Raw genomic sequence first — 142269 nt, forward strand, 5'->3', positions numbered from 1 at the left:
ATTGTTACATACGATTAGAAAGCAGAAGGCATTCGGTGGACGCACCGAATTAGTCAAGGTCATAAACATGCGGTGTAAAGTGCGCTGTAAAATGTTTGGCACCGAAAGGATATTGCATGTTAGGGACGAGCTTGTTTCTTTATGTTTAGAATGTTATTATGATTATTTTTTAAAATATTTTTTATTTAAAAATATATTAAATAATATTTTTTATTTTTAAAAAATTATTTTTAAAATCAATATATCAAAATGATCTAAAAACACTAAAAAATATTAATTTTAAAAAAAATATAAATAAAAAAATAATAATTTTTTATAAGTATTTTTAAAATACAAAAAATAAATATATCTCATCATCATGACACGCTTGAGTGGATTGGATGGCGTTAGGGTCTTCTCTTTAGAGATTACAAGAGGCGACCTTTCTTGTAGCACAGAAGAATCACAAAATTATATATGATTTGGTGATTCATACCTTAATCTGCATGTTTGTACTTCTGATATTTATAGCTCGACCATTGATTAATTGTGAAGATAAGGGGTTCCGTGCTTTCATCAAATTTCCAAGAATCAAGTTTCTCTCTCTCTCTCTCTCTCTCTCTTCTCTCTCCTCTCTCTCTCACACACACACACACACACCCAAACTAAAAAACCTATGAATCATCATGAATTTCACTGTTTTATATATATATATATATATATATTGCCCATTTCCTTTCTTTTTTATTTAGTATTATTTCTTATAATTTCATCCATGAATTTTTTTTTACAATTATCCGGATTGATCATGAATCGATCAAGTCAACTAGATTATATCAAAACAACTCCTATATAGTTTTATTTTAGATTGTTAGGCAATGAGAATTTTTTCCTTTCAATTTTTTCTTTTTTTTTTTAATTTCATCTTTACATTTTTGTGCCGGTTGACTATGTTACCTCTGTATCAAGCTAAATTGACCGAGTTACGTCAGAGCAACTCCCACGTAAGTCCTAGGCTAGTGAATAAGTTGGGTCATAAGTTTTTATATGTCAATTTTATCTTTAGACTATTTTTACCGATCAGACGAAATGCTTTTGGACTGAGCAAGTCAATTAAATTACATTGAGATAATTTTATATAATTTAATTTTAAATCTATACTAAATAAAAAATCAAATATTTTTTTTAAGCTACTCAACCATATAAATAAATAACACTCAGCATAACATGGGATTCAAGCTTGTTTGGTAATATGTTTGTGGTTGCTTTTTAAATAATTTTTCGTGCAAAATACATGAGAATAATTTTTTTTATTTTTTAAAAATTATTTTTGACATCAGTATATCAAAATAATTTGAAAATACTAAAAGCATATTAATTTAAAGTTAATAAAAAATAATTTTTTTTTTTAAAAATATATTTAAAACACAAAAACAAATAAATATATATATATATATATATATAATATATATATATATACACATATATATATATATATATAGTGATCGAGCTTGAGCATGATATCAAAGTAAAAGTGAAGGTGCTATTCAATCACAGCACCCCCACGTGAACTGGAAAGCTTTTGATAAATTTCAACTAATCACTTGTCATTTCCTTAGGGGCTAAGGTTTTTCTCATTGTAAAAGGAATAATAGCCTAAAATGTCGTTAGCATTTGTATTTCTAGCGTTGTTTACCCTTCTTTACAAGCTCCTGCTTCCAGCTAAAAAGGATTTTATACTCAAGAACTTCCCTCCACCCACTCCTCCTCTCATCAATGGCTCCAAGAGCACATGCTATTTTCCCAGCTCCCAATCACGCAGAGTTAAAATATTGAAGAAGGCTACCACATTCCTGCCTCAAATCACAAGTCAACTTCGATTGTTTGATCCTCGATGGATGATCTTCAAGAAAGTCCCCACTCTCTACGGCCATGATTGTTTGCTTAGTCCCTGCTCTGTTTCTCCGTGCTTGCTTCAAGGCATTAAAAAGCATAATTTCACTCTATAAAACGAGGATTCATCATGGGTCTAGCTTGATAGGGTGACCAGCTGTTTGAATCTCTCGATGAACCTGTCCAAACTGTCAGATGACTTGTAACTAACTCCATGGATCCAAGCTTTTAAATTAGGGCAACAAGTTGGTCAAGGGTCAACTCCCATCACTTTTTTTCAACTCTTGCTCTGGCGAGGGACCAACATTCATTTATTTTCTCTTTTAAGTAATGTATGCTGACACGAGGAGGGCACTGTATAGATTCCCACCAGTTGAGAGCATGGATGGGTCCCAGCCTTCTTGTCATGATGTTCGAATTTTTCTTAATTTTCTGATAGATCCACGACGTCCCGGACAAATCTGATTGCTCGGACAGTGGAAAAGGATGGAAAAGCTTTGGCAATGCCTTGTTAATTTAGTCGGTAGAATTATTTGATGTTATCCCAACTTTCTGAAATGATTTGGCACGACATCTCTGCAGCTTCATCCAATTGTATTGCCCAATTTCAATTAATTTTCGTCTCAATTCAAAAATAATTCAACATGTTAGATAAGGTTATAAAATACAATTTTAAATAGTCTATAATATTTTTCTGTTTTAAGCTTGAATTTATTCTTATTATTTTTTATTATTAATTAAAAGATAAAACAAAGGTGATGGGATTCAAACCTCTAAACATAGATTCTAATATAATATCAAATAATTATCTCAATTCAAAAATTTAAGTTATTATATAAAATTTTAAATATAATTTATATTATTTTTTAATAAATAACACAGATAATTTTTTTTTTTAAAAAATTATACATCTAACTCACTAAAATATAATTTTCAAGTTTTATTAGGGGTGTATAACATTATTTAGAGTTGTTTGGGATTCTAATAGATATTTTTTTCATAGTATTTTTTGCTTAAATTTTATTTTTATGTTAATATACTAAATCAATCTAAAAAAAATAAAAAAATTTAATTTGAAGAAAAAAAATATCATCTTTTTACATAATCACTTTTCAACTGAAAAAAAAAAAAAAAAAACGGTGCCTTTAATCTTTTCTTTCAGATTCAGCATCTGGGTAAAGATTAAAGAATAGTCTCATACAGGAAATAGAGTGTACTAAAATATTAATCTTAAAAGACTACACCTCACATGGCCATTTTAAAGTGAGTCTTGTGGTCTAAAATAAGACCCAACATGAAAAAACAGCGAATTATTGAGGTAGCTTGTGCTCTCCGCTCGCTGGGAGCCACTCTAAGCTTTATAGATAATTAGTGTTGAGCTGACATGCGCATTCTTGGGTTCCTTAAATTCATGATTTCGGAGGCTATTCTATTATATTCACAAGTCACCGGACTTGTAATAACTTTGCAAGAGAAATTAGAAAAAACTTGTGCAAGTTGAGAGATGGGAATCTGCATATCCTCTGCATCTTCTGAGATACACCAGGCAGATGATGGCCTTGAAAATGTCATGCATGTCCAAGAAGATATTGGTTCTCATGGAGCTGAGAAGCGTGGTTCTCTTTACTCCAAAGAAGGAAGCAAGGGAGTAAACCAAGATGCTGCTGTTGTTCACCAGGTTGGTTCATGCTACTTATTCTTCACTAGATTTCACCCTTTGTTGTTTGAAGTCTTGTTGCTGATTGGAACTTGTTCTTCTTACGAAGGGCTATGGAATGGAACATGGAGCTTTCTGTGGAGTTTTTGATGGGCATGGAAAGAATGGTCACATAGTGAGCAGGACTGTGAGAAACAGGTTGCCATCACTCTTGCTAAATCAGAAGAACGCTCTGGAAAAGATAAAGACCGTTAGAGATCACAGCAATGAGAAAGCAGATGGTGTTTTAGCACCGTTACCAAGTGAAAGTTTTCATAAATGGAAAGAGGCATGTATTTGTGCCTTCAAGGTGATGGACAAGGAGATCAAGCTTCAAGAAGGTCTAGACTGCTCTTGCAGTGGAACCACTGCAGTAGTTGTCGTGAGACAGGTGAGAAAGCAAGCTATTTTGAGCATACAAATCCAAATCCTCTTGAATCAATCTTTTCCTTTTCATATGTAAAGGAAAGGATGTTTATTTATCTGTTTCTCATTGTTTTGTTGGTTATTTGGAAAATGAAAACAGGGTGAAGATCTTATTATAGCTAACCTTGGAGACTCGAGGGCTGTGATGGGCAGAACCAATGATCAGAAAGGAATCCTGCCTGTTCAATTAACTACAGATTTGAAGCCTGGAGTACCAAGTATGACATCCTTCCTTCTCAATTAAAAGGCAGAGTTGCAACAGCTCTTAATGGTAATATGGAAATTTATCCCCGCACTCATTTTTTAAAACCGGGTCATCTTATAATTCAGGTGAAGCAAGAAGAATAAGGCAATGTAATGGCAGAGTACTTGCACTAAAGGAAGAGCCACACGTCCATCGAGTCTGGCTACCTCATGAAGATTCTCCGGGCTTAGCCATGTCTCGAGCTTTTGGAGACTTTCTGCTCAAAAACCATGGAATAATTGCATTACCAGACATCTCTTATCACCGAGTAACTCCCAAGGATCAGTTCGTTGTCCTTGCATCAGACGGGGTAAGCAGCTGCCTCGACACATCGATGAGTAGAATCCAATTTTTATTGCAAAGGTGAAGTAATTAGTTGCTGGTTTGTGTTACTTAGGTGTGGGATGTGCTTAGCAACAAGGAAGTGGTCTCCATCGTTTCGGCAGCAGATAGTGAACAAGCAGCAGCAAAGGCTGTGGTGGAGGCTGCTACAGCTGCGTGGAAAAGGAAGTTTACTTCTTCGAAAGTAGATGATTGCACGGTGGTTTGCCTCTTCCTACAAACGAGAAAATAGCAGTCTGATTTCATCTTTTAGCCTGTCTTGTAATAGTTGAGCACAGCCTCTTTTCTTTTTGGTGCAGCTTATGTTCATAATGTTGTGATACTGTCAGCTATTTTCAGATTTCTCATGAGACACGTACAAGTCCCCAATGATAGAGAGTCCCATTTAGTGTACAGGTGAGCACGGGAATTGTTGAAAATGCCTAGAGATTTTATAATAATCAACAAAACAACAGTTTAACACTATTGAGAACCGAAAGTGTTAAAAGTATCAAACGATTGCAGGCTCGAAATAAGCCCCGAAGAAATCGAAAATCACATGCCTTTATTTATCAATCTCATCCCGGTGCTTTTTTTTGTGGACCAGAATGTCTCCGTCCATACAGTCATACGAGGTCTTGCGTAAAAATGGGTTCAACGCCCGTACGTTCTGCTTTTCTGGGTCACAAGAGTGTTAATGTAAATCAGCAGTACCTACTTCATCCGAGGAATCCTCATTTATATTTTAGAGTTTAGAGGGCACCTTTAATATGAACAATGAAAGAAAAAGGCAATGCATCCATCGCAGTAAGATTAAACTTTTTTTTTTTTTTTTAAATGTAGGAAGAAGTGAGGACAATCTATGTTCAAGAAGTACACAGTTGCACGTTAAAAATGGACTGCCTGCTGAAACTCTCCTTTCAAAAACTGGAAAAGGATCCTGTCAAGTCTTAAGGGTATTTCTGTAATCCCCACATAGCCGAGTGCAAAACTGCCGCCAAGCCCAACATTCATGTGCTTCAGAAATCATGCTTCATCATTTTTCAAATCATCTCCAAGCAAGTCGTCATATGAAACGGGTACTCTTATCCTCTCATGCACAGATTTGCGCTTCTCATCAGCACTGGACTGTTCATGCTGATATTGAGGTGCTAGCTCTTTTTGAGAAGTATCTGGTACGCTGACTGGTGTCTCATCAATGAATCCAGAGGCAGTTATTTGAGAGGAACACTCATTGTTTTGCTCCGGTGCTCGCCGAATAGTTTGTTGCCTAAATTGCTTCTGCAAAGGGGGGTCCAGATAATACAGATTGTTAGTATTCAAAACAAAGACATAATGCAACACAAGTAGAGGTATAGTGAGATACAAAGATGGCAACAGATACAGTGATTAATGATTTAACTTATACATGGTTGTGTTAAAACAAAGACATAACACGACACAAGTAGAGGTATGGTGTAATACAAAGATCAGCAACATGCATCGAAGCAACCACAGATACAGTGATGAAAGATTAAACTTATACATGGTTGTGTTTTCACCGACAAACAGGCATAAACCCAAAAGTTGCCTCCTTGTTGGGACGAAACAATAGTTCATTAATCAAATGCATTTACGGGAATACAATGGTTACCCACCTCAAATTCCTTTGCTTTTTTCATAATCTCTTTGTAGGCCATTGGTTCTCTTGTTTTCATGATATTCCATAATATCCCACCACCTGTTCGAAAGCGTCTGCCATCAACCGTCATCTGCCCTCCACAGGACTGAATTGCATACACCTGAAACTTCCATTTTAGAATGCATGTCCAGGAAGAAAAATCTAAATGGAACACACAGAAACATAGCAAACACTTGCAAAAAGGAATGGGAAGAGAGAGGAAAAGGCAGTAGTTAATATAAAACCATGCTTTCAAGAGGCAAAATATAAAAGATGGCACAATGCATTAAGAATGCAAAGCAAGAAATTAGCAGCAAAGAAAATTAACCATGAAAATAAGAAAATTATTCAAGGAATTAATATTAGCCAACAACCAAAAAGCTGGACAGCAGCATAGAAAATACCTTAAACAACCATCATTTACTAATGAGAGCAACGACGCCATCAGTTATAGCCACAAAGTTGTAAAAAACTACTCAAAGAACAACGATTTAAGAACTTACTATGCATGTCTATATGATACACTTCACATAAAAAGCACATGGAACTCAGTTTAAAGAGCAAGAAAAAGGCACTGTCAAGAGTGGGGGAAACATCGTTCTAATTTTTCACATAACATTGGGGAGGTTTAAATATTGTTGACAATCTCAAAACGCAGACCAAGTCAATAAAAAAAAAAAAAAAATTATATCAACCTACATAAAGAGAAAATGATCATGAAGTGGTTCAGCCAAGTTATATCTCATCTCAGAGCACACAATTTGAAACAGCAAATGGCTTTGACAACGAAAATCTGCAAGGGTAGGGAAACAATATTCAATGTCAGATTTTACGGAAGGCTTTAAATAGAATGGATGAGCATTGATGGCTCAGGGCCAATCCAGAATCATGTAAACTCAAATTCTCACCTTTCCTGTCAAGCAGCAAGTACAACTTGCTTGCCCATTACCAAAATGAATGGTGGTTTGTTTCAAGATAATAACCCTATTTGAAAAAAATAAAATAAAATGGAAGCAGATCCAAGCAGTAGGTTGCATCATCATCAGAAAGCACAATTGTGATGTCTAGACTCATCATGAGAAATAGCCAGTCCACATACAGAGAGACTTCCTAATCAAAGACTGCGGGTCAGGTAAAAAAAAATTGATTCACCAAGCACAAGGAGGGCAGCTCAACGGTAAAATATGAAATACAACATCAGTCATCATGATACATAAACTTCAAAGACATTTGGCTATTGGGTATCTCAAAACATAACAGAAACACAGAGCAGCACACAAGGGAATGGCATCTACTCCACGATTCTGAGAAGAAAGCATCATCAGGAAAGCACAGATTGCACAGCTTAATTTCATTCGCACAGGACATCATTCTTACTGATCAAACAATAAACAAATAATCTTTTTAGGTGACTAAAGGAGCATCACCTCTTTCACGAGATCACTTAATGCAGAAACCCCCAAACAACCTACAGCAGTATATACCATGTAGGATTTCTTCTCTTTCAAACGTCTACATGTATCTAACACAAACCTACAAAAGAAAACAACATTAGACCCAAAATCACATAATATAAATCAAATTAGTAACACATTATAATTAATTCACCATTATTTTTTAAGACAACAGAACCAAACTAAAATTCCTTCATCTAACATCAGACCAAAACAGGTTATAAAATCAATGTGATGAAAGAATTTACTTGTTCACGTCAGTAAAACTAGACCCAGGACCACCTCCTCCCCTCTTCTTGTTCTTCCTCTTTTTTTTATTACCGCCGCGCCGCCGCCTCTGGTTATTACTTTGAGACTCTGCATTTCCAACATTCTCAGTAGCACCATCGTGACTGCCATTGTTCAATCCTAAATCAGTATGTGAATTGTCGTCCGCCACAAACTCTCCTTCTTCCACATCAACCATATCAACATCTTCTAAGTTGTCATCGTCATCGTCATCATCAAGAATTGCTTCCAATATATTCTCTCCTTCCTCCATCTAAGAAATTTTTTTAAAAAATCAGAATTTCTAAGAGTTTGGCATTAAATTAAATACTTAAACCCTAAACAAAAACTAGAATAATTATCAGATAAATAAATGGAGATTAGAGAGGCAAGGAGATATTAAAAAAAGAAAAAAAAGCCAACCTTTCGTATCATTTAAGCAGGTAACGGAGATGTCGTATCGCGGTTTGAGCTTAGGAATGCTGCTGCGTTTTGTGGGGTTCCAGGGTTTTTAGAGTGAAGAACTGTCACGTTACAAGTCGGCTTGTCTGGCTGGAAGGGGATTTATAAGCAATGGCTATTTCAGACTTTTCGAGATTTTGTGGGTTGGGTTTTATTTGGCCCAGAAATAGACCGGCCCGTTATACAACATTATATGGGCTGAGAACTTCTGTAATGGGCCTTCCGTCGTTACCTTGCCTAGATGCTTAGAGCCTGGATCAGTGAGTGGCAAAGGCAAAAATTTCCACATGCTTTCCTCAGTAACTAAAACGACGACATTTCGGGAGAAAAAAAAAAGACACGGGCTCTATGATGTGGCTTTGCTTACACGGGAGGCGAAAGCTCGTACAACCGCCCGACATGGCAAACTTGTGATCAAATGAAAATCATGGCAGGCTGGCAGCTACTTTTTAGTGGTCGTGAAAGACAGAGAGATCAATCAAGTAGGCTCTCTTAGGCTGATTTTTTATTGGGTTTTATCTTTTGACGAGGAGGCACGCCGGTAAATTGTGGGTGTGTGAAAAAGCTGTTCGCTGCACACTGGATGAATACAAATTTTAGGGCTGCTTATTGTCCGAATCCTTGACGGGCATCTCCTTCAAGTGTCCGTATTTCAGGTTGCTTCCTTCCCACTGGGCTAGAGGAGTTTTTTTCCCAAGTTGTTTGGCACGAAGGTTGAAATTAAATGTATGTACAAACTTATCACCGTACTGTGTTTTGAGGGATGGGGACAGAAGAAAAGAAAAACATGATGTTGGTCCAAGAGCATTTTAAAAAAAAAAAAAATTCTTTCCTTCAGATATATATTTTTTTATTTTCAAATTATTTTAAGTACTAATATAAACAATAAAATTTAAAAAATAATATTTTAATGTAATTCTGAATAAAAATACTTTTAAAAAAATTATTAAATTGAACAAGCTATAAGTTTCAGACTGGTTAAGCTCGTTAACATGCTTTTTTATGTGTTAAAAAAGTTGGTTCAGGAACTTAAACAAACTGTGCCTTAAATCTCCTTAGTTTTTTCAAGAGATATTGTTTTAGTTTGGAACTCACGCAATCGTAGTTGATTTTATAATGGAAAATCATTTATTAAAAAAAAGAAGGTGACGTCTAAGATTTATAAATTGTCCAGCTTCAATTGCTAATCAATTTGAAATATTAATTTTTTATACTGGTATCATAAAAAAAATAAAAAAAAACAAGGAAATGATATCCCATCCTCGATGAATCGGAATCTTGAAATCCATTCAATTGTCTCTCCTCTTAAAAGTTGAGATTCTTGGGGACTCAAGAAGCAACTGGATTCATTCATTTTCAACAGACGCTGGTCCACCGCCCACAACTTGGATCCCGACTACAATGATTTACGAGACATCAGCCGTGACGAAAGAAGCAAGAAAAAGTTCGGGACACTCCCTCTCCTTGTTTTACGTAAATAAACAAATGATATCTTCGAACACGCAACTTTGAAAATCACAATTATATCATCTACTCCGAGAGATGACACGACAACTGCTACCTGGCACCGAAAGCAATATCAAACTCGGAGCATAAAAAAGAAAAAAATAGTAAGTTCCTGCTGAGATGAGGAAAATGATGCCGAAAAGAACTGAATTAAAATAATCACACTGCTTCTCTGTGGCACTTCCTTCAAGTAATCCACACTTCCACCGAAGGATTTGGCCAGGAGAGAAGAGGAGGCTCGAGAGATATGCAGAAGCATTAGCTTCGGGCATGAACCCTAAACAGAAGGCCTAAAATAACGTTAATCAGCTTCCTCGACACAAAGCATCGCTGTCCGAGAGGATGAGCATTAAAAAGCCAGGGAAGCAGACGACAGGAGCAGCGAGGATGGAAAAGGAGATTGGATAGTGTGAGGAAGGCGTTCCTTCTTGCATCAAAATCACTTGCATCTGTAATATTCAGTTTTGTCTGCTTGCTAGTTAATGATACTAATAGATTCCATGCCAGCCTCCATCACTGCCAAGGAGCAGACAGTTGGGGTCCCCAAGCGCGCAGACCATGTCGTCAATCAACTAATTCGGTTGAGAGATATTTCCATCTACAGTTGCTTGAAAGGTAGCTAGAAATTAGCCCTTTAAGCTCTCTAATTGGTTCATTGATTAACACCCTTCCTGACTCTCTGTGCCACCTATTTTTTATTAAAATATTATCATTTTATTTTAAAAAATAAAAATTATTGGTGCCCCGTCACTAAAAACTCAGCTTGATAAAGTAAATTTTACTGTGTTAATATTCTATCTAATCCAGCTAAAACCCAACACGAAGAGTTGAGTCAATTGGCCAATCATTAACAAACATAGCAACGATTTTGCTTAATTTTCCCAGAGGGCCTGTTTAAGTCAAGAATCACTTGCGTAATGATTCAAAATTCTATTTAATTTTTTTTAAGAATAAGTAAAGTATATTTTTCAATTATATTTTATAAAATAAAAATTACTTCACTTAATAAAAGATTGAAAATTGTATAAAAACTTACTTGACAACAACCATACATTAAAAAAATAAAAATGATATATTTCTTTAATATTTTTAAAATATATATATAGTTTTTTTTCAGGCCATTTAATATAAGCGGGCTGAGGTTTGTTTTCCAGTAAAGCTTTCTACGGGGATAAGAAGGATTTATGGACTCTGATGACGAAACAGCCTCGAGGAGAATCAGAACTAGATCCATTTGGACAGCACCATATTATCAGAATATATATATATAAATAAAAAATTAGCAATCTCATCTTATTCATTTATATTGTTGATCTACATAAATTAAACTGAAAAAGGGAAAAACAATATAAATTAGCAATCATCCAGAAATTCAACAGACAAGACCTAACAACCAGTCAAAATACAAATCTCCTTTTCCTTCTCGGACACGGCCACGACAAGCACCGCCGGCATCGTGATTTTTCTTCCCATTGCTCTCTTAGGTGTTGCTGTCGGAAACGTTCTGCGGATGCCATCGGAGGTTTCTAGGTTTTTCCGTCCTGGGGAAGCCAGTGATGATTATAGAGATGATGATTCTACTGGGATTGGATGCGCCGTCCTGGTTGCTGGATCCAATGGAAACAGGAATTACAGGCACCAGGTGATAATTGATCTATAATTTTATTTTTTATTTCACATCATCTACAAATTTTTAGTATCTGTTTGTTTTTTTGTTTTTATTGGTAAAATTAAACAAATGAATCGGAAAGGAATATCTAGTCTCCAGTAGGACCAGTACATTTATGCTTCTGATTTTGATTAATAACTACCATTTACTTGTTTTAATAAAAAAAAAATACTTTACTTATTTGATAATTAAGGCACTCGAATCTTCTATAAAAGAACGCCCACAACATTTTTAGCAGCATGCGAATAGAAATGTGCTGTAATTATGATCATTTTGGGGGGGAAATTATTACACAGTTACCTTTTTTAAAATGTAATTCTAAATAAAAGTGCATAACACGCACGCACTAGAAAAAAGAAAAGAAAAGGTGCAACAGCATTTCCTATTTCATGGCAGAATAATCTTAAATAGCAAGCAAGGGTATCTTGTTTCAAGTAGTTTTCTCCTTTCATGCACAGCGGTCAATCCTGGATGACGTTCTGTGAAATCTAGGATTCCGTGTTTTTAAGTTAAATTAGACAAGATATTTATATAATAAAACTTGATTAATCCTACTAGATTGGATTTATTTGGCCTAATTTAGTGGAATCAACACTAAGAAAAGTGATTTAGTTTTAAGAATAATAGAAAAATTAATTCAATGATTCAAGCCCTTATTTGAGTTGGTCCAACAACTATGATTTTTGTTGTATTTGTTTAATATTTCTCCTTGAAAAATGTAATATGTTCAAAAAATTATTAAATTTTATTAAGTTTGAAAAGAAATAAACTTTAATTTTTTTAGATTAAAATTCAATTATATTAGCATTGAATTGAAGTGGTTAAGTATTAGCAAGTCAAAATAATTTTAAAATAAAGTGATTTTAAAAAAGAATTAATTTTAATTTGTTTTTAATTAATATTTTTTTGGTATTTTAAAATTATTTTGATGTATTGATATTAAAAATATTTTTTTAAAAAATAAAAATATATTATTTTAATATATATATATATATAAATAAAATATATTTTAAAAAATAACTATAACCACACTCAGATAACCATTACTCAGTCTTGCCTTGCGCAATGACACTACGTTGTCCTAAACATGTCACCGGATTCTGGTGCTCCCAGGGAGGGTATGAATCAAGGAAATACTTTCAGTAGCTAAGTTACTAGATTGAGTCATGCCGTGGGTTTTTCAATAAATGATATATTTAGATATTAAAGTATTTAAAGTATTGGTTAGATATTCAAGAAGTTATTTTTTATTTCTTAATTTCATGGATTCAAAACTCAATATTAGAATTAAAAATAAATTACTGAGTTTTTCGTATGAAATATCTTTAATATTATTATAAAAAAAATTAATCTTGATTAACATAAAAATCAATCCGAAAATATCATTTGGCTAAATAGAAACCAACGAAATCAAATTATTAGATAGTAGTTATTCATCCATGAATATGTTTTAGCCTAATAAAACCTCATTTGATAATGCACGATCCAATTATGTTTTTATTTTTTTTATATTTTTTAGTTTTTAAATATATCTAAATACATGCATCAAACAATTAGAAACAAACTATTATAAACTAGCACCTCCTCTCCACAGCCATAAAATTCCCAACAACACAAACAATATGAAAGTGTTTTTAATACTGTGATAATTTTTACTATTAATGTTAAAAGCAGTGATTAATTTTTTTTTATAAGTTATAGTTTTTAATTAAAATCTTCTTAAAATGATTCATGTAAATATATAACGTGTGTTAATTAATCAAATATGATCATACTCTTGAAGGCAAAACGCACCCAACCTCTTCCCTCCACTTCTATTTTGGAGCAAAGTTACAACATTAACTTTTTTATTGATGTAAAGGCTAAAGCGAGAGGCGCATCGCACCTTCCAATGAGAGGACTTTGCTTTACCGACATTGGCCCCACAAGTTTTCCACTCACCCAAGCAACTAACTCCTTTCTAAATACCATCACCTACCATTCATATCTTACTTTCATCACCTACCATTCATCACAGGACCTTCCATCACAAGCATGGATTTTGCCAGCCGCGGTCTGTTTCTGTGTTTGAAAATACATTTGGATATATTTTAATAATATATTTAGGTTAAAAAATATTAAATGAGTTTTCTAGCCGTGGTTTTAATGATTTCAAATTTTTTTACGTGCTGGATTCAAAAACATATAAAAAAGTATTCTTATATATTTTAAAACAACATGTTACATCACGATATTAAATATATAATAAATATAAAAGTGATAGAAAAATATTTAATTAAAATAACAAATACATGAAATAATTTTATTTTTAAAATAGTTAGTTTTTGTCACTAGTTATATTATATCTCTTGTCTCCAATAATTTCATATCTGGTATCTCAAAACAGTGACAAAATCAAACTAATTGTCAGTCTCTGCAGCCTCTGATCAAAACCTCACAAAAAGATTAGCTACACGCTATAATTCCCTAAGCAGGATACATCTGTAATTCTGTCGACCGCCCTGTCCTCTACTATACCCCTATAATGAGATTCCTCGTTTATAGGAACAAATTAAATCCTGGCCGTTAGATTCACAAGGACCACCCCAATATGAAGAATCTAATCCACTTGAATTACCAATTTACCCACTATCTAATAATATAAATTCATGACCTCGCCCATGATGCTTCGACACCAACCTTTCAAGCCCCTCCCTTTTTTATCTAACCGGAAAACCGATTATGACGCGACTCATTGCCGGCGTTGTTTTTCTTCTCATTGCTTTCTGTGGTATTGCCGTCGGTGTCCGAGACATCGTTGGTGACGTTCTCCGGTTGCCATCGGAGGCTTCTAGGTTTTTTCGTCCCGGTAAATTTAATGACGATAACAGTGATGATGATTCTTCCGGAACTAGATGGGCCATCTTGCTTGCCGGATCTAACGGTTACTGGAATTACCGGCATCAGGTCTTAATCACTATAATTTTTTACTGAACAGCTACTTGTAATTAAGCGGTTTGATCAATTAGATTTTTTTTCCTATTATTTTTACAGGCAGATGTTTGTCATGCATATCAACTGCTGAGAAAAGGTGGATTGAAGGAAGAAAATATAATAGTTTTCATGTACGATGACATCGCTGATAGCCCAGAGAACCCAAGGCCTGGAGTCATCATCAACAATCCCCAAGGAGAGGATGTTTATGAAGGAGTTCCGAAGGTAAGGGTTTTTTTTTTCCATTTAGATGTAAATTTTGTGGTTTCAGCACTCATGGGTTGATTTTGATTTTGTTGTGTCAGGACTATACTGGTCAAGATGTCACCGTTGGAAACTTTTTTGCGGCTATCCTTGGAAACAAGACAGCTCTTACCGGGGGCAGTGGAAAAGTTGTTGATAGTGGGCCTAATGACCATATTTTCATTTATTATACTGATCATGGAGGTCCCGGGGTGCTAGGTTAGTTTCATTTTCTATATACTGGTGATCACGGTCTATTTCTTATGTGTCTGAGAATGCTGTTGTAAAGTGATTTTAAAAAATTTTGAAAATATTTATTTTTAAATTGGTATTAAAAATAATTTTTTAAAAATAAAATAATTTTATTTTAATATATATTGAAATAAAAAGGATTTTGATTGCCACATTTCTAAACACTTTCTTATTTTGATCGGGAATTTTTAGGATTTTCTTAATTGGTTTTTATCTAATTATTGCGTGCTTATGCACGTGACAGGCTCCGATACAATAACAAAATTTTCTCTGCCTTATTTTATGTTCAAGAAACTGAAGCTCTTAGTTCCAGTCCCAGATTCTAAAATGAAAGTATAACTTGTGATCGATGAAATACTATTGTGGAAACTGTTCCAAAAATGTTATTGTCACTGTATTTTATCATCGCAAGTTTGTATTTATTGAAATACATGTCGTTTATATGAATTCTTAAGGTCTTATATTAAATAAACTGCTTGACGTTCATGTGTGGATGGATTTTTATCAGGGATGCCTACCAATCCTTACCTTTATGCCGATGATTTGATTGATGTCTTAAAAAAGAAGCATGCATCTGGAACCTATAAAAGCTTGGTAATTACGAGATGAACTTCAACTTGCAGCACTATGAGTTAGTTTAGTTAACTTCAAAAAGTAAAAAATAAAATTGATGGGCTATATCTTTTAAACTGTAGGTGTTTTATCTTGAAGCCTGTGAATCCGGAAGCATCTTTGAGGGTCTTCTTCCTCAAGGTTTAAATATCTATGCAACCACAGCATCAAATGCAGAAGAGAGCAGTTGGGGAACCTACTGTCCTGGAGAGTATCCTAGCCCTCCCCCAGAATACGAAACTTGTTTGGGCGACTTGTACAGTGTTGCTTGGATGGAGGATAGGTATGAACGGTGTTAATTTTGAATTTTATTTCTGTTTAGATGTGATGAAGTATTGAATTGTCACAAGCATCATCCAGTTTTTCCCACTCATCTAGTATAAAAGAATAGTTATACCTAGTAAACAAGGGAATCTATCAGGCTTGGAAGGATTTACTTCCTGTCAAGGCAGAAATGTGGCGTAGGCTCCTGGATAGATTCTCTTCACCTAGTAATAATTGTTCATATTTTCTGCTGGGCTGAAAAAATGTTTTCGAAAGTTCATGGAAACATTCAAATGTTGTTTCATTGTCCCAAGACAGATATTCTGTATGCAAAAAATTAATAATCTGATCTTGTGAACAGTGACATACACAATTTACGGACAGAAACTCTGCACCAGCAATATGAACTGGTAAATGTTTGCAGGCCATTCTTTTTATTTTGTACTTTTGAATATATACTAAGAAAGGAACAAACATGGCATCATATCTGCCTGCATAATCATATGATTTCGTTATGGTGCTTGTGCAGGTAAAAAGGAGGACTTCCGATGAAAATTCTGCCTACGGTTCCCATGTCATGCAATATGGTGATGTTGGACTTAGCAAGGAAGACCTCTTCCAGTATATGGGTACAAACCCTGCAAATGATAACTTCACTTTCTTGGAGGATAACTCCTTGAGGCCACATTCTAAAGCTGTTAATCAGCGTGATGCTGATCTCGTCCACTTCTGGGCCAAGGTTTGTCTTATCCCCTTTGTTCCATTTCGAATTAAAAGACTGCCTTTTGGGCATAATGTTTTAGCACAACTAGCTTTTTATCTTTTTTTAATGTTTTCATGTGTTTGGAAGTCATGCTCTCTATGGATTGGGCTGCTGTAATAAGAATGAGAGCTATGATAATTTTGTTAAAAGATTAGGAGGGTTAGCCCAACAAGTAAAGGAAGTTGTATGGTAGTAGTATGTTGTGCATAAGTTGTGACAGTGAGCAGCTGTGTGTCATAACTGCTTTTTATATATATGAATAACTGGATGCCACAGTGAGATGTATAAAACTGCTTTAGTTCCATCTCACTCTATTTGTCGTCTGTTCTTTATGCAGTACCGCAAGGCCCCAGAAGGCTCTTCTAGGAAGGTTGAAGCTCAAAAGCAGTTTGTTGAAGCAATGTCACATAGAATGCATATTGACCACAGCATAAAACTTATTGGGAAGCTCCTCTTTGGAATTGAAAAGGCCTCGGAGGTATTGAACTCCGTACGTCCTGCTGGGCAACCTCTTGTGGATGACTGGGTCTGCCTTAAGACACTGGTAAAATTTTACAGTTCTCAGCCTCTGCTTTATCACCTCCTAACCTGTTTGTTCTCAAAGCTCTGCTGTTGACATATTGAAAGACTCATCTTCATTTTTAAGAATATTTTCTCTCTTGTTCTTCAATGCAGGTGAGGACCTTTGAAACACACTGTGGATCCATATCGCAGTATGGGATGAAACACATGCGATCTCTTGCAAACCTTTGCAATGCTGGAATTGTAAAGGAACAGATGGCCGAGGCATCAGCACAAGCTTGTGTAAGCATTCCTTCTGGTTCATGGAGCTCTCTTCACAAGGGGTTCAGCGCCTAATTGAAGCAGAATGTCCTATTTAAATCAAAGAAAATACTAGGATTGTGTTCTATTTTCCAAATGTGATCCACCTGTATACAAGTTGTTTCAGGGATGTATTTTAATGTTCACGCTCATGATTGCTTCTTTGTAAATATAAATTAGACGCACTTCTCTGCCAGAATATGATTTGTAATGAAGGCACCTATTCCTAATGTAAGATTTCCTGTAAAATCAGGCCTTTTCTTCTTAAGCAGTGTTTACACGAAGATGCATTGTAAAGCTTTCTGCTAAAGCAAAAGCAAGTTAAAGGGGGGGAGCAGGTTCTCCCGCTTGGGTATGCTAGATTCGAGCTTTTCCAATCAATACCATTATCATTGAGTTGCCACTCGCCATAAATATTTTGTTGCGTTGCCATTAAGTCTCCTAACGCTTTTGGCAACTTTCGGCACGTTTCAGATGACAGAGTAAATTACAAAGTACTAGTTCATGGTAGCAAGAGATCCATATCGCCATGCTATTGGACTCCCTTGTCAACAGAATCTAAACTTTACCTGGCAAGGTAGCCTCAGCCACTCGCTTACAGGCTATTTTTTAAAAAATATTTATATTTTAAAAGTATATTAAAATATATAGTTTTATTTTTTAAAATTACAATATAACATTTAAACTGCATTTTCAAACAATATTTCAATCATAAGTGTTTGGAAATGCGTTTAAATGCTATATTGTAATTTAACAAGTACATAAGAATAAATAAATAAATAAAGGTTTTTTAAGATCACAGGTTATTAATAAATTTAGGAAGTTGTATTTCCTTGACAGCAGAGGTTAGAATTCTTAGTTATAGATTTTTAAAATGTCAAAAATAATCTTCTATTAAGATTTTAAAAAACCCAAGAGATTTATTAGCTATCATTTTGTTTAAAAGGAAAAAGAAAGTGTATTATTATTTTTTCTACTTGACTAAAGAATCAACAGATAAGAGGAAAATTAAATAAATCTGATAGACAAATGTGGCTTGTCATAATTATATAGACATGTGAGATTAAAATAGAAAATTGTGTTCAATAAAACAAAATCAATTATCACATTTCCTGAATCATGCAATAGATGGGATCACTCCTTTTCTTGGCCCGATTCCCTACTAATTATGATCCAAATAAAATTAATACTAGGCTTTAATTTTTTATTTTACAAGTTGGTAAATGACTTGTTAGTGCACTCAACTTAAGAGCATGGATAATTTTTATAGAAGTAAATATTGGTGTGTGGTATATAAGTGTCAAATTTTAATTAAACAATACTATAAGTAACAAAAATATTTAGATGAGGATTTGTGGTTACATATATATTATTTTTTTGAGAGATAGATTGGTTCCATGCATGGCATTCAACTTTGCAGAGATATGGCTACTTACTTTTCGACAACTGCAAGATAGATTTTTCAGACAATTGTACCACATTGCATTTTAAGAACCAAAATAATAATAATAATAATAATTTGATGATATAACAAAATCTTATAGGGCACAGCATTCACACATGATAGAGGCATTGCCTGTATATCGGCAAGCATGCATCCCAATATCAAAGCTACAAGCATACAATCACTAGCAGTCAAATAACCCAATCCTTACCAACGGAAATAACAAGTCGTAACAAACACTTAGGGAGGATATTCTTCATTGAATCAACAAAATACTACTACTCTTCAAGCATTGAGCAATCTCAAGGAGCAGACTTCTTTCCACTTTCTAGCACCCTGGCTCCAGTATCGATTTTATCCGGCTAAGGTTCTCCATGGCTTAACCTGAAACGAGTCTTCAAGATGAATATGGCAAAAAGGAACTCCGTGGACAATCAAGCAAACTTTGACTGACAGAGTAGTGCAATAGAAACTCTAGCAGGTGTTTTCTAAGCAAATGAAGGTAGCAATAAAAATTAAAATACATCAGCAGTGGGATCAATCCCGGCAACATTTACTGTTTCCTGCGATGAAGTTTAAATCTCCACATCACAAATTTTCCATGCTTATTTGAAAGGGACGATCGCTGATAGCTATTGAGTTTTTTTGGTTACAGAGAACCACTGCCTTTCAGGTCTTGCAAATCTAAACCTAAATCTCACAAGTTGCAAGAACATATTAACACTATGAGCGGTGGCATGTTTTGCGTAAAATACATTTTTATTCTTCTTTCCATATCCAACATGCATAGCATAACATAAATTTTTTCAAGGTTTTCAGAACATTTAAGCAAAAATTCAGTTCAGTTTGTACACACAACCAAAGCTTTAACTCTGTAAGAGAAACTGACCAGTCATGTGCTGCCAAAAGATGACTAGTTTTTAATCTCTATATCTGGCTCGATCGTCATCACGCCTGTCATTTTCATACCGTTTCCTCTCACTAAAACGAGAATCGTCATATCTAGACCTCTTGGAGTGATCTATCTGCTTGTCCCTCTCATGACCTCTACTTCCTTGCTCTTCCTTGTCCCCTCTTCCGTGCCTTCTACTTCCACTTCCATATCGCTGATCTACCTCATTCTTTCCATGCCTTCTGTAGTCATCGTCCTCTTCTTCATCTCTCTGGTATCTTCTCCCTCTATGATCCTCCTCGTCCCTGGCATGTCTTTTCTCCCCTCCACGCTCTTTGTATTCTTGATCATTCCTACTTCCATGTCGTGGTTCATCTTCTTTACGTGTATCCCCAACATGTTCATCATCACGCCCTCTGGATCTAACCAATTTAGAAGAATCACCCCTCTGATCATCCTTACTTTGATATGCTCTACGATCAATGCCATGCCCTTCCTCTTTTCCAACTGTTCGATTTCTTGACTTTGATTCATGCTCCTCATCCTTAGTTGAATCATCAAGTTTCCTTTTGTTCCCCCCCGTTGCTTGAATATCAAGGTTGGTTTTGTCCATAGCTTCTCTACGAGATTGGTACAGTTCTCTAGGTCTATCACCACGGCCAAGATCAGCAGATCTAGAACCCTTCTCTTCTAGAAAGGATTCACGACCACTTCGACCACCTTTGTTATAACCACCATCCCCCCCTGCACTTCTGTTTTTATCAGCAGGAGTCTTTTTCACAGGTTTTCCATGTCTGTAATCACTACCACTGCTGCCAGAGTCACTGCTTCTCCTGCTATCCTCACTGACATCATCCAGAGAATCTAGCTTCTTGTCAATTATCCGCATGTGATCTCCACGTCCACTTTTTTCTAGGAGATTTTTCTTCATGGTTTTCCCATGCCCATCATCACTAGCACTGCTGTCAGAATCAGTGCTCTTGCTATCATCACTATCATCTTTCAGAGAACCTCGCATCTCCTCAACAATTGTCTTCCCTTTCCTTCCATAAACTGCATCAGAATCTTCTTCATCGCTATCATGCCTCCTCCTACTTCTAATTTTCTCTAATTTCTCATCACCACTAGCATCAGAATCACTATCATTCCTTTTGTGACTCCTACTTGTCAATTCCCTTCTATGCTTTCCTAATTTGTTGAGATTGGGTTCACTATCACCTTCACTGATTCTGCGACCATTCCCATGTCTACTGCCGTCACCATTCCAACGATCATTAAAACCAGAATTATCATCAGAGTCATGCCTCACACGAGATTTCTTGTGTTTCTCAACTTCCTGATGCAGATTAACCAGGCCAACATCATCCGCATCATCAGAAGCAGAATCATCACTATCACCAGATCTTCTGCTTTTCTTGAGTTTCTCAGAAATTCTGCTCTTCTTCTTGCCATGGTCGGAATCGGTCTCATCATCAGTAGCAGAATCATCACTTCCACTGTCATGTCTTCTGCTTTTCTTGTGCTTCGTCGATGTTCTCTTCTTCTTGCCATGGTCAGAATCACTTTCAGTTTCATGATCCCTTCCTCGTCTACCTTTACTATGCTTCTTGCGACTTCCTTTAGCATGCTTCCCACTGCTATCTGTATCAGAAGAATCAACCTGATGCCTTCTCTTCCTGCTTTCTTCCTTCCGGTGGTGCCTTGACTCTTCAAACTCATCTTCTTTCTTCTTATTTTTCAAGGCTTTAACACCCTTTTTATTTTCATCCTTCTCAACCTCAAGATCTTCAGCCACATGTTTCTTGCGGATGAACTCTCTATCCAAAAAGGCATGTTCACGTTTCTCACTCCACTTGCTTCCTTCACCTGGGTCATTCTTCCGACTATTTCTTAGTTCATCATCAGTCCCATCAATGCCTTGTTCATCTGGTTCAGACATTCGAATACCAAGAGCAGCCCTTAATGTTTCCATTTGTTTTTCCTTCCTAGCAGCAATTTGATGGGACTGCGTATCTGAAACCCTGATTAACACATTAAAGTCATTATCACATCACTAGGACACAAAGTAGATGTGCGCGTGCGTGTGTGGATTTGTCAAAACACCCAAAGAGTGGGCAGGCAAGCATTGTGTCCAATTTGTTAGGTTATGACAGCAATATTCCTCTATGTTTCTTTATGTAAATGATTTAAACATGGATAATTTTGTAACTTCAAAATTGTTTCCTTCAACATCTATCATCTATAGTCAATTTCAATTATTTATGTATCTATGAGTTCAGTAAAATTTAGCCAAATGTTAGAGGCCCAACAACATTTTTTGGCTTGTTGCAGCTGAATTCAAATGCTTTTTCGTCAATTTTAATTGATAAGAGCCAAAAGCTCAAAAACCAATTTCTATATCCTTCATGTACATGCTGCTAAATTAAAAGCCAAGTTAAAAAATCTAAACTAAGAATCTATATTTTCAGTGTTAAGCCCCATTCTAAGGATATTATGTAGATATTATGTATTCACATAGTTGCAGAGTTGGGTGCAAGATAGATTTGCAGCAAACCAAACTTCATGTGAGCCTTGGTTATAAACAACAAAACAAATATGGGCTATTCTTAATCAAACCAAATAGAAACCCAAATAAATCCAGTTCATCCACACTCACGGGGTTGAATTTGATACGGATATGAACGATAAATGAACAAGACTAAAGAAAGGTGAGATGGGACTGTAGGGGATTCTATAGCGCAAGTTATGAAGTTATCCTCACTTCATTATTTAAATAAAAGAGATATGGGGATATTTTTGTCCCAAAAAAACTGGACACAACACTAAACTGCCCAAAGAATGGGCAAGTCAGCAAATCCAACGAATATGAATGTGTGAGGGCGTGTGTGCATTCCATCAGAATTTGAAAAATTTTAACTACCAAGAACGGCCTTAAGCTGTCAATAAAATCAGTTCCAATAACCATAAACAGGCTATAGATGGGTTTAATGTGCTTATTCTCTTCATAAATTTGTTTTTGCCATTAACAGCATATGATACCGGCACACTTCCAATTAATTCCTCACAGCAAGATACAAATACCTTAAATTTTATAACATCAATAACATATAAAAAGCATATACAACACCAAAACAGTACCATAAACAGCATAATTTACTCAAACAGGTCCAAACTACGTATTAGCATCTAACCATACACAACACTTGTACAAGTAGAACAACTAGACCTCACAAATTCCCAGTTAAAACAAGACAGTGCCAAATGCAACATTAAAACTTAAACATAACTCAAACCTCTGACCATCAAGAAAAACACAATTCCTTAGTTTGTCTCCAAAACAATCCAAGCACCTAGACCCTAAAATGAACTTGCTTTTATACATGTTTATCAAGTCACCAGCACATCCACCCCACATAAAACCATCAAACTTACACACAGAGTCAATCTTATAATATAAATTATGCATAAAACACATTGACAAAAGAATGAATGGCATCATAAGCATAAAAAATATTGGAAATCGAAAATAAAACAAAACTAAGAAGTCCATAGATTCATTACTTTGTGTCAGAGGCATTAAGTCCCCCACTCTCTTCGGATGCAGCTTCCAAAGTCTTCCTAGCTTCCTGAAGCTTCTCTTCAATCTCAGCATCAGTATACCCTTGTTCAATCAGCTTGTCTTCAAGCACAACAAGCTTGAGCTGAATTTGCCGCTTGCGATCATGCTCAAGAATTTCCTTATTAGGTTTCTTGGTAATCCCGCCAGTCCCCTGATCTCCCTCGAAACCCTTAGTATCATGTGCTACCTTGCCGGTTTTCGGCCTCACGAAAAACTTGTTAGTTTGGATATAACCGTTTGTACCCGACCCCCTCGGGGTCTGTAACCCAATTCCGTTATACATCTGTCCAAATTCAGTAATTATATTAAAAATTAGTATCATTCGTGCAAAATCAGAAACCTAATTAACCAAACACGAAAAAAACTGACGAATCTAATCAAATTTGCAGTAAATTGAACAAAACTAAACCAAACCCTAAGTAGAGAGAGAGAGAGATTTGGTTGTTTCATTGCACAAAGAAAAAAGAAATTTAAAATTAGGGATTTAAAAGGAAGTCTTGCCTGGAGCAGTAATGAGATGGTCGCAGATGGGGTCTCTCCGTTTTCTGTGTTCCGGAGAAGATTGAGACAAGCGGGATATAGGTAGAGAAGAATTTGACGAAATACAATAAGGAACTGAAAAAATTTTCAGCACTTATAAGATGTAATCTTAAAGCTCGTGCACTGAACCAGTGCACCTCTGGTCTCTTCGGCTATTTGATCTCAGCCAGATGATGTTAGAGAGAGAGTCGAAGCAGAAGGAAGAGGGGTCTCTTATTAATTTAAGGGGATACGTCTGCCCTTGTTACAACGTGGTAATGGGCCTTTTTCTCAAGAAAAAAAAGTGGTAATGGGCCCAGTAGTATGGATAATTGACCTAGTCCAATAGCTACAAACCCAGTTTTTTTCCTATAACGATTGCGTGGAGTAAAATGGTAAAAAAGTCAAAGTAGGCTTAGGCTTACATCGTTAGAGAAGATGGTTATAATTATATTTTTAAAAATATTTTTTATTTTAAAATATATTAAAATAATATATTTTTTTATTTTTTAAATATTATTTTTGATATTACTATATTAAAATAATTTTAAAAATACTAAAAAAAATTTAATTTTAATTAAAAAAATTAATTTTTTTAAAAAAAATATTTTTAAAACATAAAAACAAACAAATTTATAATAACAGTAACTTGCCCGTAACCCGTGCATGGAGCATCCACATCCCTGCTAGCCCAGTCTAATCCTTAGATATAGGTAGTATTTGGGAACGCGTTGAAACCGTATTTTGGTTGTTAAAATTTAATGGGTGCTGATATTAAAAATGATTCAATTATTATTAAACTGTGAAACACATTCATAATAGTTACTAGGAGCAACGTTGTAAATTTTGTTCAATTCCGTTTAAAATGACTAGTATATATTATCTCGGTTTAAAAAATAGAATAACTCAGAATAAATTTTATCTCTTCTAGAATCACGACTTGACTTGTTCCAGAAATTCCATTCAATTCTCCCTATCGTATGAGTGCATGGAGACCGTGGAGTTTCAGATACAATAACCCACGCTCCACGAGTAGTAGCTGCGTGTGAATCCACTCACCAGCAGTGATGGTGCGGGCACATGCGCTAACAGTGATCCAATAACCTGTATGCCCACTTTTAAAATAATAATTTGTTTTGTATCGTATAGTAGTTAAGATAGCTTGGAAAAAAAAAAGATTATTGGCTCCATCCTCTGCTTTTGAGCCTGTTTCAAGGTCGTTGTTTCTATTTTAATGGGTGTTTTGTTTTTTTTAATTATAACAAAATATTTTAGTTTTGGAATTTTTTTTGTGGTATTTTGAGGTTGTATTGTTTATATATATATATATATATATATATATATATATATTATACAATACAAATATAATGTCAAACAAATATAATTTTAAATTTTAAAATATTTTTAATTAGTCAATATTAAATATATTTTTGATTTAAAATAATTCAACTTGAATAAAATATTAAAATATTATGAAATTAATACATATATTTTAAATATAAAGTTAAGTCAATATTATAAAGGTTAATGGATCTAAAATATCTTATTTTGCTTAAATTCCTACAAAGTATAAACTTATAAAAAAAAAAAAACAACATGAATATAAACCATATATAATAGTAATAAATATAATATTAAAAAATTAATATCATTATTAATAAAAATAGTAATAATAATTTTTAATATTGTTATTAAAAAAAATAATGAAAAAAGAGCTTTATGGTTTAATTAATTAAATTAAATCATGTTCAATTTAATTTAATAGCTTTTCAAGACCGAAATAGAACATGGAATGAAATCAAAATATTCCAAATGAAATTTAGCTCAAAAAATCTTTAGAATGAACTGAGATTTAAAATGAAACGAAAATTTTTTTTTTTATTTTGTTTTTTAAATTGATATAAAATATTTTTATATTTCGGAAATAAAACGAAATGAAATTAACACTGTTCTGGTTTGAATGGTTGTCTTTCGCTGTCCTCTATTCATTTTCTTCACTGAAGTGTGCATACGGGTTCGGTGGAATCTCTCTAATTCCCTTGCAGAACATGAAAATAAGAACTGCATATGCAATTTCCGGCATGTGCCCTGCTCTCACCGCTCACTTCATTAATTACTGGATTCTTAATTTTTAATTGATTTAAAAATTAATAAAAAAATACTCAATTATTTTAGAAATAATTTTTTTTCTACTGAGCTTGGCTAAAATGATTTTTTTTAGCTAAAAAATAAGTATCATGAATACGAATATGAATGCTGTTATGCATGCCTTCCAAGTGTTTTTAATTCGTTTCGTAATTGTTCCTGCATAGAAAAAATAAAAATAATTATTTAAAATAAAAATAATTTTCTTGCATAGAAAGATTTTAATTTTTTTTTTTCATTTTAAAAAGAGGCAGAAAAGGATGAAGATAAAAATATAACCAATTTATTATCCCACAACTAGCCCTCTAGAGAGAAGAGAGAGAGAGATGACAATTGGCATGTCTTCCCAATAATAATGAAAATTTAAGGATTGAATGATAAAAAAATATGATACGAATATTAATTTGAATTTTCAATTTTATTAAAAATCATAATGAGTTACTTTCTTATGATTATTACAAATCTTTTTTTAATAGAATTTTAATAAGTGAAAAGATTATCAATTTAAGCTTGTTATAAAAAACTAATGCTAATTATAAACTAATATAAAAAATAATAATATTTATTTATTCAACCATTTTAAATTTAATAATAATATACATCAATGATAAAATATATTTTTTATATCTTGTACTGTAATATTCCTCGTCAACAGAACATGATATGTGAATTTTTATTTTATATTGTATAACACTGTCAAGTATAACTCCGATTTCTGTTTTATTTCGTATCAATCCTTCTACTCAAGTATCAACTTACTTTATTTCTTCAATCCCGAAATAATAACCCGATATTATCGACAGAGCTCATTTTCTTCACTAAATTTAACCATGGTTAGCTGACATGTGTTAAATAAAATAACTCCGTAATCATCTTATATTATAATAATTTGACAAAAAAAAAAAACACATAACGCGCTTCAAGATTCCGTTGGACTAGTGAGAGAACCGTGAGCCCAAACGCAACACAGAAAGGGTTGTAACGTGGTAAGGAATGGACGGCCTTTGACGGTTAATATGGACCGTCGATTATGAATCAAGGACTATTTATACTCGGAATTGAAGGGTTGGATATAACGGAGAGCTGGTAAGGGTATAGAAGGCTGGGTTCGAAGGGGAGAGAAAGAGAGCATTCGTTTCGTTGTATTGAAGAAGACGAAGCTCTCTGTAGTATTGGTCGGCTCTTCTTCACAGTTTTCAGTGCCAAATTTCTTGCACTTTCTCTCTCTTTCTAGCTAAGCAAACATGGGATTTTGAATGGGATTGAAGAGAACTGGATAAATGTCGAGGATCTGTAACTTTTACGGAGACAGAAGAGTTTTAGGTGTGTAATTAAGAAAACGTAATCTGATTTTGTACAAGTGTTACGTGGTTGAACCTGAAAACTTAGTTAATAACTTGTTGGATTCTCTCTTCTACAGGTACATTTGCAGTGATTTGCAGGTGCTTTTCACAGGGAGTGAGTTCCACGCTGGATTCTGATTTACGAAACTAATTTTGAGTTTTGAAGACTGGGCTTCGTTTCATTGAGATTTATAGGGAGAAGGTATCAGAATATTACACCTTCGGAGTTCAAAACATAACTGGATTTCATTGGATGTTTTTCTGGCTAATTCCCTCAAGTAATCACGACTTTGTCTCGTTCTTTTTTGTTTTGCAGATACATTGTGAAAGATTTAAGCCGTTTCAGAGAGAATTTGGAGGACATCGTCACACGGTGTACTGTTAGAGGATACAATTTTAAATCAGATTTCTGGATACACAAAGATCGGAATCTTTTGAAATGTCTACATTCAGTTGAAAATCCGATAGAAGATTTGAATACTGCACAGACAGAGAACTAGAAAAAGCAAAGTGTTGTGAATCGGTGAATAATCATAAGAGACAATTCCTCAAAATCTGAATGATATTGAAAGGTACGAGAATCCAAGTCTTGATTATGCAGTTCAACTCTAGATTGCCAGTTTCGTAGCTGCAATTTACTAGGCCTCCCTGTTTTTTTCCGTTCAGCATCAATTGATTTCTCTGTTTTTGCTTGTGTAGTCTACAGTGTCCCAAGAACAACCAGTAGTTTCTCCGGTAATCAGCAGATTTCTTCAAGAAGTTTGAAGTTTTTAGGTAATGTGTCTTTCTCTTCACAGGCTCTCGATTGCTCTCCCTCCCTTCATGGTTTTCGTATCGAGGCCAACCTTTTTCTCTCCGAAGAATTCTTACTTCAACCTCACTTTCTGGTCGGTTTTTTATTTTTCAATTGTTCTTGATGCTTTCTTCCTTTCTTCTCTCTGATTTTGCGTGCAATCAAGAGAACTAGCTTTGCTTTCAATTTTTGTTCTCGCCATCATTTTCTCAGACAACGATCTCCGTTTGTGTTACCAAGAAAACTTCGGCTGAAACAAACTGCTACTCAATAACACCCACCTTCGCTTTTTGTCTTTTCTACTTTGAAGAGTTTCGACACTCGTAGGGGAGCTAATTGAATTTTCTTCATCTGAACTTTTGAGAAATTTCTTGTGTGCTCTGTTTCTCCACGCGGATAAAGTTTTTAAAACTTCACAGATGCATTTATAGATTGACTCCATCTCTTACATTTCCACTCATATCCACCTTAAGAGATGCCAATCTCACGGCCACTGTTCAACTGTGAACAATCTAAGCCGTAGTATTCACATCCTACGCCAATCTTTATCCCTTTTTTTTGCTTCAATTTCTTCTTTTCCTTTATTTTCTCGCAAGCCAGGGCCGGCTTCTTTTATTTGAGTTTTGTGCAAGCTGCAGGAAGCCACGTTAATAGCTTGATCTCCCTCTGTTTTTTTTTTTTTTTTTGGTGGGATGGGACAGGTGTACAAAAGTAAATGGAAAAGGATTCATTGAGGAGCAGCAATAATGGTAACACGAGCAACACCACCCATTGCAGTGCCCAGAGAACCAGCTTTGATCCCAATGGACAAACGACGTCGTCTGATTTTGTATTGCAGTGGGGGAACCGGAAGCGGCTCAGGTGTATGAAAGTCCAAGTCAAGGACGTCTCGACCGCTCTGGTTCATAAGACAACTGTTCGGGTGGACCGTCGGGTTGTTAGAGCTGATAACATAGACACCTCTGATCATCAGCCAAGAAGTACAAACAACAGCAGCAACAACAACGATAATCCCACCAATCACAGTAACGGATATTTTAATCTCCGCCAACGTCCGCCTACTCCTCCACCGCCGCCACCTCAGCGGAGTTTAAGGTACAGATCCATTCCTTTTACCATACAGCACGTGAATTTTAAATGAACTTTTTACTTGATGTGATGGCGGAAATTTTGAGCTTATGTGGTGTGGGGGTGTCGATTCTCTTGAGGTTGTCGGGATGTGGTGGTGGAATATGGATAGGGTTGTGGGCTGGGCCCACTATTCTTACTGGGTCGTGTTTGTCGTTTATTTTATCCAAGCGGCAAATTTACAGTTTTCGTTCCTGAATCATATCTTAGCATTTTTCACCTTCCCTTCAAGGCTCTACATGGTTTAGAAACTTTTTAGTTAGCATGGATCATAGAGTGACAGTCTTAGGAGATTTTATGCTTTTCAATAATTGATTAAGGAGGAGGGTTTTGGGTCCCACCGCTTGTGTGCACCCGATTTTGTCCATTCCCTCTCAAAAATATCCTTCAACTATTGTCTCAATTTTACACTTAAAACCAAAATTTTATATTAATTTTACTATCATACTTTTAAAAATTCTCAATTAATAACTTCAATCTATTTTAAAGATTCCTTATCTATATCTTCATCCAAATTATTTTTTAATATAAAAGATATTTCATTTCTCAGGGAACTTATTTTTTTATTAATTGATAAATCAATATAATTTAAGGATAAAATTGATAAAATAAATAATCTGGGTGTGAAATCGATACCACCTTAATAGTTTCACGGTATATTTGGGATCTTTCTATATTTTTATATTGAGAGCCTCAGGATTTAACTTCAACGAAAATCAGCCCATAAATTAGAGCACTACAGAATAATTTCAATAAATGTTTTTTTCTCCCTTGTCATGAATGATTGATGGTGTGGTTTTCACTGGAAGACTACTTTTCCTTGGGAAATTCGGGGCTTTCGTAGTTTTTGGAGGCATTATGGTGTGGACTGGAGTGGTTGAATGGAGTAGAGTATTCACAGACGTACATGCGCTGGCTGAGTGGTTCCAGCTGCGGCATTTTCTTAAAAGCACCATTGTCGTGGTCGGGTCTCTTGGCCTCAAGAGAACTCGACACCTTACCTTATTCTCTACATTGCTTTTGATGATCGATCATGTCCCTTCAGTTCTGTGACTTGCGAGCAGAAATAATCAGATGCGTTAACTGTAGGGATAAGGGTATGAGTCTGACATGCATTCTTTAGGTGGGGTGGACATGGCTGTTCTAGAAATGGATAGGAAGGCCACGCGTCGGGGATGCCCTTGACTTTGAACCTCCACCTGGCCTGACTGGTTCTGTGATGGCAAATACATGGGCCTCATAAAATATTTCATCTTCAACATGCAACTTGCTTACTTTAATGTAACAGGTGCTTAGAGGTTGGATCAAATTCTTGAAAAGATCAAACAATTTTGCTTGCTTGATTGAAATATTATATGAGGCTTATATTTGTCCACTTTCCGATTGGTCAGGTGGGCGCATGTGTATGGCTCGGGAGTAGAGCTCATGGTAAGTGCATGAAAGCGCCTTCTCTCTAGCCTTTCTTCCGAGTCAAAATTGGGTTCTCGAGTAAAATAGGCTGCTGCTCTTTGCTATTTTAATGATCTAGGACGGAGTCCTTAAGAGGGAAACTCCAAGAACTTGGTTGATGGTTTTTAAACAGAAAGGTAAGAATGTATGAATTGGTCATCACTTATTCTCTGATTTGGGTGATACAACTTCGTAGCATCGCCCCCCATCTAGGGTTGATCCTTCTGACTGCCAAAAAACCTTAGTGATAGCTATGGTGATTGTTGAAGAACTAGTTGCAATTTCTCTTAACAGAATTCGGGTGCATGAAAACATTAGAAATATGGCATGAATTTGTATGCTTTTAGCAAGGAATTCTTTGGTCCAAATGACTGTCGGAATTAACATATTATATAGTACAAAGACTGAATTAGGTTCGGCTTTTCCTATGGTAGTTTGGTCTGTGGCAGGCCTATCAAACTTGATCATAACCTCTCAAATTCTAATCCACAACGGCATGGGGCGAGTCGATAACATTGAAAAGACAAGCCCCACCCGAGTTCCCATAATTGAAAGGAAAAAAAACACCATCCACCGTTCGATTACACATAGGATTAGGAATCTGGTCCACTTTATCTTACAATTGAATACGTAATCTTAACCCCTAAAAAGGATCAAAAACAAAATCCAACGGCCACAAAAAACCAGCTAAAAAGACCAGCTGCTCACGTTGGTTGGAAACACGAATAGAAATAGAATCTCCATTCTTCTCTCTCTCTCAAACATCAACAAAGGCATATAAGAAAAATAAACAACACCTCCCACTAGCACACCCCTCCATTAAAGGCCTATATGGTCCACGAAAGAAGCAAAAAATCCCACAAACCCCATTTTCTACGCAAAACCCGTCGAGATTCTAGCCAGTCACACCCACCGATCTATGATCAATCGGAACTCCCCAAAGGGTATTCTTGTAATTTCATAATTACCCACTTCAAATCTTTTTTTTTTTTACTACTTTACATAAAAACACTTCAGATGTTTTACTTTTATTGTATTTCCTAGTCAGTCGTGTCGCATATGGTCTAATTTTGTTTGTTTGATGTTGTTTGTTCAATACTTGTGTTAATTTCAATAGGAACTCAGAGAATTCAAGTGTCATGAGAGGAGGCCAGAGTAACGGTGGTGGTTTGAGAAGGATTGCTTCACCGGACAAGGGTACGCACGATGAGAGAAGCAACAATAACCACCACCACCACCACAGCAGCAACAACCATGAGAACCATAACCACAATAACAAATCAGCGGCTTCTTCGGATAGCAAGAAAGGAGGAAGGTCATCTTCTGGGGGAAGTGGAGAACCACCGCCACCGCCACCGCCACCGCCACCAGTTTGGCCACCAAAGTTTGTTATTGCTTTAACTAATAAAGAGAAAGAGGAAGATTTCTTTGCCTTTAAAGGGTCTAAGTTGCCTCAAAGGCCCAAAAAGAGAGCCAAGTTCATTCAACGCAACCTCAATGTAAGACCCTTCTGCTTCCTTGTTTTTCTATTTCAAGTATTTATTCTAGCAGTCTATGTTTGATTATTTTCTTAATTGTTATTTTACAATCTTTTTTGAAGATTAGAAAAGGAAAACCCATAACTACTAGATGATCAGTGTATTGTCTCATTATCTATTTCACTTTCACTGTAGAACTTTCAAAAAGGATAGAATTGTAAAACACAAAAAAAGATTATATGCAGAGTAAGGTACAAGCATTTATATAACAAGGTACAAGTGTGATGGGTGGCGGTGGAAAAAAATAGAACACAAATTTTAAGGATACCGTCGGGAATTGCAAGTTTAGAGAGTTTACGGATTGTGGAGTAGAGTCTTTTTAAAATAGTTTTTTTTAATATATTAGTTTTTTTTAATTTTAACATTAAATCATTAAAAAATACGATTTTAATATTTTTTTAAATAAAAAATCTTTTTAAAAAACTCGAAAAAAAAACAGAATTAAAAGTTGTGTCAAAAGACCTTGTTTGGGGCAACACAACTGCACTATTGTTTTTTTTAATCTCTTACTTTAAATAAATTTTTTTAATATTTTTGTTTTATTTTTATATTCATTTAATATACTGAAATAAAAAATAAAATTTTAAAAATAAAAAATATTTTAATATATTTTTAAATAAAAAAATACTTTTAAAAACAATTATATCTCTTTAACAAACACAGCAAGATATGTTGATCTGCTTTTTGGTGTTTTTCCTTGCCTGTAAAAGCTAGGAAAGCGTGTAAAGTAACAGATGCACTTATTGTACGTGGCAATCAAGCCGTGGATGTCTACCTATTAACCAATAATAACCTCAGTTTGTTAGCACTTACCTTTTTCTTCTTCTCTGTGTGTTTCTTATTTACGTAAACTACTAGAAATTAGGGTTACGCACTGGTAATTACGAATGTTAAGTTTATGGTTAGATTTTAAGAATCATTTTCACAGGCCATTATTTTAGCAATTAATAGGTAGGTTCCCATACCTTTTTAATCCCGAATATGCCGGGCACTAGAAAGCCATTTGATCAGCTCACAATCTGAGTGGGGTTTGGCTGGCTGAATCATCTGGCACGTGCTAGGTGATCGAATTTTCAACTGAAGATAGATTTATTGATTATTTTTTCTTTTTGCTATTTACATGACGATGACGGGGAGAATATTAAATTGATTTGAGTATAATAATAATAATAATACGACTGATCACCCATTATTGCAATCAGCACGATTGTAACTGTGGACCGCCCACACTTTTAGACAGTTATGTTTTACCATAATTGTTCTTGTGATACTATAATTTATGCTTCGGTTATAAGCAACAACCCATGAAACTTTCCTTTGAAAAAAAAAAAAAAAAAAAAACCTAGGGAACTCCATGGGGGCATACAGCTAACAAGGGTGCGCATCTGGTGTTGAAGTTTGTTAAGGCCCCATTTTTTTTAATATATTATAGTTTTGAAATGATAATATTAAAAATTAAAAAAATATATTTTCAAGTACAAATTGCTTTTAAAAAAACATAACACTATGCTTATCAAGAAAATTTAGGCTTTGTGACAGAATTGTAGTAAAGCATTAGATTAAATTAGAGTAAATGTGTCGGGTGAGGATTTTAATGTACAACGCTATGCTTATCTCTGGAGTAGCCGACAAAAGTGACATGAACCTAACGGCTCCTTGTCAATGACTCAACTTTTGTTTGGCTCATATTTTAATCTATTTTCCATTGTTGATTATCTATGTTTTTCAGAGTTGTTTTGTGCGATATTTTGGGAATATTCTTTACTTTATAGGCAAATAGTCATTCCTTCATAGCTAAAACCTTTTTTTTTTTTTGTTTAAGTGGTGGCTATTGGTTAAATCGAGGGGGAGGGAATAGTCCAATTAGTGATGGTAACGGTTGTTTTTTAAATAACTTTTCGTACTGAAATACATGCCAGTGATATTTTTTTTTATTTTTTAAAAATTATTTTTGATATCAGCATATTAAAACGATTCATAACGTACAAATCATATTAAATTTTAATAAAATAAAAAATTTTAATTTTTTTGGAACGTGGTTTCAACCACGATCCCAAACGGTTCCTAGAAATAGTGCTGTTTTTTATTTATTTTTTTCTATGAACTGTATTGGGTTGTGTTTGAAATTTCAATTTTCTAGAGGGACCTCTGATTCTGGTTGTGCTACGCAGCTTGTGAGTCCTGGAGCATGGCTATGTGATTTGACACTAGAACGGTATGAAGTGAGAGAGAAGAAGATCACCAAGAAGGTAATCTGAACGATGATGAACCATAAGTATTTATTTTCACGTCAGCATGATTGTTGCTGTAATGCCGGGTCTATTATGAGCTTGACGAGTAGCATCTTTGTGTTTTCCATGTAGAGACCGAGAGGGTTGAAGGCCATGGGAAACATGGATTCTGACTCTGACTAGGAAAAAAACTCTGGACAAATCACAAATGTGCCTGGGAGGAAGATGGATGTTGATGACAAAACATCGTTGGAATTTGTTGGGTTTTTTTTTCTCGGAGGAGGTAAGAAAAATGCTGGCTCCCCCGTGCTGTATAAATCATGACCTTTCACCTCCTGCAAGAAAGCAAAGGATAAAATTTCAGTCGTATATGTTTTTTTCTTAAAAACAATTCCTTTCTATTCCCTGATCCTCTAACCTTCGATTTTTTTCAATTGACTTGGCTTATATCGTGAATCTGGTGGGTTATTTTAGGTCAATTGATGCATTTTTTTTTAAAATTAAAAAAAAAAAACTAGGTTTTTACACGAATTCAGGTGGAGTCCGAATCGGTCATCGAGTTGATCTATGCCATGGATCTTAAGCAAATGCGTGATGCTGGTCAACGTGGATTTTGCAGTGCATCAAGAAACATGTGTATCTAACCTTCGATTTTTTTCAATTGACTTGGCTTATATCGTGAATCTGGTGGGTTATTTTAGGTCAATTGATGCATTTTTTTTTAAATTAAAAAAAAAAAAACTAGGTTTTTACACGAATTCAGGTGGGGTCCGAATCGGTCATCGAGTTGATCTATGCCATGGATCTTAAGCAAATGCGTGATGCTGGTCAACATGGATTTTGCAGTCCTAGGGATATGTGTATCTTGTGAAAGCATCACGACTGTTTGTTCTTCCAGGATAATTGAAGATTAAATTTAAAATATAATAAATCAGGCATCCAGAATTAATCATCGATTAAAATGAGGATAAAATACACTGGTAAGAGGATGTAAGGGATAGTGTTAACGATTAAAAGTTTTTTATTTTAGAAATATATTATTATAATATTTTTATATTTTTAAAATTTTATTTTTAATATTCGAACGATTTAAAAAAATGAAAAATCAAATAATTTTAAAACAAATAAAATTTTTTTAAAAAATCTTTCCTCTACTCATTGCCCTCTTTTCGATCAAATTGTCATATTTTCTTTGGGGAAATACTTAAATTCTAAAACCTTTTTTTTAAGGAAAAAAAAGAGAGAGACAAGATCAGAACTTGATATTTTAATAAAACGTCTCAGAGTTAGCATGGATTGATTATCTAAAATAAGTACTCCATTTCCGTAAGTACATGTATAGTGGATGGAAAATGGTGTGAAATTGGGAGTGTATGCCAAGCAAGGATACGATACGATTAGAAACAACGCAATGAAATGCTTGCACCTAGTCACATACTCACGTGTGGATTTTATTTGATATCATTTTCCTTCCCTTAAAAATAGATGGGGCTGAGCAATATTTTTTAATACGTATATTTTGCCCTATGTTTTTTATGATTAGAATGATACTAAATTAATTTTGGATTATGCAAATTATATTTTTTATTGTTTTATTATTTATATTTCCAAAACTAAGGGGTTTTGATTTTCCTTAAACCTCAATGAGTGTTTGTTTTGTGTAATGGTGTTACAACCTATTTTTTAAATTATTTAAAGTCATTAAGTAATTGATAACTTTTTTAGATGTTTTTAAATGAAAATAATAAATATATATATAGTTTAGAAATATTTTTTAATTGAAAAGTTTCTTTTACAATAATAGCACAGGCATGGGTAATTGTAACTTTTTTTTATGATTCTAGGTAAAGACAGTTAATGGGGCAGCAAATATAAACTTTGGGTTATCCATTTTGATTTATTTTAGTTTACTTGGGTGATTTTGATGATATTTGATGTCAATAGGTGGTTGAGAAAGGTTTTTCTGGTGTTTATTAGATGTTTTTAGGTGAAAAATTAATTGAAAGAAGGATTTTAAACCCAAAATCCCTACACCATGATTTTTTGAACACCATAGAGGTGGGTAGATTATAAATCAGATAGTAGCAGATGACACGTTATCTTCTCTAATAGACAACATATGACCTTTTTTTTTTAAATGCTCACCTTGACTAGTAAGACATGTTTTGGAGCCATGCATGACTACCAAGAACAAATCGTGAGGCCCGTGGACCAAAGCGGACAATATTTTGTTAGTGGGATGGAGTGTTTCAATTTGATATTAGAGCCCAGCTCAGTGGTTGTTCGATGGTGCCGACGAGGTTATCAGGTTCCTTAAAAAGAGTGGATTGTAATATCCTACATTGACGGGAAAGAACTTGGGCAAGAGTCTAATATGAGTATATTCACCTTGACTAGTAAGACGCGTTCTGAAGCCACGCGTGGCTGCTAAGAACAAATTCATGAGGCCCGTGGGTCAAAATGAAAGTGGGGTGGGGTATTTCACCTATGCTTTTTCAAGGCTCTAATATGTTGGGTCATTCAATCCCACGCACCTAGTTTGGTCTTTTTAGAAAACAAAACAATCAACATTGTGTTTTTTTTTGTTGTATTCTTTTTTAATTTTATTATTTAATATTGGATTGATTTTGAATTAATATTCATTTCTTTATATCATGTGGTTAAATTAAAAAAAAATATTTATTGAAACCATTATAGTCCACAACCTAGGTCACGGGTTTGACAAATTAACCATGATTGATCGAAATCGATTCAAAACATCATTTTTTTAATGTATATAAAAAAGATATAAGCTTTAATTTTTATTTTTTTTTACAAGTCAAATTGTTTCTTATTGGTCATTCGAGATGATTTACAACCCATTGATATGATCTTTGATTCTTTTGTTATTTTTTATTCTTTGAATTTTTTAATTTTGTACTTGCCGAATCAACTAGGTCATATCGAAATAACTCCAATGTGATTTAATTTAAAACTTGAACTTAACAAGGAATTGAGTCAAGAGTTTCTAGACTTGACTCGTTGGGTTAGACTTAATAACAATGTCATAGAATTTCCCGCAACTTTGATTTTTTTTTATATATATATTTTTAAAAAATTAGCTTAACCGACAACATTACATAAAAGTGAAACTAGTATTACTTTAAAGAGTAATTACTATCTCCATAAGAAAAAGAGAAACACAAAATGAACATTTTTTATATATAAAAAAGGTTAGTTGTAAGTTTTAAAAAATATTCTTATTAATTTTAATAAAATCAAATAAGATTTTTTCTTCTTTTATTGTATCTCAGTCAAATGAATCTACAAAAGTAATAAAAATTACTTTTGAAGTAATGTAAAATTCTCTCCTACTCCGATATAGTGCCTTCAGTGAATAGGGAGCCAAAAAGCTTTAATAAAGTCATGTTGTCATAGAAAGCAACGTAGATCTTAATATATATTGAGAAAACACTAAACCCCGTTGGTCTTTTATTGAAGTGCAAGACACATTGCATTGTATATTGCTAGAAGTACAATGATATTCTTACCTTTCATTACAACAAACAAATGGCCTTTTAATGAAGGTAATATAGTATTTTTCAGGGTGTTCATTTGATATTATGAAATTAATTGGAGGTACAATGATCAACTAAGTACTTTTTACTCAATTAAATTACATAAATATCCTTAAGAAGTTAATAAAAAAACAAAGAAAAAGAGGGCCTTTTCCATCATTTCCTTTTATTTTTAAACACAACTACTTCATTGCCCTTCATGTAAAAAAAAAACTAAAAAATAGGTCAAGGGGTATTTTGATATTTCCATCATGTTTTTTATGTTATAATCTATTTTAATTGGGGCAAGTCTGTTTTTTAGGAGAGAAAAATAGTAATAAAAAAGAAAAAATAGCTTGTGCATGCTATGCATGAGCCAACAAAGTGAAAACCGCTTGCAACCTTCGAGTAGTGCATGCGGCGTCTTCTAACAACCAAAAAGATCAAATTGTTATTTTGTCCAAAGCATCATGTGGCAGTGAAGCTGATGATGCAATGCATGTAGTCCAATTCACTGTGGTTTGATGCATGTAGGGTTTTTTTTCCTCTTTCTCTTTCCTCTCTCTTCTTCTTAAAATCCGTGCAAACAACTAAATTTCAAAGTTGTCTTTTCATTTATTTTTTTTCTTTCAATTGTGATTGTTCTTCTTTTAATTAGTTTTTATTTGTTTTGAATTGTTTTCTAGAATTTCTTTCTTTCAGTTTTATCTTTTTTTATATTGTTTTATTTAGTTTTATTATCACATATGATACTCATTCTCTTTATTGTTTTTTTTTCTTGATTTGTTTATTTTTTTTAATTTTATCTCTCAACAGTTTTTTTACTTTATTTTCTTATCAAATCTTGGTCCCAATTATTTTAATTTCTCTTCTTCTATCCTTTTTTTAGTTTTTTTCTTCAATTTTGTCCCTCCACATCTGACTTCACTTAGTTTTTTTTGTTCAATTCTAGTTCTCATTCTTTTTATTTCTCTCTTTTACCTCTTTTTTATTTTGTTTTTTTTTTAATTTTCCCCTCGACATTTTATCTCATTTATTTTCTTATCCAATTTTAATCCTTATTCTTTTAAAAAAAAATTATCATTTTCTTATTTCAGGGGATGATTATTGGTTACGGATTAGTCAAGTTAACTCAAGTTGTTAATTGTTTTATATTTGTTTTTCAATTTATTTTTCAGTTTTATGTTTTATCTCTTGACATTAGACTGCAGAATCTCAAAGAGTTAGCCAAGTTAATCTAAAATGAGTCATGTTTTTTTTATTTAAATTTAATCTTTTTTCTTGATTATTTTCTTAAAAAATAAAATTTTTAGTCCTAATCTCATGTTGTGATTTGGAGGTGGGTTAACTCAAATTTGTTTCTTTAACATTTTTGTTTTTTAATTTTATCATTTAAAATTAGATATTAAACTTTAAGTTTGATGATTTTTTTTTTATTTTTAATTCTATAAAATATCTTGATCTCATATCTCACATACTAGTCAAACAAATTAACGTCTATTAACTCAAGTTATCATTACCTTTACATCATGTTCTACCTTTAAAAAAATATCGTCTTAGACCCGTGGTAGAACAGTGAGGACAAAAAAAATCTAGTACTTGCGACAAGGGGAAAGCAGCAGCCTTGAGGAAGACGAGCATAAATACCAAAAAGAAACGGTTTCAATAGATTCTGTAAAATGGGACTCTCTTCTCCACAGTAATCTTTCTTTTCGACTGTCTCATTTATTTCTAATTAAATAGTACAGGTATGAATGCGATCAGTTCAATCCTGCATTGGAAGATTAACTTCCCTCATAACTTTTGCAGCATCCTCGGGGAAAACAGGATTTATGTAGCAACCAGTTCCAATTTCAAACCCCCCAACCCCACTTAACTGAGGGACTATCTGTAAGAACCAGTGAGTATAACATGATTCTGATTCTTTAACCTGAACGGGAGAAGTCTGGATCATGAAGTTAAATGGTGGGTTGTTCAACTGTAGAGAAATCTTCCTAAGCATGAGCTTCAGCAATCCGCCGAGATCAACCATCTGCAGAATTGCATATAAATCAGGATAAAATGATAATCACAGAGAAGGACCCTGCTATGAGCAATGAAAATTACAGCAAAAAAACTATTATCTATGGCTCAAAAGCATCAGATAGTTTACAGGTTACATAAAGTACATGAATAAAATGTCCATATCTTATACTTCAGAGAGAAAAACAAGTTGAAAGAATTTTACATGCAGAATCATAGTCTATTGCTTTATCATAAACTCTAGCAAGTTAAGTTATCCTTAAATAAACATCCACATTAAATATGCATCTATCTCATTAATCTACTTTTAGGCATTCCATCTGATGAGATCTTAGTTTTTCCCAAATAAATATAAAGCGCTTTATTAGCTTTATAATTGTCTATGTACTAACAATAGTTCTTTTTATTTCTGAAGACAAAAGAAAAAAGAAAAATTCTTTCTTTTCTTTGGAAAAATATAACAATAAATATCAAAACGAAAAGGATCCAAAGACACCTTTCAAACATATCCTGTACATATTTTAAGGTTTGAGGTCTAAACTGGCACAGGGCAATAGTTGCTCCAAGCTCCTGCCACAAACATTTAGAATCAAAATTCTGGGTTCAACAAAATCAAGAAATACCACCCTTGTTTCTCATTGTGGTTTAAATTTGAACTAACAAAATATTCTAAAGTATCACACATGTATATAATGATTTTTTGATGAATGTCTTCACCCGTTTTCCACTTTAGAAGTTGTAACTACCAGTAATTGTAGCATAGAACTCATCAAAAATGATAATTATATCTCTATGATCCTCAAAATTTGAAAATTTGTGCATAATAAAAGATACGATTTGTAGAAAGTAGAACCAATAACTGACAATTTACCTTCTCAAAATCAAGTTCATGGAAATGAGAAGAGTGAACCCTGGGAATAATCCATATCTCAAAAGGGAATGTGGCAGCAAAAGGAGCAATGGATATAAAATGGGATGATTCATCAATCAAGAGTTCTTTTGCTCGAACTTCACAGAGACTGCATTTTCCAGTCTTTTCAAAGTACTCCTTCATGCCCTCAAGTCGAGCAGAAACTGATGAAGGAATAACGGGAAGAGCCAGTATCTGGCTATGAGAATGACTCATCGATGCTCCAGCAGATACGCCGTGGTTCTTGAACACCTTAAGGTGGAAAGCAAAGACTGTTGTTATAGACAAACACGAAAAAGACAAACCATAGCTCAACTTGTTTTGCTACAAATTTAAGATTCAAGAAAAAAACCATCACCAAAAGCACTGAAAAATCCACTCATACTTTGAACATGACCAAAAACAGACACAAATTCACTAAAAAGAAGAGGAAGGAAATAAACCTGCACGTATTTAATGGATTGAACACTCAAAATCTGCTGAATCCTCTTCTTATAAGCCAAAAAAACTTCACCAATCTCTCTCGGCTCCATATCACTTAGCTGGACCGAATGAACTGGATTCTCTATCACCACATCGTGAAACCCAAAACCTCCAATGACCCGACCTGGAAACTCCATGCCCTGCTTTTCCTCACATGGGCACTCAAGATTTCTGCTCAGGGCAGGGTAGAGATTCTCAATGACCCGGAGTTTCCAATTCGGGTCATTCAGGTCGGGTGGTACTCGGAAGATCTCGGGCGCACACTCATGCTCGTTGCCGATGCAGAAAGGGCATGAGGAATTGTTGTTGGGGTTTTGAGGGTTTTTTGATTTAAAATCAGTGGGTCTTTTTGCACGGGCAGGTGAGAAAATGACCCATCGGTTTGTCACTGGATCGTGCCTAAGTTCGGTGCTCCGACCACCGTTTTGATGTTGTGATGCCATTTCTTTCTAGATCACTTCTATATTCTACTTGTGTTGAGGTTCTTTTTCCCCACCGACTCGGTTTGCTCGGCTTGAGTGTTATCTTAAATAGGTTTGTTTTAATAAAACGATACTGTTTTAATTGTTTTATATATATATATATTAAAACAAAATCTAAAACATCGTAGAAATTGACTAGTTAAATTTTCGGAGGAGGCCTTCTGTATGACGTACGCGGTTTTGCTGTGTTTGGGCCTTGGCCACTGAAGGTACCCGAGAAAAGACAACCTTATCCTTCACCCATCTAATTCACCGGCAAAGTTAAGATTCAATAACCATGGGATGAAGTTTGTCAAACAAGTTTTCAGCATTTTAAGAAGATTCTACGATTCATCTAAATCTAAAATATTAGTGTTTGTTTTTTTTTAATTTTAATGTCTATTTTTATAGTATTTTTTAAATTATTTTTAACTAAAAAATACTACTATATTGATATTTTTTATATAATTTTAATTTTCTAATATAAAAAATAAAACAAGATATTTTAATATATTTTTAATTAAAAAATAATTTATAACACAATATCAAATACATAACAAACACATAAGAAAAAAAAAACTCTCCTTTTTAGCCTTTTATCATTTTTTCTATAAAAAACTTGTGCCTAAAACACATTACATACACATCTAATCTAATAAAAAAAATCATTGGAAAACATTAAATTACTGAATATTTACATGATCAATAATTTTAAAGTTTATTAAATTAATAAAAATATATATAAACTGGCAAAACAACCGCATTAAAACAAAATCAGCGAAGTTTCCAGATCATGACTGTTGAGGAAAGAGAATCTATTGTCCCTTGGTTACAGCTGTCCAGTTTAATGACACGGCGAATGTGAGAGCGTAATCTAACAATTCCCTATTGCAACCAAATACCATTCATTAAGCTGACAATAATATTCTTCTTCTAATAACATATTAATTCTTCCCATTTCACATGGTCTAAGAATACGTGGACTCTGCTGATTGGTTCGTTTAGCATGAAGCAAGTGGAAGAGGGAACATAGTTTTAGTGGGAGCGGGTTCAGGTGCCATGCCACATCAGATTTTGCGTCCTGCTGGAATAATAATAAATCCATAATTAATTTAGCATAAACTACGGGGAAGAGAGCAGCTGACTCATGGACTCCTGAATTCAACGATGGATTCTTTTGTGTTCTAGACAGGTGACGGCAAATATTAAATCAAGCACTAGGATATTTTTGTCCCAGTCATTACAAACCGTTTTTAAATTGCTTCTGTTACGTTTTCAAAATATATTTTATTTGAAATTATATCAAATTAATTTTTTATTTTTATTTTTTAAAATTTTAATACTGTAATATTATAAATATATATATATATATAATATTTTAATATATTTTCTTCTAAAAACTCCCATTAATCCACAACAATAAACACACGAATTATTCCTAAATTCTTCGTAAATCATACTTTTTAAATGGTTTTTGTTACAGTGGTTGATACTATTTTTTAATGTTTTTTTTAATATATTAAAATAATATATATTTTTTATTTATTAAAATTTATTTTAACATAAATACACTTAAAGAATACAAATATATATAAAAATTTAATTAAAAATAAAATAAAAATAAAATTTGATTAAAGTAATCCAAATGGTGCCTTAATTAACCCAAGCTTTAACATCGGGGAAGCTTTTTATCGCAATTATTAAACTGATATGGCAGGTTGACTTGGTGACTGGACCTGTTTGGATTTGTTAAAAAACCGATGGTGCAATAACTTGGTAAAACTCGATCGATCCTGGCAAACCCAGACGAGACATGATTTTTTTTTTTTTTGAATACCATGACATTTATCACCCGTTGAAATCTCCTCATTTTCACCTCTTCCTCTATACAATGGAACACAAGCATCCACAGACTTCACTAAGCAATTTAGGAGTCCAATAATAAACCCACGTTCCACAAAAGGTTGACACTCGTTTGTTCTTTTTATCATATTTGTCAACCTCCTTAACTGCAGTGCTGATAAACCTTGCACGGGTCCCTTTGGTAAGAGGTTTGCAGCTAGTATGAATAACGTTAGCTTTGTAACTCCTCCATCTTTGAATATCCTTCAAGCTTGCTATTTTGGGATTGCTGGTGTTTTTTAAAGGAATTTTCCTCGTAAGCCTCCTAATGAGTTTAATTACACTGCTGAGAATCTCCCAGCCAACCTTCTGACACCAAGTTTTGGTACTTAGGTGATGGTTTTAGAGTACAATGCGAGTGTTAAGATCATTCTTCAAGGGACAAATGTATTAGCCGCTGATAACCATCCCATCCATTTACATGGCTATAGCTTTTATGTGGTTGGATGGGGTCAGAGAATTTTGACCCCATTAAGGATCCTTCAAGATATGATTTCGTTGATCCACACGAGGAGACTACGGTTGGAGTTCCGTATAATGGATGGGCAGCGATCAGATTCAGAGCAAATAACTTTGGACGGGTGATAAATAATTACTATTTATTTTCCAAGTTGACTCAGATTGAGGCATAAAACTTGAGACCCCGTTTTTTAGCCAGATCAACCCGGACCAGGTCTAATAAGTATACTTTTTATGGGTGTGCTTATTAGCAATAATCACATCCACGTTACAATGGCCAGCACAAACTAATTGTTATTAAATAAACAAGAGGGTTATCTATCATTAATTAAAGAGCATTTAGGACTTGTGACTTGCAAGTTTTCTCTGGTAAATAGGAGATCTAAATTTCTAGTCATCTCAAACCCAAGAGCTCGAACAGAGGACACGGCTCTATGAGCTATCCGGGGACCAATCACCAAGCCACAACTTGCGGTGGTTTGTGACTTACAAGTTAAGCATTTCTATAAACACATTAAAGTAACATGACAACGTGGAAGGCATAATCGGGATTCCTGTCCCTGGAAAGGAAAGGCATTATAGGACTGTTTCAAGTGGAGCCAGCATTGGTCAATAGACCACTAAGCTTAGTGGTTAAGGATTCATTTTAATCTGCATTACCCATTAATCACAGAGGAATTAAAATTACACGTTATAACCCAAATTACATATTATTTAAAAATAGAATATTTCCATTTCCTTACTCTCGTGACTGTTTGGCTTCCAGATTGTTCCTTGTCTCTTTTTATGCCCAATTTAAAAAAAAAATTAATATAAAATGACAGAAGTTACAATCGCAGAAAAAATAAAGCAATAAATCCATAAATAAATGAAAACATAAATTAAAAAGACCATAAAGACTAAAATAAACCAATGAATTTATTCATAATAATAGTGAAATCCACAATAACCAACTGTTCACCACCAGCCATATGATAGAAACCTCAAACACTAAATCTCTAGAATACTCATATATACCACTCTCACTAAGCAGCCCTATATTCTCCACCCGTAAAAACCCTCGTCACTAAATAAATCTCAAACCCACACCTAGTCTCCAAGCTCCATGTAGCTCCTTCAGATCTTGAGTCCGTATCCAAGGAAGAGAGCCACGATGGCTGCGACAAAGACCGAGCCCAAGGAAGGATAGATCCCGGCAGCAGCGGCGGTTGGTGCAGGAGCTGGAGCTGACATAGGAGCAGCGGCGTGAACGGAGAGTACAGTGAAGACTAAGGCCAAAACGGCAATGAGAGTTGCTTTTGAGAATGCCATTTGTTTGCTTACTGTGGTTTTTGAAATTTGAAGAGAGAGAGTGCAAAAGAAAGTTTTGGTGGTTTTTGAAAGGAAGTGATTGGTAGAAGCAGGTAAGGGGCGTTTATATAGGGGAGAGAGGGGTGGGGGAGGGTTTGGGCAGTGTTGCGGGTAGCGTGGGATGCCCGAATCTACAGGCTGGCATTTATTGGTTTACTGACAGCTTGCAAATGATGGTTTTTCGTTCTGTAATTTGAAGTGAGTGTTTTGTTTACACGGCGCCGTTTATAGCATGAAGTGGTGGCGTATAGCCGTATAGTGTTCTTCTAAAAAAAATGCCTCTATGTAAAAAAAAAAACAGATACTTTCGGCATGCTAAAATTAGGTAAACTCACACTGACGCAGATTTTAGAGCGTGTAAAACACATCCGGATATTTTCTAGCCGTTTTTGGTGGGTCTTGATTATTTCATTTGTATCGTAAACGTTTTATGGGTTTTTTAGTATTGGGATTTTTAAATTTCTAAATTTTCCTACACCATTACTTCTACATTAATCATCGGTATTTTTTTCAATAACGGAAAATAAATTCAAATCCGAAAGTTCTAGAAAGAAGAGGACAAAAATATCAACGGTTAGGTCTTTGATTTTATAATTTAATGGATATAGATAACTATATAATTAAATGTTGGTGTATGTTTTAAAGAGGCGTGTTAAAAAAATTATAAAATTATATAGATAACTATATAATTAAATGTTGACATGTATTTTTAAAGAGACGTGTTAAAAAAATTAAAAAAAATATCTAGAGAACATGAAGCCAACTCATTCTTTTAGACTCGTAACACTAATTATAAAATCAGATTTAATATAAAAAACAAATCCAAGAAAATACTGGTCAAGTTTTTAATTTTTAAACAGTACAGTAACAAATAAAAGAAGGCAGCCAATATAATAACTTGAAAAAAAAAAAAAAAAAAAATGGATCAAGCGTGCTAGACAGCTAGAAAGCATCGAATATCGATATCAACGGCAGTCTACTCGTCGTGATTGATGGAGTCTTGTATAAAATGCTGCTTCAACTCGTGCAAGGTATGGAGATAAGGCAAGTCTATGGAGAAGCAATAGCAAAGGAGTCAATTTTACTTTTATAATTGATTTTGAGAGGATTTCATAGTAGAACGATCGTATCATAGTTTTAAAACCTGATGTAGTAATCAGGTTTAAAATTTAGATTTTAAGTTTTGACTGGATTGTTAGGTTGACCAAGTTCAATTTTTTTTTTAAAATCAAAACGACGTCGTTTTAGTAAAATAAAATAAAAATCAGCGAGTTTGTAGCTAGGTTTTTTCAAGTCAGCTGAGTCACACTATGTTTTTTTTTTTTCTTCAACCAGACCCAATTCCAACCCCGAATCGGCTGGGTTTCCAAACCGTTTAAATCTCTATTTTATTCTTATTCAATTTGATGGCTTGTTTAATTATTTTCATATTAACGCATTTTTTACTTTGATTTTGTATAATGTACACCGATTCACGGGTTATGTTAAAATTGATAGCGTTTTTAAAATAACGAGAAAAATTTATAACCCGGATTATTGATTCAAATAGATTCAATAGTTTTGATTAATTTTAATAATACAATTATAAAAATAAAAGGATAATAACTAATAAAAAAAAGAAATGTTTGTCAATATTATTAAAAATACGCTATAAATATTTTAAAATATCTCAATGATGTTATTTTATAACAAAGTAAAAATTAAATAAGAACGGGATAACCCTATAAAGAGAATAGTAAAATAAAATCCAATGCTCAATTATCAACGAATCTAATATTGAATGAAAATTTTTAAAAAATATATTAATTTTAAAAATTAATAAAAAAACTTGATTCTAATCAGAATGACAAATTCATAACCAGCTTACGAAGATGAGATAATCTCGTACAAAAAAACTAAAAAAACAATTAAAATCAAACTCGTAGACAAACAAAATAATTAAAGGTGAAATTTAAAAAAATAAAAATATAAAAAAAAATTAAAGTCAACCCATATTAACTTGATTAATCTATGATTCAGGATGTGAAATCAAAATAACTCCATAACAAAGATGAGAAAAATTATGCAATTGAAGGCCCAATAATATAATAATAAATAATAAAACCTAATAAAAAACTAAAAAAATATTAAAGTCAAACTGCGCTAATATTTAAAGTTGATATCTTGATCATGAGAGCATGTTATTAAAACAAACCGAGAAAAAATAATAAGTAAAATTCTCAATTATCTAGAAAAAAAAAAAAGTAAATCTAGTATAAAAATAAAATAAAATAACGAGGTAGAAGATTTTAAGAAAGAATAAAAACCTATAAACGTGTTCAAAAACATTTGCCAAAAAAAATGTACAACGCAATTACCATTGACGACGATGGATTTCTAGCCTACCACGTGAGAAAGATCAAAGATGTTGAACAAGAAAGGAGCTGTCATAGATGATTAAAATGTGGTACCTTAGTAACCTTACAGTGCTTATTAAATTAGACCGCAATGAAAACACACTAGCACAAAACGCGGGGTTTTGATTTGTTCGTGTGAAACAGCAGCTGAGGGTGTCGAGTATGATTTCTGTGCGCGTGGGATATTATTCGGGAAGGAATGTTCAGCGCAATTAATAGCGAACGGGATTCCGTGATCGCGGGCTCACACGGGGACCACGTAGCCTGCAATTAAGGCCAAGTGTTAGAGGACACGTTGATGACTGTTTTGGTTTTCTATTTTGATTTTTTTTATTTTGTAGCGAGCAACCGCGTTGTTTGTTTTTTATTCCAGCAATTCCAGAATCTTCTCTTCTCGTGGCCTCCTCGTTGAACCTGCATTTTAAAGCTGTGGTTCTCGAAAACAGTATGGGGAAGCATGGATGGATTAGATGCCAAGAGTCCAAGACTCTTCTCAGAAAATGTATCTGAACTGACTACAAACTCTGACCACTAATTATTTTTTAAAATATTAAAAGATAAAAACTAAAACTCTGACACAGATATCGTGGTTGTAAAATTACAATTTTATAATTCTCAACTAAAAAATTTAGCTTTGACATTCGAGGAAGGAAGATATTATAACGACTAACGCCCTTTGATAGCTGGAAAATGATTTATTTTTTAATAATGAATTTTAAAAAAGTAAATTATTTTTTAATATTTATTAATGTAATAAAAAATAAATTAGAAAATACTTTCCAATGTTTAGTTATGTCATGAAAAATAAATTAAAAAATAATTTATTAAAAAAACAAATCTTACAAATTAAAGGTTGAATGAGAATGAAATTAAAAATATAAATATAATTTCATAAATTATCTCAAATAAAATAAATAATAGAGATTAAATCTAACAAATAAAAAAAATGAAAGATGAATAAATTATAATAATAATTATTATTATTATTTTATAAATTATTTCAAATAAAATAAATAACAATAAAAAAAATAAGGATTAAATTTGATAAATAAAAAATTTCAATTAAAAAATGACAAGGAAAAAATAAACAACAATTATAAAAATAAGGACTAGAGTTAATATAAAATTAAGTTCTAAGGGATAAAATTGAAAAAATAATATTCAAAGCAGAATATATATAGTAATCAAAAGTTTGATAACCAAATTTGATATAATAAGCAAATAATATGACATTTCTAAATTTTTTACAATTTTCGAAAAGTGTTTTCCCTCTAAAATAAAAGGAAAATACTTTTCTAAAAACTAAGTCAAATTTTACTTTGACTGGAAAGTGTTTTTCGTTAACTAGCTTCTTTAATGACAAATAAACACGGAAAAATTTAGAAAGTGATTTCTAGAAAACCATTTTTCATTAAACAAACACCCCTTTAAAGCCAAACAAATTGAATTGGAGTGCAAAAATTATTTCTATTTCTCTCTTTTAATTGCATAATAAAATAATTTAACTGTCCTTGGTTTTAAAATTTCTTGAACTTATACATAGGAGTAATGATTTTAAAATTTCTTAAACTTATACATGGGAGTTCTTTGATCTTTTCAACATTTTTTTTGTTTTTTGTAATTTTCATCTGGACTGCCAAAAATATTGTAAATTTCAAAGTTTTAGAATAGCTTAGGATGCCATGTCATTGTTAAATTTTAAACAAATGATAAATTTACGAGTAATGTTATTCTTTTAAAAATTCGAGATCATAAAATATAGGTATTTTGTAAAACTCTTTAGTACTAGTCAAAACAGCTAATCTCAAGAGGTTGGTAGGATGATAAAGTAAGTTTTTTTTTTTTTAAAAAAAAAAAGTTTAAAATAAATTCCTGGATATAAATCTTGGAACCAATACACTGCGTTCCAAACAGTGTTTCATCAAATTTAAAATTTTTTTTTTACTAAAATTGAGTGCGGCTTGTATTTTTTAAATCGTTTTAATGTGCTAATGTCAAAAATAATTTAAAAAAAATAAAAAAAAATCATTGGCATGTATTTCGGCACGAAAAGTTATTTGAAAAGCAACCGCTGCCACATTACCAAACACGCTCTGATTAACACGGATGCTATTTCGTTAGAGTAAAAAGGAGTCAACAGGTAAAACAAATGCTTCATCACGGGTTATAAATTTTTTATTAAAAATATCAGGTATATAAGCTATTTTGATGTGTTTTTAACATAAAAAAATTAAAATATAAATAAAAAACCTATAAAAACATCTAATTAAATAAATTAATAATTATTTGTGTAAATAAATGAAAAAAAAATCGTTAAAAATAGTTAAAAAAATAAATTAAATAAATTGATCAATAAATATAGATCAAAATATTTAATTATATAAAATATATTTATCAGGTTATGTTTAATAAACTTGTTTATTTAAATTAATTAAAAATAATAAAAATATAAATATAAATAAAACTAATCAAATAAACCAACACTTTTAAAAAATATAATGTAAGGCTAATTATATAAATATTATTTAAAAATAAATATTTTTTATTTTTAAAAATAAAATTCATATATGTCGAGTAATGACAAGCTGTTTTAGCCTTTTAGGCTTTTGACACACCGCATGATTTGAACCTTTGTATCCTTTCTGGTGTCATTTTTTACGATACCATGACAGTAAAAAGAAAGGAAAGCGTCCTCAAATTTGTCTCTGGAGATTATGGTAATTTCCGTTTTCGAAGAAAGATATATTATGATGTATCTGTCCATTTATGTGATTGATTACCTTAAATTTAACTGGAATTGGAAGGTAAGATACCGTGCCCCGAGGCCATTAACGAGTGAAGTTGGTGGTGAGTTGGGATCATGATCATACCAACTCCACAAGGCAAGTGACATCACGCTCCTGTTAGCGAGTCTGATCCAATCCAAATAGAGATTGCAAAAAAAAAAAATTATTTTTTTATTTAAAATTATTTTTTAAATATTTTTAATGTACTGTGTAAAAAAATCTTAAAAATAAAAAAATATTATTTTAATATATTTATAAAAAATATATATTTTTAAAAACAATTTCTACTGAACTCACAAAAGCCTACTGAGTGTATTTGGTATTGCGGTAGCTGTTGTAGTTGTGGTTTGAAAAAAGTTGTTTTATAAAAAGTACTTTTATTTGAGGTTGGTTTGAAAAAATAAATGTTTGGTTAAAACTGTGGTTAGAATTGAGATTGAAGAAAAAATAATTTTAATGTGTTTGGTTAAGAATGTTTTTAAAATTGAGGTTATAAAATAATTTTAAAAAATATATATTAATATTGATGGTTTTTAATTTAAATTTTATGGATTTAACTATTGCTATTACATCATGAAATAAATCACACTTAAAAAATTACTTTAGCAAAAAACTATCTACAATTTCATTACGTACAAAATTCATCCGACAAGAACTACAAAATTATATAAAATATTATCAAGAATAAAATTAAGATTACACTACGAGTAAATTTAATTTACCTTAAACTAATTTTCAAAAAAACAAAAAAAAAATTATTGTTCATGTGAATAGTATTAGTTAAATTAATTAACTACAATGGTAAAAAAAAAAAAAAAAACATGTTCAGTGAACAGTGGACGCATGCACTGTTCACTAAACAGTGCATGCCTCCACTGTTTTTTTTGAAAAAAACTGTTTAGTGAACAGTAGAGCTGCCATGCAAAAAGCAGCAAATTTGCTGCCTTTTGTTTTCCTGCGGCGAGAATACAATAAATAGAGGGACCCATGCACAATAAATAACTTTTTTTATTTAACCAAATACTGAGGCACTGTATTTGTGAAGAAACGCAACTTCTACCTCATAGCCAAATGGGCTCAATTTTCAGGGGTGAGATGAGAGGAAGACTGTTCTGGTATAGATTCTATAGAATTCAAACAACCATGTTCTGACTGCCCGTGCCCTAAGGCGTTTTTTCTACAACCATATAGAATTCTTACTGCCCGTGCCCGGCCTTGACCCCGTGTGCGAACCGTGTAATTGTTCCTTTATGGACTCGGGCCTAAAAAAAGAAAACAACTGATCATGAGAGGATATATAATCTTATTGAGCCATATCAGGAAAGAAAATATTTAGATGTTATTTGTTTCACATAAAGTAGTTTCTTAAAATTTATTTATTTTTGTATTTTTTTATTATTAAAAGAACTGGTTAATAAAAAAAAAATTATAGTCAGAAAAATTTAGCTTGATTTACATAAAAATATTTTTTTATTTTAGGCAGAAAATACTTTTCAGAAATTATGAAAACTTTTAAAATATTATATTATTTGTTGATTATATCAAATTTGGTTTTCAAACTTTTGATTGTTAAATATTTTGTTTTTTTTTTTTTTTAATTTTATCCCTTAAAATTTGATTTGTATATTAACTTTGGTTATTATTTTGATGGTTGTTATTTATTTTTCTTTTATTATTTTTATAATTAAAATTTTTAATCTATCAAATTTGATCCTTATTCTTTTGAGTGTTATTTATTTTATTTGAAATAAATTATGAAATTATAATTATTTTAATTTCATCATCTTTTAATTTTTTTATTTGTTAGATTTGATCTCTATTATTTTTAATTTTAATTACTATTTATTTTATTTAAGATAATTTATGAAATTAGATTTTTTTTTTCAATTTCATCCTCATTTAATTTTTTAATTTATAAGATTCGTTTCTTATTATTTTAATAAACTTAAAAAAAAATATTAACAAGTTATTTTCCATGATATAATCAAACACTCAAAAGTATTTTCTAACATATTTTTCATAATACTACCAAACATAAAAAAATAATTCATTTTTCAGGAATTTACTTTCAAAAAAAAAAATTACTTTCTAAAAAAAACATTACTTTTCACCAAATAAACAAAACCTTATAAAAAATTCCTAAAATTCCTTCTTCATTCATGTGATGCGGTGAGATGCGATTCTAATAATAAATTTAAAAATATTTAGTTAATAAACACTCATTATAACTTTACAAAAAGAAAAAAACACTCTTCAGACCCTGATTAAAAAAGAATTACAATTTTGTATTTTTTTTTAAATTAACAGAGCAACATAGTTATTGTTTGCTAATTTTAGAATTAGTGACTAAATAAGATGATTAAGGCTCCGTTTGTTTGCAGGAAAGTGGTTTCCTTTTGGAAAGTGAATTCCGGGGAAAATGAATTCCTGGAAAGTGAATTCCGGGAAAGTATTTTCCGATGTTTGGTAGTGTTATGGAAAATGAACTGGAAAACACTTTCCAGTGTTTGGTTGTGTTATGGAAAATGAACTGGAAAATAATTTATTAATGAATTAATTTTTTTTTCAAGTTTATCTAATATATATAAAATATTAATCACTTACAATTGTCATAACCCAATTTTGATCTTTTTATTTTTATTATTTAAAAAAAAAGATGATGAAAAATAAAAATAAAATAAATGAAGGATGAATTAAAATTTAGGTTAAGGGCAACATGATTGGAAGTTTAAAGATTTAATTAAACTTTTGACTAGTTTAATTAATTAAATCAAGGGTTTAATTGGAGAATTAATTTAATTAAATTTTAGATTATTTTAATTAATGAAATCAAGAATTTAATTGAGTTTGAAGACTTAATTAAACTTTGATTTAATCAAAAACCCATTATTTAAATAAAATAAACAACTCTTTGCATTTTAATTAACTGCTACAGTAGCAGCGAATTATAATTCAATGCTACAGCAGTGAATTATAAGTCGTTGCTACAGTAGCATTGCATTTTAATTCGCTGCTACTGTAACAGTGAATTAAAATGCGATACTAGCTGTTAATTAAAATTCATTGGCAGCGTCCGCTAAGGAAAGTGTTTTCCTTTCTTTATCAGAAGGAAAACACTTTCCTACGGGGAAAGGGAAAGTTTAAGTTGACTGGAATTGGAAGGAATTGGTTTTCCTTTGACTTATTTTCCTGATAGTCACCAAACATGGGAAAGTGAGGAAAATGAATTCCGGGAATTCATTTTCCTTGAAACAAACAAAGCCTAAGTATTGTCTAAGTCGTGAACTGGTCACGAAATGAGGCACATAGAAACTATTAAAATCAAGCATGTGGCATTAGCTATACGCACTCTGTACATCTAATTTTGCTTTGGACATGAGCATTCCTACAAGGGAACAAGCTTGAAAGCACACCACATCATCCAAGATAGTGCCTGAAAAGGAACTAACATAAAATGCAAAGAATGGAAGTAGCATGTTCCTCTCAACCATTCACAACTGCTAGAACTTGGCTGGCTATTCCATTTATCAAAATCCCAATACGTTTTGTGATACATGTAACAGAGGTTCCAAAGCACTCGGTGCAAACTTCCTCGCGAAAAGAAAGCAAACCGGGGAGGATTGATTATTGTAAACGCAATGCGTATCTTCATGAATCTTTTTGAAGAACTCCTCGGTTATGTCCGCTCTTCCGAAGGTGGCTGGGTGAGCCCCGCCCCTTGACCAGTCCACCCAAGTAAGGGTTCTGTTAGCCAAGAGAGGTGCTGCTTCAATGGTTAACATGGTGGGGAAATAATGTTCATCAACATAACAACTCGGCTTACAGAATTCTTCGAATTTTGGGTAATATCTAGCATCTTCCACTACTTTGACTGCAAGCTTTCGGTTGAGCTCAAACCATTGAGATCCTTTGCGCCACTGGGTAATACTCACCTCAGGTGCCATGTTCTCATTATACCGTCCTCTCCCATATGGCCCATGATCATCAAATGCACCAATGAAGCTATACTTGGATCTCATTATGTAGTCATAGATGACACTGAAATTATAGAGAGGAATGCAAGATTCAGATACGAGAACAAACCGCTCATTGGAGATATCGAGCAATGCATTTGCAAGGAGTCTTCTTTCCGCATCACACATACTCATCCTACCCCATTCAGCAACCTGTGTTGGGAAATATCGGGATAAAATGTAAGCTTCCTTGTCTCACAAGATCAAAATTCAAATGGTCAATAAAACTTCAAGTCTTGATGATAAAACAGAAAACGTTAACTGAAAACCAAATGTATAGCCTTGTGGCATTCTTCAATTATATATCTTGCTTGTGTAACGGTGATTTAATTTCCTGGACGCATTGACATTCACATTTTCAATGAAGGAAAAAATTCAAACGTTAATAGGTTAAGAAATTATTCCAAAGGCATAATAACTAAGAAGGTATGAAGTGGCTACCTTCAACAAGCAAGGAACAGAAGCTAATAGACAATTTGAAACAGGCTCAAGTGATTTCATGCACATATTTGTCTAACAACACAACAACATCAACAAGGTCGTGAATGAGCATGCCTCTATCTTTTAGCAGTGCTGCATATTCTGTCTTATTTCTAAACTGATCCATCACAAGCTCCAGACTGTACCCCAGAAATTCAAGTTAATAAATTTAACATTCTTCTTCCTCCAGCCCTGCAGACTCTAGCTTCTTTAACTCGAGAAAGGAGGGTATTTTTCAATTTGTGTATCAGAGCCAAAAGAGACTGTTGCTCTTTTGGATAGCAGTCGATCAATGGGTATAGCCAGTTCCATTCCAATATCAACTATTGCTCTTTCAAATATGTTGTCATTATTAGCTTTAGACAAGGTGTGGGCTTGAAACAAAGACATGGGCATCATGGAAGGAATGGGTATGGAGCTGAAAAGAATGAACTTGAAGCATAAAGGTGTGAGATGGCAGTGTGATGCATGGACTTGAAGCAAAAAGGTTGCGAGTTATCATGAGTCATCTTACTAAAATACTATTTCATGTATAATAGTATAACCTAAAGAAGATCTCTAATCTTTAATCAACTACCTAAACTATTACAGCCTTCTATCTTTACTACAAAATTCCAGGATATACATCTCCTTTTTTACCAGCTTTTAGCACTCCTTCAATCCAACTTTAAACAATGAAATGCGATCAAAATACTTCCACAAAGATTTCAAGTAATGATACCAGCTCTGTTGTTGAACAATTGTATATGTTAATTCTAAACCTTAGCATTTTCAAGCCAATTTTTAACCCAAACACTGGCATCTAATAGTAGTGCATAAAAAACTGCCCAGAGCCTTGTCACTTATGATATTATATGTATTTTAACACCATCAGAACCCCTTTTCCTTACTATACGTCATGCTTTAATCCAGCTTTAATCCATTTCAAACATTCTCCACACACCCCTTATTGTCAAGTCAATCTCACCTTCAACTAACTATAATACACCATTAATGTCTTGTTCCAGAGTCTTATATCTAGTTTTGCTGGATATAAGTTGTGCAATCAGATAATATAGAAGTACACGAATTCATGTACTTGTGTATTTTCAACCTTGCTATTTGGTAAAAAAGAGCAATTATTTAGGCAATTCTTTCATGGTGTTACCACCACAGGCTTTCGCACAAGTTATTGGAAATTCCATACACTCAGTTAAAAGAGAAAAATCTTGCAGTACAATTTTTCTTCGTGTGCTGTCCTTACCTACTGAAAAAAAAAATTCCCATCATAAATGAATAAGACCTCTAACAAAACTTCTAAGAACGTTCTCTAAAGTGTGCCTTCATAGATTATAGTCATCAAAATTTCCTTAAAAAGGGAAGACTAATGACAAGAATTGAAGTATAAACATAAATTGAAAGTTGGGATGAAAATGAACCTTCTGAGGACCTAAAATTATTTTCTACTTCAAAACAGCAAGGACATTTGATGCGCTCAAATAAATGTTAGAGGAAACATGGACATAACACAAATTCAGTGGCATGAAAAACTGCATCTGTATCTCAGTATCTCTAACATGCAGTTATTCTCAGGGACAACTGCTTCCAGCAGAGGAAAATTTTCCACATTCAAGGATCTATATATAAGATGCATGCAAGTCCATATAAACATCATAATTGTCAAACCACGCAAAAAAACTCTCAACAAACTAAGGTAGCTATTTGCAGACAATGGAAACCCAAAAATAAAATACAAAAATAGAGCACTAGAGCAATGGCATTTACAAATAGCTCAATCATCAAACAAATGTCGACCAAAAATCTGAAATTAATGAACAACGAATGAAAAAAAAATCAGGATGTTAAATATAAGCATTCACACACCTGGCTTGGGATTTGTCTCCGATGGAAAACTGAAGAAGATGGAAATTTGGCTTCAAATGTTGGCAATGGATGAATGTAAACAGAATATAACCCTTCATGCCCCTTCAAAAACCTTTCCCAAAGAGGTGCCAGAGGCAATGGCCCCTTTGTCAAAAACATAAATGCAATCTTTGGAATTCTTTTGAAGGGATACTTCTTTATTCCAGGAACAAATGAAGCCCTCCAAAAGAGCTCTTTATCACTCATTTTATGGAGCAGATCAGATGGAGGCCTAATCCAACGATCCAAAGTATCAGGTTCATCAAAGCAAGGCTTAAAGGCGGGCTTAACAGTTGTCCTTGAAGACTGAACTCCAAAACGCTTGATTGTATACATACTGATGATCGAAAAGGCCATACATAGAGCTAAAAACAGCAAAAATAATTGAAGTAACCTTATTGGAAAGGGCTTGGATTGGCTTGCTTTGATTGAAACTGCAGGGTCCTTCCCTTCCTCCAATGGAACAACTCTTGACTGCATCTTTATATTCAGAATTCACCTTCTGGGTCTGATCTAAACACGCCCTTTTAGCATTGAAATTGCTTTAAAACCTCGAAAAGAAATTAACTTTTATCTCCAACTAAGAGCCCCAAAACTCCAAGATTGTATCTTTCAAGAGAAATAGTTAGCTCAATTTATGGTACCAAGCTCTATCACACAAAAACCAACACAGATCTAAAACCTGATGCTAAGGAACCTAACAAGATAATGCTATGTTGAAATCCGAGTTTGCAGCACATGGGGTTCTAGACATTCAAAGAAGGCTGTGAACATACCATGTTGCTATTCAGGGGTGCAAAATGAAGCAGAGTCCAGGGGATTGTTTATTACTTCGTTCAGTGCTTCAATTACGCCAATATTGAGTTTTGATAGAGAGAGATCGAGATAACGGAGTTGGACAGAAGGAAATAGAAGTCTGGTGGCAACAGAGAGAAGGGGGGGTCTCTCTGACTCTGGGAGAGTGAGTAGAGAGAGGGAGGGAGGAAGGGAGGGAGGGAGTTATGTGTGCATGGGATTGAGTGAAATTGAAGGAAGGAAGGGGAGATTGATGATCTGTGAAATCTGGGAGTTTTAAGAATGTTTTGTCACGCAAATGGCTATAGAAGTGAGAGTGTTGGCTTTAGCTTCGGCTTCGGCTTCGTGCCTATCCTGTTCTGTTTGTTTATTTGTTTTTTTTTTTTTTTTAAGTATTTGTTTTTTTTTTTAATATATTAAAATATATTTTTTATTAGTATATTAAAAACTTAAAAATATTAATTTAAATTTTTTTAAAAAAAATCAAAATCTTTAAATAATATATTCCGACCACACTCACAAGTAACACTAACACTGAATTCGCTCTATTTGTATTTTATTTTAAAAATATTTTTTAATAAAGTTAATTTTTTTTATTTTTGTTATAAATTAATTTTTTTTAATTTTTAAATTATTTTGATATATTAATATCAAAAATAATTTTTTAAAAATAAAAAATATTTTTTTTTATACATTTCTTAGTTAAAAATATTTTAAAATATAATTACAGTTACACTTCCAAACATCCCCTAATTTTTATTTTATGTTTTAAGTGAATTTTTTGTCTTTGAGATGGCCAGTGACAATTAATTTTGGTTTTACGACTGACAATTGGAGAAATTAATGTCATATTTTGATAACAACTAATCTCTAAATTACAGCAGAAATCTACCCGATATTTTTTTTCCAATTTGTTGTCATTTTTTTTTTTTAATTATATCTTTCTGCGCTCAATTTAACATCTAATTTGTCAACAATTATTAAGAGATAAAAATTAAATGATCGGTAACCGAAATATAAAACAATGAGATAATCGTAGTCAATGTAAAATTAGGGGAAAATATCCTTTTCATCCTCGCACTTATCTTTTTTCTATCTTTATAGTCCCTATATTTTCTATCATTTCAAATTTGATAAAATAGTTTATTTTTATACATTTCAATCCCTATAAATGTGAAAGGAAAGAGAAAATAGATGAATTACAATAAAAGTCATCAATTAGCCACATATGATAAAGAAGATCAATCTTGATGTTGAAGTATTTCATTCAAGGGTTCCATGGATATTGTTTTGAACCTTAAATTTGCTTTAAAAATTTGATCAGGTTGAGAGAGAAAATCTCAAATCAATTTGATTTTGTAATTTTAAACTATCACCTAGGTTAATAAATTGATTTGGTGGTGATATATGAATGTTTATTAAATATTTTAAGTGAATATGAGTTGAAAAATAATTTTTTAAATGAAAAAACATTGCCCTAGTTTTTTCAGGCATCACAGTGGTATTTAAAATCTGATCGTATAAACGTGTCACATGCTATTTTTTTTTTTCAAAAAAACAAAGGTGAAGAGAGGCCATCAACACTTAAAAAAAACAATAAGACTCGGATACAAGGAGATGAGCTCGAAGGCCTGTGACTAATTTTTTTTAAGGCCAAGACTTGCTGGGCCATCCAGACCAGACCTAAGCACCTTATCTTTTTTTTAAAAAAAAAATTTTAATGTCATCTTTTAAGTTTTAAAAAATAATTCTATTTTTATAATATAATTAAGTAATAAATAGTTTTATTTTTTAAAAAAGTTCATGAGCTGAGTTGAGGTTTGCAAATTAAGCCGCAAAACACGAGGTGATCCAAATATTATCATCTTAATATTTGATTAAAAAATATGTCATTTTAATTTTTTTAAGGTATTTAGTTTATTTTGAATTGGTTTTTGTGATATAATTTGGTTTGATTTATATATAATTAATTTATTTTAATTTTTTTTATAAGATTATTATAATTTTATAATTTAAATCACATATTTTATAAATAAACTATTGTTAATTTAATATATTATCATCTTAATACTTTTAAAAATTAAAAATCATATATTATCGTTCATACAGATTATTTTTTAATTTACATACTAACCTGGTATATCTCTGAAAATGCTAACAGTTTCTACAAACAAAAGAAACAAAATTTCCTCGTTTTAGAGAGAAAATTAATCATTTTCTTGACAAACAGTGGTGATGTAAAAACAAGAATCTGAATAGTTTACCAAACCACACATATCGACATCATCAGAACCAGTTCAAAAAAAAAATATTATGCGGGTCATATATATATATATATAAATCTAAATAAAAATTAATATGATCAAACTTGAATAATCCAGCAGGATATTTCACTTTATAGTCAAAATTAAATCTAAACTATTTTTAAAAAAATTATGTTATCTTAATTTTTTTATTTTTTTTAAAATATCAATTTAATTGAGATAGATAACGTAAGGAAGTTATCCCATCCAACAGTATTCCAACTAGCCAGCCGGGTTGACCACACTTTAACTGCTCACCAGTCATCAATACGAGTGGCTGGATGCATTAGAGGTAAAGGCTCGTGCCACGTTGCCATCCTAGCGTTTTAGGCACGGAAGGTGAGCTAGGTGGTGCAATGCCTATGTCTGCCACTCGAACTTGACTTTCTCCAGCCGTCTCAGAAAAGCAGAAAGAGTCGCCTAACCTATTTTGCTAGTGTTATTAATAACATAGTTTGCTGTGACCATAATCCTTGTATTAAGAATTGTCTATCCTCTTCACATTTGTGCATGAATTCTTCAAAGCACCTCACGAGAATATTGCTGGAACAAGTTGACTATTCGTATAAAACCATCCTACTCGAAGCTAATATAATTGCATACATTATACAAAATGCTAAAAAGAATTTATTCCGGTCCAACCATGTTTTAAATTTTTTTTTTAATATTTTTAGCTTTAAATAATTTTTTAATATTTTTAAATCATTTTGACTATTTATGTAAAAAAATAATTTTTTTTTTCAATTAAAAAATATTTTAAAAAGCAATCTCTACCACACCATCAGAAAGACTCTAAGTCTTTTGGTACACACGCACACAATTTACTGTATTTTTCATAATAAATTTACCATTTTACCCATATCCTACAAAAACAACTTGCTTTGCTAGGAGGATAAATCAGTATTTTCATAAAGGTTAAAATATTATTATCATATTCATAAGAGACATTATAGTCACCTCATATTTTTATAACAAAGTACAATTACTAAATGACATGTTTTCATTTAATTACTTTAAGGGGTATTTTTTGTTTTTTATGTTATTTTAAAATTGGACCGACTAAGTTCCCACTAAAATCAAAATTTTTAAGCTTTGTATTTAGGGGTGTTTTTGTTTTTTTCCTATAGGTTTTTATGATGTTATTATCAAGTTACGGGGATTTAATCTTTCTCTATCTCTTAAAATTATTTAAAAAAACTGTTGGCATGCGTCATTATGTGAAGCGGTTTCATGCTCTTTGAGCAGCACATGAGCCACCTTACAATGGAATAATGCCAACTTTTGCTATGATCTTTTAAGCTACACGACACCCTTTTTCATGTGGGGAGACGCATGTGATGTTTGTAGTTACAGTTTGTCGTTGATCGTCCTTTTCTTTTCTTTCCCTCCTTTCTCTTTCTTCTCCCCATTGAATTTCATGCTGACAGTTAAAAAATGAACCTTGTCCTTGTATTTTATGACATTTTATATTTGACTCTCAATGTTTTGATTTCTAAGTTTGATTTTTAGCTTTTTTATCAAAAATAAAATAAAATTCAATCTCATTATTGGATCCATAATCTTGATTTTTAATCTCTTCAAGTTTGGTCCTCATTTTCTTAATTTTTATTTTTTATTCGGGCTCTTTTATAGATTTGATTTTTCTTTTCAATTTTACCTTTCAATTTAAAGTTAGATGATATTTAAGATTAGACCCTTAATGTGTTTGATTTTAAATTTTGATTCTTAATCCCTTCATCAAATTTTTAACTTGTTTTAAATTTCATTATTGAATCCATAATCTTGGTTTTTTTTTTTTTTTTCAAAAAAAAAATTTAGTTATCATTTTCTTGATTTTTATTTTTTATTCAGGGTTCTTTTGTTAATTTGATTTTTCTTATCAAATTTTTCATTTAATTCAAAACCTTATTTTTTGGAGTCGGTTTAAAAGTCGATTCATGACAAGTATTGGTCACATGTCAGGGTGGGTTGACCCGAGTTAGTCTAAGTCAAGTAATTATTTTTTATTTCATAAAAAAAGTAAAAAATAAAATCATTTTGAAAGTAAAATAAAATAAAGAAAAACAATAGATGAGTTTTGATATGATTTTGACTAAATTTACCGTAAGTTAACCAAGTCACATATTAACCCGTGTTTTTGATGTTTCATACCCGATCAATTCTCTCCAAGTTATTTTTGAAACCCAAGCAGCTCTAAACCTCGTCACAAGTCAACCCATCATTTTACCTTTTATTGATTTATCTCTTTTGTATAATCCACTTTTAAGTTTTTACAACCTCATCTGAATCTACTTGTTTTTTGATTTTTGATTTTTTTTGATTTATTGTTTTATTTTCCATCCTTTTGAATTCTTGAGAATTGGCTTTTCTAATTTTTTATTTTTTTTACAATGTCAAAGTATGACTTTTTTTCTATACACTCGAACATTTTCTTTCTACAATACAGAAAATTCAGCCCGACAAACAGCGAATCTTTACATTACAGAAACTTCGGCCCGCCCGACACGCAGCGAATCGTGGATTCCCCATCTAGTGATGAACGTAAGATAATGATAATAAAAATATAATCAAGCATGGTATAAAATTTCGGCAAGGCTCTTACAGGAACTCAGCGAGAGAATTAAACAGTAATCATTTCTCACAAGTCACAAGCCATGCCACGGATTCCACATGCCTTTCCGCACTCAACAAAATATGGTCCCGAGAAAATTTGTCACTCTCGACAATTCAGCAGAGTTTCCATGCTGAGTTAAGACCCCATAAATTTTGATGGTCCGCATACCAAGATCAATAGGCATCAAAGCAAATCATAAACATTATTGGAAAAATATAACCAAAAAACGCATTTCACAAAAGTCAACCATGGTGTGATTCATTGATAATTTGGCAGATAATCAGCCATCATTCAGAAACTTGAAATAGAGCATCAATCCACTGCCAGTCATCGGTCTCATGGCCTCCTATATTTACCGTAGTAAAATGATTTTTCTACCTCATCAGCAAGAGATTAATTACTCTTATTTACCGAGACTGTGCATGTGGAAAAACAACCATTTTACTTCACCACTTCAAATTTGGAACGGAGGTTGGATATCATGACTGGGCACTCTCCCTTCTCATCATACTCGTTGAAGTCCTCTCCAGACAAGTCAATGTCTTCATATTTTGTCCCTGCAATCTGCAAAAATGACTCGCTTTAAGCTGGAAATATTTATCAAGAAAAGGAAAAGACACCGAACACTTCCAGACATGTTGTGATTCAAGATATTGCATCAAGATTAGTTCACAAAAAGAAGCATGGATAATTTGCAACTGAAGCCATACACAATATAGCAATAGCAAAGTTCATCTATTAATAAAAGAATTAGAATCATAAGAGCTACACCAATTATTTAACAAAGAAATTAAACAAATGTTTGTGGTTCCATCTGCTGGTTTCATTTAAATCTTACAAGTTTTTGTTCTGTAGCCTGTAGGGTGTATAATGATTCCAAATTTCAACTACCAAACACTTGGAAAAAGTAATTTTCCATTCTTTAAGTTCTTGAACCTGTTGTTTATCACTCTGTTCTGTTGTTCTCCCACCCCACCTCAACACACACACACAGGTGCATCTCATGCAATTCATTGTGAACAGAGAGGGAAGAGGGTCCACCTTTAGTTTTGACATGAAGTATATTTAAAATCATTGGTGTTCACCAAGCATGTAAACCTATTTTGAACGACAAAAGATATGTCAAATTTAAGATATTGATAAAATGGTGATACACTAATGTGTTATGCCTACCAGTTCCATTCCCTTACATATCTAGCTTGAACACATGGTTTTTGCATTCAATAACAATGCATGATAAATTTCTCCATCTTATCAGTTGCAAGTTTGCAACTCAGTAATGGGCACCGAGATTGATCAGATTTTTTTCAAATCCACCCTGGATATAAAGCTTTCTTCAATATAAATGTTTCCCAGTTTGAGAATGTTTAAATGCAAACGGGTCTTGAATGTTCATATGCAGCACAAAGTTCAAAGACAACCATGAAAGAAAAAAAAAACAAAATAGCATTGCAAATAAGAAGTCTGATAGTAAAATGGTAAGTGCATGCTCCTTCGGCCCAGCAATGATGGAGAAATAAGCTTGAGCACAGTATTCCTTTAATGGATTTGGATCAAGGAACACAATAGATCATGTTCATGAAATCCAAGCCATTGATTTCAAATCAATGGTAAGGATTTCTTCACAAAATAAAGTAAATACCATTTAAAAAAAAAAATTATAATCACGCACTAATTTGTATGAATGAAATCGTAACTGTTGATATTCAACCAATGGCTTGGATTAGATCCCAATCCTCCTTCAATGATCCATTATTATTCCAAGGGATTAAACAAAAGAAATGCACCTGAGTCACATTGTCCTTTACTTCACAAATCCACAAACCATCAATACTTTTGAATGATTAATGTTCAATAAGAGAGTTTCAGGAAAAGAAACTTACAGATTCAGCTGTCCATGCACCACTGAATACAAAACCCTCTGGCTCATAACCTCTGAAGTCAAATAACATCAATGGGGCATATTTTCCTCCCTCACTCAGTTCCTGGGTCAGTGGTTTGCCTTTGCCTGGGATCATTGTCACAGTTCCATCCCTCCCACAAAACTTGCACTGTTCATGAAAAAAAAGGCTCATAGAATCATCATTCAGCATTTGAAGATGATATTTCATACGAAATACTGCCATTACATGATGCCCAAGGACAGAAGCAGGCTGATATAGCCAAATAACTCAAACTACTATCTATTCCCCAAACCTACCAACATATAAATAGTCACAAACTATCATTATGAAACAGCAAGTACAATTTACACAATTCATTTGCTTTTCACACAACAAGTATCATTCAATGCACATCTCTAATTATAGTTTGCTTTATTTAGCTCAAATACATACTGCCCTGTTTCCTGATCAAAATTTTAAATACTTTCAAAGCTTAATACCACAGCCACTAATTATAAAACACCAGGAAAAACCTAAATAATAACATCTTGTTGCTTAAGAATTCTCACATGACTTGATCCTACAGATAATGACTAAACATAACTAAAGAACCTAAATAATAACATCTTGTTGCTTAAAAATTCTCACAAGATTTGATCCTACAGATAATGACTAAACACAAGTCAAGAAATTTAAACAGGTTCTTTTGTTGCTGCAAAGGTGAAATGGTCACGACAAGAAATCAATAACAAAAGTCCTAGCTATGTTTGAATCACATTACACCTGAAAAAAAACCAAGAAAACATAGAATCAAGATCAACAGAGCCGTACTATGAAACACCATGGTAAATGCTGTGCTTTCAATATCACAACTTTCCCCTTTTCGTTTGCAGCAACCAACCAGAGCATCATTTCATGAACTAAACAAACTCTCCATCTCAATAAATCAATTCCACTACTAGCTAATCGCATGAGATTGTGTGATTGATTTTACAAAAATAAAAGGAGCAATGAAACAAAAGATTACCTTCTGAATGAGATGAGCAATTCCCTTTCCCTGAAGTGGAACAGTGTCATTCAAAGTCACACATGTTTCTTTCTGGCTCACCTCTCCACACCTTCCACATTTAATCTACATCTCCAACAAGCAAAACATATAAATAAATATATAAATCAACAAACAACCTAGCAGATCTTACTAGTGACTATACTCAATAACAAAAGGAACAGAAAATAGAAACAAAAAACCATAAAAATTCTAAACATTATACAATACATATGTATGACCCAAATAGATTGATGCAAAAGCAAAGGAGATTCAAATTCCCTTCCAAACTTCTAGTTTTTGCAAGGAAGATGACCTAATGCCACCTAAACAACAAAGCAAAGGAAGGGGCATAATGCCCTTGCAATAAAGAAAAAAGCAGATTAAACGTCAAAACACGGGCTCAAATGATTTCTGATGAAGATGAAATTTCCTCACTGGAAGTTAACAATTCAACAAGTTCCTCAGCCTCTTGTTCGACCATACCAAATAAATACCTAAACACTTGTTGACATAGGTACAATAAAGGTTCTTCTGTTAAAAGCCCAATTGTTACTCCAATAATTAGTGTCTTCTTTTGCTAAAACAGAAGAAGATTCCTCATGGCATGAGAAACAAATTTCTATCAAGACAAGTAATCTTGAACTTGATGAATCAAAATCCAAAAGGGTGTGATGGTTTTAAATTCCAAATATTCAAATACCCCTCTTCAAACTGTTTTCAGGTGGTGACTTCAAAAACCCCTCAAAATAATTTTCAGAAACAAAACAATTTTCAACAATATTTTTCAACTCAAAATTTTCAAAAGATTTTGCTAAAAGAACATGGGTTTTACCGTAACAATCCAAGGATTTTTTGCCAAAAATATTTTCCCTCCAAACTGGCATTTTAAAGCTTGAGATATAAGCAAGTCTTGAAATTATTATGAAAATATATTGAAATTGGTCCGGTCAAAATCAAACACAATACACAAAAAGGCCATTCCAATTTTGTAACCCATTCATTCCTTGGAGCGAACAAAAGCATACCAAAACTTTTTAACCAAAATAACACGAAGCTAAAAAGCCACTCAACATTCAATTATTGGGACTATGAACAAGCCTAGTTTAATACCTTTATAATTCAAAATCAACATTTCAAGCACTCTTGAATGTTTTAATGAAAATCAAGAACAAAAATCCAATTCCCAATTTGGTTCATTTAATGGTGGTCCTGATTTGGAACCAGCCTAGAAATTCTTCCAGAAGGATATCAAACTTTTGGCAATAAATTTCAACCAATTCCAAAGAAAGTATCTTTTCCAAGACTTCTCCAATTTTGTTATAATTTTATTATTTTATGGACCTGTGCATAGATTTTGAAAAATCCCCAATTATCTAAAACCATCTAAGTATCAACCAATCATTCTCTCCAACAAAAATCTTCAATTAATGCACCGCTAGAAGCCGCAAAATTCAAAGAAGAATATTTTTAGATTATGCAAGATATTTTAGCAGATTTTGTCTCCAATTCTTCACATGAATCTAATGACCCATTTACAAATTGTGAACTAGATGCAGAAGTTTTGGTCCCATTAAATCATCATTTTCAGTAAAAAAGAAAATAATTTTTCCGGGCACTAGAAGACAAATTTTTTGATGTTCAAGTACTTCAACAATAACAAACAACCCTAAACAGTAATGTTACAGTATTTTTTTCTATGTAGAATTCTTGTACCAAGATTGATTTCAATTGCATAACTACATCCAGTTGCATCCCCTATTTTCTTTAATTACATACATTCTCATCTAATGGATGGCCTTGCTGCCTAATTTTTACTGGTTTGCTTTAATTTTCATCAATTTATTTTCTTTGTTACTTTATCATCCACCTAGTAAGGTCTATTAGGTATGTGAGAGGGCCCGCCGGGTCTTACAACTTAGCTATCTATTAGTGATTCACGTCTTACAACTTAATGCTGCACATTCCTCCCAAGCAAGACTTGAACCCTAGTGGCTCTTATACCAATTGGACGACGTTACCATTTTGCTAAAAGCTAGTGAAGGCACTTCTTAATCCTTTTAGCCCAGAACCAATCAGGTAACGTCTCTCATTTTGGATGTCCTATATGGGGGCCCACTAGGTCTTATGACTTAGGCTACCCGTTGGTGGGTTCAGGTCTTACAACTTAATGATGCCCATTCCAACCCAGCTTTGATATCAGGTAATAAAGCAAACAAAGAAAATAAATTGGTGAAAGTTAACACAAACGAATAAAATCTGGGTGGCAGCGCCAGCCACTACATGCAAATCTATGCGATTGAAGAAAATAAAAAAGAATTGGGCAACAGAGCAGGCCACTGGAAGCAAATATATGCAATTGAAATTAAGTTGAAATAAAAAACAAACAAATTGATTTTGAACACAGGGGATTTTGGTAGAAGAAAATATAGTACCAAATATATTTGAACACTTACAAATATAGTACCAAATTTGACACTACTTATTTTCAGGGGATTTTGGTAGAAGAAAATGAGGTTCCGAGTTTTGAGAGATTAGAAGAGAATGGAATTTTCTCCTAATGTGCTCTTGAGATTTGGGAAGTGAATGCTTCCTTATATAGAAAAATTGGTTGGTATGGTACTAGTATCAAATATCAGCATGCCAGACTAACAAAAGAGGTAAGAATCCACTCTGAATTTTGTAATTGTGAGTCGTGATTTGTAGGGTCAACACATCTAAAATTTATTGGTCCACTGTTAAAGACTGGACTCTATGGTAACTAACAAAGAATCATTGAATTCTAGGAACCTACTAAGAACCATAAGATTTGCAATATCAAGTCCTTAACACCAACTTGAAATAAATCCTACATGGATGAAGTTATATTTCTTACTATGATGGTTTATAGAACTTTAAGACAAAATTCTAATGGTTTCATAATCATTGAACAGAGTAATATAATGTTCCTCAGTTTTGAGAGTGCGATCTATTTTGTCAAAGAAATTGAAACTGCTATGGCCGTAGATTTCTTTTTGAGCAATTTTTGGAATTTCTCAATTGTCAATGGCTTTGCTAAAATTCTCAGAATTTATTTCTTCTTGGTTGATCACTCTATTGCTGGTGATATTATAGGTGGGGGATGAAGAAGCTCTAAAGTACAAGTACATCTTGTTGTTTCGTTTGGGCTACCCTGACATGATCTCCTACAAGATAAGAGCTAAACCAACGGGTTCACTGCATTCTCGGACTTGCTACCGGGACCACTCCTATGAGCTTAGATCCACCCGTTTCAAAAACCAAAACAAATTGAACTAGACTCACATTCCATCCCTAACCCGTGGCTAACAAGGCTATGATACCAGGTGGATATCAAAAAACAAGTAAAAAAGTATAATAAAGTAACAAAAAACAAACATCAATTTAAGTAAAATGAAAAACAATACAGATTTAAATAACAACCAGGCATAATAATAACCACTAAAATACACAAAAATGCACCAAAAACACAAAAATTAAGAACAGTAAAGAGTATAGGATTTGAAGTAAAGAATCGAAAACCGAAAATAACCGCTGATTATGCTAAATATTCACATTGGAAAAAGCGGAAGCAGATAAAACCACACACAAAAAAGACAAACTAAACAAGAATCTGAAGAAGCAGATACAGTAAGAAACCCTAGCATATGTTAATTTAAATGTTAAGAAAATTGATAGGAGAAAGAGAGTGGACCTTGAAGAAGTAAGAGAAATCAGGATCATCGCAACCGCCTTGAGGCTGGAGGCTAGCGATGTTCTCGAAATCAGCTGTTATCATTAGCATGTGATTCACCATGTTTTTCTCCCTTCCAGCGTCAAAACCAAGCTCTCCTTCTTCTCTCTCTCACTTTCTGTTATGATTATCTTTGTACTGTGAGTGAGTGCGTGAATCAGACGAGAAATGCGTTTGGGGTTTTGTATCCACGTTTGAGCAAATATCAAATATACCACCGCATTACAATAATTATGAAAAGTCACGTAATAAAGAATTAAAGTACCAAAGTTAACCTGATGGATAAGTTTAAATTTTATAATTTTTTTTTTTAAAAATTATATAATTATTTATTTTAAAATTTATAGAGTTATTTAAGATATATATAAATTGAACAGGATATTTATATTAATAAAAAAATAACAAAGTTAACGTATCTTCATCCATGAATTACAGTTATAAAATGAAAATCGCTAGAAGAATTAGTCGGAATTTTTCTCCTTTTAAATAATTGTTTATAGATAGACGGGGGAGATTGACACCGGTAAATCATTTTGAATCTTTCTTCAATAGGGCCAGCAGGGTGGCTCATTTTTTCATTGATTTGTGATAACTCAGACTCATCTTTATGCACAAGATGCAATCAATTTCCACATAGGTAGCCTGAATTTGAAAATTTATGAGGGCTTTTTTTTTTTTTTTTTTTTTTTTTTTTTTTTGTGGTTTGAAAATATAGTTGTGGTTTGTGCTTTTTACTTTGAAATATATTAAAATAATATAAAAATACTAAAAATATATTAATTTAGAGAAAAAAAATAAAAAAATTTTAAATTTTTTTAAAAATACTTTTAAAACATAAAATATAAACAAGATTCATAATGATTTATTTATATACTTTTTAGTATTAATTAGTTCTGATGTCTATGCTATGTAGTAGACATGAATCTGATATGCTAGTAACGTTATTGTGAGTAATTTAATTTTTATTTTAAATAACATGTGTAAACTCATGATATATCAAGTTAGCTTCATCAAAACCTGATTTAACTAAAAACAATTATAATACAACGATGTAACTTTGATTTTTTTTTTAATATGAAAAAATAGGCAGGTTGTGGAGAACTTTATAGCAGTGTTGTTCAATCTAGTCCAATTAGTCAAATCTCCCAACTCGATTCCTTAGCTAACCCGATTTCATTTAAATTGTATAAGAGTTGTCATGATATGACAAAGTTGATTTTTCATATCCAAAAACAACTTTGGTGACTGGTAAAAATATGGGTTGACTTATATAAAAAAAAAAACTAGTATGGAATTTTTATTTATGATATTGAAAAGTCGATATATTGAATCACCTCTAGTTAGTCGAGGTTAACTGCCAAATTCAAAACCTAGGTTAACCCAATTGACTGGTTGTCTCCTCTTCTTTTTTTTTTCCTTTCTTTGTTCTCACCTTAGTTTGGTTTTCATTGGGCCGACTACAATGAATTTAGAACTAAATTGAAGAGTTACAAGAGAGTCAAAGACTAAATTAAAAAAGAGAGCTTTGGGCATAAATGAGATGCAATCCGATATTTAATTGAAGAGTTATTATAAAATAGGGATTAAATTAAGCGAAGAAAGCAAAAATTATTTGGCGCACGTGGGAGCAGCTGTTGTACTGGGGGTGGTGTGTATGGCTTTCTCTTAGCTCTAAAGATGACCTTTCTTGGTGCGCTAAAATCATCTTGATAGGGCTTCCTTTCATGGTGACATGTGTCGGCAATGGAGCTACGATGTGGCTTCAACAACCAATTCTTCCTCTCTTTGTAGTCCATTTAGTTTTAATCTTTTATAAAATAAAAAATCTAAACAATCTATAACAAAATAGAATGTCAACCCAATGACAAAATGCCTTTTCAATCTCGTGAGAAACCACATCAAGCTTATCGAAATAAATAATCAAGGCCAACCTCAAATAAAATCAACAAGAAGGGATTAAATTAGAAAAAAAATTCCATTGATGAAAAAAAAAGTTGCACTATGCAAATTCAAAATACAATTAGTTGAGGCATACAAAAATAGAGATAGTAAATTGCTTAGCTTTTTTAGTATTTTGTTAACAAAAATCTTATTTTCTTTTCTTAAGAATATAAAACTAAAATAAAATTTATTAAAAAAAACATGTAACATTAAAATAAATTAAAACCCATTAAAAAAAAATACTATAACTCCAGACTTAGGGTTATGATTTTTTTCCTTTCACTAAAAAATCTTAACCCTGGTTTTTAAGAGCATAGAAATCTTTTCACAAGACCCTTTAATCATTACAAAATTTGCTAGGGGCAAATGAGTATTTTCTCATCATAATTACAAAGTGCAACGGTCAAAATATCTTTAGAAAAAAAAAAAGAGTGTCAAAGGGCATCTTTTTTTCTTTACAAAATGTTTTTTTTTTGTTATTATAATGTAAGCTGAGGAGCTATTTGGTATTTTCTAAAATATAAAAAAATAATAAACAATTAAAATACTAAAATACATTTTTTAAAAAAACTTGAGTTAAGAGGCTTTTTGGTCTTTTTTACAATGAATTTTTTTTATATAATTATAAAGTCAGCTTAAGAACACTTTGGTATTGAATAAAAAAAGAACGTGCACACGGGAGGTGCCCACACAATTTATGTTGTGCATACGGCGCCTCTCGACATCTAACAATATCCTTCTATTGTGTTGTTGAAAACATCACTGTATCCTTTTCATGTTGGCACAATGAATGTCTTTGATGGTGGTCCAGTTTGTTATTGTGAGCTTTTTTTTCCTTATTTTCTTTCTCACCTCCCTAAAATTATAACTTGGCCCTCTTGATTGTTGATATTTCAACTTCAATCTTTATTTTTTATATCTAATTTCTGATCTTAGTTCTTTTGTAAAAGTTTATTTGTTTCTAATTTCATCATTAAATCATAATTTACCAAATGTTATATTCTTCAATTTGGTCCTCATTATTTGGATTTCTAAATTTTTACCTCGTCCCTTTAATAGAAGTTTTATTGGTTTTTAATTTTATTATTCAATTCAAATTAAAAGTATTATGTTTTCCAATTTGGTCCTTATTATTTTGATTTCTATTTTTTTTCTTGGTCCTTTTGTAGAAGTTAATTGTTTTTTTAATTTTTCCCTTCAATTAAGACATTGTTTTGATTTTTCTATGTCAATTTTGATCCTCTTTCTTTTGAGTTTTTTTTGTTCTTTTACTAAATTGATTTTTTTTTAATTTCACCCTTCAATCAAATATAAAAACTTATTTTTTATTTTTATTTTGATTCTCATTCTTTTAATTGCTATTTTTAATCCTTTTATATAATTGATTATTTTTTTTAATCATTCAATATTTGATTGATTGAGAATTAGATTTTATAATTTGTTCATATTGAATGCTTTGGATTTAATGACTGGGGTCACGTATTTAAAAAGTTAATACAATTTTATTTTTTTAAAAAAAGTTTTTAATTTTCTTTATTTTTTTTTCCGAGATATTTCAACCTTGTTATCTCGGTTTGGATTTGGCAAGATATTTCAGGTTTACTCTATTCTAATTATCATGATTACAAGTTTGTGATGATAATTTTTCTTAATGTTTTTTTACCCTATTTTAGTATCTGAATATTACATTTTACAAAAAAAAAAAAAAAAAACCTAGGGCAGTCATGTGGCAAAACACAGAGACACCGAAGCTACTAAAATTATAAACACTATGAAAGGAAGACCGAGTTTCTTTGACATGGAGGGACAAAGAATTTAGCTCTTAGGGATTTTAAGAATTAATTAATGAGTTATAGATTCATAGGTATATCACCAAAAATAAAAATAAAAATAAATAAAAATGATAAAGGTACGAGATTGATGAATTTCTCTACTACCCTTAAACAAAAGATTATATATTCTCAACATATCCAAAACTATCCATAAAAATACAGACTCTATGTGGAAATATTTAATTTCACAACAATATTTAATTATATGGTAAAAAGGAATTTATGGTAAATACAAAACATATTGTCTTATCTTAAAAAAATCCTACATACCAAAATTAAGAAATACCTTTATTCTATATAAAGAAAATATTTAATTTTTTGTGTGTATGGTAATTCGAAATATATACCAATATTCAATTTTATATCTAATTAGGAAAAAGACCAAAACATAGGGTTAATCTTGTTTTTCAACATATGGTATTTATATATCATATAAAACGATAAACAATATAAAATAAGTTTCTAAAGTCACAACTAGCATATGTAGAATCTTATTGACACTTTATTTCTAAAGGTTTAAAATAGGTTTAAAAGCTAATAATTAAAAGCTTATATATATATATATATATATATATATATATATATATATATATATCATATGTTACCTCTGACTCAGTTAGATGAAAGAAAAAGAACATTTTTTTTCAAGCTTTGTTTTGTTATAGATGTTACTAAAATATAAAATATCAATACAAAAAATTTAAAAAAAAAGGTTACAAGTTATTGTATTTTCGCTTTTTATAATCATTCCTATCATTAAAAAGACTCCTTTAAATATAATGATTCATAAAACCTTCACTCATGCCTATATTCTTTACTTTTATTCACCTTATATATAATTAAAATTAAAATAAATAAAATTTAGTAAATTATTAAATTATATAGACCTTAGTTCTTTTTAGAGGATCCTTAGTTACTGTCTTGTGTTATCTTTTTTACTCTTTTTAGATTAAAAGTTTTATTCCTTTTGACCAATTCTACTAATATTAAAAAAGAATTCATTTGTCAAAAGGTAACATAAAATTTCTATTCAAGCCTATATCTTTATTATTTTACTCACAAATAATAAGGATGAACTCTTTAAAATAAAAAATTCATAAAAACTACAATGCTAATATTATCAAGTTAAAAATTAAAGAATTCTGAATATTTTTTTTATTCACACCATACACCTTATGCATTATATATATATATATATATATATATATATATATATATATATATATGGATTTTATTTGAAGATGACTTCTTTAATAAAACATAATTCACAAATATTTTAATATAATAGTAATTTTGGTAGGACAAAACATTTTAATCTTATAATATTGAAATATAAATATAAATATTTGAGGTCCAATATCATGTCAAGTTTTATTTTTTATCGAGTTTTTTTCAAGAGTTTTCAATTATAGAATATAAGCAATTAGAATAAAAATGGTTTAGATTAATATTTATCATATTTTTAGTTTTATATTTGATCATAATTAGTTTTATCAGTTAACCAAACTAACTTTAGTTTTAATAAAAAAAATACTAGAATTATTATTTTTAGTTGAAACGATTATTATGTACATTGCAAGAAAAAATGATGCTCTTTCTTTCTTTGGTTGAAAAAATGACATTTCTTACAATAGCATGATATAAAGAATTCTATTTTAATCTTAACTATACTTTCAAGGAAATTATACAAAAAAACTAAAACTTATTTTCAGGAGTTATTATAATAAATATACATAGACTTTGTATTTTTCAACTATTAAATATTGAATTAATTCATAAAAAACTAGTAACAATAATAAATACACAATTGAATGGTACATGTACGGAAAAAAAATAGTATAAGATAAAAACAGGATCTAATTCAATACCAATAATTTATAGAATATTTGGGGTGTGTTTCTAAAAAATTAATTTGTTTTTACATGTTTTTTGGATCATTTTGATACGCTAATCTTAAAAATAATTTTTTTAAAAATAAAAAAAATTTATTTTAATGCATTTCAATACAAAAATTATTTAAAAAAACAACCACAATCTCATTCTTATAACTGACTCTACTTGAAAATTCTGATCAATGTGCTATAGAGAATTCCATTATATTTTTTTTTTTTTTACGAAAAAGTTCATCCATATACAAAAAGAATTTCGAAACTACTAACAAAGAACAAGACTTCAGCTAAATATTTTCGTGTGCTGTTGAAATCACTGCAGCCAATTTCCAAAGTTTTTCAATCCCGTTGCCAGGTTGTTGAAGTTTTACACCAAAGGCAGTGGACCCGTGATTTGGTTTGAAGATTTCAAGTGTTCTTGATGGGATTACGCTTAAATGTTTTCTGGATTAGGTTTTGGCATAAATTGATGGGATTACAATATGAAAAATAGCAAGAAAAGAAACAATTAACATAAATGGATCTAATTTGATTTCTACACTTCACCTTACAATTACGTGTTTAATTTGATGATGGGAATCATGATGGTGTTGATTACCAAGTGGCAAAGATTGTATCGTCAAATTCTCCGGACTGTATGTGCTGGGAAATGTTCTTTCTACTTAGTCAAGATATGGGGATCCAAAGAGTTGCAACATGATATCAAAAGGAGTTAGGTTTAGCTATTGACAGCTTAATTGCTCATCTCAAAAGTTGGTCACTACAGCCTCCAGGTTTGGTCCCAGAATGTTCCAAAATTATATTCTTCAAGAACCTACTGTATATGCATCTTTCACATTTTGCATATCACATGACATGATGGAAACGTAAAATGGATGATTAGAAGGTGTACCATACTAACTCTGTGTGCTTTTGAACTTGAAAGTACTTGGAATGTCCGCATGATTTGATCATCATCAAGTGATGATGACATCACATTCAAGTTCATTTATCATTAATGGGGAAGGGGATGATGTGAAGCATTGTTTTTTTCCAAGATTTACTATTGATTAAAGTAACTTTTTCCTGTAAGAAATGGCTGGAAGCTTCTGTTCTCGCGGTTTGCCGCTTGAAGGAATGGTGATTCTGTTGGGAATAATTATTTTTGGTTTTGGGATCGGGGAGTGTAACTTGATGCCGGGAAAGAAGATTTGGGAAGTCAGAGAGAAGATAAAACACCTCAAAAGCAACACAGTAAGCAGACTTCAGGTACAAGTTTCCTGCTAAATTTGGGGACTTCTCTTCTGTTAGTAGTGGAACTGGTAGATTATTCAATCACTGACAATATTTTTGCCTGTAGAGAGGAGATGGTGATATTATAGATTGCATCGACATCTACAAGCAGCCTGCTTTTGATCATCCTGCTTTAAGGAATCACACCATCCAGGTCATATTTTTACTATTTACTATAGCAGAAGTCCTTTTCTCCGATTGTTTTTCTAGCTTAAATTGTTTCAAGTTAATTTTTTATTCAGATGGCACCCAGTTACGATCCAAATATAGAGGAAACAGCAACAAAAGCAAATAGATTGCAGAATCAAGACTCTTCAATGAGTTTAGCATCACGACTATGGCAGAAAAGTGGAAGCTGTCCTAAGGGAACGATTCCAGTCCGAAGATTACCGCAAGAGGTACCGCTTAAAACAAATTCACTTGAAGACTATGGAAGGAAGAAGCCTAGTTCTTCTCCTCCTCTTACTCGTATCAATAAAGACATCAGATCAAACCTTCAGCAGAGTAATCGCTCGGTATAGAACATCGTTTCTAATTAAGCATGCAGCTATGACATTTATTGTGTCCTACTTGAATGGTATCTAATTTTGCGCTATGCTAATCAGGTGGCTATACTGCTCACTGAAGGGTATAGCTATTCAGGGGTTAAGGGAGACATAAAAGTTTGGAATCCTCATGTTGAATCTGATGATGAATACAGTACTTCTCAAGTTAGTCTGAAAAGTGGTCCTTACTATGATTTTGAGAGTGTCGAAGCTGGATGGGCGGTTAGCAAAACACTTTTAATTCGTACAGTGTTTGATTTACATAACTCAAAGCTAAACAACTGCATATTGTTTGTTGTCTCCGTGCAATGTTCAGTTTTTCTTGCATAAAATCTGATTTTCCAGAACACTTCTCAACTTTGCAGGTAAATCCAAGTGTTTATGGAGACAGAAAAACTCGATTATTTGTGTATTGGACTGTAAGTTCAAGCCAGGCCTGTCTTGTTGCACGCAAGCTCTAAATCAAGAGAAATGAGCTTGTCGAAGCATTACTTAACTTCATGAATAAGTGACAGTGTTAAAATCTCATCCATTTTGAAAAAGCCAGCACAGTCTCAATTCACTATTTTCTCTTCTGTCTGGAATCAGGCTGATGCATCAAAGAAAACAGGTTGCTTTGATCTTACATGTCCTGGTTTCGTTCAAACTAGCAGTGAAATTGCTCTTGGTGCAGCGATATATCCTCTTTCAGTCCCTTCTGGTCTCCCATATCAAATAACCCTTTTCATATTTAAGGTCAGAAAAGTTAATTGTTGGTTGATGGTGGCCTTTTCCCCACCTCAGTCACCCCTGTCATCTGAAACATATCTCTCTTTTATCTTATTTTGTTTTAGGACCCGAACACAGGCAACTGGTGGGCGCAGTATGGAGAGAAAATTAATCTGGGTTACTGGCCACCTGACTTGTTTGCTTGGTTGCGTGGTAATGCAGAAGCAGCTGAGTGGGGAGGGGAAGTGTACAGCTCAAAACTGGGGCACCCTCCCCATACTAAGACAGCTATGGGTAATGGACAATTTCCTGATTATGTATCAGGCAATTCCGGTTGTATCAAGAGAATGCGAATTCGTGAAAATTCTCTAGTCTTGAAGTTCCCGGAGTGGGTCTCAACTTTCTTAGACGAGTACAGGTGCTATGATGCTGAGTATATTGCTGATTACATAGAAGATCCTGAGTTCTATTACGGAGGGCCTGGTCAGAATCCCCTGTGCCCTTGATCATAACTTTTACTGTCTGCTAGGATACAGGTCATTTGAAGAGAAATTTTACTGTACTCAAGCTATGTTTAATGGCATCCTATAAATTATAGCTTGTCAAGTTATCTTCTAGTTTTAATATGGGTGATCATAAAAAACCACGCTGTAACTTGAGCACTATGCAATTTCTTTATCTGGACCTGCCTAGTTGCTCCAATTAAGATTTTAATGTAAAAGGTGGCAACAGCAAATATCTTATCAATTCCCAAGCGCGCTGAATTGATGAAGATTGACTTAATTTCAGATTCTTTGCTTCCATAACTGATAGGTTCTGTCTTGCCAAATGTAAATGCATACACGCTTCCCTTGATAAAAAGATTCTTGCATTTAAAAATAGAAAACATAATCACATGAAGAAATCAAATTCTTAGAACACTTGGCAGAAGAACTTTAAGAATCAGAAAATGCAGTCGTTCCTGTCTTGTTTCTATGTGCAACAGAAAAACTGAATTTAACCATGTCTCCAATAAATGCCGTTTTGCATTAGGGAGTTTTATGATAATAATATTTGGTTATTATCCCGGGACAGGAAAAATAAAACATTGATGATAAAAATATATTTGGTTAAGGAAATAAAGACAGAGACATAAAATAAATGGTTTTGAAATAATTTTTTGTATTTTCAAAACATGAAATAACCAAATGTTGTATATATATGTCCATTTTCTTCTTGTCCTTGGCTTGCATTTTCCTTTATTAGTTGTTAAATCTTGATCTTTATCGTAAATCCTACAGCGGGAGAATTTGGTAATCTTTTCATGGAAAGAAAAAGCGATCATCGTGAAATACAATCCAAGGTTTTCGAAATAGCTTGCAATGTAATTAATGTTTTCCAGGACTGAAAAATGTTTTCTGTTTTCAAATTTCAACTTCCTTTCTGGGGAGTTCATATGCCTCTATATATGTTTCTGGGGATGTCTTTCCTCCTGCTCTGAGAAAAGAGAGCCTATTCGTGTTCTTCATCTTAGAGTGCAAGAGAGAGAGGAACAGATAGCTAGAGAACAGAATTTTGATACAGATGGAGAAAAGACTCTCCATGCTTGTGTTGCTGATACTACTTTGCATATTGAGCAATGGAGTAAATGGCAAAACTAAAGCTAGAAAACATCGATCTGAAATCAGTAGGAGGTTAAAGCTTCTCAATAAACCTGCAGTCAAGACCATTAAGGTATATGATGCCATGTAGTTATATACACTATCTTCAAACAAACATTATCGTGAGTCGGTGCTGACATGATTTTCTTTCTTCTTAACACCCCCAGATGTGTAATTGTTTTCATATCAATTTCTTTTCAAATGATTTCACTCCATCGAGTCTCAATGTATGATGAATCTCATCTAGAGATGAGGTTTTTGCTACAAGATTTAGGATTTATATAAGAGCTTCTGGATTTTACACTAAACTCAATGTCTGAGTTTTTTAATCTCAGGTTGATAAGCTTAAATAAACGGAGCTTTAGTTTGGTGAAATATTTTTTTTATGGTATTTTTTTTCTATTTAGTTTAAGAAATCAAATTGGTAGTTTTATATTTTCATTTTCTCTGGCTGTTTAGATTGCTTTTTGAGCTTATTCAAGAAGTTGTAAATTTATTAGAAAGATTGACCATATCAGAGATATTTTGCAGTGATAAAAAATACTAATTAGGATTATATTTATAGCTCGTTGTCTTCTAATGTGTTTGTACCGAGTTGCTATTATTGGAAATTCAGTGGTGGAACCGAAATAGAATAACTCACACAAAAATATTATAACCTATAATGAGATAACCTGCATGTAAAAAATATTCATGGAGAACGGTGGTTGATTGAGGTATAAACTCTGAGGATGATTTTTTTTCAATCCGAGAGATTGATACATGGATTTTTATTTAAAAATAAATATTTTTATTTGTTAATTTTATTTTTTTTTCTATTTTTATTTTATTATTTATTATTATTAGACTTTTCTATTTTTGTATATAAAAGATTGTAATAGCTTTTGCCAAGTGAAGACATGAATGAATAAAATTAAGTATTTTTAAAAAAAATTTATAGTTATGGTATTTTTGGTTTTTGAAGGTTTTGATATATAACAAATTCTATTATCTTTTGTTTCCATCCTTGTCAAATGATATCAGAGTCGTTTGATTGGACATCCATGTAATTAAAGCAAAAATAATTTTAACATGAGAGCGAGTTTGCTTCATCTGAGATTGATACAAAATGAATTTTAGGAAGATATTATTTTTCTAAGTGATTATTATTTTCTATTTAGTTTATAAAAATATATTTTATATAATTTTTTCTTTTGTATTCAATTTATGAAATCAGATTGGTAATTTTATTTATTTTTATTAATTTGTTTAGAACTTCAATTCTTTTTTTCTTTTTTTTAATTTTCAGATTTTCTATATTATTTAAGTTAGTTTTTGAGTTTATATATAAACCTCAAGACAAATTATATAGTTAATTATGCGGTAATAAAAATACCAATTAAGATTATATTTGACAACCTCGATAGACTTCAATTATGTCTAATTATTTATCTTCTATTGTGTGGTTGTCATCTACATCACTTGTTTTTCCCACGAATCCATGGAAGCGTTTATTCCAATTTTGCATGTTAAAATCTTGACAATATAGAATTAACCCCTTGTTTTTTTTACTTATTAAGGCATGGATAGCAAGCCTAATGTATTGCCACTTGGTATTGTTCTTGCAGAGTGAAGATGGAGATATTATTGCTTGTGTTGATATCTACAAGCAACCTGCTTTTGATCATCCTGCTCTGAAAAACCATACTATTCAGGTGAATCTCCAAGCTCCATTTCATAAACATTTCCCTTTCATTTTCGTACTTAAATTTGCAACATTGATTAGTGAATCCGCTTAAAAAAGGCATGAATCCTTCCATGAAAATCCATGTTCTTTGCGTATGGTATTGTTTTTACTATTATTCATTTCTTCTTCCCAAAATCCACCAGACAGTGTCAACTGTTATCTCTAAGCTTCACAAAATATGCAGATGCAACCCAGTTTTATTCCCTCAACAGAGACTCCAAATGGAGAACGCGAGAATTCTCGGCCAGTTGTGTCTCAACTTTGGAAAAAAAGAGGTAGTTGTCCGAAGGGAACTATTCCTATCCGCAGAATCCGAAGGCGGGAGTTATTGAGAACTAATGGGAGAAAGAGCCCTGAACATCTCAAAGGAACAAACAAAACAGCCACCCAGGATCGCTTTATGCACCTCAACAACACCAAAGGCCCAATGCTTTATCCTACTCCAGAGAATCGTTCTGTAAGCGTCCTTTTAAAACCCATGAACTTGATCTTGTGCTAATGAAAAATATGCATGTTCTATATATACTTTTCAAATTTATATATACTCTTCTTTTTCGGTCTTCGACTAGTATCAGGTACATGCTTTTGTTTATGATGACAGTGGCACACCTGTACTGAAAACTTTCCTGCTCCATACACAGCAATTAAAACCACTTCTTTGTTGTGATTCTGATGATATATACTATATTAATCATCTCCGTATCAGCCCCTATGATAATACTGATGTCTAACACTAAAAACTGATTTTCTTCCTGAACCAGACGGCAATCCTTTTGACATATGGATACAATTATGTTGGAGCCAGCGGAGAAATAAATGTGTGGAACCCACGTGTTGAAAGGTTACCTGAATTCACTACTGCTCAAATCTGGCTTAAGAGTGGTGCAGTGAACAATTTTGAAAGCGTGGAAGCAGGATGGACGGTTAGTTCATCCACAAATAGGATAATTGAAACAACCAGTTGTTCTTATAGAGCTAGTGATCTTTATTCTGAAATAGCTTGATGTCCTTATTCTGCTCTCCATGTTACTAATTTCTTTCCAGGTACACCCTGCAGAATATAGTGATGCACGGACTAGATTTTTCGTGTACTGGACTGTAAGTTCTTCTGAAAAAAACATATTTGCAGAAGAATGTTCAAACAACAATATTTCCACATCAGTTATTGAAAATTTTCATGCCCTTTCATTTTCATTTTCTGTTAGGCTGATGGATACAAGAAAACAGGTTGCTTCGACCTTACTTGTTATGGATTCGTGCAAACTAGCACCGAAATTGCTCTTGGTGGAGCTGTTGAGCCCGGTTCTAGTTCATTTCAACAACAGTATGTTCTCCCAATCAACATCTTCATGGTAATGAAGTAATCTTTTCTTTTCTATCTTCGTTGAAACATTTACTAATGATGTTGCAATTGACATGAGTTTCATCCGTTGAATCACATATAGGATCCAACCACAACCAATTGGTGGCTGGTATTTCACGACATTGCTGTTGGATACTGGCCTGGAAGTCTCTTCTCTTTGCTAAAACACAGTGCCACATCTGTTGAATGGGGAGGACAAGTTTATAGTGTTAATGTCAGGAAAACTCCCCACACAAAGACAGCCATGGGAAGTGGAAATGACGCGGAGGAATTGTACGGTTTTGCATGTTTCATTGGACAGCCAAGGATTCTGGATTATTCTAAGTCATACAAGTACCCTACCTTTGTTGCCGTTTGGAAAGACGAATATAATTGCTACTCTGCAGTTAATTACAAAGCAGGGAATGCAAATGATGAAGCTACATTTTTCTTCGGAGGGCCAGGTCAAAGCTATCGCTGTCCATGAGAGTATTGAAAACCTCAAAAACAAATGTCTTGAAACGTTTTTTGAATATAAACCTAAAAAATAAGTGCCTTGAAACGTTTTTCTTTGAAATATGGTTTGGAAAAGATGTCTAGGAGGTTCATCCAGCAGTCCTTTGATCCGTCATCAACTTTATTTTGAATATAAACCTCGACAATATGATTATTGGTTTACTCTTTCTGATTACGCTCAAACTTGAAGATTACTTGCGGTCTGAATTGAACATCACCAGATTTGCATGTGAAATTTTGGCATGGCAGTGTCCTTCAAAGTGAGAAAATGCAAGTCTTGGCTCTTGCAGCTACTTGAAATCGCAAGTGACGCAAAATCATGTTACAAATCCTGGTTTCTGAAACAGGATAGGACTTCCACTGCACTGGATAATTGACCAGCGAAGACAACTTCACAGAAGGAAATTTTAGAAATGCAATATTTTTTTTTCAAGTGAGAGAGAGAATCGGAAGTCGTCAGTGCAGAATGTATCCTCCCTTTTTAAGATCCATGATAACTCTGTAAAATTATTTCAGCACAGTACACGCAAGTATACAAGGGCATGAAAGACCAGACCACCACATTCATGTTACATCGCTGTTTCTTACAGACTATCTACATACAAATAGGCTACAATCAGGTCTGAAAAGAGGAGTACATTACACATTATACCAATAAAAAAACTGAGCAAATAACCAAGAACCACTAGTAACTCAGATGTGTCTCATGTTGTTTACCAACAGTTGTCAGACAAAAAAAAGGCTAAAGAGAGTCATATTGTTTTCTCCCTTCCTGTATGGATTGGAAAATTCGAGCTGCTGATTCAGTAGCAGATCTACCATTGTGAGGCACAACCTTGATCACTTTTGACAGCTGGTCTGTCTCTTGATGCTGCGGGGCTCCCTCAGGGCAAGGAGCCGTCACTGGGAAAGGTGGGAGCGCAGCTCTTCCATCAGCAGCTTGAACAGTCCCAACCCCTTGCACTCTGCCACTGGGACTGCTACCTGTACTTCCTTGTACGGAAGTGTTTTTAGATGCCTGAAGCTTCATACCTTGTAAAACAGCTTCACTCTTTTGAGTCCGTTCATTACATGAGCTTTGATGTGGCATGTTCGAGCTCAAAATGCCTCCTGGAAACTGAGCAGTTTGACCACAGGAACCAGACCCTGCAGAACCTGAGATGGCTGGGTTCATTCCTGGCATGCCATATGGGGGGAAGCAAGCATTACCAACTGGAGGAGCACCTGGTGAGACCTCAATTCCTTGATGATAATGAGATGTTGGAACCGCATAAGCTGAAGTCATAAAGTTGCCTGTCAAGGGAATTGGCCCAAAGGGTCCACATCCTCCACAACCCGATCCCATGAATCCAGGGGCAGTGTAAGGCTTATATACAAGTCCTTCTGAGGGGGACATTACAGGAACTAACCATTGAAGTCCAGGAGAAGGATGGAAACACCAAGGAGCCATTTTGGTGTCAGCAGCCATAGGAACTGTTGTCGGTCCTGCATGGGGCCTGAAATTTGGAGGCTGGCCATTGTTCACAGAAGCGAAGGGTGTCTTCTCAACTGCATTCTCTGCAGAACATTCCATCTTATGGTTTGGGTTCTCTGAATTATCTTTGTGCTTGGCAACATGAACTGGAGGTGTTACAACACATTCTGATGGAAGGTTCTTACAAGGAGAGCCCTTCAGAGGAGGTTTGGCCAGATGAACCTCTTCCTCAAGTAAGAGATGTGGGGATCCTGCGATCAGTTGCTGAACCTGTATGAACAAGAATTTTTAAAGGCACTGTCTTTCCAAGCAAGCATAAATTCAACGAAACCCATTCCAGGGCTAGAAGAAGCTTCTTAACAAGGACCAATTTACCTTTATCAGTCTATGCAACTCGAACACTTGTACGGAAAACACTCTTTGTTGACTGTAGAAAGTAACAGGAGTTGGATCAGGGACAAAAATGCCACAAGAGTTCGTAACATGTTCTGGTAAGCACATAGAAGGAACAGCAGAATCATCTTGCCTCAACATTTGTTCACAACCAGGCACAACGTAGCATTATTCTTTAAAGACCTCAATGCAGACCAGAAATCGAAACCAGGCAAGCACTTGGTTCAAATAAAATTTTAAAAAGTTCACCTAGGCCATTTTCTGCAGGAAATGAAAAATCTAATGTTTGATTTATTAGTTGAGTGGTTAGTTTTTGTCTAAAAAACCATGATGCCTATTTCCCTGAGGCCACCAAAACTTTGAAGCCTTCTACAACTATAGTTACAAACACATGGCAGAAATCATATCATTATGCGCTACTATACAAATAGAACCACAATGGCATATTATTTTACTGAGCACGAGACGATAATGTCATGGGAAAAGAAATACACACAAAAGGAGAGGGGAAGGGTGAGGAAGAGAAAGAAACAACACAGAATTCAAAACTAGAATACAGTCACTGAGCCATTCAAATGTAAATGTTGAAGCTTCACGCACTGAACTAACATTTTGGTTCAGAATAATACATGTTTTCAGCTCTTCATTTTTCTGGTAAATAAATTCTTAAGCATAGTTGCATACTCAACATATTCAGTCCAAAAAATAGACGAGCTCAAGCCAGCTTTGCAGTTACATCATGTACATAATTTACAACTCTGTTTTAAATTTAAAGATATAGAACCAGTTTAGTTTTAAAAAAATGAGTACATGTGCAAATTCTACAACAGGAAAATCACGAAAAAGATTGGCACAAACAAAAGGAATCCCAGCCCCATAAATCTTCCAACTTAAAACACCAAACACAAAACAATTATATTCACCACCCAGTCCACCAACAATCCCACACTAGCAGTTATTGTCCAGTTTCTCTCTACCATGACTCGCCCATCAATATCATCTGGGATCATCAACCACCCCTCGTTGCCTTCTTGCGCCAAGCCCTCAAGTACCACAAATGAAAAAAAAAAGTTGCAGGGAAAATTGAGCAACACCAAACCAAGACAGGAATGTATCCCAAAAGCAGAAGCAAAAGGGCATTTTTGAGATGATCCAGTCTCGGAGGCACATTGACAAGCATTTTTGAGATCCCAGTCTCGGAGGCACATTGACAAAGTACCTCAAATTAGCATTGTCCATCTCACTGCTGTCAGATGATCCGCCATTAAAATGCTATTGAGGGCCTTTTCACACATAAACATGCCAGATTGGAAGAGATCCTGGGATTCCACACTAGTGAGTTCTCCCTTGCCCATAGCCACGTTTACAAGTCTTCAGTTCAAAGTCAAAGAATCATTCCATGTTCCTAAAGTTAGTATTCCATGTAGTAGTTCAACAATAGATCTACATTTTTTAAATAAGAAGAAAACTAATCCCGAGACCAAGAAAATGTAGAAGCTTCCTGGATTCCACTTACCATTCTCTTCCCCCATAGAAAAATAACACCACCTTACGTTTTCCAATCCTATCAGGAAAACCCCGAAATTCTACAGTAAACTTAAATCAAAAACTATAGTTACAGGCTGCCCTAATCCAAGAACAGAGGCGATTTTTACAGATATATAGGCACAAATAACATTGGAACTATAGCAAAATTACTTTAGTGTTCTGAGAAAAGGCCATTTTTAGAACAACAAAAAATATGAAAATAAATTCTGAAAGAATATACATACTCTTATGTTTCAAATTAAGAGAACACGATAAAAATATAAGAGCATCAAGATCAAAGCATCAAAATCAAACCCACTAAAATCTATAGTAGAGCCAAAGATATCTGCTATGCCTGTAGAGTATATTTTTGTGTTTCCCTTTGACATGAGACATACTCAAAAGGGGAATGCAAGGCCACAGACAACGAGATAAGCTTTTTCCATGTTCTCATTTATTAAAAATATGATTTATGAAAGAATGTACATGCTCTCATGTTTCAAATTAAGAGAACACACAAAAATGTAAGAGCATCAAAATCAAACTCACTAAAATCTATAGCAGAGACAAAGAAATCTGCTATGTCTGTAGAGTATATTTTCATGCTTTCCCTTTGACATGAGAGATACTCAAAAGGGAATGAGAGGCCACAGACAACAAGATGAGATTTTTCCATGTTCTCATTTTTTAAAAATATGACACTGCAAAAATTTTACGAAGTCAAAACCTGTAATAATTTCATCCATTATATAAGAATATGCTATCAATCACCACATTTAGAAAAACCTTTCTGTGCAAACCTAAAATATGAATTTTCCATGACAAAAAAATCATGAGTAGCAGTAAATGAGCAAGAAGACTTACTTGGCAATTGCTCTTCTTGCTTTCCAGAAATGTTTCTGACCAATAATTCCCACAACATCATCTGGAGAAATATCCAACACTGATATAGAATCCACCATGGAGGTCTCAGAGGCGTCATTGCTTTTGTCTCCATTTCTGAATTGCAATGACCCACAAGTCTTGTCTCCAAAACATTCACTGTCAATTTCAGGTTCATTGGGACTACTACAATCCTTCCTCAAATGAGAGTCATTTCCAGGCTGAAAAATGTTTATTTTCTCCTTTTGCCTCCTCGACTCAGGAACATGGTCACCATGTTCACTGTGATTTGATTGCAACCTAGCCGAAGTCTCTTGTTGCAAACAAGTATCATTTTCATGTAATCTGGTAAAATTAGACACAAGGTTATTTCGATATTGCTGATTTTGAGATGCATTGCCTTCTTCAGGTATGTCATTCTTTTCTCTGGTTCGCAAATTTGTGGAATGTCTTGCTATATGATCACTACTTGAGACACACACTTCTAGGTTATCTTCACTCTGGTTACTTGTGTCTGGTCTCAGATTGAGACCTGTGGAGCCAAAATGACCATTATCACCAGCATTTTGGATTCTCGATGAATGACCTGAATAAGTAGGGCAGAGGGAAGCGGGTTTTTCCTGAGCTGCACTAGTCTGCATTTTAGCCTGACCTTGAACCTTCCCAGAATGAACAAAAACAGGAACTGTAAAATCATCTTCTTCACCTACCTTCTTTCGTTGCATCAGTGGTGCCACTGGAGTGTTCAAATTTATTCCATCAGGCTGGCGAGAATGGTATTTCTCAGCCACATCATTGGGTGTTGTAGGAGGGACATAATGAGGGTAAGGAAAATGTCTTTCAAGGCCACTGCCCTGCATATAAATTACTCATGATGATCAGAAAAGGTAAAACCAATATCCCTATTAAAAGAGAACAAAAGCAAGAAGCAGTCGCATGCACGCATCCAAAGAATAAAAGTTTATACCAGACCACCATAACCCCTTCCAGTGCTTTAAACTTGTAGGGAACCATTATGTAATAAAAATAGTTTATCTCAGGTGAAAGTTACTCTTAAACATCTCAATTAAACCCAGTATCAACCACCATCATTATCTCTCCGAGGAGCTAATGGCATAAGAACGCCTCATAGTTAAGACATCATAAATACCAACTAGCAGCATCACCATATGGAACACATTCATTACCTTCTATGGCAATAATGTTGAACCTAGTCATATTACTCATTAAACAGAAAATAACTTGTTGGCTCCTTCACCATAGTCAACAACCATAGCATCAAGCTTAAGGAAAAATAATGCTAAACCACTTGGGCATGCTTTCTACATAGAAACCATGCTTTTATTCTTCTATTAAGCAGTAATGAGAACAAATTCTGAAAGACAATACACAAATAAACCAACTTAAACATGACACGGAAGAGGACCAATTTAAGTGAAGGTTTCCTCAAACTATAAAATTTACAGCCAAAAACAACTCAACAACCATATAACAGCCATGGTATGAAATTAAAACAAGTAAAAGGACCAACTCTAACGAACCAGAAGCATTCTAGATCATTACTAAATCTAATTCCAAACCAGAACTTCTCTTGCTCAGAACCAACTCTAATAAACATCACTTGCAAGAAAAGTCGCATAGAGAGGAAAAATCCATATCGAATGATAAATAACAATAGATATAAATACATATAAATACATCAGAAAGTACCTGGCTTGAGGATCCTGTAGGAGCTAAGTCGCTACTATTACTCGAATTACGAGGCATAACATCTGGGTTAAACCTTTGAGATGGAATACTAAGTTGCTCATAAAGAGCCATCTTGTTCCTTGGGGGAGCTCTAGGCCCTCCTTTATCTGTATCATTCACATGAAGCCTAGGAAACATAGGCCCCGTTATCTTATCATAATCTTTCCCTCTCTTCATCTCCAAATCTCTCAATTTGTCTCTCTCTATCTCAAACTCCACACAAACTCCTAATAAAAAGTTTTAATTTCACCATTAACCCACCATATAAACCATGAACCCACCACTCCAAGATAAAAAAAAAAATAATCAGATTTTGACCAAAACCCGCTTCAAAAACTGAATTTTATGCAGATCCAGATTCTGAAATCAGTTCCTCTTCTCAAAAACCAATCAGTTAACCGAGGCCTCCAAAATCAAAACCCACTAGGCCAAAATATCCCAAATTTATCAAAACCGACTCAATATTTTAACAATAAAACAGAGCCTCAAGTACCCAGATAGACCATGTCTCCAAAAGAGCTAAAATCAAAGCGACCCAGATGCCAAAAGGGGTTGTTTTGGCCAAATAAGTGAGTAAAAACGTGCTTTGAAGCAGGAATTGGAGGAGAAGGAAGGACAGAACAGAAAGAGTGTGGCATTTAGGGTTAAAAGAGACCGGAAATAAAAAGGAGATTCGAGAAACGATAGGATTGGTCGAAATAGTCTTCGAAAAGGGTAAAGGGCAAAAAAGTGCTAGATGGTGGACCCCTTTTGGATAGAACGAGAACAACTTTATTGAGCGGTTCATTCACCTTGCCTCTTGCCAATTTGTAAATTATTTTTCTTTTTCTTTTTTTTTTCGGTCCATTTTGTATTAATATCTGTTGCGGACATGAATCCAATAAATATCGAACATCTCTTTCAGTGTTTAATCCATTGTTGGAGTGGATAAGCATGGGGATACAAAAATCTATAGTGCAAGTTGTTCAAACTTTGATGATCGTATCGTATAAACCAATAGCTGGAAATCCATTGGAAATGGATTCTGAAAATCAAGACATCAGCATCATGGGTATAATTTTTGTCGAAACAGTTCGTGAAAGCAAATATATACTCTTCTATAGATGTGAGCAGCCACGTAGAAGAGGGAGTGGACTCGTGCCAAATTTCGTAATATATTATAAAATGCAATTCGATTGCAAAATTGACATGTGAAAAGCCCCGGTATTGATTTGAGTTGATACGAACGAATAAAAAAATTAAAAAATTAAAATGATATCGATTTATAAAAAATAAAAATAAAAGTTACTGATTAGAGTAAATAATAGAAGGTTATTAGAGTACATCGTATTTTCTTTCACTCTTACTCTCTTTGATAAATAAAAATAGGATCTATGTTTTATATCTTGAGCTACGATGTTCTTTTTTACCTCTTAAATTTTTTCTAATGTATGAGATGCAATAAAAAATACAAAATTATTATAAGTCATTATAGCTAACATCATATGCTAAAAGTTGCTCTCATATTTACCTAGTTGTAAAACTCAGTCTGGCTAATGACCTAGTCCAATGCTTGGGTCATTGATTAGTCAGGTTATTGTGGAAAAATCTTTAAAATACCAAATTAATTAGCAAGTAAAGAAATATAAAAAAATAACACAAGAGCATATAAAGAATTTACATGGTTCAATAACTTAGACTTGCTCCACAGGCATACAATTAAGGAAATTCACTAAGAGAAAATAGAAGATTATAAAATGTCATACAAAATTACTCTCTCACTCAAGATCCCAAAATAACCCAAAACTTGAAGTTTATTTCCTCTTTAACCACCAAATTATAGAGAATGGAGACATTTACAAATAAATTTTAATCCTAAAATATGAAAATTTCAGGCTTTTATACATTAACTAAGTATATAAGGTTTTTTTTACATGGGCCTATAATTTAAGACAAACCTAATAAATCTTCATATTGAGTTAAATTGAGCCAACTTATGAATCTTGAACTTCTTTTTAATCACCTCTACCAAGCATTTTTCAAGTATTGTATAAATCAATCAAGTTCAAACAATGTTTAAACTTGATTGCAGAAATAAGCTTTGTCAGCATATCCACATGGTTTTCAATTATAACAATTTTCTTCACTAATATAACACCTTATGACATGATATCTAGAATGAAGTGATATCTTACATTAATATATTTGGTCTTTTCATGGTATATTTAGTTCTTGATTGGATGAATAGTACTTTAGCAACCACACTGTATAACAATTAACTCATGTGACAAACCAAAATTATCAACCAAATCTCTTAACAATAAAGCTTTATTTAATTGCTTATGTCAATGCCATTTACTAATTCTTTGTTATAGACATTGTAACAATGAATTGTAAAATTATTTTCCAACTAGTGATACATCCTAATAAAGTAAAAACATAACTCATTAGTGATCTTCTCCTATATACAAATCACTAATGTAATATGAATTTAAAAAGCCTTTAACACTACTTATAATGCTACTACCCATATCATATACCAAGTCAACATCTATAGTACCTTTAAGATAATAGAGTATCTATTTCATGGCCTACTAGTGAACTTTACTAAGATTTTCCATAAACCTCCTTACCACTCTAATAACATGTGAAATGTCTGGATAGGTGCAGATCATAACATATATAATGCTTTCAACTACACTAGAATATGAAGAACCTGACGTGTGTTTATTCTCCTTATACTTTTTTGGTGACAAACTCAAAGATAATATGAAATGGGCAACAAGTAGAGAGTACTCATTGGCTTGCGATCTTGCATGCCAAAATGCTCAAGTACCTTCTCAAGATATTTTATATGTGATAAGTATAACTTGTCTACACTTTGATCTCTACATATCTCCATCTCGAAACCTTCTTAGCTGCATCTAAATCTTTAATCTCAAACTCACCATTAAACTTATTTTTTAAATTGTTAATCATAGATATGTTTTTAAAAGCAATCGATATTTTATCAACATACAACAACAAGAACATAAATGAACCATCTAAAAGCTTTATAAAATATACATAACTATTATATTCAATCTTAAATTAACCATATTCAAGAATAAAAGTATCAAAACTTTTATACCATTACCTTAATGACTACTTCAATCTATATAATAACTTTTTCAATAAGCATGTATGGTCTTCTTTACTTTAAGCAATAAAACACTTTGGTTGATGCATATAGATCATTTCATCCAACTCACCATGTAGAAAAGTTATATTGACATCTAGTTATTTAAGCTCTAAGTCAAACAAAGCTACCATAACAAGCAATAATCATATGTAACTATGCTTTACAATTGGAGATAACACTTCATTGAAGTCAATACCTTCTCTTTGTACAAAACCCTTTAGAAACTAGATATGTTTTAAACCTTGTACTCGTAACCTCTGAGATTCCATCTTTCATCTTGGAAACCCTTTTGCAACCAGTAATCTTATAGCCATATGGTGTTTTAACAAACTTTTATATTTGATTATTATAAAGAGACTCAATCTCTTTATTTATAACAAGAATCCACTGAAAAGACTATTTGCAAGAAATTCATAGTTATTAGAAAAAAGCTCATAATTATCAAGATTCTTTGCAGCATTCAAGGCAAATTCAATTAGATCAGTATAATCATACTTGACTAGTGTTTTTATTTATCTTTTTTGTTTTCTTATAGCAATATTGTAAGGTTGTTCTTCAAATACATTTTTAACAATAATATCCAACACCACATCTTTAATAGGATCTATTGAAGCATATTTTTGCACTGTCTTTGAAGCTTCAACCTCAAGCTCCACTTGTGTTGCTAGTGCACTGATCAATCTCAACATCAATACCAATTGATTCCTTTTTCCTATAAAACATTGCACACTCATCAAAGGTCATATCCCTGCTAGTAATAAATTTAGGTAACTTAGATCAATATACCACAATTGATATTCTTCCACCCCAAATATATAGCTTAGGAATATGCATTTCCTTACTTTCGGCCCAAGCTTATCTTTCTTATCATGAGTATAAACAAGACAATTAAATATTCTTAGTTTAGAATAATCAATAAAAGAACCAAATCATATCTCATATAAAGTTTTCAACTCTAAAACTATCAATAAAGATAAATTCACCATATAGCAAGCCATGTTAAATCTAAAATGATATTTGTTTTAATGTTTTTTTGAAGAGAGATCAAACTGGACCTCACTTAGATTTTAACCGTGTCAACCAAGTTAGACTATATCAACTCCCACTTGGTTTAATATCACTTAACTCAAACTAAATCCAATATTAAAAGGTCATTAGTTAATCTGCTAAGTCAGATAAGATTTAATAATACCGGTTTTATGATAGCTAATAATATATATTTTAAATGTCCCTTTATTTTTTTTTCAAGATATTCACTTTTGTTTTCGGTGTAAAGTTGTTCCTTTTCTTTTATTCATAAAGAAAAGACTTTCAAAAAATTGTAGATTATAAACAATATAATATAAAGAAAATGACACCAATAATAGTTAAGCTGGAGCAAATATTTTTTGAAATAGGTCATTTGATTCACTTGAATATGTCATGTATGATATCTCAATCTTTTAACGATATGACTAATAAAATTAATACTTATTTGGTTGGTTGATAAAAACAAAAGTTTCCAATGATTTCCAATTTTCTACCATTGAGTTGCCAATATTCAATAAAAATCAGGAGACCTGATCGATAAACTTAGAATCTCATCAAAACAGTTATATTTTAACTTTTTAAAAAATTAAAATTAAATAATATTATTTTAATTTATATATATCAACCCATCCAATCTACAAGTTAGGTTTTGTGTCGGGTCATGATCGTTTATGGTTTAATAACTTTTCCTTGGTTGACCCATGAAAAGAAAGGAATCTGGGAGAGGGCCCTTAATGATTTTTCTAATCTGGACTCTGGATTCGCTTTCACACCAGAATTAATAGCTTTCCTTTTTTCCATTTCCAACAAAAAAAAATTAAAAAGAAAAATTAAAAGCGAGACAAGGCAAGGCCCCAAGGAAAGGCAGGGCAGGTTCAAAAGTATTATTATTAAGAAAGGAAGGGGAAAAGGGAAATTGAACTTGATGGTTCAATCGCATGGCTTCCTCTTCTTCTTCCTCTCCTCATCAGACTCGCGTTCCTTTCCCTTCCGACCCAGGTAATTCCTTCTCTCTCTCTTTTTTACCATTTTTTTAAACCATAATCAATCCATAAATTAACCTTTGTGATTGTGACTGTATAAATTATACGTGATCAAAATTAAATTATGCTTTATGTGATTTTATATTAGGTATCCATCTTACATTTTAACTAATAATTATTGATTAATTACAGGTTTAATTAAATCTTAATGCAAATTATTCTAAGTTAGCTAGCCTCCTTTTGAAGTTACTGGTTTTGAAATTTCTATGCTCAAATAAAATTCATGCGTTTTGTTTTATGGAAAGCAGGTGGTAAACCACTAGATCATGATGTTCCGATCCATGTTGTCACCGAACCTTCTCAACTTCCGGTCGAGTTCCTTAACCCTTCTGCCGCAAAGGAATTGATCATTGGTTTTGACTGTGAGGGTGTTAATCTTTGTCGTCATGGAGCTCTCTGTATTATGCAGGTCAGCTATAGTTTAGTGTTCTGTGCGCGTAATAGAAAGTATAAGTTTATAATTTTGATACTGCATTGTTTTTTTGTCATTGGTTTTGGCAGCTTGCATTCCCGGATGCTATCTACTTGGTTGATGCCATTGAGGGTGGAGAGTCGCTTATCAAAGCGTGTAAGCCTGCACTCGAGTCGAGCTACATCACAAAAGTTATTCACGATTGCAAACGGGATAGTGAGGTTTCTAGTTGAACTTGCTTGATTCTAGATGGTATTAGCTTTTTATGATGTGCACTAGTACCAGACTTTTATCAATGTAGTTAAAAATCAATTTTATTTTGTAGGCATTATATTTTCAATTTGGCATCAAGTTGCACAATGTTGTTGATACCCAGGTGAGTAACTTATAGGTGGAACTGGTATTCTATTTGGGGATTTTTTTAATGATCTTCATGCACCATAGTACATGCTCTTCAAGCATCAACAGTAAGCACTGAGTATAAGGTTTTTCTGTTTAATTGATATTGTTATTGTATCAAATTATCTATAGACTAGTGGCAGACTGTTAATGAGTCTTACTGAATTGACCTGGCAAGAGCATATTCTGTGCTCTTCATCTCTTTTGTAATGCACATTTAAACTGCTCTTTTTGGGAGCTGGGGGGGTTGCCATTTGCCAAGTTGGATGCACACTAAGTTAACTTTGGGGTTAATCTAGAACCTTTTTGGTGAAGGCTGTATGAATATGGTGTTCATGAGGGCTTGAGAGTTACACTTAAAAAATGAACAAAGTTGAGTATTGCGAGGACATTATTCTGAACCTTAAGTTCATAACCATTTATATTTGATTTACACTTTGACGTATGATCAGCTTTAGGTGTGCTTCAAAATCTCTATTAGTTTCTTTTAGCAAAGATCAATTATAATTGATACTGCTATGCCTCTCTTTTAGTTTTTGAGATCAGATTTGAGCATTCTCTATCGTTGTGGTAATTGCTTATATTGGCATAGAGAATTATCAATCTGGAGCTGTCATTTTAATTTTAATACATATTTATCATTTTTCTTGTAGATTGCTTATTCTCTGATAGAGGAGCAAGAAGGACGGACTAGATTGCCAGGGGACTATATATCATTTGTTGGCCTCCTTGCAGATCCACGCTATTGTGGTACTTTATATTCTGTGGTATCCATTTGTATTATCTGTTTCAGGTGATATAGCTTGATTGTTGTGTGAATATATTCCATACTTGCTAAAAGTTTTTGATATAACAAATGGATGATAACTCCGATGTCTTGACATCATTTCCTGCCTTTCTCCTGTTAAAGGACTAGTGTTGCATTAATGCCTATAGTTTAATTATGCTCGTGGGTGCGTCTGAAAGCTACTCTCTGTTGTCCCTCTTTAATAACAAAAAAAGAGGTTGGGAAACAGATCTTATGAAATTTTTAGCACTCAACTGGAATCACATTGCAATGAACTGATGGGGTTAAAGTTGTTTTGGATTGAGAGGTAGCTTCTAGACATGATTCTTACTACAATGAGGCTTCTGACTTCTGTAGGGACAATTTTTTTCTTTCCTATATTTTCCTTCTCTTCTCTTTTAAGGCCTGCATCATAAGAGCATTTAGCTTCCTGGTCTATGTATTGTTTGTTCGGTAGGAAATGCAGTAGCTTTGACCGACCTTATCTTTACTTGTGATTAGCACTTTGTAGGAAAATTGATAAACCCTGCAACCTTTTTCAACTACTCCAGCATTTCCTACCAGCTTGTGCCACTGGTATCTCTTCTTTAATTGAAAGTAGATTCGTATGAGAGTAGCATTTGAATGTTCTGATGGACTTGTTAAGCTAAACTGATGTGGGACAACTCTGGATTTGTGCCCTACAAAGGATTCATGGTGAGAATGAGATTTGGGGAATGAAATTAGAAAAAAGGAAAAAAAAAGGTTTTTGACCGACGTTACTTTAGTGAGAAAGCAGTACAAGAAAGGAAGAAAAACAAGAAGAAAATAGCACTTGAATAGAGAGGAAGAAAAGTGACACTTTATGTCCTGCCCTTCAAACTAAAAAGCAAAACACTCATGATTCCATTATTTGAGTCCTTCCCGTCACATAGAATAAGTGCTCAGGCACGAAAAGCCCTAATAGTACTAAACTAAATGGAAATAGAAATTTGGATTGGAAAAAAAAATACATAACAAATAGAAAACTCCTCATGGTATTCTAGTTCCCAAATAAGCCATAATTACTACATGATAAATTCCTGAACAGAAACTTCTTTGTTCTTGGTTACATCATAAACCTTCAACCTTCCTGAACAAATTAAGCTTACAGAAATTAAGGTATTCAGAAACTTCTTTGTTCTTGGTTAAATCATAAACTTTCAACCTAGAGTAAAGATTTTCTTGGTTATTGTCTGCAATAACTACGAATATTGTTGTTTTTTTTTTTTGAAAACAAGAATACTTATCTGTTCTTATTCTCACTGGCTTGCCTTTTGCTTTTGACTGGACATACTTTGTGGTATCTAGTTGGCAAGAAAATTGACTTCCTGCATCATTCATTGTATTTCTGAGTTTTATATTTTTTGGATTTGAATGCAGGCATATCTTATCTGGAGAAGGAAGAGGTTCGTGTTCTCCTTCGACAGGTTAGTTTAAGCATCTGACTCTCTCTCTCTTCGAGTAAAGTAGAGAGAGCTATATTGAAAAAGCTATTCTCTAATGCCTTGGTTTTGATTCCAAAAAAAAAAACATTTTGGCTCTTTGGGAAGATAAAGTAGTGGCACTAGCCAGGAACATTTGCTTTCACTCTTTCTTTGACTCTGAACACACTTGCCTGTCAAGTTTGCACTCCTAAGATGCTATCCTTCTGTTGCTAGATTAGTGCAGAATGCTTCTGTTGTGCAATTTAGAGTTTCGTGATGTGCTGGCATGTGGCATTCAGCATTTAGACAAGGACTTCTTTAACTTCTGAAACTTACAAGAGAGTTAGTCCCTTGCCAAGTTAAAATTTACTGGCAAGTGTAATGTCTCTTTTCTAATGGTTGGTTGAAGATATAGTAGAGGCAATGCCACAAGCTATGAGATCAAACCAGCGACCTTAAGGAGTGCATTCTAGAGTCTCCATGCTTATTTTTTATCCCATGAATATTAAAAAGGAAATCTACTTCAGCATACTTACAACAAAATAACCAATGGTGTTTGTACTTCAAAAATTTTATTCGAGTTCTTGTACTCTAATATTATCTATTTAAATTTTTGTGTGCATTTAAACAATGTTCAATCAAGTGCATTTGTCTTGGAAAGACCCTTTTGATCACTGATGTGCAATGCTCTTTGGAATGGTATTTTCTGAACAATTGCACTTCAGTGATCATTTTTTAAAAGTTAAAAGACATTCTGATATGATAGAGGTAATCAATTAGTGATTTGGATAAACTACAAGAACCAAGGTTGTGAGCATCACTTTTTATGATTTTGACTCTGTGTTTATTTGCACTTGCATCTTCTCTAAGAGCTCAAGAGAAATTTGTTCAGCTACTGCACACCCCCTTTGCTGCAACACCCTGTGCATTTCTTACAGCTGGTACTTCCTGACATCATTGTATCTTTCTATTACTTTCAGGATCCTATGTTCTGGACATACAGGCCATTATCCGAAATGATGATCCGTGCAGCTGCAGATGATGTTCGTTTTCTTCTCTGCATCTATTATAAGATGATGGAAAAGCTGAACGAAAGATCGTTATGGTATCTTGCAGTTCGTGGAGCATTGTATTCTCGATGTTTCTGCATTAATGAGAATAATTATGCTGATTGGCCCGATATCCCTCCTATTCCAGGTTTTATGTTTTATCAACCTATCATTCTACACTACTTCGTGTTTCCCAATTGTCCTGGAATCGTGTTGCCAACTCTGTGGACTTGGTTTGTATGCCATGTTTTTAATACATCCAATAATGCCCTGTATAGAATTTTACCTATACAAGATAAAAGAGGTGCCAAACTCTCCAAATTGGATAGTTTTGCACTACATTGTATTCGCTTTAACTATTGGGTTTCATTGTTGGAAACCATGGGAAAGGATTTCCAATTGAGAAAGTTTGTTATTTTCCACAAGATAATGTCACTAACAATCTCAAGATTTGAAATAAGATAAAGTTCAAGTGCAGTGCATGCATGTGGGTCTAGATTTTGGATAAGAATGGGCTGTGTATAAGCAAGCTTTCAGCACTCCAACTGTGAATGCATGCACACCCTAAGATAAGAATGTATAAAGAAATATAGCTTACTAGCAAGTAAGAAGCAATCAAACTGAATACCTGGATCTTGTTTGACTTGTTGTTTAGCATGACCTATTTTGGATGGACTTGAGAAGGAAGGAAACAAAAATGCTTGACTAAATTGAATACTGATCGAACTGTGCCTTTTCGTTATAGATAACCTCACCATTGAGGACAATGCCCCCGAGGAGGAAATCCTTTATGTTCTTGATGTTCCCCCGGGAAAGATGGGACGTGTTATTGGAAGACGAGGAGCTTCCATTTTGTCAATAAAGCAATCTTGCAAGTATGTCTCTCTTCTCCCTCCCCTCACATATTCTTTTGTAATCCATATCATCAATTTGGTTCTCTTGTTCTTTAATCTGAGCATGTGCTTCCTTTTGCAGTGCGGAAATTTTCTTTGGAGGTGCGAAGGGTCCACCTGACAAGGTAAGTCTATCTAATTAATGATGATAACTAGCTGCCAGGTGATAAACCTTAGCTTTGGTCAAAATCTAGCCATCTTAGAATTCAAGTCGATGCAAAATGAAATCTGCTTTGAGATTTCCGTATTCAGCCACCATAGAAAGCGTGGGAACCTTCTTGTATTTTGATCATCTCAAGAAAAATAACATTATTACACTCACAAGAAAAATCCATGGAAGATAATCCAGAGTCTTTGTTCAGGATTTACTTGTATTTATTTGTTGTCATCCTCGCGTGTAAATGTCAATTATTTTCTTGTAGGCATTCATAATAGGACCAGTGAAACAGGTGAGGAAAGCAGAAGCCATGCTGAAGGGGAAAATGGTGGATATTTACTAGGGAGCTTGATGTTTCATAACTGTTCAACTTAAATGTAATAATAGCAAGTTTGAGAGAGAGAATTTGCCTGCCTAAACTTCTTATGTCTTGCCTTCCTAATACTAACTTGTTCAGTGTCTGCTGGTTTCGTACAATTATCAGCATCTATCTTTGCATCTTGGAGGCAATCTCAAATGCGAATAATTCCTAAACTATAACTTTTGGTTGGCAATTTAAGGATGACAATCTCACCGTCCACTTTCTCGCCAAACTGCACCCGAAAGTGTTAGTTTAATTGTAAATGCAAAAGGTTAGCCATAGGATGTTAAATCCATTTATTTCTCTGCGTTGAATCTAATGCAGAGAATTATTTGGGAGGCTAAACTAGAAGGACCCCTTGACCATGGGTCCTTGAACATTGTGAATGGCAGAGCTCCTAACATTCTCATGCTCCAGTTCTTCATAACAACAGTTTCTATGGTGCTTGTTGCTAGACGCAGGCTTTTACAAAAACATTCTCTACGGTTTTGTAGAATGAAGGGTGATCAAAAGGCTACCTTTCAAATTTCAGATGTATCTCCCTCTGTATACTTTCCGTTCCTTTTTTCTTGTTCTTTATGCATTGCATCTATTATTGGCCTTGATGCAAATTCGGAAAAATAGCATACAGTAAACTCCAGGTTTGAATATAGAAACAGCTTGCTCTCACACAGGCAGCGAAAAGAGATTAAAAAAAACTGCATCTCTTAACTACAAACAACGGTGCCACCACAATGCAGGAGGACTTAATAAAGACAATTTTGCAATCTTTTTGAAACAAGTAATCTAGTAAAAACCTTGTCAAGATCGGTGCAGAATCAGATCACCGTGTTGTTCTCTAGGAATTGTGAACAAGAGTGAGCACACCAATATGGCAGCACTTGAAATATCTTTACCAAACGGGCAAAAGAACAATACGCGGGCATAATGGGCGATAAAGGCCACTTGACAGAATTTACTTAAAATTACCAAAGTGGTATTGTTGGCCACCAAGGCTTGCGAAGAAATCATCTCCGCCGGTTGCTTGTGGCTGTGAAGACGTTAACCCGGATTTACCAAGGCCAGATCCCATGCCCATCGCTCTTCCCATATAGAATGAAGTTGGAGGTCCCTTTTCCCTTTCATCTAATCCATCAGTAAGATCACCCACGACACCAACATCTACAAGAGACACCTTCTTGGCTGCAAGGAGTTCAAGTGGCAAGACAATTCTGACTGAGCCTCAAAGCAAGAAGTACAATGTTAAAGAAAAATTGCAGACACTAGCACAGAGAAACCCCAGACAAGAATGTGGAATCAAAGTTCATCTCCAGAACCCTAGACAAAAATGGTAGCATGCAAACAAAGAGCGTACTTTTAAGACGATACTTTTTTCCAGAAAGTTTAAAGAGAAGACCACTCCATGGCATGGTTGTTCCTCCACCAACAAAATCATGCTATTGTAACAGTTTACTTTGAAGCATTATTAAAGTAACGACATTACTCTCTACCCACAACCCTTGCTAGAATTTCATTAGAGAAGAAAATTGTAGTTTATGCATATTAAAAACACATGAAAAGCCTGCATATTAGATAATGAAGCAAAACAAACCAATTCCATATTTGTGGGGAAAAGCCTTGCAAGAATTTCATTAGAGAAGAAAATTGGAGCAGAGTATGCATATTTTAACACATGAAAAGCCCTGCGTATTTGGTATACATGCAGATAATGAAGCAAAACAAACCGATTCCACATTAGTGGGAAAAAGCATCCAGCATAAACCACATAGATAAGCACCAATAAGGAAGCGCGTGATCCAGTTCTCTGCCACCTGCATGTGAGCCTCAAAAAATTGCCTAGTTCTTGCACTCACTAGGAGCCAACGATAACAAAGATTTTCATATGACCATAACAATCCAAAATCACACACTCCAAACTAAACCATTCTGTCCATGATTCTACGTTTAAATGGTATGCGCACAAAATGTTAAGACATCACACATGAGAATGATGAGCTCAAGTTCTGTTAGATGTATAAAGTAGCAATTAAAATCCATCAAAAGGGATTTTGCATCGTATTATTGTCCCAAGCCAAGAGCATTCGTGTTCCTTTTGCATGATATCATGGTTTATATATTTTTAAAGTTCAAACATGAAGTAGGAAAATAAAAGGAACTCAGTATTCAAGCCTCTTTTCACAATTGAGCATCCTGTTCTGTCCGTGTTGTTTGGTTAAGGGTGGGAAAAAGGGAGATAGTTTAGATAAAATTGAAAAAGTTATCATGACTCGCATCAACATCTGTGAAGTTAAAATAAAATTTTCAATGTAAGATTTCAAGGAGAAATTACAGCACGTCCATATATTCTGCAACCATCCAAATCTCTTACAACCAGTTTTGGTCATGTCTATCTGTGTGATCAAACAAGACTCTTGGTAAGCCTCTCTTGAGAACCTATTCTTAGTCGTGTTATAAATTTTAAAAAAATTCTAACTTGCTCCATGAATTCATGCATAAAATAAAAACAATTTAATTGAGGTAGATCACATATATAGCATGCATATGGAGAACGCTTCTGAAAGGAAATAGTAAGCGAGAAAGATATGCTTACGAGCAGATATATTAAGATCAATCAGTCCACGGCTAAGCGAATCTGCCCATATTCCAGACTTCACCTGGAAACCCTCCTTCTGTGGAGGATTGGAGCTTGCCAAAGACTTCCCATCCAAATTGTTAAGGCTGCCATCTTTAATAGGACTTTGAGTTGGTTCTGAAGAAGCTGGATTAGAACTAGAAGTGAATACACCAAAAAGATCAGATCCATCAAAATTGTTCATTGGAACTGCAGCAAATGGGTCAAAGATATTGGTATTTGGAGGTTCAGATTTTGGAGTCTTGATCCCGGGTTGTGCGACAGGTTCATCACTAGAAAATAAGTCAAATGTAGAAGGAACTGCAGAAGGGTTGGCAGGTTGGGAAGTGAACAGATCGACCTTTGTCTGCAAAACAAGTCACGACAAAATTTATCACCACAGAATATCCAAGCATCCATCAACAAAGCATTGAATTCTGAGCATATATAATCATGCCCTCCAGAAATTGCAAATAACAAAAACATTCTCCAACTTCTCGATAATAAAATTGGGAAGCAAATGTTATCCAAGAAACTCTAGCAACAATTAGCAATTTCTGTCCATCAGGACACAGAGCTCTACACTAAAGGTTAACTATCTTTATGAAGCTAACACACATACTTCAAAGACAAAAGGAACAAACTAAATCAAAATCCTTCTTGGTTGACACAGTCAAATAAATAACAGCTTTCTCCAATTTGAAATGGCATGCAAGAGCCAAAAACTAAAACACGGCATTTCATTTCCAGAAATTAAGATAGCAAGGTATCTGACCTGAGTCTGTGAACTTGCTTCCTTTCCAGCTTGGGGAGGTGCTGATACAAAAGCCGCGTCAGCAAACAGATCAACCTCTGCAGAATTCCCATTCATGACTAAAGCTTCTGTAGGAACAGATGTAGGTGCATCCATGAGATCACCAATCAAACTTTCTCCAAACAAATCAACTTGGTTTGAGGTTTGAGAAGCAGACTCTGTCAATGAAGATAAAATATCAAATATATGAAAATCTAATGTCAAATATATTAGAAAACAGGAAGGAATCAACAACTTGGAATCTTCAGTAGTAATTTCATTGAAAGTTTTGTGTTAGATAATATAGGAGCATGATTCATATCTAAATTATTATTGAGATGCACTCGTTTCAATTGAAATGCATACCACTGAACAGTATTAAAAAAGACATGAGCATTAAAAGGCACAAAAAGGAAACAACACACCACAGAGGACATTGCTGCCTGTAAATTTCTTGCACATTCACAAAAACATAGCTGTCTAGGACTTGGAACACAGGGGCATGGCTTCTTGGCCATTGGACAACTACAATGCATAGAGCCCTCTGACACTATGCAGTCAAACCACTGCTTCATCCAAGTATTGCCACATGCTCATCCCAATTTCTTCACTCAATTTTTTCTTTCACAAATACAAGAAAAACCACAATATTCTCACTTCATAAGAAAGCATCAATGGTTTTCCAAGGTTCATTTTGCTTTATGGATGGAGTTTGGTAATTTATAGTTTCTTAAAGTTACTGATTCAAGAGTCTGTGAGCACAGAATTTATTGGTTTCAAAAACAATGCATCTATTTAATGTTTTTTGTTCTGCATGTCCAGAAACAGATCTGAGCAAGTATCCAGGAAGCACAACATCCCTCTTTGAAAAAAAATTACAAAAACATTTTACACTTAAACAGCCCTTCAGTGTTGCTGAGTAGACAGAACACGGGATAAACAAAGCAAAACTTGAAAATTATATGCATCCCGAGCATATCTTTGACTATGATGAAACAAACGACCACACCACGCATAAAATATTCAGAATACTTACTAGTGCTGGAGGTTCCTCGGGGATCAAAATCATCGTCATCATAATTACTTGAAACTGAGTTTTTCTTATCAGAGGCACTTAGGTTAGCAGATGACTTTGATGCACGAGAAGACATATTATCTTGATCCTTGCTGCAAAACAAATATTCTGAAATAAACAAAATAACAAAACATAAAAAATACAGAGGCAAGTCATATTGTGTGCCTGTGTTTGTGCATATGGCAGAGATTGTAGTGGAGTAGCTTGCTGTTCATGGAAAATGATACTAAGAAGAAAAGAAAATGGCCAACAAACTGAAGTTGTGCTTGGTATTACGGTCTTGGATTGCAAATCCAGATTGGACGGCATCAAAGTATGGTCAGCCAAAGCATCAACGATGAATGTTTTGGTCAATTACAACACACAGGATCACGAAAAATTTTGGACTGAAATGCCAAGCACGCTCCAAATAATCATATCAGCAGTAACATGGGCATTGTTCTTTTAAATGATAAATTTACTAAGACAATCAAGAAGTATAAAAGTAATGGCCACGAAATTGTAGCTATGCCCACACATGCATAAGGAAAATAAACTGAGATTTTCCAGCAGACTGATGATAAAAAATGAAACCTTCCAAAGCCTGCAGAACCCTTTTTCAAGGTGCTGTCTTGATCATCACTTGTACCCCTTCGATGTGACTTCGTGTAGGAATCCTTTCGACTCTTTTCTTGTTTAAAACTATCATAGCTATCTTCATCTCCTGTACCACTTAAGCCACCTCCATACCGATCTCTACTTTGGAAGCTGCTGCTGCTGCTACCAAATGAGGCTGTGCTTGACTTATAAGATATTCCACTAGATGAAAGACCAACATACCTAAAATAAGGCAAACAGTTTAGTACCAACAAGAAAAAGGAAAGAAGCTCAAGTCTAATACAAAATATCAGTTCATGAGCATGAACTTACTTATCACGGTTAGCAGCAGCCTTACTTCTGACTTCGTATATTTTATCCTTATTGTTCAAAAGGGATACAATAGTTTCGGCCTTCTTCCTCACATTAAGTCCTGAGTCCTTTCCATTTGGCTCAACATATTCGAAACTTGTGAGGGACTTAACCGAAAAAGAAAATAGGGGAGCTGAAATGTTAGTGAATATTCAAGCTTACTTTGAACATTGTAGAGACAACAGGCAATTTTACTTGAATATGAAAATAGTCCTTACTGATATCTGGAATGTGTGTTCTATTATGTCATCAACAGCACGATCAGATCCATGTGCCACCAAATATTCTATGACAGTCAATGCCTGATATCAAAATGATTTAACGAATTATAGGCTTTAAAAGGGCAATGTAACAGAACAAGGTCAGGGAGTATATATGAAACTTATGCTTTTATAATCAAAATAAAAAAACTCAAAAGCAGAAAATTTAAAAAGTCTACCTTGTAAACAAGACGCCAATCCTTGCCCGTCTCACCTAACCTCGTCCACAGGACATTCATGATCATTTGACATTCGGTGCTACACCATATTGCAGGAAAACAAATAAATATACGAAATCAACCCATCTCCCCTTAACACAAAATACACCTAAGCAAACTACTTTAGTAAAGGAACATAAAAAACAAGCCATAACTCACAATTTTTTAGTAGCTTGCGCGATCTCAGCCATTGCAGAGCCATGTGGACCCCAAGGTGCATCATCAGTGGCATCCAACACCTGTATTAATAATAATTCACAAAAAAAAAAAAACGTCATTTAACAAGAAAAACCACGTACAGAATCACTATGATAGAGTCCAGCAGGCGGCAGATCCACTAATAATTCGAATAGTTAATACTTTGAGAACTACACTGTTAAATCGAAACAGAAAATATGTTCTATTTAAAAGCCTGTGCTATTATTGTGGAAGCTAAAAAATTTCATCGAATCAGAAACTCAAGCAGCACAAATCAAGTTAATGCTGTCAGATTAGCACAAAGGCAGCATAGATCAATAATGTTTACCAAAAAAGGAAAAATCAATCCTATAAAAATTTATAAAATTAGCATTGCACAAAATACAAAACTAATACGCACCAAATTGCTATCGAATTTTATCAATTTAATTTGAAAAAAATATATAATCAATTCATTTACGAAATATTTATTACCTTTTGTTCGATTTCAGGAACCTTCAAGACCTTGAGATTGACCTCTCTCTTTCTGCAACCAAAAACAGGAAAGAAAAAAAAAACCATTAGAATTGAATCATAATCGATCCAGTTGCAAGAAAAATGGAAATGAGAGAATTGGAAGCTGACATTTCGCGGACTGTTTGATCAAAGACTTTGATGAAATCCATGATGGATCTGCAAATCGGTGGCGTCTGATTAAGATCTGAACGAATTGCAGGATGGAGAAATGCAGAGATTTGGTAAGTGAGAATTGTTAAGTGGTGAGATCTTGGATTTGGTCGAAGAGAGGAGATGCGTAATCAGGCAGGAATGTTTCTGTGGTTTTAATAATTTTATTATTTTGAGGAGGCAAGAGAACGAGGATGGTACTTATGTTTTGAGTACCAATATCGCTTCCTTTTCTCGATACTAAATTATTAGTATTGTCTAGTTTTCTTTTTTTCTTTTTCTTTTTTAAAATAGTTTTTTCTTGCATGGTTTGAAATTACCATGACTTTCGGAAAAATTAACTCTTATCCGAGGAACGTAATAAAATTGTTTTTATTTTTTGGTTTAGCATGCGTAATAAAAGTGTTTTTACTTTCTTTTATATATATTTTTACGATAAAGATATTTTTTAGTCTGCAGATCTATAAAAACTAGGTCTTTTTATGAAGATCTTAGAGATGCACGTTCTAGATCTATTTTGTACAAAAAAAAAATTTCTTTGAATATAGAAAATTAAAATAAAAACTAAACTTTCTCATGGTTCACACTACATCACGGGCCTATCCAAAAATTTCAAGGTAAAAAAATAATAAGGTGATGATAGCATTGCTAAAAAGAGAAAAATTATTTTGAGATTCGAGTCATTAAGTTGATCGGATTTAATAAGATTATTTAATTTAATAATATAAATAAATAAATATAATGATAATAAATAAATTTAAAGAAAAAATAACAATAAAAAACGGTCAAAAAAACTCAATTGGGTTAGCACGCGAAATATATGGCTTAGTTATGGCCCCAGGATAACTCCGTCAAAAGAAAACTGAATATAACCATGAAGCTCAATTATTAAACAACTCAATATTAAAGGGTTAAACTAAAAGAAGAAAAAAGTTAACTTTAAAAATAAAAAAAAGTCGAGATAAGTTAACCCATCAACCTCGTGTGATATAGCCCCATAGAAAGAAATGAAAAAAAAACACAGATATCAATTTTCAATCATTCAAAAATTATTTTTTTTAAAAAAAAAAACAAATGCTAAAAGATCTTATATGATAACGAAGCAAAAAACTAAATAAAAACATGATAACCTTATAATAAGCAAAATTAAAAAAAAAATACAATCTAAAAAAAGTCGAAGAAGAGCTCATCTTGGTCGGCATACAAAATCTACGACCTAGTGGTGATACTAAAGTATTCATTGAAAACAAATTAAATAAAATAATAAAACTTAATTATCAACCAACCCGGTGTTAAAGGGTGAGATAATCCAAATCTTTTTTAAAATCAATGAAAAATCCAACAGAAAACAAATAAAAAATAATAACAGAGCTCAATCTTCAATTAAATAAATGATAAAACTAAACAACCATGACCGTTAAAAAAGAAAAAAAAAAAAAAAAAAACAAGCAAATCTTAGAGGATCCCCTAAGCCTAAGTTAATCTCCTAACTTACAACCCGTGAAATCTTAGACCTAAACTTAATCAATAAGCTAAATTACCAATTAATTTAATGTTGAAGGATCAAATTGAAAAAAATATCAATTTTAAAAAATCACTAAAGTAAAAAAAATATTAATAAAAATAAGAATCAAATCTAATAGGAAACAAACTCAAAGAATGATGAAATAGAATATATATATATATATATATATATATATATATATATATATATATATCTTAATTAAAAAAATATGGACCAAATCCAACATATGAAAAACAAATAAAGGATGATGATTTTTTTTTAAAAAAAAAAAAAAACTCAATTCTAAAAATTATTTTATATAAAAAGAAAAGTAATTAAAAGAATAAGAACTAAATAAGAATGAACAAAATTGAAGGGCTGCTTTGAAAATTTAAAAGGTTAGCGGTGAAAATTAAAAAGAATAGAGAAAATAAGAGGGGGGAAAGGTCGTTGACACCACACTAGAGGTCTGTTGAGCACACGCGTTATATAAAAATTAGATAAGTGCTGAATGGTTGAACTAAAAAAAATGAGTTTAAAGAAAGAAATAAAATGATGAAGCAAACTCGAGCAAATCTTATATATATGGATTACTCTTTCAAACTCACAATATATGAAATCATAGATTTAGACTCCGTCAAGAAGCTCAATTCTCAATCAATTTAACATTGAAAGATAAAATAAAAAAGAAATATTAATTTTAAAAATTCAATAAAGTAAAAAAAACAACAATCAAAATAATGAAGATTAAATCTGATAGAAAAAAATAAAGGAGGATAAAATCATAAAAAACACTCAATTTTAAAAAACTATCTCAAGTAAAAAAAAAAATATGGACTAAATATTACATATGAAAAAATCAAAGGAAAATAAAATTGAAAATGTTATAACTTTACAAAATAAATAGTAATTAAGAGAGTACGAGTCAAATATAAATAAAAAATAAATTGAATGACCACTTTAAAACTTTCAAGGGTTATGCGAGAAGATCGAGGAGAGAGAAAAAAAAAATGTCATTCATACCAAATAGAAGGTCTATTGCCACACGCGCCATCCAAAAATAAAGGGGCTACCATCTTTTTTAGACTAACATTTAGACTTCAAATAACATCCCACACATCACCTATAGAGTGTGATCATTACCTACATGCCAACCATTTTTTTTTTGATAATATTTATATTTGTTAAATTACCAGTAAAGAACCCCATTGTAACAAAAAAAAAATTAATGAAAAGATAAAAAGCCCTTGGGCACAAGTTAAAGAATTTTTTTATTTCACGGGTCATTCAATCATTTCACCATGCTTAGGAAATTAAAAAAACAAAAAAAAGCCCCTTGACCCAAGTTTAATATTTTATGTCTTTAAGGATAATACATGATAATTGAACAAAAAATTATTAAAATAAAAATAAAAATTTATAATAGTATTTAAAAACCATGTAAAAAAACAAAAAGTAAGTGAATCCAATAAATTTTTTTAATGAGTAAAAAAAAAAAACACACATGTAACAAGTCAAGCCTGTGTGTCTAACCATATTTTATTTTATTTTTATTAAAGGAATGGACAACATACCATTCACCCCTTGGTTTTTGAAAGAGAAAAAAAGTGATAAACAACAAGTCATTTATCATAATTTAGAAAATAAGCACGCCTCAGCTTTTGAACTTGTAATCTCTTATTTGTCACGCGCCTAACTATGATGAGATCAAAAAAATAAATAAATATAAAATAATGATATCAATTCGTGTTAACTTATAAAATCTGTGACCTTGGCCTGTTTGATTAGAGACATCAAATTTACAAGAATCACGAGGCTCAATTTTCAGACAATCAAATATTAAATGATAAAATTAAACAATAAAATTCAATTATACAAAAAATTCAAAAGAAAAACTAGAAATTAAAATAATAAGGATCATATTTGAAACAATTTAAATTTGAGGATGTATAATTTTTGATTGAAGAGCTAAATTGAAAAGAAAAATAAATTTCACAAAAGAATTAAAAAAATAAACCACCAAAAAAATAAGGAATAAAATTAAAAAATTCATTCAATGATAAAATTAAAAAAAAATAAAAAGCTTACAAAAGGGGAAAGAGAAAAAAAAAATAGAAACAAGACCGATTTTTTTTATATAAAAAAATAAATTAAATTGAATGGTAAAATTAAAAAATAAAAAATAAAAAATTTATAAAAAGATTAATAACAAAAATTAAAAATCATAAATATAAAAATTGACATTAAAATACGCGAAACTAAGAGAATTACCTTGAAAATTTAAATAGCCAACATGGATTTTGAGGGAGGAGAATGAAAGAGGAAAGGAAAAATATATATATTGTCGGCTATAATTTATCGAGAACCAAGCAATACGCACAACCTCTAAAGAAAGCCTTTTTACTTTTTATTATCTTCTATCAGTGTAAAATATCAAATCACCCTGTATTAATCTAATTATAATGCCAAAAAAAATGAAAACCCAAAAAAGCCCCTAAAAAAAACTTAAATAAATGTTGATTTAAATGGTAGTTTAGTAAATTTATTATGCAAAAAAAGTGAAAACCCATAAAATCCCTTATAAACTAATTATCTTAATTCTGTTTTCAAGGATAATATAGATATTTTAATGTTCACAAAAGAGGGAAAAGACCGTGGTGCTCCTGAGAAAATTAAAAATAACAAATGCACTATGAGAAAAAAAGTCACTTTGCCCCTGAAGGCTTCTTGGTTAATTTGTTTTTGGGAAAAATCATCTATTCACAGTGTTTTATCTTTAGTGCTACAATTCTTTCTCAACATTATCTGGCTTTTGTTAATTGATAACGTTGATGTTAATGTTTTTGTACCGCCATTTCATGACGGTTTACTGACAAATCTATTTGCAACTAGATTTTTTATTTTTTTGTCAGCGTCATGCGTCATGCGAGGTAGATTATTATTTTTTTATATAAAAAATATTCAAAGTAATAATTTAATTGAATCAAAGTTAACCTTTCGCAATCCAGAATAAACAAGAAATTTTTTTTTTAAAAAAAAACCCACAAAGATCTAGTCCTACAAAGCTAATTTTAAAAGGTAAAATTAATTTTTTTAAAAAATACAAGAGGTATATATTTAAGTTAATTCGAGTTCACTCTATAAATATAAATATAAATATATGGTGAACTCTTTTGAATGGTTTTTTTTTTTTTAATAATTTTTTGGGTTACAAAAGGAACAGGCTTGAAACAAAGCTTGGATTAATCTCAATCACACCAGCCCAGATAGTTTTAGATCCATGAAACCACTTCAAGCCCAACCCCTGAAACCTCTAGAAGGTCTCTGCTTATTTCGGTCCCAAGCTGACGACTGGCCTGCAACAACTTTACAATATTTAATTTCAAGGAGATTTATCTCACTCTCTTTAATTAATTAATTTACGAATGCAGTAAACTTGCCATGCCAAGAATAAATTTCTCTAATTCGCACGCAAAAAGAATCTTGTATTTGGACAATTAATTCTGTAAGGCAGAAAAACATTTTTTTTTTAATTAGTGAGCCTCCAGCTTCTTAATTAGGAAAACTGTGTTCTCTTTACCACACTGTGGCCGGTCTGTTGAGACAATTTTCGACATAGAAGCAAAATTCCTCTTTCGTTCAAGCCCACAATACATATTACATAGCATAAATATAACCAACTCAAGCACATCAATTTTCGCCAACTTTTGTTTCAGAATTGATGTAGCAGTAGAATACGGTAATTTGCTAGCTCCACTTTGCTGCTGGGACTTGAAAGATCGTCGTTTTCAATCTTAAACGACATAAAACAGTCATGTTTCCAGGAATTTGCTGTGGGAAAGGTGAAAATGCCGAGAGTAAAACTTCATCAGCGATAAATAAGTTAATTTACTGATTTAAAAAATAATTTTTAAAATATAAAAATATATTATTTTAATATATTTTAATATAAAAAATACATAAAAAAAATAACTATAATTACATTTCTAAATATGCTCGAATAAAAAGTTTTTTCAAGAATAATTGTTTTTCTAGAATATTATAGTTATAAATCTATCAGAGATTTTATCCAAGCATGTTTTATTTTGAACTAAATTTCTTTATCAAAGGATATGGTTTTATTTATAAAAAAAAAACATAAAACAACCTTGTCGGCTAGCGAAACCTTGATATAGTTATAATTAAGACACGATCACACATTTATTTATTTCAGTTATTCTTAGAAATACTTGTTCGATGCTTTTTATCGGAACAATTAATTTTTTATTTTTTTTTAGTTATGGGATTTAAATTTGAAGACAATAGTGAAAATTTTAAATTATTTAATCATGGCATGAAAAACACTTAGCTATAATATTGTTGGGTATTTAGAGTATAAGACATAAATCTAATAAAAGGTTTAGATACTAAATTTTTATAATCTATCCTCTTAGATGCATTGGAGACTTCTCGATTTTGATATATGTAAGATGATTTTACTTCTAAGTTTTTACACATAACAATTCGGATAAAAATGACTTGTGAATAAAAAAAGAAATGAATTTTTATTTGTAATTTGCCTTTTATTTGGCCATTACTTGAAGACGTTGCATTTTACAATGTGCAGCAAATCAAGAAGCTGAAGAAAAGAGAGAAAACCCTCACTGAAAAGGCAGAAGCAGAAGCTGAAAAGGTCGAGCAAAATCTTAGGGCGAATGACAGAAAAGGTAATATTAGTATATTACTCAAGAAAATGATTTATCCCGTTTTGCATAATTTAGAATGGCTTGAAATGAGTCTTTTTTACCTTCTTTTCTCAACTTCACAAGTTTTGAGTTTGCTTCCTAATAATTATGAGTTCAAATCATTTTAAGGTTATTAAAGATTTATATAATCGTTAATTTTAAAAATTCATGAAATTAGTCGAGATATGCGCAAGTTGGCCCAAACATTCACGTTAATTAAAAAAAAAGTATCGTAGTGGTTATTTTTTAAAAATATTTTTTTGTTAAAAAATATATTAAAATAATATATTTTTTATTTTTTTAAAAAATTATTTTTGACATCAACACATCAAAATAATAATAATAAAAATTTTAAATAATTTTTTTTTTTTTAAAAAAAACACCATTTTAAATATTTTCCAAGCACTATTTTAATATTTGAAACATGATGTTTTTTTCTTTCCCGGTATATTTGCTGATATGCAGGTGCCCTGTAATGGCTCTAGAGGCAAAGAAGCTTTTGCATCAACAAATTGAAAATAATAGAAATAGCCAACCATGCCTTCAAAAATCAGCTACGAAGGCTTACAGAAGATTTCATTTCATGATGACCACTCAAGTTCAATTATGTGAACCTCTAATCTTTTATGAAATTTCAAATAAAAATTTGATTTTTATTTTAAAAAAATAATCAAACTAAATTTTTTTGTAAAAAAACCGAAACGAGTTCAAACTGACCGGTTTCAGCTCGGTTTTTTAGAACAAAAACTGGTTAAACCGGTTTGGCTCGGTTTTGACCCGGTTTTTTCTAGTTTTTCTCGGTTTGGTTCGGTTTTTTCATTTCAGGCTTATAAAATTGAAACCAACAAGTCAATTTTTAAAAATTTTTAATCAATTTTTTTTTTTTTTTTCATGATTCAGTTTTTTTAATTATTTTTTTTTGTTTTTATTTTATTTTATCAGTTTTCTAACTTTTTTTAGATAAAAATGCTCAAAGGTTAAAGCTCCAGCTTAAAGAGTTGATGCCCAAAGCACTGGGCTCCTAGGAGGGAACTTGGGCTCTCCTGGGCTACAAAGAGCTAGGCCTTAGATCCAGCTCACTATCCTCACAAGTCACACCCTTCTATTTTTTATTTTTTGAAAAATGGACAAGTATATAGTTTGTTCGAGGCACGAGGACATGCCTAACAATTGAATCTTGTTCTTCGCTTCCAAGGATTTCTTTTATTTGGATGATAGAAAATTTCCTTTTTTTATGCAATTAAGTCACAGTTAAAAAATGAATTTAACTGGTCAATACACACACACACATATTGAAAATAGTGTTTGGAAAGTGTCTTTAAGTTTTTGGGTCATGTCATTAATTTGAAATCAAGAGAATCAAATTGAGGGGGATTTAAAAATAGTTATTTTAATTATTAAAAAAATATTGTTGACTTTTAAAAAGAATACTATTTGAATTTAATTACTTTGGGAAAAAAAGTAGCAAATTGATGTGAAAGAAGTTGTAAAGGCCTTCCCCACCCCCCCCACCCCCCAACTCCCCCACCTGGTTGATCCTATGGACTGTAATTTAGCCATTTAAGACTGTGTATCACCGCCAAATAAAATTGTTATCACGTAGTTAAATCTCTATAAACTAATAATCTTGGAATTATAAAACATTATTAATTAATCGTGATATTATTTATTTAATTAAAATGTTATTTAAATTTAAATTGAGATTAAAAAAATATTATTTAATCAAGTTTATTAATTTATTGAGTATCAATCTCTCTTAATTATTTTTTTCTTCTTTAAAAAATATTATTTTCATTGGCTCACAACAAAAAATAAATATTATTTAGTTGAAATTGCAAAACTATTCTAAATTTAAATATCAATTTTTGTTCAGAAATAAAATTGACGAAGTAGCAATTAATGCAAAAACAGCCAATTAGAAAGCAATAGTCATGTTTTTAATCCTCCAAGCTACCAACAAAAGAACTATACCATTTGATTCCTCTATCAGACAAAAAAAAACACATCATGGAGGGATTATACCATGAATCCATTGATTCTATATGACTTATTTTCACCCCTTTCCCACTTTATTCGAACATAGAGTTGAGAGTAATAATTAAATCTAAATTATTTTGGCTTTTCAAATTTGATTTTCACAAATTTTAATTTAGTTTGAACCAAAAAATCAAATAATTATTACTATTATTGTTGTTACAATCCTCATCATAAAAAAAATAATGAAAATCCTAGACTTAAAAAAACTTGATCAATTACCAAGAACAATTTCTATAATTATGGCAATAGGGATTTCAGGATTGAGATTGTGATTTTTATAAATTGCGTTTGATGCTTTATTTGGGTAATTCTATTTTAATTGCTAAATTGAGATTATGAATTAATATGCATGCACATAACAAGTCAGTCTCCAATTCCAAGTTCTTTGAAGCCACGGTCTTTTGCTTGCAAGTAATTATAACACTGATCACGTCTGGCATATCTTTAATCTTGATTTTGAAGCATAAATTTTATTTTGAAAAAAAAAATATTGTTTATATTTTTGGCAAAACCTAAACGAAAATTTTTTAAAATCCAAACTTAAATAAATTTCAAGTTTGGTTGATCGAAAACCAAACTAAAATATTTGAAATCAAGATTAGATAGTCACCCCTCATAATACGTTTAACATACACACTATGACTGATGTAGCGTTTAATTACTATTTTGAGATAAGAAAATAAAAACATGTTCTTTTTATATCTCATGTTTTGAAAGTATATATAAAAATTCATTTTAATATTATTCAATAATATATTTATTTTTATATGTATATTTTCATTTTTATTTCTCCAATCCAACACATTTTATTTTTATTATTTTTATCTTTTGTATTCAAGAACAATAACTAAAACCCTATCTAAGATCCAATAACATTCATCATCAACTCAAGAAGTCTAATTTTAGAGTTTACGGAGGTTTTTTTTATTTAAATATATCCTTGATATGTGTAGTGTGTGTATAATAATGCAAATGCATGTGTTTGCTTTGATTTTTCTTCTCCAACAATTTTCAATCATATGCATACATTTCCAACTCTTTCTAAATGGTTATTTTCCTCCATTTGTTTCGTAATTCCTTCTTTTTTTTCCACACCATCACCATGTCTAGCCCTTGAGCTAAACAAACTCTCTTTCTCTCTCTTTTATTATCATTTCTTTATCAAGTAGTGAGGTCTTTGTGAGTTTTTTCCTTCTTTGTAACCCCTAAAATTAATCCTTCACTTCATGAAACATTTCTTTATTGGTATTTTTTATATATATATATAATCGAGGAAATATTTTGAACTTCAAACAATTTTTATAAGATATTGCAATCTATCCTAAACTTCAAGGTTATAGTCTCCACCCACCAAACATCAAGAAGCAGGCATTCAATTCTGTGGTAGCTAGCTTGCCACACGAAAGGTGCTGGGAAGTGTTGAATATTCTCATTATTATCGAACCACCTTCTCTGGTTGGTGCTTGAAAACAACCTTTCACTATTGCACAGCTAAATATTGGCCTCAAAGTATAAGCGCGTTAGGCGCGGGGGAGAGGAGAAAGAATTTTATGGCTAGCTAGAGATCAATTCAAGACGACTCACCGGATTCTTGACGTCTAATAATGTTTGAAGCTCCGGCATGAAATACATTCATATCATGCATGACTAGCAAACTAGGGAAAGTGACGTTACAAATAGAATATATATATATATATATATATATATATATATATAATTAAGTTGTCATTACAATATCCTAGCACTAATAGAAAGGTCAGTGTCCAATACAAAAATAAATGTTGCATGAACCATATGATGCCTCCAAGAACGGAAAATAAAAAAAGGAAAGAAAGAAATCAAAGTGGGGGACCATGGCTAGATGCAATAATGCTAATGCAAAATTATCAATGTTGTTATTTTACTGCTTAATTTCTTCAAGATTTCGAAAAATATATCCAAGTTCAATGATGGCTTTATATACAGTAATTTAAGTTTTGAGGTTGTCTTTTTTAAAAGACAATCCATTCATTGACCTGAACTAGCTCTATAATGGGGGCAAAACTGAAAGGGACTTTCTCATTTTAATAGTAAATAACTTTGACATTGATTAATTCGTTGAATAATTAATGAAGTTGTCCAATTCCAATATATATAATGCAAGGTATGTTATGGAATTTGATCATATGCACATCATAATATATAAATATTAATTTGTCTGCTAAAATATCTGTTATTATTTTGTTTCAATCGATACGGTTTATTATATTTTTTCCAAGTAACCATATATAGCATTGTTTTTTATGAATAATACAATAATTGACATGAAAACATCCATATAAAATTAGAGCAATATTACAGATATAATAAATTAGTTACCAGCTCGATCTTTCAGAATCCTAGCTAAGTTAATGAAGTAGGCCGGTCTGCTCTTTCTATGGAGTAACAAGTATATTATTGTTTGGAATTCAATCACTATGGTCAGAAAATTTAAAAAAAAAGCTACGAAAATCTCAACATAAAATACTCTGTTGTGTTTCTCTGATGAGAGATGAAAAACTTTAACAAGTAAATTCTGATGGAAACAGTAATGGAATAAAAAAAATATTCCATTCTCTTTTGTTGATGGAATAAACTTTAATGAGAATCGAATTGATTGTTTAGTCAACAAGACTTTGATATTATATTAAAAAATAATTTAAATCTAAAAGTTTAAACTATTAAATGAGGTCTCAAGATATGATTTATATAATTTTTCAATAATATTCTCTCTTAAATGAAAATGTTTTGGACTTGATACTTACACATATTTATGTTATTTTATAATTTATTTTTATCAAATAAAACAGGAGTTATGAAATTCGAACTCGTAATCGCTTTATCAATAAAACTTTAAAACCAATCTTTTCAATCAAATAGTTTAAACTAATTGACTGATATGATTTTTTTACAATTTAGAGCTATACAAGTAATTTGTTGCTCTTGATTGAGAACACAGAGTGAAAGACCTTTTCAAGCATTCGGTGTCCAAGATTCGAATTATGGTAGAATCCTGGTTCAATTGATGCTTTGAAAAAAATCTTTCTCTCCTTCAATACATGACTGCATTTGTTGGATCATTTTTGCATAACATTGGCCAAGATGTCATTTCCCTTCCTGCTTATATACTTTTTTTCCCCCTATAATGCAAACCAATCAGGTGAATGTTACTTGATTTCTTTGGCACCAAAGCCTTAATTGTTGTCATAATAAGAGCAATCAGGCCTCGATCAACGTAATTTCTCTCATTTTATTTCTTTTCTTATCTGAGCAATGTACTGATGCATGGTATACATGAATTACATGGAATGACAGGATACAATTTTTACATTTCCTCTGACAGTAAGGTCCTAAATTGTTCCCTTTTCTTTCTGTTTTTTTTTTTTTTTTGCAAATAATTTCTTCTTTGGTTGCTAATAAGAGTGGTAACAATGACAATGTGATGAAAACTCAATTTCTTAATTTTGTTCAATGCCGTGTAGGCACTGAAAGAAATATTGATTCTTTCTACAGAGATGTAGTCGACTGCTTACTTTGGAACTAGCTCTATTATTGAGGCAAAAACTGAAAGGGACCCTCTCATTTTAAAAGTAAATATAACTTTGACATTGATTAATTAATTGAATAATTAATAAAGTCGTCCAATTCCAATATATATATATATATATATATATATATATATATATAATATATATATATAGATAGATAGATAGTTAGTTAGTTAGATAGATAGATAGGTATCCATGGAACTTGACCGTATGCACATTATAATAAATGTTTGTCTGCTAAAATATCTATTTCATTGCTTTGTTGTTTATTATGTTTTGGCCACACAATGTTTTTTTTTTTAACAAAAAAAATAATGGACATGAAAATACCCATATAAAATTAGAGCAATACTGCAGATATTAATAAATTAGTTACCAGCCCGGTCTCTCAGAATCGTAGCTGGTAAACGGAGTAGGCTGACCTGCTGTAATAAAAAGTATAGTATTACTTGGAATTCAAAGCCACCTAAAGTCTAAAAGGAAGAAGAAGGGTAATTGCCCTTCACATCTTTCAGAACACACATTTTCTCGATTGCTAAAGGCAATTTGTATCTTTGGGTGGATCCAAAGACAGAAATGTTGGATTTCTTTCTTATGATAATAACATTGATACTAAACATCGCTTGATTGGTAATTTGGTAGAGTTTTTCAAAATCGTTTTCATAATATTCTGTCTTGATTTATCGAAAGAATCAATGGATTTTGAACTACGAAATAAAAACAATCATCTCCCATGATATTATTATAATTGAGAAAAATCATGATTCCTGAATTACACTTCAGAAGGACTTCCATGAGAACATTGGATTGGAGCTCAGGAAGAAGAAAGGTTAAAGGGCCCTACTTGGCCATTACACTGTGTCAAACAAACTAGAAATGTGCAAATGATCTGCCTTAATTTTCCTTTTCATTTTATGAAACACAAATTTGATGGAATTATGTGTTAAAATTAGCAAGTGCATGATGTCTATGTTTCTCTGCAATGTCAATGGGCTCGTAAATGTAAGGATCAACAATGTTTACATGTGTTTGTTCTCTAAGAAAAATTAACAATCTGTTGGATCCGTACTCTCGATATTGAGGTGTAATATCTCTAAATGTTTACATGCTGCCGGCCTCAAGTTGAGTGTTAAGAAGAAGATCAGGAACGTCTGATCCCAATCATCCCTCCAAGTGCTTCAACAAGAACTATATACTAGTCAATATTACACCACACAAAGTTATATTATTAAGTGGTTTGTGAAAAGTTTCTGTAAGAATTTAATAGAGCATTAAAAGTAACAATAAATAATTGAACTGACCATTTCAAGGCTGGCCACATTTATGGCTTGTGTTTTTTTAATTTTTTTTTAAAATTTAAATTAATATTTTTTATATGTATTAATATAAAAAAAAATACATTTTTAAATAAAAAATACTTTAAAAAAAACCTTTCTAAACATGTTTTATATCAATAAAACCGGTATATATATAATGGGTTGTGTTGATAAATATAATTGAGCAGGAGAAGGAATATTCAGCTACCTACACAAAAAGCCACCAAGAACTCGATAAAGTAAATTATGATTCAATGTCTAAAAAGTCCAAGGTGCAAATATCAGAGGGAACAAAATGTCTGCCAGTTTTGAGGGACCCCTCAAAATAAGAAACCTTAAAACTTCTGTCCATGCTTTGAATTCTTGTGAATTTCTTATCAAGGCGGTGTGGAATAAGATTAGTCAAGAGAGCTATCGTAGGCTATATTTGGCCGCCCCATGACCAAGAGCATGCCTACGGCCCCCCACCACTAATGGCAGACGTTGAAATCTGCTTGGAATCACTTGCTTTAGCTCTTTGCGTTTAAGCACAGTAAAGATTGAAAATTCAGAGCAGCGGGTAATTACTAAATTAACTCTTTCGTATAACCATAGTAAAACGTGCTCTTGGCTAGAAGAAAATTAAGCAGCTGGCATTTAATCTGGCAAGGAAAAAATGCTCCTATAACTGGCAACTTGTCTTGATGGGAAAATTATTCATGAGAGGAAAACGCAGATCCAGTTTGTATGTTTAGTTCTCGATCTTGGCTGAAATGTCAAAGACACATAATCAAACTTAAAAACCCAAATTAAATTTGACCCTTTTTCCTGCTTTTTCTTGTATTGAAAGGGTTAACTGTTAAGCATGCATTGGATGGCTTCTCTGATTTGTTTTTGAATTATTTTTTAGGGTAGAAGGATAACATTGCTCATCCCCGAGACTTGTTCAAATTCTCTTGCTTTGTAAAACCAAGTGACGTTATTAAACAGTACTGATTCACGTAATCACTAATCGTGCTTGAAAGAGTCTCGTCTTTGAGAGGGGCAAATTGTGCTGGACATCCCATGGAAGACGATGATGCAGTACTGTGATGACAATCAAGAGGAAATTTACAGAGAGAATCTTTTATTGTTAGCGTTCGAAGGAGACGTTTTCAATGCACCGAGCTTTGAATAGGCCAGAGTCCCATGCAACTTTCGTGAACACTGACTGGCCAGCCAGAAACAGGCATACATGCTGATGCCATCGCTCGCACATTCATGTGCACCCTCCCCTTTGAGATGGTAAAACCAAAATTTGAAAACCCCTAAAGCTGACAATTAAGGGTACGTTGATTGGTAGAGAAAGAGAGTTAAAAATACAATAAAAACTAGATCACTTACACTGTTGTGGCATGCATTACATTGATGTTACTAGCTATCGTGCTACAGAAACAATTATAAAGCCCAGTTCAGAGAACAAATGCTTTTCCATGCCTAAAACGTAATATCTAGGCCTCATCACTTACACTGTTGTGGCATGCATTACATTGATGTTACTAGCTATCGTGCTACAGAAACAATTATAAAGCCCAGTTCAGAGAACAAATGCTTTTCCATGCCTAAAACGTAATATCTAGGCCTCATCAGTTACTCGGAAGTGATGAAAATAATCTGAGAGACCTGGGTTCAAATTACATGTGAAAGAGAAACCCACTAGCTATACTTGTCTCTTTCCGTTTCTGGGACTTTGTCAATATTGGTTAGTGACGCCTCGATTCAGTCCTTACGGCTTAATATCAACATAGCCAAAATCAGCAAAATATTGGTAGCAATTAGTGGCCGCTTCACTAGCTTTGTCTTGAAGCAAAAGGCCATTGAAAAAATCACTAGGAAAACCAAGTTCGGAATCCATCAATATCCCAACATCCTCAAGACCACCGTTAGTACTAGGCACTGAGAGACCCTTGTTATCCATAGCAAGTGAAGAGGAATCTGAAATGGTCGAACCTTCTTGAGATGGAGAGACAATGTGACTGTTCATTGAAAATTCAGACATGTCAGTGACCCCAGGGAAACTAGAAAATTGGAATTGGTTTGGACTCAAGTTCTGGGCAGTGCTATTGATAACAGGTTCATAGCCAATAGCAGATAAGGCAGGCAATGTTCCTGAAATTTGAGTTAATGAATAATGATCAGAGAAGGTGACAGAACTTTCGGTTTCAGCTTTAGGGACATAGAGAATAGGAGATGTTGAGCAAGGAATGGCGGGAATATTAGCAACGTTAGCGGGGGGATTGATAGGGTTGTTCTTGATTGTGAGGCTTATTTTTCCCGCAAGAATCTTCTTTTTCAATTTGGTGTTCCAGTAATTTTTCACATCGTTGTCAGTTCTTCCAGGCAGCTGAGCAGCTATGAGAGACCATCTAAACGAAACAACAAGTTGGAGTAATTAATTATGAATCAAATGGTTGCATGGCAGATCTAAACAAATTCCATACAGTAAAAAAGGACCAAACGAAGCTTTGTATATATAGACAAGACACATACAATAATTATGTAGAATCGAATAAGGCTTCAACCAAAAAAAAAAAAAAAACAAATTAAGTAGACCCGGAAACTTACCTGCTTCCCATTTGACTATAGAGAGTGCATATGATGTTGTCTTCTTCTTCAGTAAAGCCTCCATGTTTGATGTCTGGTCTGAGATAATTAAGCCATCGTAACCGGCAGCTCTTGCCGCATCGCTTGAGGCCTGTGACCGATAAGATCATAAATCAAGGTTTAGCTCTTGAATAGGTAAGAAATTGAAGGGGTTCGACTACTTACTTGGCTACACTACAAAGCAAGAAAGCATGGACAATTGGCGCATTACCTTGCGTGCAAATCAAACATTTGCAAAGAAAAGCAATTCAATATTGTAAAATTATTTCAATTATATGTAATACAAAAGAAATTATATATGGGCTAAAGACCAATTAACTACTAAAGAAATTGAGCAAATGGCCCTAATAATTGGGCTGATCAAACCTAGGAAAAGCTGCTCCATACAAACTTGAAATGATGTAGGAAAATATGAGTAATACCCTGGAAACAGGAACCAAGATCAGTACTACAACAAAGAGTCAAACCACAGTCTGCTTTTTCTTACACAGCTACAGTACACAAGTCCAAGAAAAGAAATCAGTAGCACCGGAAAGGCTTCTTTTTGTACTGAAAATGTTTGAGCAAACAGGAAAAAAAACACAGCACTAATTGCCGGTGTTCAAAATGTCTGCAATTAGCACTGGAGAACAAGAATGTTAATTTGATAAGATGGAAGAGAGGCGTGGGGGAAGCAAGCAAGACTTCCTGTATTATCTTTTGATGCATTTGCAATATTGTAGATGAAAATATATATATGGAAATTAAATGAACATAATCCCTCTAGGCCTCTCAACATCTGACTCGACTGATATTTAGTAATTAAGCTAAAATCCTAAATGAAAAGAAAATGAAGAAAATTCCCCTCAAGGAAATTGTTGTCAGGCAAAACCAACATGTGTGTGTGTGCGCGCGCGTTCGAGAGAGAGAGAGAGAGATTACCAGCTTTTTTCGGCAAAGCAATCCAGTTACCACCAGTGCCATGAGTCTCAAGGTAGCTTTTGAGAGTGGCATCTTCCTCAGGAGACCATGGTCCTCTCTTCACGTTTGCTTTGTCACAACAAGGAGCTCTCCCCATTTCTTTTTGCTTCCAATTCACTCTTTAAGTCTTCTCCAACAGCTAGCTACTTACCTACAAGCCAAGAATAGAGAAAGATAGATAGGGAGGGAGGAGAGGGGAGGAGGAGGAGGAGAGTTGAGACACGCAAATGCCTAGGGAAAAACAGTGGGCTAGCTTCTATGGTGAAGGATATAAAGTTGGTCCAGCAGCTGATGGTACCCAGAACCTTTTAATTAGAGAAGAACCTCTTGACATTTTATGACTTTTTCTTTTTTAATTTTATTTATTGAACTTCTTTTCTCTATAATATTTTAGTTCCACCATCAGCAGGAAGTAGTCAACAACCACACCATTTGAAATGTTAACTAAACAAGACTAGGCACGTTCAAAAAAATCACCACCCGCTTCCATATAAGCTTGTACATGATTTTAATTATCGAGGTAATATTGGTAATTTAATTTAATTTAATGCTACTTTAATTGGTCACGGAAAGAGTGCTTGGTCCTGGTTCACTTAATTCAGTTACATTCATATAAAAAGAATTTATATATGTGTTTGAAACTGTGATGTGATAATTTTTAAAATAATTTTTTACTTGAAAATATATTAAAATAATTTTTTTTAGATTTATTTTTTATTTTTTACTTTTTACATTAACATATCAAAACCTTCAGAAAACACTAAAAAAAATTTCAATTTAATATTTTTTTCGAGTCAAAAACACCTAAAAATAAAAACATAAATTATATCACACACCCCCTTAGCATGTGAATGTTAGAGGCCAAGCCCAACAAAATTAGAGTTATAGTTAGTGTTTTATTAAAAAGATTTAAACTACATAGGGAAAATTAAAAAGAAGAAAAAATGAAAGGTTGTAAAGTAAGAAGAAACAAATTAGATTGTAGAATCTAAAGGAGAAGAGAAAGACAAAAAAAAAAAATAAAAAAAAAAAAAATTTCACTAGCACCACATTGTAGAAAAATATGTTTCAAACACCACTTAAAGAGGATAAGGACACCAAACAAGATTGTCTTTAGAAGAAGTAGGACACCACATGTCACTAGTTGGTAGTGCTTTTTACATGTTAGCACGTGCTTTCTTTTTTCACTTTAGTCGTTAATTCAATAATAACTCTTCAATTAAGCATTGAATCTCGTTTAACCCTTTCAATCTAATTCTTAATCTGATAATAACTTTTCAATTATGTTTTGACTTTCATTCAATTTAATCTCTAATTCAATGATACCTCTTCAATTATGATATGAATCTCATCCTACCAGAGCCAAGCCCTTTTCTTTTAATTTAGTCCCTCTATTAAACCTTTAATGTAATATTGATTTTTATCCGATTCAAGATCAAATAAGGTCTAAATAGCTATAGAAAAGGGAGAGGAAAGAGTAGATACCTGGCCGATTTAACGCATTATAATTAGGTTTATGATCGGGGTCGCATATTTGGTGTTTGCCCTGGCTAGCCGTGTGAAATCTAATATATCATCATCTCAATACTAAAACAATAGAAAAATATTGGTTTTGGACTTGCCAAATGAATTGTGTCACATCAATGCAACTTTCACCATTTTAATTTGAATCTCGACCTAGACAAGCAATTGAGTAAAGAATTTTCAAGATTAGGTTATTAGTCCAAGTTTACTTGCCCATTTTCTTTTTATATTTTCTCATAATAAATTAAGTTTCATCATTATCGATTTATGGTTTTTTTAATAGTAGTGATTTTTTATTTGGTCAATCTCACATATTGTGTTTGTGCCATTTGTTTACAAAAAAAAAAACATTTAAATCCATTTGTTATATCTTGAATCTATACTCGTAATGAAACGAGAGCAACTGAACTAGTTGAGTTTTTATTTTAGAAAATTATTCCCACACGTTCTATTTTTCTTTTTTTGATGGTCAATGATAACTTATAAATGAAATACTAATGTAATTTATTTGATCCACATTATATGTATGTATATCTTTGGTGAGGCATTTGAATATAAATATTTAAACTACTAGAGTTTCAGCTCTAAATATTATTTTGAAAAGTCTATAATGGACCCAAATTTAATGGATTGAAGAACCCTTGAAGGCCAAAAGATCTCCCTTAAAAGAACATGGGCATTGGCATGCCCAACGCTCATGCTAGGCACCAAGTCAACACCTCACATGGGCTTGGGCACGCGTCCAAGCCCATCTATCACGGGCCCAAGTAGTGTATTTGGGTCTGTTTTTCACACTCTCCTGAGATATTTTTTACTAAATCAGGTAACTCGTTTGAGTCTAACACTCTCCTGAGATATTTTTTACTAAATCAATACCTTTTTTATCAACCTCTCTTTACACTCTTAGGTGTATAAAAATCTCTCATGGTCTGTTATATTTTCATCTCATTAATGTTTGTGCAAGGGATATTTATTCCTTATTAATGCATGTGTAAGGGATATTTATCCTTCATTAATGCTATTAAAATAAAATTACACTTTAACCCCTCTTTTCCAAAAAATAACAAGATATAAATACACATGAAGTCTTCAAGTTCAAGGTTTACAATCTTTATTCTTTACTGCATACATATTTTTAGAGTTATTTTTTTAGAATATCATTGCACTTTCCCTCTACAAATACACCTATTTAAACATTTGAAAATCCCCACATATATCAAAAGAGACTTTTTACAGGTACCAACTTTCAATCACCTCTACTACCTAGGCATTAACCACCTTGACTTACCAGTCACCAGTTATTTGCTACCAGCCATCTTAGATTACCAGACGCCATTTTCCAGCTACCTAAGCTAGGAAGAATAGATCATATTGCAAGAACTAAGAAATTAACCAATTATCCAACATATAAACCTTGTTTCTAAATTGCTTAGATTTTTTAGGACATCATTGGTCTATAATTTTGTACTACTCACAATTGATCAACTAGCTCGAATCTCATCTCTAATTAGTACCGTTAATTTTTTCTATTCTAAATGAGTTTACACTAGTTATATGACTCGCGCTCCATCACAGGTCATATATTTTTATTTTCAATACATTCATGTAATTTAAGAAATGTAAGTTCAGATAAAAAAATTTATGCATGGATGCAATCAAATAAACTATGAATTGTATTAGCGAATAAATAAATAAAAAGTCAATAACAATACATAAAAAAACTTGAAAAATTAAGAAACATATGTAGATCAAGATATTTATTCTAAAAGATGAAACATTTACCTTGTTGTGTTTGTTAAATTTGTTTAGTAAAATATTTTTTTTATTCAAGCAAACAATAATAGAAATAGAGACACAAATTAAATTGATCGAATAAAATAAAAGGAAAAAAAAAACCTTGTAAGGTTGCCCATATTGGAAATATTTTTTTAAAAAAAATTTTTTTGTTCTAAAAAATAAAGTTCATTTATACAAAAGATAAAAAAGTAATATATAGATGAAACATAAAAACTCTTCAAATTTAAATGCATAACTAAAAAAATAATTATCATTTAAAAGAGGTTCTCCAAATAAAATGAAAAAAAAGGAAGAGGGACTAATTTAAATATAAATTAAAAACAATTTAGAGAAAAAACCAATTTTCAAGGCTCGTGCAACTAGGCCTTTAATTTGTTTTTGTTTGTAACTAGTGTCGTCCGCCCTAAGCTTTTTTTGAAAAAAAAAAGATTACGCATCGTCTGATTTATCCAAAAAATTGAGGCTTAAGTTTTTTTTATCCAAAAAACCTATAAAACATTGTAAGAACCATGATAAACCTATATATGGCCTTAAAAAACCAAAATTAACCGAAACAAAAAATCAGCCTGAGTTCAGATATGTATTTTCACAAACTTTAAATGTAAAAAACACATAATATAAACTTTCTTAAAACCATATTGAAACAATTGACACAAATATTATATGTTTTGGCGACCTAAAATGATGTAAACGACACTTTTATTTCTCTATCACTAGAATCTAGCAACCTCTCTCTCTCCTCTCTCAAACATGAACTAAAAAATAAAAAAACATGAAATTTTATACCAAAATTGAATTGAAAAAATATTGAGCTATCAAAATTGTATAATTTGCGTGATTTGTAAAGTTCAAAGACCAAAATGTATCTTTTACAAAACTTATAGCAAACCACCCATATTTGGCTCTTTTCTCATTTTGTTCGCTTTTATTTTTTAATCTCACTATTTCATAGAAAATCAAAATCAATTGGTCTTTAATTAGAACTAAACCGTCAAAAAAAACAGTTTGAGGACCAAGTTGAAAAAAATTACACACCCTTCTACATTAATACGTGAGAGAATGAACAATAGAGTCTTGTACAGTAAAAAAAGCCATACCTTTTAGAGTTATAGTTAATTATCATATCACAATTTCTTATAGTATTAAGAAGGCCAAGTAATAATAAACTATTAGTCCCTTCATGCCACAATTTTAAAAAGTGATATGCATCATACTAACCTCAATTCGTGGTGTTTTTGAATCATTTAACCTTCGAAAAATAAATAAATCTTTTGGAAATGTCTGGTAGAAAGAAAGGGATGTTGAGGAAATATGGTTTTAAGAGACAACAAAATCAACGTTGTCTTTTTCTCTAAAACAAAAGGGAGAAAATTTTCTATAGCTGTAGACAGAGACAGCAAAAGTTTTAATGAATTATTCCACCCTTTATCCTCATAAACACTACAAACCAGATTCCACTGACTAATTGGAGAAATTAACACCATGAACACAGGGAGGATGAAGTGTCATTCAATCTCCTTTCCGGTCTACTTGGACCTGCCCAGCGGTCCAAGTGTGCCTGGGCTAGCTTGGTCCCAGCATGGGTTACATTTTTTTTTCTTACGTTTTTATTTTTATTTGTTTTTTATGTTTCATTTCATTTCTTTTTAATTTCTTATCTCATTTTTAGTATTGTATATGTTTTAAAAAAATATTATTTCTCAATGATATAAGGTGAGTTATACTATTGAATAAATCGATTCTCTTATTAGGTTACTTTATGCGTTTTTTTTAATTATTCAAGATGGAGAGATTTATTAATATGGGTATACAATTTTAAACTTTAAATTAAAATTCTATCTAAAATTATGAAATTTAAAAAATCTAAAAATATAGGAAAATAAAAAAAATTGTAAAATATATTTCAAGCACAACCTTATTCATGGATAAAATATTTATTTTAAATATTTTATTCTTCTCTCTTACCCATTTTAATAAGACAAAGAGAGAGAAATTTTTATCTTATTCAACAAATCAAATACATTATTTATATTTCTTCTTTCTTTTTAAGTAACTTCTCTGTCATGATCTCAAGTCAAATCAATTTTAAAAAGTTTCTTCACTTGAAGTACATCGTTTGAAAATGAAGTTATAATTATATTTTAAAGTATTTTTCATTTAAAATTATATTAAAATAATATATTTTTAAAAAATTATTTTTTATATTAATATATTAAAATAATTTAAAAATATTAAAAAAAACTTTTTCAAATTTTGGCACACCCTTTTAGAACTCGTTTGACATTTTAAAGCTTGTTTAACAATATACTTGGGCTGCTTTTTAAATAATTTTTTATGTTAAAATGAATGATAATAATTTTTTTTTATTTTTTTAAAAATTATTTTTAATGTTAGTATATTAAAATGATTTAAAAACACTAAAAATATATTAGTTTAAAATTAATAAAATAATTTAAATTTTTTAAAAAATATTTTTAAAACATAAAAATAAACAAACTTTTAAAATCAAAACCAAACAGGGCAGGCATCCACAATTTTTTCCTGGTTTTGAAACTTCTCCAGTCTCTAACAAAAACCCGTTCTATGTTTTTCCCCTTCTTTCACTTTCAACCGTAAAATCATGGTTGAAACAAGCTGTCTTATATGACTCTACAGGCCACCATACAGATGAGGGTGTTGGAAAGTCTTAGCATCCTCCATTGAAATTAACACCCCTCATTAATTAAGTCGAGACCATTACTCCATTCTTGTCATGGAATTCACGCCAAGTGCCTTGATCGCCGAGTGCTTTATGTGATATATCGGTTTATTTGTAAGGATAAATCAATAATATCTGCGGGAGATTTTAGGTGGGAGAAAGAGATTTAGGAGATGTCAACTTTACAAGTTTTAGGGCCAAACTACAGATTGTTCGACAGATGCAGGTAACAAAATTTTCTTACAGGGATCGGCGCCTATCTCCGGCTCTGAGGATAATAAAAAGGAAAAACATAAAAACTGACTAGTATGTTTTTCTGATGTCATGTACACACATATGCTTGGTCAATAATTTTATATGATTATTTGTTTCTAGAACCAGAATGTGTAAATATGCATGGGATAGAATCTAAAGGGTTCCATAATTGGTGAGATATTAAAATTGTTCTCTAATAGTCACGAGTTCGAGTATTTTCAGAATTATTAAAAGTTTATATAGTTGTTAATTTCAAAACATATAAAATTAATCAAAATATATATAAATTAGCCCGAACACCTTTGTTAATAAAAAAAAAAAAAAAAAAAAAACTAAACTAAACTAAACTGTATAATATGATGCTAACTTTTGATAGCACAAGAGGCCGGGTCTGAGGAGATGACGAACCGAAATGAACTGATTTTGGATTCCATGTGGCTGCATTGATGGCTTAGTCTACCCATTCAAGTCACCTGTATGAACTTTTCAAAGCGGGATTTAAACAACTTTCTACCACTCAAAGTGACAAGCCTGAATTGGTCTCTGGTGGAAGGGCCGTAGCTCCTTGTATTCGAGAAGTGATTTGATAGGCTGGCAAAGAGGAGAAATTTCTCAACAAACGCAATTACATGGCGTCTGATGATAGTGATTACGCCAGAGAATCATCCATACGAAAGCATAACAATATAACATGCGAACTTGGTAAGAGGATCTTTATTCTTTAGCCTCTTAATGAATATTTGTGCCTTCTTGATATTTGTTTGATGAATTCGTGATTTAGAAATTAATTCACATTAATACGTGTTCTAGAGTTGTTTTGTGTCTGTCTCCACTTTAATTACACAAAAATTCCGAGTTGCTCAGTCTTGTGTTGATCTTGTCTCCCGAGTACCCTTCCTCTTCCACTCTTCTCTCACAATTTGTACATCTTAGACCTTCCAAAGAAAATGTTAAATCTCAAGAACGTGTGGTTTGGCACAAAAATGTAGTTAAAATGTGCTCATCATAAGTTTAAGAATAAGTATAGGATCGAATACATTTAAGAATTAATATAATTATAACAAAATAAAATGATATATGTCATAGAATCATATTAACAATTGAGGTGAATTGTTCAATTGGGAGAGTATAGTTTATATAGAATTTGTGCCTGTTGTTTACATCATAAGTTTTATTTTAATTTTAAAACAGATTATCCCCATATTAGTTTTTTTCTCATCAAAACCAAATAATTGTTTTTTTTTTATCAAGCATTAGATAACTTTTAGTATTGTTATGATAGTTGTTTTTCAAAGTATTTTTTATTTAAAAATATATTAAAATAATATTTATAAAAAAAAATATTATTGATATAAGCACATTAAAACAAATAAAAAAAATTTAAAAAAAAAACTAAATTTTTATCTTTAAAACACGCGTTCAAATACTATCTTAGTCTCTGCCTCATAAACATTCAAGTTACGAGAAGAGAAATTTATTTCCAGTGACTGTTTTTTTGGATTCGAACGTGAAACAGTAATGTGAGGAAAAGGCCACCCTAGTGTCAAGCATCCATAAACAACTGTGTGTGTGGAAACTCAGCTGCTAGAAACTAACCATCCAAGATAAAGCATCATAATAGGAAAGGCTCATGTTTTAAGCAATGGCGGATTCTTTTAAACAACAGGGACGGACATGATGAAATCATCCTGCAAATTTGTTTTTTTCGAACCATTTCTGCTGTCCCCGGTTTTAGAAATTCAGATTTTCCCATCAAAATCCATCATGAAACTGATAATCATTTAAAGATTTCAATATCCATACAAGTTACAGATTGGGCTCCTCTATGAATGTTTCTTCATTGGGATGGAACCACTACTACCAAAGTTCACGTAGATAGACTCTACATCCATCAGAATTTGGGCCGTCAAGATGGGCCCAAAATTCGCATCTGGACTGAAGCCCCCTTCTCCTCGTCATCCCACCACTCCTGATTTTGCCTTGTGTTTTTTCTCCCCTCTCTCTCACTTTCCGAGCACCAATTTTCTTGTTTTTCCATCTTTAGCTCTTTCTTTTTAAACTCTTACACCAAAGCTTCTGAAGCTACTACAATACGCCAAGTCATCCATCTCATTATCCTTATTTTTTCCCTCAACTGTGAAATTTAGCTGCCAGTTTTTCACATAAAACAACGTTACACAATTGGACCTGCTCCTAGGTGTCAAAGGGAGCAGCGGGAATGCTTGTGTTACTATGAACTGATCGACTGACAGACATTGTTATGAAGTAAATTTGACTCGGATATCTCCTGCTTTTTTTCTCTCTCACTAACCCTGCACATAAATTCCTATGGATATCTAATGCGTGTTTCCCCTCAACCTAAAAAAACAATTTTCGGAGCTAATAGTCCCCATACCTGACGGAAGTAAACAAAATGTCAGTATGTGTTCAACGCAGACCAGTACAGGTTGTTTAAACGATGGCGCCTTTGAATGGTGGTGACAGTGACCGTGGAAACAAAGAAGAAGATCTATAATAAGTATCTGCCACAGGTTATTGTGATATTCTTGAAAATAAAAAGAAGAAAAATAAAAATCAGACAAAAACTTCTTTAGAAGCGAACATCTCAAAACGTGAGCACGGGCAGAAATATATAAAAATTGCAGGGAGCTTGATCAACAGTGACGTTCAGGCAATTATCTAACCCGAAACCACTGGGTGAAACGAAGATCCTTCTCATGGTCATTCTGACCAAGCAAGAAATTTCAAACAGCCAGAAATGGAAGTCCAATAACAGGAAGAAAGTGAGAAAAGCCAAATGTATCTGTTGTAAGAAGGATTGCCTGACGAACAAGGACAAATTCATCAAATCTGAAATATACAAGTACTATTTTTTTACATTCATAAATCAAATATTAAATTTATTAATATTATATTATATAAATATTTAAAATAAATTACATATTTATTAATAATATATATTTATATAAATATAATAGAACCATGTATACGACCAAATTAGCTATATAAAATTAACATACACAACATCAGAGTAGATCACAAGCATCTCACCAATGACCAGTGGCGAAAAACAGACACACGGCTACGAGATTCAAACAGTAGAGGATTGAAAATAAAAATAGCATAATAACGAGGTGGAATTTCTTATTTTGTTAAAAAATTAATTAATTCGACTCGTATCTTTAAACTAGTAATTAATGCTGAGGATGATAATGCATATTATGTCGCGATTTTGATTGCTTGGTTACATTTATTCCAGAAAGTATAAGGCATATTATTCTGTCCACCCCTTTCTCTGAGAATGATAATCCGATTGACAGAATTAGTTGGGCCGGCAGCACTTCAGGCATACATGAGGCTAAGTCTGGGTGTATTTGGCTTCTTACAAGGGAAAAAGAATTTAGGGAGGATAACAGTTGGAGGTTTTTTGTGGAAGGACCTTCGAGTTCCAGAGAAAGTTAAATTCTTGCTCTGGTTAATATTTCACGATGCTTCACCTACCAATTTGTTACGTTGTGATCGTACTTTGTCTCAGTCTATGAGTTGCCCCCGGTGTTCCATCTCCACAGAGACTGTGTTACATTGTCTGCGGGACTGCGGCATGGTTAGGAACATTTGGTTTCTATATATTAGGTTTTGGACTGGATCCTCTCTTTCGGAATGGTACTGTTTCTAATTGGATAAAGACATTTGCTTCTGCTGATCATGCTCCTCTCTTTCTAGCTGGTGTACGGTGGTTGTGGAAGATGTTAATATTCGAGAATTTCCAGCCTCGTGAAGATTGGGTGACCCGAAGAATATATTGTGCTGTGCAGCATGGAGCATGTCCAGTTCTGGGGAATTAATTCTCAAAGGACGCAGCCAGTATGGAGAGTTTGGACTCTATTGACGCCATCAAGCTCGTTAAAGATGACGTTAATCCATTTCACAAATATAGCTCTATCGTTCTGGAGATTAAAGAGATGACGACGAGGATGTGGCAGGTTGATCCTCGGATGCATTCGGAGAGAGTAACAGCTCTGCAGATTATCTTGCGAGAAATGCAGCAAGTATCAGAGTGGGTAACCAAGTCTTGGAGGTCCCTCCGAGTGGTGTTGCCAGCCTTATTTTAGCATATTCCATGGGTATCTTCTACCCTAGGTTTTAGTTTCTTCCTTGTTTTTCAGTTGTACCGGAAAAAGAAAAAAACTAGTAAATAATCTAGATCATTTTGACCGTCACTGTCGACAAAGTGAAAATTACTTGTCAGGACCAGCAAAGGCAACTTTTTTTCCACAGATTTTATCAAGCCCGGTGTGTTTTGGTTGTATGCGATGATGTGTTGCCCACTCGGAGCCAACTTCCACGATACCCTTCAATGTATGGAGCAACACCTGTCGTGGCAACTGTTATGGATCATGCTTAGTGATTGCACAAAATCGCGAGTCGGCAAAACAATTGGAAGATGACGAGTTCTGTGTATCCTGGAAAAATTGAAATCTCCACCTCACATGAATTGACAGGCCATGGGACCGTGTGCTTCGGCTAATTTTCCAAAGTCCAGTAGAGAGCTTGGCATCGCAAGGGACCATTTGTTTCCCCGAGGTGTTTGGAAACTGTTTATTTCTAGTTTTAAAAAATATCCATTTTTTATTTACCTTGGAGGTTAATTTTAGTTGTTATGTACCTATGATTTTCTTTCATGTGCATGCATCATACAAATATAACTTATCTAGCTAAAATTTAATGGGAAAACAAAATTAAAAGTAAATTACAATAATCTTTGTGGGTTATTATAAAATTATATAAAAATATTAATTATTAAATAAAAAAATCAAACTAAACAATTTAAAAAATAAGAGAAATTGTATTAATTAAAATCAAGCTCAAAAAAAATCAATTTTAAAAAATAAAAAAAAAATAGGTAGGCCAGTGTACTTAGTTTTATTTAATTGTTGAAAAAGAAACGCAAAATGTCAGCTGCTAGAACTTAAATATATATAATAGATGACAAATGGTCGACCAAGACAATATACACTATTATATTTTTTGGTCGTTAAAAAGAACGATGACCATAAAATTGAGTTTCAAGTTTTTTTATTTAAAAAATTTTAAATGAAGCCCCTTTCGGCCTTTCCTCTATCCAGCCAAACTGGATAAGAGTTAGGTCCTGGTGAATACCTGACTGGTAAAAAAGCTCCTTTCCTCTATCCAGCCAAACTGGATAAGAGTTAGGTCATGGTTACATGGGTGTCGGGCCAAGTGCTGGTGCATGGAAAACCTAACTTTAGGGTAGACCAGGTCATAAGTAGGGATGATTAAATCGAGTTGGTCTAAATTTATCAAAAATATCAAAACATTTTGATAAAATATATATATATATATATATATATATATATATATATAAAATCAATGAAATTTTTTATTTATACTTTATCTCGATCAATCTAGATTTTTAATTTGATTAGATTAAACTTGAACTGATGTAATTCCAGAATCGGTCAAATCCCTCTAGTATCCCTCTACCAACCATAAAATAAAATAAATTATTCTACACAGTTAAAACACACCAAAAAAGAGATAAGATAATTATTCCTCCAAAATCCAATGATGTGAAGTCCAATCCATTCAATATTATCCTGTACAGCAGACAGTGGCTACGGTTGTAGATTAGCAGCCTCTTTGGATTCTTACTTTCCATGGAAAAAGTGGACAGAGCATGTTATTAGGCATCTACAGGTTAAATTTAAAAAGAAAACATACACATTTGCAATAGTAATGGACAGTCAACAACACTGTTTTTTTTTCATATATATAAGGATAAAAAGGGCATAAGATCTTCCACCGCCATGGACAGCTATCATGGAGAGACAAAACGCAAGAGAATTATCCAGATGAAATATAATTTCCAAAAGCTACAAAAACTATCCCGTCTTGGAGCCAAATTATGGAATAAATAGCAGCGAGCATGCCATGTGACAGCAGCGATGTTTAATCCAGTGAAAGGGACTTTAGGCTCCCCACAAGGGATGCTTGTTTCTTGGGCGGCAACTTCATCCAATGCCACCCCACATTCCTACGAAAGCCCACCTTTACATGGCGTGGGCCTCGGTTCATGAGCCTTTTCAGCCGCACGTGTGGAGGGATTGCACTCGCTCCTAATTTAGCTGAACCGACAGGTCATTTCTATTCAAAACACACAAAAATGAAAAGTCACTCTAAAATTAAATCGCACTCGAGCCCAAAAAAAAATAAAAAAATAAAAGAGAGAGAGAAGAGGATGATGATTACTACTACGTGTAACCCAGGAATCACATAAAAAAATTCAAAATCAAAATCACAAGATAGATAAACATCATGCCTTAATGTTATTTTATTTTTTAAAAATTATTTTTAAGATTAACACATCAAAATGATTTGAAAACATCAAAAATATATTAATTCCGAGCAAAAAAATAAAATTCAAATTTTATAAAAAATACTTTTTAAACACAATCCCAAATAAGTCCTAAGGAAATGTAAAGAAATGGGACGACGAAGAAGGAAAGAAACTAGGTTTGCCGACATCGAATGGTGTTCAAAAAGAGATAGTAACAATTAATTTTTAAAATATTTTTTATCTGAAAATAAAAAATAAATTAAAAAAATTATTTTTAACATCAACATATTTTTTTTATATATTTATTTTTTATTTAAAAAATAACTAATAAACATGTCAGTAATTACTCGTATGTAAAGTAAAGCTTTTGAACTCCATGTATAGGAAGTCTTTCATGTTTTTTAACATGCTAGTTGAAAACCAAGTTGGAATCAAACTATTCCCAAGGCTGGATCGCACTCGTCAATTGATAACATATTATTACTTGCGAGATGAGAAAAAATCGCATTTCCGAGAGTCAAGCCAATCCAGTGTCGTTGATGGTTATCATGAAACGATCACAGACGATCTTAGTCCACCGAGTCATTAACTACACAAACCTTTTATAATTAAAGCTATTAAATATTACCGTCAAGTAAATTAATTATTGAAACCATACAATGCCACGTCTCTTTCTTTCTTTAGTTTTTCCTTTTTCATTGCAAGATTTTCCTGCTTTCGTATCATAACAATCTATTTTATTATCTAGATAATTAATCACACGTACACGTAGCAGTGTTGCTGCTTTCCTTGTGTCAGCCTGGAGAGCTCCGACTCTCTTGAATAACAAGAAATCCTTATTCTTTCGGGTTAATATTGCCGGACAAGTTTTGTCTCGGTAAAGCCTCCCGTGTGGCTACTTGGCCACGTCATCTAATCTAGGACTAGGGAAATAATGTTGTATTTACTCAGGCCTGGTAGACGGCGATACCGAAGAGGCAAGAAAGGGACCTCCGAGCCCGCTCATAATGGAGAAAACATGTTGATATCGTCATGTGCTGGTTGTTAAATCGAACCCATCTCTAGCTCCACTCCATGCTCTAACTGTGCTATCCAATTTCGAGCGTAGGTTCAGCGTGAAATCTTGGCTCGTCTGTTAGGATAAAATTCTCGACACTTGTTCCTGGAATTGGTTTTGAAAAAAAAAAAAAATTATTTACGATTTTTTTTTCACCAGATACCTATTTTTTTTATAAAATAGAATTATTTTTTTAAGTATGGTAGAATTTCTCACACGCACTCATACTTTTTTTACACTATCCCCTCACCGTAAGCTAGGAATGCTTAAAAAACTTTTGCTTCTTCTGTACTCTGTTTCGCCTCTTGCTTCTAAGGGTTTATTTAATATTATAATGTAGAGTAATTTTTAAAATATTTGTTTTTTTTTAATATATTAAATATTTTTTTTATTTTTACATATAAAACACTTTACAAAATATCAATTTAGTTTTTTTTTAAAATGAAACATATTTTTAAAAAGTATTCAGATACAATAACCTATAATCTAAAACCGTATAGAAAAAACATCATGCAAGTCTAGTGTTTTTCTTATTTTTCCATGTATATAACTATGGATGCACTAATTTTTATTTTATTTTATTTTTTGCTATAAATCTGAAAGGAAAATGTGTGAGGTGAACCTTGTACAAGTGCACTTTTCACCCACTCATGTTTTATCATAAACAACATTGTTTATGTTTTTTAGGTTTGCTATAAATTTAAGAGGAAAAAAAAATATTAAACTTGTGAGGTGAACACTATACATATGCCTCACCCTTTTACTATGGATGACACTAGTTATTTTTTAAAAAAAAAAGATTTTTCTATAAATATAAGGAGAAATGTATAAGGTAAACATTGTACAGCTGTATTGTTCACCTCCTCATGTTTTACTATAAACAATATTGTTTATTTTTTTAGGTTTATTAAAATTTTAGAGGAAAATATATTAAATCATGTTGAGTTCATTATATGAGTTCACCTTGCAAGTTTTAATGTAGACAGCATTGTTTACTTTTTTGTTGTTTAAGAAAAAATATTTTATTTTTTGTTGTTTTTATTTTTAAAAAAATCAATCTTAATCTTATTTTTATTTATATTTAGAATAACATATTTTGTCTCTTTTGAGTTATCTAGAAAGTCTGTTTGAAATTATAATTATTCAAATAATATTTTTAATATGAGCAACCTTGTAAATTATTTTTTCCTTTTATTTTTTCAATCAATTTAATGTATGTGTCTATTTTTATTATTATTTAATTGAATAAAAATAATATTTTAATTAATAAATTTAGGCAAAAACAACCGCATAAATCTCACATATTATAAAAAATTAAATATTTTAATCTATATTTGTCTCTTAATTTTTTTCTAACGTTATTTTTAGTCATCGTTTATGATTTTTTTTACTTATTAACACATATAGTTTATAATTTATTTGATTATATATATATATATGTATGTATAAATTTTTTAATTTTAACTTAAATTTTTTAAAATATAAAAAACATATTAGAAAAATCTACAAATAATTTTTTTACCGAAAAAAAATATCTAAATCACCATAAAATACAGTTCAAATATCTAGCACTCCTCTGTGTACCGATGCAGCAAGACAAACTTTTCATTAAAAAATGATATTTTCAAAATCACACACATCAAATCAAATCATAGCTTTGTTATGTCATCTCACATCAAAAGAAAAACATGTTCATTTGTCATGATCATGGTATAGATTTGCAATATGCTACGTTTGGTTTTTGGGATTTATATTTCACATTTCATTTTATGTCCTGATATTTACGACGAGAGATGTAATGCAAGTGTGGAGATTTGATTTCCATGTAAACATTTGGTGTATAGTATAATGTTATTCTTCGGTTGATTGATGTTGAATGATTGGGAAACGTTGGTGACTTGATAGTATTTTGAAGGTGATTTAATATATTACGCGAGACATGAACATGTTTTCATTTGATTTTAATTCGAAAAGTAACAATTAATTATAATTATTCCAATAAAAAATTGTAAAAAAATAATAATCAATAACTATACAGCCCTTGTTCACTTCAAGATGGAGGCATAATTATTAAATCTAGCTAGAGCTTAACTTGGCTAAGAGACAAGTTCCAGGTCACACAGGGTGACCAAGATCCATTTATAAAAATAAATAAAATGATATTTAAAATTTTAATATAAAATTTTGAAAAGATATTATATTATTATTTTAAATTAAAAATATTTCTTATTTTCTCATTAAAAAAATACAATTTTTTTCTTGTAATATATATACTTAATAGACTTTCAAACTTATATTGAAAAAATAATATTTTTTTTTATGTTTATAAAATTATTTTTAAAAAAAAACTATAAACTCAAGCATATAAAATTTACACGAAATGCTTACAGTGAAGAAAAATAAAGGCCATTACATGCTAAAATGTGAACACGAAAAGAAAAAAGAAAAAAAAAATTGAACCCGACTAGTCAGGTAATTTTTTTCCAAGTTAATTGCAGGCTCGGGTCTTTTTAAATTTTAAACCTAGGCAGAGTTACCGATTAGAGTCCCGGGTTACCCAGTTCCTGAATCAACTTGATGGGCTGAACCGGGTAGGTTTTAAGATCTTATAGCTGTAGGATCAGAGAATTCTAGACGCGTGCAAGTATAGAAAAAATTGCCCAAGAGAATTCGGGAAAGACATCAAAGGTTCAAAACAAAAACTAAAGGAAAAGGAAAGTTACTGAATACTAACACTGACAGATTTGAAGGGCACGCCAGCCTGGAGAATCGTTCTATTTCTGCCCTCCTCCCCAAGTAACACTTACAGGCCTCCTCCTCTTACTACGTGGTCGAAGGAAGACAAAAAATTGAGAACCAAATCTTGAAACTACCGTCCACTTTGTCGGCCTTTTTCATTCTTTTAATTAATTCGAGCGTGAACCCACCCTCTCTCTATATCTTCTCTCGGTCTAAAGTAGAAAAAACCAGATACAACACCCCTTTATTTTATTATTACATGGTCCCTCCTTGGACCATGGTTAGTGGTGCCTGCCTTGACCGTCACTTGTCTCTCCATAAACCTTCACATCAGTTTAATTGATTCTTACATAGACTGGGCAGGAAATTATAAAAGTTTTGGCAACTTGGTCAATTACAAGTGGCTTTGAGGAGATAACTTTAAAGATTTTCAGCAGATAAGGACGGCTTCCTATCTGTTCATTAACATCCACGTCAACCATCTTAATCTTACTGGACATGACCCTTTGTAGAAGATAATGCGAGAGGACTAATTAATTAATTAATTAATTAATCAATTGATGTTGCTTTTAATTTATCGATAACAACGTTGGAAACCCATCATACACCTGGACACTCTGGATTATAGCTAAAAGGGTGAAGAGATTACTGACGTGAAAGATCAGAAACAGGAGATGATCAGACCAGGTCACATTGACACAAACGCTTGATCAGCGGGAACAATCACTCGAGAGAGCATCGAGTTTGAATCCTCCTCTCGTATCGCCGTTCTCAATTCCACACAGGGATATTCAAGATCTTCGAAACAAGGATCCAAGCATGAAGACAAATCATCGCTTTTATAGAAAAACAAGTGAATTTTAGTTTACACACAGATAAGCCCCCCTCTGGTTTTGTTTCAAGCAAAACACAAATTGAACTTCTCCCCGGAAAAAGGAAAATAACTGACCGTCAACTACAGTTTTCACTTACCCACACCACCACATGGTTGAGAAAATTCGGTAGTACTCTGATCTGGACACTGGAAATTTTAACACAAGAAGGGCAAGGACAAAAAAGAACACTCGAAATTCAACTTGAAATATAACATTACATTGATTAGAATAATAGACATAAGGCTACTTACAAAGATGTAATTATATCCGATAAAATTAGACAAAATGATCATTCAAAATACAAATCTTTAAGAAGTTTGACGAACAAACCACCACCCGTTCCCGGCAGAACCCTAAGAAATACTTCATTTATTGCTTTACAAGAAAAGGCTTGCATCTTTTTTTTTTCTCCTCCCAAAATGCCACAAAAACGGAGAGACTATTGGTTTCTCTCTCAGCCCCTCTACAGCATCATATTTACACACCAAATCACCATCTTCATATTCACAAAAGTCAGAGAATAATCAAAAAAATCGGAAACTTCATCGTCCCTTCATTTCACTTCACCAACTCAGAAACCCACCCAACATCTGGACCCGAAACACCCGAGTCAACTCGATCGCGGTCCACCAAGTTCTCTTTACTTAGCTTGGCATATATCTTTGCCCTTAAATCTCTCCCAGACTCCACCCTCTCCATGGCAGGCTCTTCCTCACAAGTGACCCCATCTCCCCATATATCCAACTGACCAAGTCCAGACCGACTTGCCATTGTTCTAGTAGGAGTTGAAGGCAGGCTACAGAAACCGGGTCGCAGTGATGACCCACGCGGAGACCCGAATCTAAAACCGGATTGGACTCCCCAGGAACCAACAGGAGATCCCATTTTCGCCTTCCCAACCTGCAGCCCCCGCATCGAAGCAAGAAGCGCACTCATGGAATTTAAGGATCCGGGTCCAGAGCCGCCAATCACCTGTGGACTAACTGGAGACATTGGTGGCGAGTCAGATGGTGGAGAAGCTGGCGGTGAGGTCAAAATCGAAGTCGGAGATGAAACAAAAATCCCAGCTTTAGTCATGTAGGAGTCAAAAGGATGTATAACCGGGGACCCGAAATCATATTCCCCCAACCCGAGTCCAGACCCGGATCCATTTCCCTTAGGACTCTGCTGAGGAAGGAGTCTTAGCTGTTCCGGAGTATGAGCAAAAAAACAAACCCTGCGGCGACAAGCAGGTCCATCCTTACACGGCTGAGTGCGGTAACGTGCCGGATGGAGCCAGCACTCAAAGACACCGTGAGCAAACTCACAAGCATCTCCTTTCTTGCAGCCACCTTTCCGAAACTCCGGGCAGGCCGTTCCAGAGTAATGATACCTTCTTGGGTCCCTGCGCCGCGCTTTCTCGCCAGGATGTGCATAAGGACACTCAGTCCAGTCATGTGACCGGCCACGGGCACACCTTTTCACTTTGAACTCGTACATACGGAAGTGATCGCATGAGAACGCGTCCACTGGTAAATCTAGTTCGTCTTCAAAAGAAGGGTCTGGCTCGTTTGACGGAAGGTAACGGTGGAGCGACGTTAGGGAATCGAGGGCGTTGAA

General features: G+C 32.8%; 15 protein-coding genes across 19 annotated transcripts in view; 6 read left to right on the top strand and 9 right to left on the bottom strand.

Moving 5' to 3' along the window:
* The first annotated feature begins 3124 nt into the window (after positions 1-3124).
* On the top strand, positions 3125-5043 carry LOC118030825 (probable protein phosphatase 2C 72). Its single transcript, XM_035035115.2, has 5 exons — positions 3125-3550; positions 3639-3959; positions 4095-4212; positions 4325-4548; positions 4636-5043. The coding sequence occupies exons 1-5, from the start codon at positions 3377-3379 to the stop codon at positions 4810-4812; spliced, it is 1014 nt and encodes a 337-aa protein (XP_034891006.1). The 5' UTR covers positions 3125-3376; the 3' UTR covers positions 4813-5043.
* Positions 5044-5337: 294 nt separating this feature from the next.
* Positions 5338-8495, bottom strand: LOC118030826 (uncharacterized). The gene is made up of 5 exons (XM_035035116.2): positions 8364-8495; positions 7922-8214; positions 7647-7752; positions 6197-6340; positions 5338-5840 (listed from the first exon to the last, which is right to left on the bottom strand). Exons 1-5 carry the CDS (start codon positions 8373-8375, stop codon positions 5586-5588), a joined length of 810 nt encoding a protein of 269 aa, XP_034891007.1. The 5' UTR covers positions 8376-8495; the 3' UTR covers positions 5338-5585.
* A 5744-nt stretch (positions 8496-14239) lies between these two features.
* On the top strand, positions 14240-17774 carry LOC118030827 (vacuolar-processing enzyme). The gene is made up of 9 exons (XM_035035117.2): positions 14240-14523; positions 14611-14775; positions 14856-15012; positions 15554-15639; positions 15741-15940; positions 16283-16331; positions 16451-16660; positions 17022-17228; positions 17360-17774. Exons 1-9 carry the CDS (start codon positions 14299-14301, stop codon positions 17540-17542), a joined length of 1482 nt encoding a protein of 493 aa, XP_034891008.1. The 5' UTR covers positions 14240-14298; the 3' UTR covers positions 17543-17774.
* A 1230-nt stretch (positions 17775-19004) lies between these two features.
* Positions 19005-24220, bottom strand: LOC118030829 (uncharacterized). Its single transcript, XM_035035118.2, has 4 exons — positions 23963-24220; positions 23404-23744; positions 19840-21863; positions 19005-19334 (listed from the first exon to the last, which is right to left on the bottom strand). The coding sequence occupies exons 2-3, from the start codon at positions 23742-23744 to the stop codon at positions 19871-19873; spliced, it is 2334 nt and encodes a 777-aa protein (XP_034891009.1). The 5' UTR covers positions 23963-24220; the 3' UTR covers positions 19005-19334; positions 19840-19870.
* A 2974-nt stretch (positions 24221-27194) lies between these two features.
* Positions 27195-34976, top strand: LOC118030830 (uncharacterized). 3 transcript variants are annotated; one of them, XM_035035119.2, is made up of 8 exons: positions 27196-27448; positions 27546-27670; positions 27785-28040; positions 28168-28242; positions 28963-29356; positions 31956-32337; positions 34548-34625; positions 34740-34976. In XM_035035119.2, exons 5-8 carry the CDS (start codon positions 28977-28979, stop codon positions 34788-34790), a joined length of 891 nt encoding a protein of 296 aa, XP_034891010.1. In that variant the 5' UTR covers positions 27196-27448; positions 27546-27670; positions 27785-28040; positions 28168-28242; positions 28963-28976; the 3' UTR covers positions 34791-34976. The 3 variants fall into 3 exon arrangements, with proteins under 3 accessions (XP_073266083.1, XP_034891010.1, XP_034891012.1); XM_073409982.1 differs by lacking the exon at positions 34740-34976 and having other exon boundaries at positions 27195-27448; positions 34517-34618; XM_035035121.2 differs by lacking the exons at positions 27196-27448; positions 27546-27670; positions 27785-28040; positions 28168-28242; positions 28963-29356 and adding an exon at positions 30851-31782.
* A 4809-nt stretch (positions 34977-39785) lies between these two features.
* Positions 39786-42107, bottom strand: LOC118030831 (ADP-glucose phosphorylase). Its single transcript, XM_035035123.2, has 3 exons — positions 41519-42107; positions 41037-41327; positions 39786-40175 (listed from the first exon to the last, which is right to left on the bottom strand). Exons 1-3 carry the CDS (start codon positions 41999-42001, stop codon positions 39909-39911), a joined length of 1041 nt encoding a protein of 346 aa, XP_034891014.1. The 5' UTR covers positions 42002-42107; the 3' UTR covers positions 39786-39908.
* Positions 42108-54225: 12118 nt separating this feature from the next.
* Positions 54226-58430, bottom strand: LOC118030832 (glycosyltransferase BC10). The gene is made up of 2 exons (XM_035035124.2): positions 57269-58430; positions 54226-55078 (listed from the first exon to the last, which is right to left on the bottom strand). The coding sequence occupies exons 1-2, from the start codon at positions 57785-57787 to the stop codon at positions 54440-54442; spliced, it is 1158 nt and encodes a 385-aa protein (XP_034891015.1). The 5' UTR covers positions 57788-58430; the 3' UTR covers positions 54226-54439.
* Positions 58431-63250: 4820 nt separating this feature from the next.
* LOC118030833 (uncharacterized) lies at positions 63251-69882 on the bottom strand. Its single transcript, XM_035035125.2, has 4 exons — positions 69660-69882; positions 65930-66034; positions 64903-65070; positions 63251-63583 (listed from the first exon to the last, which is right to left on the bottom strand). The coding sequence occupies exons 1-4, from the start codon at positions 69759-69761 to the stop codon at positions 63461-63463; spliced, it is 498 nt and encodes a 165-aa protein (XP_034891016.1). The 5' UTR covers positions 69762-69882; the 3' UTR covers positions 63251-63460.
* Positions 69883-76028: 6146 nt separating this feature from the next.
* Positions 76029-78662, top strand: LOC118030835 (protein neprosin). 2 transcript variants are annotated; one of them, XM_035035128.2, is made up of 8 exons: positions 76029-76133; positions 76433-76608; positions 76700-76786; positions 76875-77147; positions 77238-77399; positions 77543-77596; positions 77766-77912; positions 78011-78662. In XM_035035128.2, exons 2-8 carry the CDS (start codon positions 76435-76437, stop codon positions 78389-78391), a joined length of 1278 nt encoding a protein of 425 aa, XP_034891019.1. In that variant the 5' UTR covers positions 76029-76133; positions 76433-76434; the 3' UTR covers positions 78392-78662. The 2 variants fall into 2 exon arrangements, with proteins under 2 accessions (XP_034891019.1, XP_034891018.1); XM_035035127.2 differs by lacking the exon at positions 76029-76133 and having other exon boundaries at positions 76153-76608.
* Positions 78663-80982: 2320 nt separating this feature from the next.
* On the top strand, positions 80983-83861 carry LOC118030837 (protein neprosin). Its single transcript, XM_073409781.1, has 6 exons — positions 80983-81219; positions 81436-81708; positions 82013-82174; positions 82296-82349; positions 82457-82603; positions 82697-83861. The coding sequence occupies exons 1-6, from the start codon at positions 81103-81105 to the stop codon at positions 83078-83080; spliced, it is 1137 nt and encodes a 378-aa protein (XP_073265882.1). The 5' UTR covers positions 80983-81102; the 3' UTR covers positions 83081-83861.
* Positions 83643-89863, bottom strand: LOC118030834 (protein EARLY FLOWERING 3). The gene is made up of 4 exons (XM_035035126.2): positions 89096-89863; positions 87368-88239; positions 84959-85010; positions 83643-84853 (listed from the first exon to the last, which is right to left on the bottom strand). Exons 1-4 carry the CDS (start codon positions 89309-89311, stop codon positions 83852-83854), a joined length of 2142 nt encoding a protein of 713 aa, XP_034891017.1. The 5' UTR covers positions 89312-89863; the 3' UTR covers positions 83643-83851.
* A 4266-nt stretch (positions 89864-94129) lies between these two features.
* LOC118030839 (uncharacterized) lies at positions 94130-100048 on the top strand. Its single transcript, XM_035035135.2, has 10 exons — positions 94130-94322; positions 94615-94775; positions 94868-94999; positions 95104-95154; positions 95831-95927; positions 97366-97412; positions 98390-98606; positions 99204-99333; positions 99434-99476; positions 99774-100048. Exons 1-10 carry the CDS (start codon positions 94262-94264, stop codon positions 99849-99851), a joined length of 1017 nt encoding a protein of 338 aa, XP_034891026.1. The 5' UTR covers positions 94130-94261; the 3' UTR covers positions 99852-100048.
* A 447-nt stretch (positions 100049-100495) lies between these two features.
* LOC118030838 (clathrin interactor EPSIN 1) lies at positions 100496-106864 on the bottom strand. The gene is made up of 11 exons (XM_035035133.2): positions 106597-106864; positions 106447-106498; positions 105934-106013; positions 105736-105814; positions 105515-105598; positions 105258-105403; positions 104922-105167; positions 104310-104440; positions 103256-103452; positions 102460-102847; positions 100496-101051 (listed from the first exon to the last, which is right to left on the bottom strand). The coding sequence occupies exons 1-11, from the start codon at positions 106635-106637 to the stop codon at positions 100825-100827; spliced, it is 1671 nt and encodes a 556-aa protein (XP_034891024.1). The 5' UTR covers positions 106638-106864; the 3' UTR covers positions 100496-100824.
* A 14235-nt stretch (positions 106865-121099) lies between these two features.
* LOC118030840 (transcription factor RAX1) lies at positions 121100-123675 on the bottom strand. 2 transcript variants are annotated; one of them, XM_035035136.2, is made up of 4 exons: positions 123329-123675; positions 122774-122830; positions 122369-122498; positions 121100-122169 (listed from the first exon to the last, which is right to left on the bottom strand). In XM_035035136.2, exons 1-4 carry the CDS (start codon positions 123462-123464, stop codon positions 121530-121532), a joined length of 963 nt encoding a protein of 320 aa, XP_034891027.1. In that variant the 5' UTR covers positions 123465-123675; the 3' UTR covers positions 121100-121529. The 2 variants fall into 2 exon arrangements, with proteins under 2 accessions (XP_034891027.1, XP_034891028.1); XM_035035137.2 differs by lacking the exon at positions 122774-122830 and having other exon boundaries at positions 123329-123671.
* A 17190-nt stretch (positions 123676-140865) lies between these two features.
* The window catches only part of LOC118030842 (zinc finger CCCH domain-containing protein 20), a 1614-nt gene continuing 210 nt past the window's right edge, over positions 140866-142269 (bottom strand). The window contains exon 1 of the mRNA XM_035035138.2: positions 140866-142269. This exon is cut by the window's right edge and continues 210 nt beyond it. Coding sequence (XP_034891029.1) covers positions 141229-142269 — 1041 coding nt within the window. The 3' untranslated portion in view covers positions 140866-141228.

This window comes from Populus alba, chromosome 6 (assembly GCF_005239225.2).
Source record: "Populus alba chromosome 6, ASM523922v2, whole genome shotgun sequence".
In the NCBI taxonomy this organism is placed as follows: domain Eukaryota; kingdom Viridiplantae; phylum Streptophyta; class Magnoliopsida; order Malpighiales; family Salicaceae; genus Populus; species Populus alba.

Coding starts and splice junctions, on each gene's coding strand:
- LOC118030829 (XM_035035118.2), bottom strand. CDS start 23,744: ATGTATAACGGAATTGGGTTACAGACCCCGAGGGGGTCGGGTACAAAC. Junction 21,864..23,403: donor CTTAATGCCTCTGACACAAA/GTAATGAATCTA, acceptor TGTGTTAATCAG/GGTTTCAGATACGCAGTCCC.
- LOC118030837 (XM_073409781.1), top strand. CDS start 81,103: ATGTATTGCCACTTGGTATTGTTCTTGCAGAGTGAAGATGGAGATATT. Junction 81,709..82,012: donor CTACTCCAGAGAATCGTTCT/GTAAGCGTCCTT, acceptor TTCCTGAACCAG/ACGGCAATCCTTTTGACATA. Junction 82,604..82,696: donor TCCCAATCAACATCTTCATG/GTAATGAAGTAA, acceptor AATCACATATAG/GATCCAACCACAACCAATTG.
- LOC118030834 (XM_035035126.2), bottom strand. CDS start 89,311: ATGAAGAGAGGGAAAGATTATGATAAGATAACGGGGCCTATGTTTCCT. Junction 88,240..89,095: donor CTACAGGATCCTCAAGCCAG/GTACTTTCTGAT, acceptor ATTTATATGCAG/GGCAGTGGCCTTGAAAGACA. Junction 84,854..84,958: donor AGTTGCATAGACTGATAAAG/GTAAATTGGTCC, acceptor TTGTTCATACAG/GTTCAGCAACTGATCGCAGG.
- LOC118030840 (XM_035035136.2), bottom strand. CDS start 123,464: ATGGGGAGAGCTCCTTGTTGTGACAAAGCAAACGTGAAGAGAGGACCA. Junction 122,499..122,773: donor TATGGAGCAGCTTTTCCTAG/GTTTGATCAGCC, acceptor TATCGGTCACAG/GCCTCAAGCGATGCGGCAAG. Junction 122,170..122,368: donor TATAGTCAAATGGGAAGCAG/GTAAGTTTCCGG, acceptor TGTTTCGTTTAG/ATGGTCTCTCATAGCTGCTC.
- LOC118030832 (XM_035035124.2), bottom strand. CDS start 57,787: ATGCAGTCAAGAGTTGTTCCATTGGAGGAAGGGAAGGACCCTGCAGTT. Junction 55,079..57,268: donor GGAGACAAATCCCAAGCCAG/GTGTGTGAATGC, acceptor TTCCCAACACAG/GTTGCTGAATGGGGTAGGAT.
- LOC118030826 (XM_035035116.2), bottom strand. Junction 7,753..7,921: donor AGTTTTACTGACGTGAACAA/GTAAATTCTTTC, acceptor TTTCTTTTGTAG/GTTTGTGTTAGATACATGTA. Junction 6,341..7,646: donor TAAGTGATCTCGTGAAAGAG/GTGATGCTCCTT, acceptor TGGAAGTTTCAG/GTGTATGCAATTCAGTCCTG.
- LOC118030833 (XM_035035125.2), bottom strand. CDS start 69,761: ATGGTGAATCACATGCTAATGATAACAGCTGATTTCGAGAACATCGCT. Junction 66,035..69,659: donor ATTTCTCTTACTTCTTCAAG/GTCCACTCTCTT, acceptor TTGGAGATGTAG/ATTAAATGTGGAAGGTGTGG. Junction 63,584..64,902: donor GTGCATGGACAGCTGAATCT/GTAAGTTTCTTT, acceptor TCATTTTTGCAG/ATTGCAGGGACAAAATATGA.
- LOC118030835 (XM_035035128.2), top strand. CDS start 76,435: ATGGCTGGAAGCTTCTGTTCTCGCGGTTTGCCGCTTGAAGGAATGGTG. Junction 76,787..76,874: donor TAAGGAATCACACCATCCAG/GTCATATTTTTA, acceptor TTTTTTATTCAG/ATGGCACCCAGTTACGATCC. Junction 77,400..77,542: donor GTGTCGAAGCTGGATGGGCG/GTTAGCAAAACA, acceptor TCAACTTTGCAG/GTAAATCCAAGTGTTTATGG.
- LOC118030825 (XM_035035115.2), top strand. CDS start 3,377: ATGGGAATCTGCATATCCTCTGCATCTTCTGAGATACACCAGGCAGAT. Junction 3,551..3,638: donor ATGCTGCTGTTGTTCACCAG/GTTGGTTCATGC, acceptor CTTCTTACGAAG/GGCTATGGAATGGAACATGG. Junction 4,213..4,324: donor TTTGAAGCCTGGAGTACCAA/GTATGACATCCT, acceptor CTTATAATTCAG/GTGAAGCAAGAAGAATAAGG.
- LOC118030827 (XM_035035117.2), top strand. CDS start 14,299: ATGACGCGACTCATTGCCGGCGTTGTTTTTCTTCTCATTGCTTTCTGT. Junction 15,941..16,282: donor GTTGCTTGGATGGAGGATAG/GTATGAACGGTG, acceptor TCTTGTGAACAG/TGACATACACAATTTACGGA. Junction 16,661..17,021: donor TCGTCCACTTCTGGGCCAAG/GTTTGTCTTATC, acceptor TTCTTTATGCAG/TACCGCAAGGCCCCAGAAGG.
- LOC118030830 (XM_035035119.2), top strand. CDS start 28,977: ATGGAAAAGGATTCATTGAGGAGCAGCAATAATGGTAACACGAGCAAC. Junction 29,357..31,955: donor CCACCTCAGCGGAGTTTAAG/GTACAGATCCAT, acceptor TAATTTCAATAG/GAACTCAGAGAATTCAAGTG. Junction 32,338..34,547: donor TCATTCAACGCAACCTCAAT/GTAAGACCCTTC, acceptor TGTGCTACGCAG/CTTGTGAGTCCTGGAGCATG.
- LOC118030839 (XM_035035135.2), top strand. CDS start 94,262: ATGGCTTCCTCTTCTTCTTCCTCTCCTCATCAGACTCGCGTTCCTTTC. Junction 95,155..95,830: donor ACAATGTTGTTGATACCCAG/GTGAGTAACTTA, acceptor TTTTTCTTGTAG/ATTGCTTATTCTCTGATAGA. Junction 97,413..98,389: donor TTCGTGTTCTCCTTCGACAG/GTTAGTTTAAGC, acceptor TATTACTTTCAG/GATCCTATGTTCTGGACATA.
- LOC118030831 (XM_035035123.2), bottom strand. CDS start 42,001: ATGGCATCACAACATCAAAACGGTGGTCGGAGCACCGAACTTAGGCAC. Junction 41,328..41,518: donor AATCCATTAAATACGTGCAG/GTTTATTTCCTT, acceptor TTCCACCTTAAG/GTGTTCAAGAACCACGGCGT. Junction 40,176..41,036: donor ATGAACTTGATTTTGAGAAG/GTAAATTGTCAG, acceptor GCAATTCTGCAG/ATGGTTGATCTCGGCGGATT.
- LOC118030838 (XM_035035133.2), bottom strand. CDS start 106,637: ATGGATTTCATCAAAGTCTTTGATCAAACAGTCCGCGAAAT. Junction 102,848..103,255: donor AAGCAAGTTCACAGACTCAG/GTCAGATACCTT, acceptor CTTGTTTTGCAG/ACAAAGGTCGATCTGTTCAC. Junction 101,052..102,459: donor TGATCTTAATATATCTGCTC/GTAAGCATATCT, acceptor AACTCCTTGCAG/CCAAGAAGGTGTCTCTTGTA.